General features: G+C 36.8%; 6 protein-coding genes and 1 long non-coding RNA gene across 26 annotated transcripts; 3 read left to right on the forward strand and 4 right to left on the reverse strand.

Moving 5' to 3' along the window:
- Positions 1-1,357: 1,357 nt before the first annotated feature.
- Positions 1,358-10,686, reverse strand: LOC117604129 (uncharacterized). 3 transcript variants are annotated; one of them, XM_034323893.2, is made up of 12 exons: positions 9,375-10,686; positions 8,543-8,691; positions 8,209-8,478; positions 7,987-8,143; positions 6,000-6,699; positions 5,686-5,921; positions 5,430-5,618; positions 4,795-5,365; positions 4,657-4,727; positions 4,395-4,465; positions 3,829-4,150; positions 1,358-3,755 (listed from the first exon to the last, which is right to left on the reverse strand). In XM_034323893.2, the coding sequence occupies exons 1-12, from the start codon at positions 10,288-10,290 to the stop codon at positions 1,942-1,944; spliced, it is 5,466 nt and encodes a 1,821-aa protein (XP_034179784.2). In that variant the 5' UTR covers positions 10,291-10,686; the 3' UTR covers positions 1,358-1,941. The 3 variants fall into 3 exon arrangements, with proteins under 3 accessions (XP_034179784.2, XP_034179786.2, XP_034179785.2); XM_034323895.2 differs by having other exon boundaries at positions 1,359-3,755; positions 3,829-4,066; positions 9,375-10,685; XM_034323894.2 differs by having other exon boundaries at positions 1,360-3,755; positions 3,829-4,066; positions 4,395-4,468; positions 9,375-10,684.
- On the forward strand, positions 6,948-7,992 carry LOC117604134 (uncharacterized). The gene is made up of 2 exons (XM_034323916.2): positions 6,948-7,231; positions 7,320-7,992. Exons 1-2 carry the CDS (start codon positions 7,007-7,009, stop codon positions 7,971-7,973), a joined length of 879 nt encoding a protein of 292 aa, XP_034179807.2. The 5' UTR covers positions 6,948-7,006; the 3' UTR covers positions 7,974-7,992.
- Positions 10,687-11,311: 625 nt separating the features above from the next.
- LOC117604132 (uncharacterized) lies at positions 11,312-13,518 on the reverse strand. Its single transcript, XM_076691055.1, has 8 exons — positions 13,153-13,518; positions 12,942-13,063; positions 12,549-12,787; positions 12,295-12,476; positions 11,995-12,233; positions 11,701-11,860; positions 11,521-11,636; positions 11,312-11,446 (listed from the first exon to the last, which is right to left on the reverse strand). The coding sequence occupies exons 1-8, from the start codon at positions 13,326-13,328 to the stop codon at positions 11,388-11,390; spliced, it is 1,293 nt and encodes a 430-aa protein (XP_076547170.1). The 5' UTR covers positions 13,329-13,518; the 3' UTR covers positions 11,312-11,387.
- A 369-nt stretch (positions 13,519-13,887) lies between these two features.
- Positions 13,888-16,540, reverse strand: Prx2 (Peroxiredoxin 2). The gene is made up of 4 exons (XM_034323917.2): positions 16,380-16,540; positions 14,703-14,851; positions 14,309-14,617; positions 13,888-14,229 (listed from the first exon to the last, which is right to left on the reverse strand). The coding sequence occupies exons 2-4, from the start codon at positions 14,834-14,836 to the stop codon at positions 14,085-14,087; spliced, it is 588 nt and encodes a 195-aa protein (XP_034179808.1). The 5' UTR covers positions 14,837-14,851; positions 16,380-16,540; the 3' UTR covers positions 13,888-14,084.
- Positions 16,541-16,773: 233 nt separating this feature from the next.
- LOC117604136 (putative peptidyl-tRNA hydrolase PTRHD1) lies at positions 16,774-19,608 on the forward strand. Of its 3 annotated transcripts, none has more exons than XM_034323919.2 (3): positions 16,774-17,080; positions 18,620-18,806; positions 18,994-19,604. In XM_034323919.2, exons 2-3 carry the CDS (start codon positions 18,621-18,623, stop codon positions 19,174-19,176), a joined length of 369 nt encoding a protein of 122 aa, XP_034179810.1. In that variant the 5' UTR covers positions 16,774-17,080; position 18,620; the 3' UTR covers positions 19,177-19,604. The 3 variants fall into 3 exon arrangements, with proteins under 3 accessions (XP_034179810.1, XP_034179811.1, XP_034179812.1); XM_034323920.2 differs by lacking the exon at positions 16,774-17,080 and adding an exon at positions 17,129-17,269 and having other exon boundaries at positions 18,994-19,608; XM_034323921.2 differs by lacking the exon at positions 16,774-17,080 and adding an exon at positions 17,326-17,459 and having other exon boundaries at positions 18,994-19,608.
- A 981-nt stretch (positions 19,609-20,589) lies between these two features.
- On the reverse strand, positions 20,590-116,448 carry LOC117604130 (uncharacterized). 16 transcript variants are annotated; one of them, XM_076691041.1, is made up of 25 exons: positions 115,020-116,448; positions 47,594-47,673; positions 47,172-47,207; positions 46,448-46,483; positions 44,486-44,557; positions 42,689-42,763; positions 38,780-38,959; positions 38,492-38,597; positions 35,472-35,560; positions 31,302-31,428; positions 30,697-30,785; positions 30,528-30,617; positions 30,395-30,439; positions 30,030-30,056; positions 29,884-29,919; positions 29,667-29,771; positions 29,458-29,502; positions 28,989-29,051; positions 25,058-25,084; positions 24,816-24,869; positions 24,149-24,175; positions 22,962-22,997; positions 21,983-22,117; positions 21,429-21,696; positions 20,590-20,767 (listed from the first exon to the last, which is right to left on the reverse strand). In XM_076691041.1, the coding sequence occupies exons 1-24, from the start codon at positions 115,375-115,377 to the stop codon at positions 21,571-21,573; spliced, it is 2,064 nt and encodes a 687-aa protein (XP_076547156.1). In that variant the 5' UTR covers positions 115,378-116,448; the 3' UTR covers positions 20,590-20,767; positions 21,429-21,570. The 16 variants fall into 16 exon arrangements, with proteins under 16 accessions (XP_076547156.1, XP_076547155.1, XP_076547154.1 ...); XM_076691040.1 differs by having other exon boundaries at positions 21,429-21,693; positions 42,689-42,773; positions 44,484-44,557; XM_076691039.1 differs by having other exon boundaries at positions 42,689-42,773; positions 44,484-44,557.
- Positions 53,382-68,819, forward strand: LOC117604138 (uncharacterized). The gene is made up of 3 exons (XR_004581382.2): positions 53,382-55,365; positions 68,158-68,259; positions 68,349-68,819. It is a non-coding gene; the product is annotated as an uncharacterized LOC117604138 (long non-coding RNA).
- Positions 116,449-129,800: the final 13,352 nt, after the last annotated feature.

The raw sequence follows: 129,800 nt of genomic DNA on the forward strand, positions 1-129,800 counted from the left end.
GATTGAGTTTAGTTTATAAGTAGGCAGGGCCAGAGCAAGCTTTCATGTTTCTCTTCGTATTCTCCTCTAATACGTGAGAAGCTTGTATCTGGGGTTGGAAATTAAAAAATCGAGAGGAAAAATGAAAATGCAAATTAATTAGTTGATTAATTAATTAATTTAGCATTCTCTCTTGATTTTTTCAAGGCCAAGCCTTATTAGTTTGTAAGTCGTAGTCGTGGTACTAGACCCGATTACAAAAATGAAGTATTAAAGTGAAAGTGCAGTGAAGTGAAGTGAAGTGAAGTGAAATTAAAAAGTGTTTTGTGCTTGGACATTTGCAAAAATTGTGCAGGTATGCGAGTAGCGATTCAAGGGATCGTTGCTCGTTTACGTGTTACGTTCTTACAAATGTCTGAGCAAACGTAAAATTTTCGCGAGTGATTTTTGTGAGGCTATTGCCGAAGAAAGAAGAGGCTATATGCTGAAGAGCCCCGGCAAAATTTGCCCAGAAGAGGGGAACTACTAATGGCTCTCCATCTTCGGATGGACAGTCATTCTGTCACTATGCTCGCTTATTTGTTTTTCTTTTTCTTGTATGTCTTTTACAGGGTTTTTGCTTGAACGGTATGAACAATACCGTCAAGTACATATTAAGCTCGAAATTTTACGAGTTTAATACCGAGCTCGTTGAATTATTAAATCGCGATTTTGTTTTTTCTACTTCTTTTTAATTCATTACTTTATTTCAGTGTATTATTTTTTTCTTATTTGCTTTTTACATAAATCATATTTCATATTCTCATTTTAAATATGTTCAATGTATTTAAAACATTATCTGCTTTAGGTATGTTTGCAATTAGGTATGTTTTCTGTTCTTGGCTTTTACTGTTTAAATTCTAATCGAAATTTTGATGGTAATCATATTTTCCGTTTCAGAATTCTATTATTGAAATTGTTATTTTCTCAATCGTTACTGAAATTATAATCTTAATAATTATATTTTCCTTTTCAGCATTTTGTCGTTTAAATTGTTGTTCGATCAATTCTTTTTGATATTACGATATTAATAATTATGCCTTCCGTTTCAGCATTTCATTGTTTAAATTGTTATTTTGTGTCGTTTGTTTTGGGGTGTTTTATAGTTTTAGGGAGTTCACTATTTTGTTTTCTATTACAGCATTTTATTTTTGTAATTTTTATTTTCCCAATTGGTACTGAGGTTGTAATATTAATAATTATGTTTTCTATTACAGCATTTTATTTTTGTAATTTTTATTTTCTTGACTATTATTGAAATTATGATGTTAATGATATTTTCTGTTTTAACATTTTATCATTTAACTTGTTATTTTATAAATTTTTTCTTTGATTATGTTGTTAATTGTCTGTTTTCTATGTGTTATGATTTTAGGGTGGGTCACTCTCGTAGCCACCTCCACGTGGTGTGACCTGGTAATCGATATCGTCGTCTAAAAATTTATCAAAAGATAGTTTTTAGAAAACGATATCGAGCTAAACGCTACGACTCGCGAGTATAAAGTAGTAACATAAATTTTTTCTTTGACTCATGAAAATGAAGTAGTTTTCATTTCTTTTGGCAACTAATTTGATTTATTGTTTAAAAAAATATCACTTGCATCTCTTCGACTCTAAGCACCTTGGACATAAAATATATAGATCATTTTATTTCAAACGAAAGAGTACAGAAATGATGATAGAAAGTGCTGAGATAAATATTAGAATATTTAATTCAGTGAATACAATTTACCAAGATCAATTACAATGTAAATAACATGTAGTTATATTTCTATACGAACAAATCTTTTTAAACATTAGACACTTAATCCTTTAAATTGTTTAATATTACATGTGAGTTCTATTAGTGTGTGTATAACATTATTTAATGTCTATCATCATAATACTTCTTACAAATGTTTAGTATCAATTTAAAAATCATAATTATTCATTTTTTCTCATTTGATTAATATTCTCTGCCGAGACTCCTTTTTGATCATCCCAAGGTTTCTCAACGTCATTTCGAACATCGATCAGCAAACTTTGCCTGCACAATTTCGAAATCGTATTCATATTCCCCTCCTCTATATCTTTACTACGTATGAATTTCGTGAATTTCAGTTTATTAACAATCTTCGCAAATGGCCCTAAAGGTTCTTGCTGTTTCACAATCGATCTTGGAAGAGACTCGCAACCACGATTGGTCTCTGTGAGTCGTACAAAGGTATCAGGATCCACATTGATCATTCCAACACTGGCAGATTTTATCCTGTCAGGTCTAGAAACGACCGAATTATCTGATAAATTATTCTTAAACAAATCCATTTTATCTTCTTCTTTTGACTTACTTGATACTTCTTCTACCTTTGAAATACCATTCGTATCCAACAATTTTTCATTTTCCTCCGGTTGTTTCTCCAAAATATCCTCGTAACGATGAACAGAATTTTTTAGAAAATCATGATCCTTGAGTGATCGAGGTTCCATCACGGAATGACACAATGGACCCCCTCGACGAGACAGGAAATCCTCCTTCGCCCGACGTATTCTCAAAAAGTGTGATTCGATGGACGATTCCTCGGATATTGTATTCGTTCGACCGTCTCTTCTTGCCACCGCATTAGATAAAATGTTTAATTTGTGAATAAGATCCGAAGACTGTGGATCGAATTTCGGAGAAGATCCTTCGCTTTTTAAACTGGAAGAACTAATAGCAGAAATGGTTTCTTGATCAGGCGTTGCTTGCACTAATGCACTTACTCTTTGATTCTTTTTCTCAACAGATTCCTTCAATTCATAATTTTTCTCTGTTATTTCAATACATGAATTCTTCTCTTTTAAAATTTTAGTTTGAGACGCGGTTGATGATTTTCTTTTACTCTCCATTGATTTGCATTCAATATTTTCTTCTTTATCACTTTCTTTTATTTTCAATTCTCTATCTTTCGAAGATGGACGAAGAGGCCAAGGTAAAGAAAGAGACATTCTTAATAACACATCTTGCCTGTTCACTTTTGGAGAGGCTGATCTGGATTTACTTTTACTTTTCATTGAAAATAAATGATCTTCTTCGAGACTCTCTTTTCTGCTAGCTGAATGCTCCTCCAATTTTCGGAATGGAGAAAATATTATACGTTTTGTTTTGATGAAAACGTTTCTACTTGGAGAAATTCTTTTTTTAGAGCTTCCTTCCTGGCTGATTGGAACTCCACGATCGGTGCTCGATCGATTACGACCTTCTATAGAATTTTCAATTTCAGAATTTTCTGCAGATGGTTTTGAACTTTTCAGTTTATCCACGCATCCTGTACTGGCTGTTGGTACGACTATTTTATTTAAGGTTTCTTCGTTTATGATTATCCTTTCGAAACAACGCTCTTCGCGACAGGGTGCAACTGTGCAAGGCGTTGTTCTGATGGTTGGTTCTAGATATTCACCACTGCAAGGGTTCGAAGAACGTAACACTACAGAAGTGAAGACATTTTCGAAATTATGATACTGCTGTTCCCTCGTTTCATTCGACGTTACAGCTGGTGGAGTTCTTTTCGTGCAATTTGTTCTACTTTGGTCTTCGTGATCTGGATTTTTGCAGTTTTGCAAGTTCGATTTCATTTTGAAGAGATCTTGATAGGTGTGACGATTGTGTATTTCCTCTCTGATCACACCGTAATTTTTTTCGTGATCGTTGAAACGTTCATCGTCTCGGTTTATACGGCGGAGACCCATTTCAGATAAAGGAAACTTGGCTTCATCTAAAACTGATTATATTTTTTCACAAGAAAGAATCTTTCTTTTCTAATAAAAATATAAAATCTAATTTACAAAAATTACCTAATTTACATTTGTTCGATGATTCCAATAAAGCATTCGCATAATCTTCGTTGTAATTCGGCTGGACATTCGTTGAGGAACAGCAACGACGGTTGATGGGACTCAGATCAATTTCCTCATACTCGTTGTCGCATTTCATCTTAGCCTCGGCTGTGTCCTTTCCGTTATCGCTGCTTGGGTCATTTTCAGCCTCATGGACGTCATCGTCATGCTGGTGCTTCTTGTCGCCCGATAAGTCCTGGTTGTACCGACAGGTCGCTAATTGTGATTGCGCTATGGTAAAACTTACTTTTGAAGAAAATGCATTTTCCGTTGTTGCTTTCTTCTTGTCCGTGTTTCGGTGGGAAATCGAGTCGAATATTCTCAAAGGTCGAAAGCAAAAGAAATAACATTCAAAGTGGTAATTAATCTTTTATGTCTAATTAATGGTAATTAATCGTAAGTGGAATGTCTACATTATTCGTTTCGATTGTGGTAAGAAAAAAAAAAATAGCAAAATAAAATGATATCTAGGATCATCAAGTAGTAAATTACAACAATGCGATACGAAATTTTACAAAATCTACCATCATCTCTTTTATGCTCGCAGCAAAATGATTTCCGAGATTCCTTCCGTGCCCGGTCTCGTTTTCGTCTGCTTCTGAAATCAAATATAACGAATGTTTTTTTTTTATTTAACTCTTAGCTACTAAAGGTTTATATAATATTTTAAAATAGCAAATATATGCAATGGGAAATTAAAAATGATAATTCAAAAGAAAAATGGGTACCTTTTAGCAAATAATATTATATATTAATATTCATAGACTTCTGTAATTTTAAATTTACCTTCAAGCCCATATTTCTTTACAGTTGAAGTTCCATTATCTCCATCGGATTGTACACTTGAAATTTCTTCCCTGAAAACATACAAATCTGCAAAAGTATAGTTAGTTCTTTAAAACACATTGCATTCTTTTCCTGTACCTCTCACATTTGCTGTAATTCCTTTCAACCATTCCTTTTGATTCCTTCGCAACTTTATATTTTTGATCCAGTTCCATGGAATAAATCGAACTGTCTGATTTCATGGAATCTTTATCTAAATCTCGATCAAACTTTTCATCATTATCCCCTATACAATTCTTCTTTCCATTCAATGATTCTGTGATGGACGATCTCTCTGAGTCTACATTATCCTTGCTATTCCAAATTTTTGTTGACTCAGAATGATCTGTACTCAAACTATCTTCACTCGAGAAACTCTTCCTTCGACTCCACTTTTTCGACTCCCAATGCTTTCGATCTTCATTCTCCTCGATTTCAATTAAAAACATCGGAGATGGTTCGTGACTAGAAGTAACTGTCCCAAGTGGTACAGCGATGCTAGTCGTTTCACTCGCTGCAACGGAATATACAGGAGTCTGATGGGGTTGAACCCTTTCCAAAGGACTCGCAGTTTCCTCTATGACATCCTCTATGTCGACGATCATTGCTTCCGGCTCAGAATCGTCCATAACGATGTCCTCGGTTATGTCTTCCGTTCTTCGCGAATCGACTGAAAATCAAAGCGAAAAGTCGATTATTGATTGATAAATTGATTATTGAAACGATATACTTACTAGATGCTGGTAAATTATCAATACATTTATTATCCTTCGATCTACTTCCAGCATGATCAAATGTCTGTAAACTGGTCGAACGACGTATGAAAAATTCATCCTGCACAGTTTCTTCTATCACGCTACCAACGGATTTCGATCTTTTTAGAGCATTGACTTTGAATAGCGATGGTTCATCGTTTCCAGCTTCTAAAAATAATTTTAATTTTAATAAATATATTGAAATTTTTTTTCAAAATGTATTTATGACAGGTACTTGTCGTAGGCTGTGTAACAGTCGACGTTTCATTAGTCATGTTCCTAGCAAATGGATCGTAAGCAGGTCCAAGAAGACGAAAAGTTGAGGACGTGGGTGATATTCCACGATACCTTTCCCAATCATACAATTTCCTCGTGAATTCTCGCGAAATACCTTCGAATCTATATGATCCTACAGATGTTCGAATTAAAACTTCATTGGTATCGTTTATGTTTTGCGCACCTTCGTACGGCCTTAAAAGAAAAATAAGAAAATTGTTGAATTTTTTAAATTTCCTTTAAAATTTACATTTACCTTACAATATACCATACCTTACATCTCCGTCGAAGCATTCGTCCAATCGTCGAGCATCGCTTTCTCTTCGTCCTTTTCCAATACCACTATCAAAGAGGGAGACAACCCTTTCCAGAGCTAGAAACTCGGTTTCGTCAATTCCAGAAGAAATTCCAAGTCTATTAGATTTCGATTGCGTGGCTTGTTTCGCGTCACGATTACTCGCGTCGTTCATCCTTTTCCAAATTTCCATTTTTCGAACAAAATCTTCACCGAGGTGCGATTTACCATCCCCATTTTCTTCGCAGCTACCACGGGACCCTGCCATTTCTTTATTTCTGTATTCAGATTTCGATGGAGATCTCCAAAGCTGCCAATCGGTCAAACGACGACGATTGATCCTTTGTTGCTCGAACGGAGCACTTCCTCGTCGTTCCTTTTTCGTACGTTTCCAGTCCTGAAGTTTCTTTCGGAACTCTGGCGCCAATCTCTCTTCAGACGGTAAGACTTCCCGAGGATTCAAGTAATTAGAGGATACTTCGCGAGAGTCTTTCGTGGCAATGCGAGGAGATGAGTTTTTTAAACGCTCCCATTCGATTAATTTTCGGTGGAACTCTGCTCCCAGTTTCTCTCGAAGGGCTCGGTAATCTCGACGAGTCTCGGCTTGAGCATTTAACGGGCTTTTCCGGAGCTCTTCCGTACTGTTGCTGTAGCCATAAGCCAATGGTGCTTCTAATCCTAATAGATACAAAAGAATTAATTAAATCGATGTTGATCAATAAGAATATTATAATATGTTTTGTATTTAGTTGCATTATACATTGTATTAGGCCAAATATTTGTTTTTATTAAGTTAAACTTTCATGAAAATTTATTTCAATAATTAAATAAATGACTTTGCCATTTTTCCTGGAAATGCCTACTATGCTCGGTACTGTACACACATTTAACGATAAATACTACGGTTGTCAAACTTCTTTTGTTTCAATTATGCCGATGTAAATCAATAACCCGATTATTTTGTATTTAAAGTCATGAATTTGGCATGTTGAGAGCAAAATTTGTCGTTCCTGTCATTCGTGAAATTCACACCGATATTTCGAAATTTTCCTCGCGTAACAGTGGATGTGATAGCAAAGTATCACGCAAAAAGGCACAATCGGCAGTATTATCGAAGTGTAAAGAATATGCCGAGAAACTTGCTCAGTGTCCAAAACCAGCTGGTTCATGTGCGCGTTGTAAATGGCAGTTTTCGGATTCTACACCAGAAGTAATAAATCCATTTGCAATACTTTCTCCTCTGAGTTATCCAAAAAAATTAATTTTCGAACCGACAACTTTTCCTTTCAATTTTTCAGTGTGAGGTGACAAGCGTTGTCGATAATTACGGAAAGGTCCAGCAAAATTTGACGAATCAGGCAAAATCAATTCTAGCTGACTTTCAAAAAGAATCATCATCCATACTGAGAAATCTTAAGAAAAACATAGAAATATCCAAAAATAATGAAGAAAAACGATTAGATGAATTCTCTCGTGACATCAAAAAGAGAATTCAGAAATTATTGGTTCTCGATCCACCGTTCGGTTCTTGCAAACGAAAGTCAGCAATGCTTCTCCATCATCAAACTCGACAAGCTTTTAACAATTTACAATGCGACGTTTTACCACGAATTAATCGAATACAATATATTATCGATAATTTAGAACGTGATATGCTAATTTCCATCGAACGTGCTAAGTCTTTGGCACTTTCCTGTCGAAAGTGCAAAAGTTCCGAGGCATTGGAGAAATGCATCGAGGAGAATGGAAAGTATGCAGAAAAAATTCTGGAGAAAACGTCGGAGGGTGTGCGGTTTGGTTTAAACAAAATCGATAAGGTTCAACGCGAAATTCTGGATTATCATAAAGCGACGATGTTAGATCTCATGAAAGCTTATCATAAAAAGAACAAGGCGTTATTGGAACATTTGGATAATTGTATTTTTGAAGCCACAAATAAAAGAAAACGATAAGAATTTGATTTACCGTCTTGAAGGATCATTTGTCTGGAAACAACTCTGATGAGATTAGGTGGAACACTCAGGGTTGAATTCGTCAAGAATGCTCGTCTGACTTTATTCCATTTCGAGTTTTGTCTCTGAGTTTTTGATGTTAGCATTGTGGATTCTTCGTTGGCTGATTGCTGCATAGAAAAATTAATAGAATAAAGGTTTGACTTCATTTGGAGTTAGTAATATTAATATTAACCTGTCGTTTAAAATCTTTGTTGATAGAAAATTCCCGATGCATTTTCCTATGCTGCGGAGAATTTCCACCGGAAGTATGTGCACTGGATGGAAGTGGCGAGCTTGAATCTGGTGAGGACAAACACCTCATTTCTTCCTCGTGCGAAGGTATTGTAATCGTTAAGGTTGGAGTGAATCTTTTCGAAGATAAATCCGTATCCCTTTCATCCATTCTGTTCATGGAATGCATCGTATGATTCTTCTCGGATGTTACACGAATCAATGGTTTTCCCTGATAAACAAATTTTATATGTTTTAAATGTTTATAATTGAGTGATCTCAATTTTTGTATTTACCATATTTATGAGACTATGATCTTCAGCATTAGTGGTGACGATCTCTTCATCAAGGGATTGACTTCTCTGATTCGTACACTCTACCTTTTTCTCATTTTTCATTTTCAAGGATTGACATCCCAAATTATTTGAAATATTCTTCTGTAAATCTGAAAATCAATTACCATTATAGAAGTTCCTATACAGTTTCGTTTTCTATAATGAAAAGATATCTTCGTTGTTGAATTTGAAATAGAAAATTATAAAAGACGTATCTTGAAATTCTCCAGACAAACTACACGTTCTATTAGTAGAAGAAAGAAAAAATGCTGTATAAACATAGGTCAATAAATGCTTCAATAAAAAAGTTATAAAAAGAATAGGAAAAAAATAACTGATCTCCCCCTCGGTATAGTGAAACTCAAGAATGAATCATGATATTTATCTAATCTATTTATGCGAGTTAGGTTTATTGCCCAAAATTGCGGAAGATGATCTATGTTGCTTTTATTAGTACCGGTAACTATCGTTTTTGTTGTACAATTTCGCACCGACATGCCTCGATTATTTTTGGACAAAGATATACATAAACATTTCTGTTCTGTGTTACTTCTGTGCTTGAAATTTTCAAACTATTGTTAAACAATAGCAATATCACTTAGAAACCTTGCAAATTTCATAGTGGAAATTTTTGAAAATTTGATTTCAAACTTTCTAAATACCTATTTTAGAACCTTACAATATGTAAATGAATTTGCAACCTTCCGTCTTCTATAATTTTCTATAAGAACGCAATGTAACGAAGGGTTAAATCATTATTCCCAAACAAGGATAAAACATAAAAATCTCGTACAATCGTAAGATCCTTCGTTCGACGAGGAGGCAGACGAAGTTCTCCCAAAAGACGTTCCTCCATCGCAAGCTTCGTTTCCATAGGAAAAAACATGGGTACTATTCGAATCCCCAGTTTCAGTATCCAAACTCCTATGATACTTATTCGTCGGCGTCATAGTCGCCACGGTATCCATCGCTTCCAAATCGTTAGTACAAGCCCTTTCCCACTTGAAAGCAGCTTTCACTCTAGTCCATTTCGAGACTTTAGGCGCGCTCCCAGAAACTTCATCCACCGAAGTTTGTTTCTCGACGTCAATTTTACTTCTCGTTGGTCTCGAGGAAGACCTAATATACCGTCTCTGAAACGACGGATCCCTGCAATTTGACAGCATAGCGTCTAAAAGCGATTCAGCGAAACCAGTGTCCTCGTCGCAGACATCGTTCATGTTATCTTTATCCCTCGCAAAGGCGTTTTCCAATCTGCGGTCGACGTTTCGAAGCACTTTTAATTTCTCCAAGTTTCTTACTCTTTTGAAGAACTTCGAACTCCGGCTTCTTAGTTCAAGAATTTGCTCGGTGATAGCGTAAAGTCGATCCAAATGTTCGAACGTGTCGTCCAAGTAGAGATTCGAAATAGCCATGGTGGAGGTGGCGGAATTCCTCGAGGGGCATTCCGACGTTTGACTTTCGAGAGGCGGTGTGCCAAAGTCCGTCAAGTACGCGATTATGTCCTCGTCTTCGTCGAGGCTACGAGGCTGCGCCGTTTCCGCTTGGTTCCGTGAACTTTGCGCGCACCAAGGGCTCGCCCATGGGTCCGGTGGAGGTACAGGTAACTGTTTCTCCTCCACTTTGTCTCTCGCTCTTGGTACCGCCCTTTGTTCGCGGTTGCGACCGATTTTCTTCTCGATCTTTGGATCATCGACATTATCAGCCATTTGGCGTTGCAATGAAACGCTTTCACATGTATCGGATGTACCTTTTGTTTAATTAATCTAAATTTAGAATGCTTCAATCCATAGACTCTCGATCACTTTCTCATTAGATACAAAGTTCTTCTATTATTAATTTGATGATTAAAAATTTATATCTTCATCGTTTTAACAAACTACGAACAGCACTGATTATTGTAACACTTATTACACTTTTTACCACTGATTCACCTGAACACATACGATTAATTAAGATAGGTTTTTTTTTATTTAATTTATTAACGATATCCGGACATTGGCGGATCTTACGTGGAGTAGTTGGAAGGTTCTCGGTGGGAATGCATTTTTTACGTTTGGCGGCGTCAAGAGAGTCGCGGAAGAAGCGGTCCGAAATCGCAGCAGCGTCGTCGCGTGATTATTTTCGGTAGCGAGCATTCGGCATTCGTATTTACAACGAATACAAGGGCGTTATTCGTGATCCACCGCGAGAGCATGCGCGAGCGTACTCACCAGTGGAAGAGGATGGTCTTCCTGTTCTCGTCGAAAATAGACGTCGAGAAGACTTCGTGCTACCCTCTCAAATGGCCGCTCTTCTTATGAGTCTGCACCGCTAAATATTGATACGATTATCTTTCAACCGCACGATTTTTATTATTTCGACCGAATTCTAAGGAACCGTCTGTGTTCGCTTGAAATACAACGATAACTGTTTCCAGGAATGATAGGAACTTTGTCTTTTTCTAATTTTACATCACTGTTGGTTTAAATAGGCTCGACTAAAATAACTACTGTACGCGAGTCTGGTATGACTTTTCATTGATGATGTTTACTTACTGACGCGCCGATGTTAACACTTACATGTTTGAGCTACTGTGTAGATTCCGAATGATCTTTTTTCTTTTTAGTTGTAACAACACATTTCGAATGGTTTTCTTAAGCATGATACTGTTTTATTATTTTTGGATTCGTGGAAAGGAGGAATGAAATTTCTTCGAGAAATCGGTATTCGATTCGATGGATTCAGACTAGGATTATCCGCCCAGAGATATTTATAATTTATTCGGGTTATTTAAGATTATGTTAGAAATGAAAACGTAAACAGGCTATTCCTGCATCGGTAACCGGGTTAGGTCAGGCATTTGCAATCCAACAACCGCTACACCTGTAATCGTTAGATTAATCTCAGTACATCGAGTAAACATCTTGAAGCTTAAATCAGAGATTTCATTTACTTACTCAGTAGCATTCCTGATACGAAGAAAATACTGTGGAAACAGTGTACGTTTAAAAAGAGTTTTGTAAAAAAGTCGAGCAAATGTGGGAGTATTCTTGTAAATCCGATAGCGGTACCTCTAAAAGTAAGTGAAATTAAAGAAAATTTTTATTTTGTTGTGAGAAAAAATATTGATGACCGACCTTATACCAGTAAAATAATTCTCCAATATTAATATTGTGGTTGATGTATTGCAAATGGCATACGTTGCTAGAGTAGTCATTGAAAGAACGAGTTGCATTACATGGTGAACTGTAAATACTAAAGCAAGACATGTTGCAGCTCCTATTAATCCCGAAAATACTGAAAATACAGTAAAAATGATGTAATATAATGTAAAATGAAAAAAGCATTAATATGATTACTGAAGAGGTCACCGGTGACCAGCATTGCAAATTAGATGGATTCAAATAATTTAAAGAAAATAGAATATTTACCAAGAAATATTTTTCTGCCGACAGTGTCGATTCCAATTACCAGTAAAATCTCCGCTAGTATGTAGCTCAAGGATAGATACAAAAGAAGTTCGAAACGATCGATATTTATTTCCTGACAATTGTGTAAAAATCCCATTACCATATTCTGTATATCGATAGTACAATTATTTTCTTTGGATTTATCCAAATTTTCCATTCCTTCGAGTAATTGGGTTTTCCATAGTGCGAACCAAGCGATTCTAATTATTGAAGTTATACATAATTTAATGTACATCATCTATAATCTACATTAGTTATTACCCAGGAAATTGCAGACAACTAATAATAATTGCCAATATGGTAATACGTGCGAATGGTGTTTCAAATATATTTCCAACACGTTTACATGTCTTCAGACAAAATATCTCTATTGTTTTAAAAATACCATTCTTCTCGATCTCGTTCCATTCATCTGATCGCACACAATTATCGAAATTGCTCGACTAAAATAATAAAATCTTGTAAAATAAAACGGGACATTATTAATATAAATTATTAATATAAAATTGTCATACTGGATAAGTATTAGCATGTTTCGATGTATTAATTGCATACATCTGTTGAAGTATTGCGAGTGTTTCTTCCTGCCGTTGACGATAAAGCATGTATCTGGGACTTGCTGGTAATAAACTAACTGCACATGCCATGATTAAATTCGGCACACCACCTATTCCAGCAAGTATCCGCCAAGAATTTGGTCGAAACTTGTTATCTTGAAATCGTAGGATGGAAGGCATAAGCAACCATGAAAATCCTATTTACAATTATGATAAAATATTTAAAAAATATTTAGAACTTTATGATTTTCAATGTGAATATTCTATAATACAAATTCACGTAATTATTTACTACTAATTACTTCGAATAGTTTCAAACTTATATGCGAGATATAAGTTTATAATGTTTACCCAAAGCTGCTATGTAACCAATGATTCCAAATATGTCCAAGACAGCTAAGGAGGAGCCTCGTTGTTTCATGGGCAAAAGTTCAATTAAATAGACTTTTAAAACCACATCGTTACCGGCTAATCTAAATACATTGATGTTACATGTTTGTTTCAATAATTTTCTTTTCAATGTTAATTAGCATTTTGTAAATAGAAAGCCGGTAAAACTTACCCTGTTCCAAGTACGAATAGCGATAAGTTTATTAAGAAAGTAGCTTGTGCAAAGGATAAGGTAATCATAGAGCAAAATATAACGATTAAAGTTAGAGAAATTGATCTTTTTCGCCCATATGCATCAATTATTGCTCCAAATAGAAAGGCTCCTATAACCATACCTAGATCATACATTTTATTTCAACAATTTCAACACACATGTACATTGGTATTGAAACAGAGAACATATACACTACCAAAGGTTAATACAGCATGTACAGCAATTGCTTGACCTGTAGGTAAACTTAAATCACATGCCAAAAGTGGAACCACAACTAGGATAATTGAAAGCACACAAGCTTCTGCGAATTTACACATTCCACATATTCCAATGATGGAATAATGACAGATTCCCCATCCTGGAATAATAATGAAATTTTCGTTTTTCTTTTTCAACTGAAGAAACACTTATGACATTAGATTTGATTAAAAGCTGTTAACCTGTTTTAGCTATGATAGTTTCACAATCATTAGTCATCTTGTACTGTAAAATGTAACAAGTATTGTCTTATATCATTAGTGAACTAACAAATTCGTTGAGAAACATACACCATATCATTTGCACATTATACAAATTTGTTCGTTTTACATACAAATTAAACTTCCCAAATTTTCCAAATTAAATCGATATTAAAAAGCGTTCGATGATCGATAATAATTTTCATAGATACGTAACCCCATTGAATACAAGACATAGGTATCAAAATACGATATATTTAAACGAATAGAAATACACAAGAGATACAAAAGACATTTATTTTAAGAAATAAAAACAACTGATATTCGGTACATTATTCATTGTGGAATAACCACGGATTCTTTTTTGAAACAAAAAAAAAATGTAACAGAAGACGTAAGTCGTCTTTCTAAAATATGAATATCCTTATTAATTTATTGATCCTTAAAATACTCTTTTGAGCCGTTAACATCAGGCTTCATGGTTTTCTTTCCTGGTTTCCAGCCAGCTGGACATACTTCTCCATGTTTATCTGTGTATTGGAATGCTTGAACCAAGCGCAATGTCTCGTCAACAGATCTGTAATTAACCAAGTTTATTATAGCAATAGAATATCATTACGGATTATACGAAAAACAGATTTCATACTGTATCTTACCTGCCGACCGGCAAATCATTAATTGTAACCTGACGCAAGTGTTGTTTATCATCTATGATAAAAAGACCGCGGAATGGAACTCCGGTTTCTTCATCAAGCACACCATAATCACGTGCTATCTTAGCGCTTTTATCAGCAAGAAGAGGAATGTTCATTTCACCAAGGCCACCCTGTTTACGTGGGGTATTTACCCATGCCAAGTGGCTGAAGTGAGAGTCAGTGGATGCTGCAATCAGTTTGCATCCAATTTGCTCGAATTCATGAGCGCGATCGGAGAAGGCAATGATTTCAGTTGGGCAAACAAATGTGCTGAAACACAGATTATTCTTTATTATTACACAATATACTGACAAATAAAAAATTAACTAACATGATAATAAATTTAAGTACTCACAAGTCCAATGGGTAGAAGAAAAGAACAACATATTTTCCTTTATAGTCAGAAAGAGAGATGTCTTTAAATTGTCCATTGACAACTGCAGTACTACGGAAAGCCGGAGCTGGTTTCTGAATAGCTGGAACTGGCATAGTTACCTCTTATATCTGAAATACAAAAAGAAAATTAACAGGATGCTGCTATTTTATTGACAGAACAAATAAATATGAAGTTTCTAGTTTTCAGGTATTATACATACTAAGCCATAATCAAAATTTTGTAATCACATTTATATAAAATACTGTACAAACAAGATCATTTCCTCATAGTATATACTGCACTTTATTAAACAATAAAAAAAAATTATAAGATAAAATAAAAGGTTAAAGTATCAAAGTGGAGTGACAAAAAGAAGCTAATACTGTGGTAACCTTAAATGACCTTACAATAACTTGATTTAAGATCTTGATTGTAACTGTACTTATTTATTGCATATTAGAGTAGTAATGATAATATAGAATCATTTATACATTAAAAAGACTCAAGGTCAATTATGCCCTACCATACTCTTATGTATTATACATGGCTACAGTCAATTAACAATCTTACAATGAAAATCAGTGATAGGCTACACATATTTTTTCTATCACTGGATTGTTCATATTACTTAAGTTACTGTTAACAAAAACAATTTTAAGTACTATATTCCAGCTTATCCTACTTGCTTTCTTACTTATCAATGTTACATAAAGTGTAACATTATTATCACAGTACTAAAATGTACAGTATTTCGTAAAATATTTCAAAACTACTTTTTTACTGTTATATATATGTAAAAATAACGTAGGCAAATTATTTTAGAAATTATTTATTTTACGAATTATTTATAATAATTGAACTTCGGTATATATATACATAGTTTCGTTCATAATAAATAACGCTATTTAATCTGTAAATAATTAAATATGCCGGAATGTATATGATGCATAAAGGAATGCGGCAATAATTGTGGAAAAATCAAAGCTTGGTAGTTACATTCAAGGCCAGTTCAAAAACGCAAGAAGTACGAAAAGTACGTTATTTAATACAACAACTTCAACTATACCATGTATAAATGAAATAACATGATTCGAATAATAATTTATTTACAGCATGACAAAAATTTTATATCAATCATGCTGACTATACAAAAGTATAATAAATGTAAATAAGTTAGCAACATGTTTCGCCGGAATAAAATTTGTCATTAATTAGTGGATATATGTAAGACAAATCAATTAGTATAGTTTTAAATGCTTTACAATGTGTGCAATTTCATATTCCGTGATGCAATCTTATATACCTGACATCAATAGATTGGTCTCTAATACAGTGGCGTCGCAATTTAAGTTTGCGTGTATAACTTATCTATGATCAAGCATTCTAAGCATTCGAGAACCTTCCATAAAGAGTCTATTCCAAGCAATAGAACATAGCTCATATGGGAAATATTTTCAATTATGTAACGTTAATTCACATTGAATGAAATAACGAATAAAACTGTTCCATTTTTTGGGCTTAGGCTTACATTTTTGCAATTTAACAGTTATATTTGAAAACTTAGAAACAAGTGAGAAATTACTTTGCAAGTTTTTTAAAAATTAATGTAAAGTAATAATGATATTTTCAGATGCAATAATTATATGAAAATAATACCTTTTCTTTGTAGCAAAAAGTCTACTTTACAGTTCACTGAGACGTCCTACGTGCTCGTCGACTCACAAAGAAATATGCGACCGGTAACCGGTTTCAATGGAACATACCTGGTATTTAATAATTGCAAATGAAGAGCTTTATTTGCGCCATCTATAGATCTATGCTGCCCTCTATTTTCAAGTAACTTTGTCAATGACTGTTCATTTCATTTTTGTTCATATTCATTAGTTTAAATCACTGATATATTTATTTTATGATTTCAAGGAAAAAATAATATATGTCTATATTGTTTTTTTCAATTATTACCTTCAAGAAGCCTTTGTTTTCTCGTTAATTTGAGAATTACCACTAGTTACCAATCTTACCAACATACCATGGGCATAAGAATAAATCTCTAGGTCCACATAACACCAGTTCGATTTTGCGAAATGTAACTGCAGAGAAGTAGTATTTTGTTATGTTCTAAAACTGACGTCAGAAATGAAGTAGTTTTTACAGAAAATTGTAGAAATAAAGAGAACAACGTGTTACTAATATCTTCATTTATATAGTTTTATTCAAATAAAGATAACATCGACCGAGAACTGATAAAGAGGTTTCATGATTTTAGTATAGGTTGTGCTAGAAGCATGACTTACAACTTTACACCGATATGAAAGTATTTCAAAACTTCCAATTACAAAGTTTAATGAATGTAACACGTGAGTTAAATTAGTATGCTTAGAATATTGCAATCGTAATTAGTCATACATGTTTAGTCAGCACAATTATTTACTAAAATTAAAATGAAATTTATTCATACAGTAATTATGAATGTATAGTACCATATAGTATACCATATAGTATACCATATGAAAGGTTACAAAATTATTTGGAAAATGAAATAAATTGTAATTATTTTTATCATTAATTTCACCAATCTATTCTCACTTTTGAAATTACATTGAACACGTGATTCACATATAATATAGTTCTAATTTTATTTATATATGTGTATGTGTCATGTTTAATTTAAATGAGTCATACAAAACTGTTCCAGAAACAATTGAACTACAAAAAGTCATTTATATAAAAACTTTGGTATAAAGAGGGCATGTTATATAAGTTTTTTATGGTTAATCATACAAAAATGATTTCAAGGTTATCTTACTGTTAGAGATTATTCAAGATCACAGAAAATTATCATTGAGTGGTTTGGATCTATAGCTAACATATTTTGTAACTCCAGAGTTAAAAAGATTAAGTGATCTTAATCTTAATCTAAATTTATCATCACACTATATAGTTTCAATGAATAAATAGCTTTTAGTTTTTGTAATATTTTATACAATTGGCCCTTTGTATCTGCGGTATTACAACCGCGGTTAAATGAAACAGTATAAAGATTATCCTATGCAACCGGGCTAAAATATAATTCAAAAACTATAAACGATAGAAAAAAATGTCATTAGTAAAATGAAACGGTTTCAAATAAAGCATCACATGATGCATGTACCGATACCGGAAGTAGAAGCGTTCCGAAGGTTTCAAGGTCAATTTAATTTTTAAAATGGAATTTCATATTTTTGTAAACGCCAATCAATGCATCTTGTTAATCTCTACAAAAAAATATTAGGGTACTTGCATCGAAAATTGATTAGTTCAAAAGTTATCTTAGGGAGAGACCACTAGGCTCTCCCTATCTCTCCCTAAGATATCTTTTGAACTAATCAATTTTCGACCCAAGCGCCTTAATACTTTTTTGTAGAGAATTAAAATACGCTTCCATTGATATATAACAAAGTATATAATGAGTTATTATTATATTTTGTATATAATCAAATTTTGTTTCGCGAGTAACAAATACATCGTACACACCTTTTATACATGAGTAATTTGTCTTTAATAACAACAATTTATATAAATAATACATCTGTGATTTAAACTACAACGCCAAAATGAATAATACAATGATATCTGTATTTCACCTTTAAATATTAAAATGCTAAATAAGACATAATTTCAGTAGATAAATACTTTGAAAGTACTTTCTATCGTGTTTCTTTTTTATTTATATGTATATTTGGCACTTATCATGTAAGAATTGTAAATTGCATTAGATTTAATACATATAAAATTAAAAGAGTTCCGTCGACGAATACTTAAAATTTAATAATTCATCGAGATCCGGTTTGCTCTTATACGTTTCTATTAATTTTATATTGTTCTAAGAAAATGAAAAAAACTTTCTGCATCATTAGAATGGCTGAGATAATTCAGTATGTCGTGGTACGAGGAGACCTATTAAAGACAATGGGATGGCCCATAGGCGCAGTTATAGCTCAAGCATGTCATGCGTGCACAGCTGTTACTCATCTTTTTTATAATGACAATTACACTCAAGCCTATCTTGCTGATTTAGATCGTATGCACAAAGTTGTTCTCGAAGTAAGTGTACCCAGGAATGGTATAATATTATAACTATTGGACGTGAATTCAAAATGTATTATCGTGCACAATTTTCTCTGCGTGTATGTGTGTGTATGTGATACAATTTTTAAGATAGCGAAGGAGTATGGTGACATTTATAATATGGTCATACATGAATATATTTTTATACACATATCGATATTAGATTCCAGATGAGACTGCTTTAAATGAATTACGTTCGAAATTAACAAATGAGGAGATTGATCATAAGCTCTGGATCGAACAACCTGAAAACATTCCAACGTGTTTGGCAACGAAACCTTATCCCAAGGAAAAAATACAACCATATTTTAAGAAATATAAGTTGCTCAAACTCGTAGCAAAATGAAGCTTTCAATATACATTCTCGTTTTGTATTGTATACGAATTACAATAAAAAAATGAATCATTTATTTAAAACGTTTCGGTATAATGTTTCTGCTTGTAATCTAACTAGTATTATTTTTCACCTTGTAGAAAAAGAAGTCACCATCCTAGCAACAATATCCTACAACTTAATAGAAAGTAGTACCTACGTTCGTTCAATCGTTAAGAAATAAATTAATCTTTTGCTTTTTCAAACTTTCTCTTTATTTTCAGAATATCTTCTTTCGTTTCTTATATAAGTAATTCTAACTCGGGATTTACTATACGCCAATATGAAAACCATAGATATACATGTACTTATAATTTATTTTACAATACCTAATAGTATTGACAATGTGTACACATTACTCCTTTGCTTTACAGTTGATTTTATCGCTAATCTAGATGAAAATTATATAAAGATATGCATTGTTAACTGATATTTGTATAAAAATTGCTTTTCCTTTTTGCCACTATGCAAAAATGTGCACTTTATTGGGTGTGCCGTAGGCAACAAAATTACACAGGTACGCTTAATGGCATCGTGCACATAAGTAACAAATTTCAACTGTTCTTTGTAATAATCATCTAACTTTCCGATGGAAAATGATTTTGCAAAAATTGAACTTTCTCAATGCGATGCGATTTAAATTAAATTTAAAAAAAATATCTTAAAAACATAGTGATGTGCAGTAAAATTCGTAATTAATAGAAGAATATATAATACATAATATTATAATTGTGCTTAAATGTATTTGGGTTGCGCCTTAGCAAACGAAAAAGGAATAAAATAAATAAAACTCAGAAGGGTAACGTTACTTGAAATTTCTATGGATATACGTTGAAGGTAACGATACTTCTGAAATTAAAATTAACAACTTTTCGTCATCGATTTCATTTACATACTAACTGTACTACGATGATCGATATCTCAATCCTTACTGCGTTATTTATTACATAACATACATAAATATCATAAAGAATTCATTCGTCATTTTGAAAATTAACACGTGTTCGTAGCTAATGAGTAATAATAAATGAATAATTTATTTTTTTTTCTCCACAACTATCATCGTATTACGTTGTGCAAATGATACTTTGATACTGATGTATTTTTATATTGACATTTTATATTGACATTTATGTTTGCATTACAGACGAGCCGTCAGTAAAATTATATTGATGTTCTATCCGCGTTCGCAGTAATAAGCTCTAAATATTTATGTACACGCACTATTTGCGGACGCTAAACACTGTAAGTACACTTATTTACAACACTCGATGGCAAGATGATCGTTTTTGGCATACACGCTTCGTATATGCCAAGGGAAAGAAAAAAAAATATATATATACGTAAAAAAAATATATATATTTCTTTTTCTTAAATAACTCGGTATTTTCTTTTTTTTTTTCTTTTTATTTTTCACGTCAAAATTTAGATGAGCCGTGTTTTCACGATGGAGTATACACAGAGGTCCTTGAAAATATGCGCTATCTTCCTTAATATATTTGTATCACTGCCCTTCTTTTTCTCGTTCTTCTTCCAGCCAATCGTGAAGAATATTTCTTCTTCTCTGAAAACATTAAGAAACAATCCTGTTGTACATAATGTAAAGGAATAGTTTTCGAAGTTCGAAGCAAGTGTGAAAGATTCGTTCACGTTCAAAAGACGAAAGATCGGTCGATTTTTTGAAACATAGAAGTACAAGTGCTTATTCGTTTAACACAAATTCATATTCGTTTATGCATTTCAATGATTACTGGCTAATTACAATCGTAAGATACCTTGTCGTGCTTGAAAATAAAGCGAATGGATTTGTAAGCAATTGGTCATTATCCTTTCGTAGATAGACAGCCAAGAGTATTATCATTAATAACTTATTAGTATTGATTATAATAATCAAAAGAATTGTATACAGGTTTGGTAATTAACAATATGAAAGTAGTATCATTAATTTCTTCAAATTCTTCATAGGTAAATTTTGCATTGTTCTACGTTTTAAAATAAAATAGATTACTTGTATAAAAGCGGAAATAAGAATAAACGTAGTCATAAACATTCAAGCTTTGATTAACATAAGGCATATAGGTAAAAATGGAGTTAGAAAGGAAGGAAAGTTGCAGAACTAAAAAGCTTCTCACAAAAATAAATATACTTTGTTACTTAGAAGCGTGTAGTTTCGCTGATATTATCCATGCAAACAACGTTAGTATAACTACGGGATTTGCAATTACCAGGACCACGTTAGTTTGGGAGAGCAAGGTGAGACGAGTGATGAGGGCGATGGCAGTGGTGGTTTTGGTGGTTGTAGTGGTGATGGTAGTGGTAGTAGTGGTAGTAGTTGTTGGTAGTGATTAGGGCAGCGCACAATGAGCATTATTGCTCGGCTAGATTTCCGTTCGGGTCCGTATACTCCTCGTATTCCTCTTCCGGTTCCTCATAATCCGTTTCTGCTGGTTCGGGACCGTCGACTGCTGGTATTGAGGTGCTAGTGATGTCCTGCTAAGCATAATTGATAATCCAAGCGTTCGTTGCACCTAACTCAATTTTTTTCTTTTATCTATTTAAATAATCACATTTATCCCCATTTATTTTCCTCTGATAAAAATAAATATCGTATAATGATTAGTAATAATCGACGATTAGTTATCATTATTTCTTATTACTAACCCAGAAGATTTTTATGTTTCAGGAATGTTAAAACACCAAAAGATGGGAGGAGGGAGAAGATAATACGTTACACCCTCTTCTGTTATGTTAATTAAAAATTGATCGAGAAACGAAATACCTGAGGTGGTCTCCATCCGCATCCTGCTAGCGGAAGTCCATCGGACCCTAATGGACAGGGAGCATCCAGGCCTGGTACACCCTGATCTCCTTTGTCACCCTTGTCGCCTTTCCTACCGCGTTTCCCTTGCGGTCCCTGTATTCATACACGAAAATGCTTCAGCATGTAGAAATATCATACAGCCATATAATATTCGCGAACGTGCAAAAAAGGCCAGGCACAAGAAAGACTCTCTTTATGCATTATATAATACCCAATTAATTGTGCAGAATACGCAATTGAGCATTAACGTCCAACAAAAGGCGTCAAGGGATTTTCTGTACTTTGAATAACTCGAATTGTCCTTTTCTTTTTCTTCAAGTATCGCGTGGGAAATAATTGGATTGCTGCTACAATTACAGAAAATTTATGGAATATTTTTAGTACACGCTGGTGGCAGCATACGTGGTATTCGTTTTATACAATTACTATTTCTCTTTCAGCACGAAGATATAAGAAGGGAGAAATGCAAATTTGGGTTTTAGTTTGCATGCGTGATGCAGAAACACATGTATCAAGTTATCCTTCGAATCGGTTGATAATTTCGCATCGATTAATTGAAAATTAATATTACTGATCGGGAACGTATGGTAAACTGTTTCTCGAGTGTTCTTCATACTTGTTAAACAGGGAGACTTCCGCTGATTTAGTGGTATTAAATTTAATGTTAATTTTTAGCAATAACATAGCAATAATAATATAAGTTGTATTTATGGTAATGATAGTGATGAAAACGCCAATGATAATGGTAACACGTCAAAATGTGAATTAATATATAATAATGACGAATATTTTTGTGTTAGGGATAGTATTAGCTCTGGAATACGGAAATTTTCACCAATTAGACAATTACATCGTACAATAAATTAATTCGCTCTTCGAACTACAATTTCCTTGCCCAATTAGTTAAAACTGATAGTCGAATTACGTCAATACTCACAGATTCGCCTTTAGCACCTTTCTCCCCTTGCGGTCCCTGGAATTGGTACGTCAAAGAATTTATTTGTTAAGTGACGGTCGTGCCTCTCAATTTCTATTTTTTTCTACGTTTACGTAGGTATTGTTGAAAGAACTTTGATTATAGAACATTTTTTAGACGAAAGTTACTTTCAATGGCATGACATGTGACTACGATCACGAATTTGTGGACCAGTAGAAGAAGCAATTTTCTGCTGGATTAGCCCCTTTTACTTGACCACATTTCGCGTTTCTATTAAATGATTAGTTTACATTCTCCAATCTGAAGATCAAAACGGAGAGGATTCTGCGCTTCTCCCTCTGTTTAACATTAACGTCCACTGCTTTGATCGAATTTTAGTAGCACGGAATGGATAAATAAAAGAATCTATTTTCATTGTCAATCCATTGAAGAAAATAGTTAAGGAGATTAAATTATTTCTATGTTCATAAGAGAGAGTTATTGAAAATATTTATTAAGAGTTTGATATTGACTTTGGTACTTTGAGAGAAGTGTATCAAAAGAAAAGATTTTATTTTAAAGAGGTATAATAGATATTTTTAATTTTTGTAATTTTAAAAAGGATTCAATTTAAACTTCCTTTCGCTATTTATAAAATAAGGAATTTACCTCTTTAAAACAAACATTATCTTGAAATTATTTCTGATCATTTCTCCTATTATCAGAAACAACGAGACAAAGTGTTCATAATAAATGAAATATCTCATGCTTGTTTTGCAACAATCTGAACCATAAGAGACCGCAATTATTTTTATCTAATCTGAATCAAATATTTCAATTAAGTTATAGTTAAATATAAACTAAATGTTCATACAAACATGCTGAATCAAAGTGTACTCTCATTAGAATGTATTGAACGTGTACGAATGTCGAAATGTGTTAAATGAAAAACACTATCAAAGTAGTTTTCAACGATATTTAAAAGAACAATAAAAAAGAGCTCATGCTAAATATCTTTGATGTAAAGAGGGAGAAAGGCGCAAAACGTAATTCCAGCCCCTTCTTTTCGTGCAAAGGAAGTAAAGAGACGAATTTTTTTGGGGGTAGTCCCCGGGGTAGATCAGGCAGATGTATCATCGTTACCCCGGGCTGGTTAGACTGTGTCGCAGTCACACCGAGGGGCGAGCGATAATCGAATGCCACTGTACCTCCGCGCCAGGAATTCCATCGGTACCCTGGGGACAAACAGAATGTGTCGTTGGTGTCTCGACGACAGTGTAATCGAGTTTCAGCCGGATGAAATATCGTTTTGAACGTTTAACCGTTGCTGTGATACCAGCTGAACATCGAATTGCGAAAGCACTTTGTGAATATGCCAGAAACTGCTTCGATGCTATGTAGAATTCATTGATCTAATCATTAGCCTGCAATCAGTATTCACTAGGTGTACAAATAAATTCCCGCCACGATCGCATTTAGATATTTCATCCAGCTATTTTTATAGTATTTTGATACTAAATTAGCTACTCTATTAGTCTCGAATCTTAAGGATTTGATTCCTCAGCAAAATATCGAGATTAAGCCAAGTTTGGTGGAAGTTAGAATTTTGCACCGTTAGGTGGTTCGGAATGTTAATGACACGAAATGAGTTCTGTGTACTCTGCACACAGAGTGGTCTGGTAATTTCCCTCATTAAGATCCGATTGAAAATGTTTAATTTGCTGAGGAATTAGTTCACCTAAAGTATATCTAAAAACAATTTTTGAAATGAGCTAAATCAAATAATCTTAAATAGAAAAATAAATAATTCTATTTTAAAAAAAATAGTTTGACTTTGTAGAATATAATAGAATAATTAATTAGAAAAATACTTACAGGTAGTCCCGGGTCCCCTCTTTCACCCTTTGTGCCAGGTTCACCTTGCGCACCCTGTAAGTATTAAGAAACTTAACGAACACTATGCTCTATACCTCATCTAATTAAACAATACCGTTAACATTGCAACCAGCTTAATCTACGCCAGAATGACGAAATCGTAGCGTGGAGCGTAGAAATCGAGGATCCGAAAATCATAAATATAATGTATGGTTAAACGGGTCACCCCGAGGATTGCTCACCTTCATGCCGTCTAATCCTGGTGGCCCCTGAAAGGCAGAGGAAACCTTGTCAGATTCATTGAAGTCACCTGATGATTAATCTAGTATGTCGATTTAGGTGTAATTTATTAAATAAGGAACTATAGTATGTATTAGACGCCCTTTGCGTCCTTGTTCAAACCAACCTTGTACCTTGCCAAGCTCTTTTAAACCCTTTCTTGAATTTTATACGAATTAATAATGCATCTTGGTAAATGGAAAATTTTGTTATAATAATTTTAAGTTTCTAATTCTATAATAAATATTAATTTGGCAACGAGTGTCAAAATTGAATAGTAGAGTCGAACATATTTACAAGTAATGAATAATTTTTCATTCAAACAGACTGAAGTTAATTTTTTTATTAATTATTCTTTGAGAGCTAGACAAGGGTACAATTGATGGTCATTAGGCAAAGGAGAAGACAGAGAAGGAGCTCAATTAAGAATTAGAAGAGAAAGAAAATCCGCGGTACTCATATTAACGTATGAATCAAAACTTATAAACAATTGAACAATAATAACGTGGCGTAACGATCCAACAATAACCGTCTTGGTTGCAGCAAATTAACACGTGTTAATTTTTGTGTGTCTCTGATGATCGTGTCACGATCAATCTTTATGCAGACTCACGAACAGAAGAAAGAATAGAACGAAAGATAGATAAGAATAAAGTGGTGATGATGGTTAAGAAATGATCGTCGGATCGCAGCCGTAACAAAATGCAAAGCGGTAGTATCACTACGAGGTGTGTGATAAGAAGCGTTAAAAATTTTGTAAGGGCATCGTATAGAAGCAAAGGACACAGGCACATGCACATTCTGTTTATTAATTGGGACAAATGTAAAACAAAATTGTTAGAGTTCAAGTATTTCATATACGCAAAAAACACGTCGTCGTATTCTTCTCTATAATTCTTTGTTCTCTTTTCTTTTTCTCTCTTGTTAATTACCAAGGCGCGCCGTTTTACAATCAATACACACATACGCACGCACGGAGTTCTATGCATTTTCCTTTTTTTTCTTTTTTTTTTTAATGCTCGTTTTATATCATGCATGTATATATATGTGTATACACACCCACCCACCCACGTATGTATACATATATACCATACATACGCGTACAGAAATTATACAACACGCATACACGTGACGATCGGTTATCATTTTCCTCCCCCCCCCCCCCCTAACCCGGTTAATTTACGTTACGTGCACCAATGATAAACGCGTATCCACACGTATACCGTATGCGTTTCACTCGCATTGCCATCGTTCAAGATTTCACGATACGAGTGTGTTTCACGCTCTTGTTTTTTGCTTTTTTTACTCAATTAAAAACTACTCGCACTCGTCTATATTTTTCGATTAGGGGCGTACACAGGATAATTTAGGGGTGTTATCGCGATCTCTGCACGAGACAGACCAGATATATTGTTAACACCGTTGTTAGGGCATCGTTATCGTATTCTACACTGTACAGCTTCGTGATTATTCTTCCCCTCGTACGTTCAATCGTACGCAAGTGAACACCTTGCACGTTGCGGGGTGACTAGGCTCGCAAATAAGGATATTCGTAAGTACTGTTACGGGTAGTTTAGGGTTCTTTTGGTTAAGGGGCTGTGCGAAGAAAAAAATGTTTCATTAGTTGTCTTATTTGTTTATGTTCTTTAAGTGTTGGAGAGGAGGTTCTGAGTTAGGCTCTTTCTAGACTTTCCTTTGGTTTTCAAGTTTAGGGTCATGGGGGTGTTTAAAATGATGGATGTTGATATGGACAAATAAGGCACCTGGTGTAACACTTCTTTCTTTATACTTCCCTTTAACCAAAAGAATGGCAATACCGTAATTTAGGCCTCGATTTCTTGTATCTAGTTATCTATTTCTGTTTCTTATCTAAAATTCAATTTTCCTCGTATTACCATCACTTATTCGTTCAATATTTTTCAAATCGTACTTGATCGATAATTATCTTTCACGAAATCTATCATTAAAAATCATGGTTAATAGCTACGAAGTGAAGAAACTATAATTAGCGTAAACTTGATGAGTCTAAAAAATAAATTACATTATTTAAGAAATAAATATCGTAACAAAAATAAGATTTCGATGTGATTCGCGATTTATATAAATTTAGGTGTTTCATTTTTTTTTTTTTTTAACTACCAATCGCGATATTTTAATTATAGAGTTATGGGAGATTTTTAGTGTAAATAATGCTCGTTACGGTATTCGGTAAAGCGTAATAACGAATACCAAGCGGGGAGCGTACAGAAATGAATCAATCGCAAAGAGTGCTACTTTGCATTTTCACCAGGTACGAAAATTTGTCGATTACAGCGGCTGTTAAGTGTTCACGTTATATCACAAAAGCATCTGATTTGTCCTTTCACTTCGTATACATTTCCTTTGTTAATTGAAATACACTGCATAATTATCTCATCATAAACGCGTAACGGCAATTCCGCCAAATGGTCGCGGTCAATTGCCTTTAACTTTGTCGGTACATACTCTTTGTCGTCACTTTTATACGTCTTGCTTCCGAGAGAACCGTTTGATCTGCCTATGTCGAAACATTATACGGAAATACACGGGGGAGTAAAACGGAAGAGAGAAAGGAATTATGATAAATGCTTCGATTATTATTACGTGCAACGAATGCTGCAAGCCAGCTCCCGGTTTAAGTACGAAGCAGCCGTTAACTGAGGCAGAAAATAATTCAAAGGAATAAAAGATACGTGAAACGAATTAATTAAACAACGAACAAGTAGAAACACGATACTATAATGAAAAAGATACTCGAACAAATTTGTTCAATTAACATTTCGTCATTTGTGTATAGTCTTTTTAATCTATCGACTCGTAAGAATGTTTTAAGGCAAAATTTCCTTTTGTACCGCGTCATCTCTATACGCTATTTCGTTATTTCAATTAACAGTTTCTCTTTAGTGTATTATAGGTATACGAATAGCATAGGTAGACACATAGAGCACGTCAAAAGGACGGATGTTAGTGCGATCATCCGCTAAATGTTACGATTGGGTAAAATAAAAATGTACAGCACCGACGTAATGCTCGTTTGCATCGAGGAAAAATAAAATATAGAAGAAGCATCAGAATGAATTCGAGATATCTGTGATATCTATGGAAGACGCTTTGTTTCTCCCCGAAACGTCACTCTCGTCACACATGAAACGAAATCAAAGGATCGTCGTATTCCATTTTTCAACACTTTTTCTCTATTATTTCCACACGAATGCACCCACGTATATATAGTACAAGTCACCTTTAATACCACCACACAGGTTTAAGACACAATTTCCTTGTTTTGCTCGAATTAATTACGGTCTCCTTTAGCGTCGTCTAATTAACGCCCGCAATCTTCGTAACGGACGGTCCTTCTGGCTCTCCCTAATCGTCGTTCATCGATGAAATATTGTTAGTAGCATCCCTGATCGATAGCGATTGATGGAGCTATTAAATCCGTCAATTCGATACACGGAGAGCGGACGCGGGCCGAAATAACCGGCTTTCATAATTATTCGCCAACATTCATTCTTACAATTACGCCTTATACGCTAACGATATGATCTCGTACGCTGAAAACTTCCGGCAACTTTGTTAATCCATTTCAAGAGATCCTTTCGAGGTGTGTTCGAAATAGCGTTGTCTATCGAGTCGCTTCTTCTAGGATCATTTCAGAGGTATAGCGTGTCTTGGAGCGACGACCGTGTTCGTCTATGTACAGGAAACGACACGGTAGACAACATTAATCGAGTGGTAAATAAGGATCTCGTTGAGGATATTACGAAGAAGTACGACGTCAATTGATTACACTGGTCGTTAGTGAATGGCTTATCAATGATTCAGCAGCGAGGCCAAATAACGATGACGTTAGGAGCGAGAGGTCCGCGTTCTTACCATGCCACCAGGTTTCCCGGCATCCCCGGGTTTTCCGGATTCTCCCCTCAGTCCCATGGGGCCCTGTAAAGAAATATACACGGTTTGGTTAATGATTCGATTATCGGCTATTGGTTCTAATGGCTCGCAGCGAGTATTGATGAATTTTGATCGATCGTGTCAATTTTGCTTCCTTTCGTTCTCTTTGGGTTATTCATGGCATTGATGAGTATCGTACACATTTATTTAGGGAGCTCCTTTCTCTTCTTACGTATTCAATAACGAGGTGAATTTTAATTATCTATACATCGACGTAATTAGGATTCTCTTAGGCAAATCAGCTTCCCTAGCTTTAATGATAATATCTCGAATTTTCTTCTAAACGACGTCAAGTATCTATATTTTCCTGATTGATTCGACATCTTGGTATTTTCCCGCGCTTTACAACCTACCTAACCGATAGACCTAATCTTGAGAGGAAAATACGTACGGGTAGTCCCATTGGACCAGGATCTCCTTTGGCACCCTTCTCTCCCTGTAACGTGAAAAAATGGGTACGCGTGAAAATATGTTCTTAGACATTTTGTTTTATTTCTAGCGAGAATGAAATTAATATTTATATTGATCACAAGAATGTGTGTTAAATTATAAAAGTTCTATATCGTAAAATGATTGTAATAATGCACAATGATTACTGACAGGATCGCCTTTGGCGCCGTCGTGTCCTCGGTCGCCCTTTATGCCAGGTGGACCTTGGAGTCCAGGAGTACCAGCTGGACCGGGTGGTCCCGGAGGGCCCATTATCTGTAAACAATTAATCATACAACGTTGAATAGATCCAAATGCAACACGCGCAACAGAAGTCTACAAGTCACAGTTTATAACGAATAAATTCATTAATTGTGATTTTACTCACCACTTCACCGGCGTTCACCTCAAACGTACCGTCTCCCTATAACGAAACGAATAACGTAATATGAGATATTTCTATACAGTCTGCGACTCGATATTCAAGATATCGATGGTATCCGATACGAAATATTATAAATGAAATACACGTACCTGCCTTCGCCTGAGTTTTTTGTATTTCTGTCGACGGAAGGCCCGTGTCGCGCCATGAAAAGAAATAGATTTTATCGTCAAATGGTTGAATGCGTGTCGTTAAAATGGTATGTCCTCGATTTCAAAGCAATTGACACGGCGAGTACTCGTCACGCATTGAAACCAAGGACCTCGAATCACTCATAGCGAAAATTGATGGATATTCAACAACCCTTACATTCAAGTACCGCCACTCTATGCAACAATCGATTATATCTTCTCTTTGTCATTGAATGATGAATAGAAAAATAAAAAAAAAAATCAATGGAAGAGGGTTCGATATTCCATCTGTTGAACGTAAAGTACTGGCGAAGAGATCTACTCACCGATTCGCCCTTCTCTCCTTTTTCACCTTTCAATCCGGGATAACCCTGTTTACCGAGAACACTCGTCACGTTAAACATTCATTGCATCGAACGTAGCGATGGGATAAACGACATTGGGAAATAATTTACATACCGGTGGACCAGGTAAACCCGGTGGCCCCATGAGTCCTGGAGGTCCAATGTCACCGTATTCTCCTTTCTCACCTTTAGGTCCAGAGATGCCCTATGGTCAACGAGTATCATGTAATAATAGTTCATCGATCTCAAACAGAACAGATATTACATCGTAACAATTTGCTTACAGGTAATCCTGGTGGACCCTGAATACCAGTTTCTCCATCTGTTCCATTGAGTCCAGCCAAGCCAGGTGATCCTTGATCTCCCTTTGGTCCTGAAAATAGGAATTCATCCTAAATGCAGGTAAATAACACATTTCCATTCACGAAGGCCTGTTATGTTCATGTAATTAATAATTTTTCATTTCATTTCGTTAAACGTATCCCGATCTTTCGTTCCATCATACATTCATTCGCATATAGATACACCTTTTTATTCGTTCATTCCGAAAACATTCTTCGTAATTAAATATACGTGTAATTTCTCTTAACGACTTTTGGAAATCTTTAGAGAGTCGATAGAAATGTTCATTCGTCTTCGATCGTGTACTGGGAAGGTAGCTGAAATTAGAAGGAAATTGAAATAGTTTCTAAAAGCTTTTAGGTGAGAATGCCTTCAACCAGATGTAGATGGACTACGTTATGCGAGAGCAGAAGATCTGTCAGATGAAGATTGTGGTGCCAAAGAAAAGCGAACTGTTGCCGACGACAGTGGAGGGTTAAAAAGATCGTTCATCGTCATCCATCTTTTTCTCCTGAATTTCGCGGAAGAATGGCTCTTGAAAATCTACCTGATGAGCCCGTGTCTCCCTTGGCGCCTTTTTCGCCCCGGTAACCCCGTTCACCGGGTTCACCCTTTGGACCCGGTAAGCCGGGTGGGCCTCTCATCAATGCCATACCGCTCTCACCCTTGAAACCCTATAATGTAACACTGTAAGGTCAGGTCCAACCAGGTCCTCCATTTTTTCTTTCTTTTTTTTTTTTGAAAAATTCTTTTCGTTTCGTTTTGTTTACGCGAAGCGTTAATCAGGTTTTATTCTTAGGAAGGAAGGTACACGGGGAAAGGATTGGTTTTATCGGACATTGTATTTCATTTCTCATCAATTCTGGCATCGTATCGTATAAAGTGGCCGATTAATATAACGTGCCAGAATTGATTCAGTCGACTACGTTACACAATTAACACACGAAATCTAGACACAAATAGTTAACGTTTACTCGAAAACACAAAAAAGTACTACGGGTATCGCATGCAACAATAGGATTGTTTATTAGGGGGATCAAGTTTAGTAGAAACTGGAAGCTTGAATTTTCCTTTCTTCTTTTCTCTCGACTTTTAATTTTAGACTGTTATTTTTGACGAAATCTATCGGGGGATACAAATTTATTTAATTAATATTTTTCATTGCAAGTTGAAACGTTAATGTCAATTAACTCTTAGAGTACAGAGCACCCCATATGGCTAAGTATAATTTTTTATTATTTTCAAAAACAAATTTTAATTTAATATTTTGTTGGAATTAGAATTAATTGAAATTATATTTATTAGAATTAGAACTAATTTTTATAATTTATAGTTAAAATTTTTTTAAATTACCAAGTGTACCACCAATTATGGAACCCCTTGTATGGTATATCCATCATAGGAAATGTATCATTCACAGTACTCTAAGGGTTAAATTTTAATGTATTTAATAAACTAAAAAATATTCTTTACGACGGTCGAAAGAAAGGAAACAAAGAAACGACCGAATAATAAAGAGGAATCAAAACATTGTCGATGATAATAGACATAATTAATACTCATGAATTAGCGGCGTATGGACACGATGTATTATAAAAGACGAATCAATAGTAAAAGCTACATAGTTCTTTAGGGGGCTTTTTGATACTTACGCGACAATCGCAGGCTTGCATCGATCACCGGTCGATATAGTTGCGAGAGCCTCAAAGCCGGAGGTAGTAGTATTAGTTATTAGTGATTTTGAACCGACACACAGGGAAGAAGTAGTGTGGTGTTACTTTGCTACATTAAACACAAATTAGTTACACAAGCTACGTACACTACGCCAAAGACTACTGACTAAGATAAGCAATCAGTTTCTTTCTCTCATTCTCACTCATACGAATATACCCATGTATACTCTCTTCCTTTCATTTATCTCCTCTATTATTTTACTTTGTCCCTTTTACCAAACACTCGCTATGATTAGGATCTCGCAAATGTTATTTGGACATTGTTAGCTGAATTAAGTTGACGTTGTAACATATTAATTAACAAGGAGAGACTTAGATGTATTCCTTGCTGATTTTAATGGGATGATAGATTTATATTCGTGATAAGGGTAGTAGCAGATGGCTAGAAAATTTTGAGAAAAATAAATTCAAACTCTGGAAAAACTCATGGGTATATTTGGATAGAATAATGTTCCATTTAATAATGGCCATGGTATAGAGGCAATCATAAGAAAATTTAAATTCCTTTTTTTACAATTATAAAAATATTAATAGAGAAAGAAAACAGAAATCTCCTAAGTTATCCCATGACCACTATTAAATGTAATATTTCATTACTCGAATGTACTCGAGTATGGTTTTTACCAGACTTGGAATATATTTTTCCCCAAATTTAGTTGGAGGGCTATTATCCTCCCAAATTTCATTAAAATGAGCGAGGACCACGTCTAAAGCATCCTTTGTAGGCAGAGGCATTAGAACCTTGCAAACTATGCAAGGATCCTTCAGTGTCACGTTAAGGAGCCCAGGAAATTTGAAGGAACGCGTGTCCGGCATACGATTTCAGCGAAAGCTCGGGCTGAAAATGGTTCAATTTTCTTAGCTGGCCACAACTGCTGCCTTTATACCGTCGATAAATTTCACAATTTGCCAGAAAAGGACACTCTTTCCATAGAATCCTTTTCGTATGCGTCCTAGAATTCTTCAGCCCGTTTTTATTTACAGTACATACGCGACAGCTATTAAACAGTCTCACTTAGTTAACGATCTAAAATTCCGGGCATTGAACGTTTTCTCCGACACTTCTCGAGGATAAATCTGTCGAGGATACTTACGGTTACACCTTAAAATAGAAACAAGTTAAAAACAGCGATGAATCGGACAACTTTTCTTTTAAAGCCGTGTGGGTTACAGATTTTTTAGTACGCAGGTGTGTAATTTGGCCGCATCCACCAGAAGAGATTTTTTATTTACCTCTTCCGCGAGGTACACCCTCTTATTAACCGCGTGCCTCTTCGGCGACATATGTGTAGCGCCTCTACAAGTAACGTACAAGTATAATATACAACACCGAGCTAAGTTTCGTGTATATCGCTTCGCGTACGTGTTATTTGCTGCCACCAACGTTTTATCTTTATTTTTTTTTTATTCAAAATATCGTTCACGCGATATTTTATTCAAGTTACGTATTATCAGCCTCGAAACGACGATGTGAGGATTTTGGAAAATGTTCTACTTATTTGCATTTATTTTTATTTTGGAATGGAATTCAATTTAGTTTTATTTGTTTAATAAAATTAATATGGTTCTTTTATTTCTGAAATTTCTTAGTAGGTATTCTGATGCTTAACATTAGAATTGGCATTGGATGTATAAATGAGGAAATTTTTTAAATTATAAATAGCAGAATATAATTTGATACAATTTTGGGTGATCTGTATGATTTATTAAGAGACACGAGATGGGTAATCAATTCTTAAAATGTCATAATATTTTTGATATTAATATTGTAGGATATGTTTATTTTCAACACAAGAACATTTTCCATCCATCATCGTCGCGGCGCCGAATGCATTATAACGGCTAATTGTTTTAGTACACTAAGTAAAAAGAGACAGGTGGTCCTATTGTATCATACGTGTTACATGCCGGCATGCGTGCGTGATAAGATCGTGCAAGTGCTTACCGTGATTTTCATGCAGGTGTATTCAAAGCGTGAATAATCAGGCATTTTGAATTTTGGTAATAAGGAAGTTTCCGGTTAAAAGGATCATTTCCCTATTAATATACAAGGTAAAATATTCAAGAAGATGTATCATTTGAATAACTCATTTATTTTTGACGATTAACAAATTAATATTGAATTGAACCCATAACCCATTTACATTTTAACAAAATTTCATATTTTGTAGTATTTATTTGTATTTCATAAAATATAAAATTTTATCCAAGCAATATCCAACTCTGATGCCTAGTTCATATCAGACGAATATTTAGTTTAATATTTATTTCGAAGTGAGTCGGTCATATTACATAAAATACAACATTTTTAATTCAAAATATCCAGCACTGAATTGAAATTATTGCCCCATATACAGTGTACATACAACCTTCATTAAATACACCCTAGCAAAGGAGTTAAAATACTCTTTAACTATTAAAAATCTATATACTTCTATGAAGCAATTTATTTTATTACTAAGAGCAAATAAATTATTTAAATGATCTATCTTAAATACCTTACCGTGTATAAAAATACATTAAGAAAAGTAGGGGGATTTATTCACAGGAAGATAATTTTGAGGTAAATGGACAAGATAAAACTTTATTTACACAAAAAACCCAAGGAAGGGAGAAAATAAAGATGTAGGACAAAGGTTAAGCCTCGAAGTGCTCGATAGTGGTCAGCGTATTGTTCAAGCAACCAACATTAAACGTTCAAGCGGATTACCATGCATCTTTTCTGTCGGAAAAAAGCCGTAATACGCTTTTCATCGTGCGCTGCATGTCGCAGAGGAATTTCAATACAAAAAGATTGTTTGGAGGAGGTTGTTGAACAGGGATCTCGAAGGGAATGGGGGGAGGGTGAAAAACGAGGAGATACAAGGACAGAGTTTTCTTTTGCAAGGTTTTCCGTGGAAAGTTTGGTCAATTGTTAGGATGGAATAGGTTGTACGGTCGATTTGGTTGGTGGTCGTTCGCCGGAGGACCTCGCTGAAGCTTACCCTCTTCCCTTGCTTTCCCCGGGCACCCTTCTCTGCCGTCGGACCGGGTGGTCCCGTCGGACCCAGCTCCCCCTTCTCGCCCTTGGGCCCTGTGTGCGTGTATATCACGTGCATAAAATAAAACATAACATTCGTTCGTTTCGCACACGCTCTCCCGTTCTCATACGAAATTATTTCCATGTATAGATATATGGGTTAACACTGTCCAACAGCCATTTTGTGTTCCTATATTTAATTTAAGTAGAGATGATATTTAAGTATGTATTAATAAAAAAAAAGACATCTGAAATGTGTTGGACAGTGTAATTTGCTCGAGAAACTCGTTCGTTTAGGTTTGCACATTTTCGATTTCGAATTAAGGATTGTTCTTGCATTGAAGTCGAGATGGTAGTACGTAAGTGTACACGTTAAAACCTTGACAATTGGCGCATGTGTAATAAATATTCCAATAAAGATATATTATTATCTTGATAGCACAAAGTAAAAGACAATTTAAAACTGAACGATGAATTCCAAATGTCTGATATTAATAAGCTCAGCCCACGGTTATTGGTTATGAGAAAGTCAAACAGTGTTCAAATTGCCCTTTGAAATAGAGAACCATTAGAGTGATAAATAACTTGCGGAAAATAACTGCTAGAGGGGAGTTGTCAGTCGAGCAAACTTAGTGATTCATGACGAAGAGATGGGTGGTCACTCAACACAGATATTACTTATTCCTTTATGTAATATGTATCGAGTTCGAATTTAAAATGCATAGTAAGAGATTCAAAAGTTCTTGGCCTATTTTTGAATTATTGCTATTATTTAAAATAATGAAATTCCTGAAGGAGATTTTAATTTTTAACTTCCATTAATTAATTTCTACTTTCACGATGTTACATCGAAATTTCTTAATAGGAACAGATCAATTTTATCAGAATTATTTCCGTAATTTTCAAAAAAATTAACGACCGTTTTCCTATCGAAGGAAGAGAAATGGAATCGGGACAATGAATCGACCTAAGTCTCGAGCTTTCCGTACATATGGTTGATCGTAAATCGTTTCGTGTGGTGTGTGGTTCTCCACACACGCGTGTACGCGGACAAATGACCGTAAGAAAGTGCAGAAAACGAGTGATTTACCGTCTGAACGGTCGTTTCCTTTTCGAATTAGCTCGAAACTCTTTCCGTTTTGCGTGCGTACCGCGAGCGGATTTATATCGTTGCAATTATACCAGCGATTTCACGCGCGATTTCTCACCGAGGGTTACAAGCATACGTATATCCTCGATTTATTCAACTTGATTTCGAGACGACAATTATTAATCGTTTCGTTTCATTGAATATATATGTAGAAAAAAGATTTTTGATAATACTATATAATTTAATTAATGAATATCCTTCTGAAAATTATACAAATTTCTATTTTACTAATTGCTCGTCGCAAATAATGCTCGACGCGATAATTTAAAGCGCCACATCCTGTGTTCATTAGAACGTCTCCTCGCGGACGGGTAAGCAGAAATTTTCTGTCGCTTTGAACTAATGCGAACAGATAGAAGATGAACATCCAGACCGACGCGACGGTATGCATTTGCAAATGTTAAGACGCACAAATGAATTCGACTAACAGTCACGTTTCTAAAAGCATTAACTGTACTACGTTCCAGTGGATCGGAATTAAGACTGTACGGTGGTGGCCGATAGAGGCACACCTTTATGCAAATCAATTCTAATGCAAGAAGGAAGCAGACTCGCGTCGACTACATAAGTGAAATCTGCTCACGTACACTTTGTGTGCGTGCATCCAGTTCGATTCTCTGTTTGCTATTGATCCTACTACTTATCCATACACGTTCACTCGTGTACCGTTAGATGCAACACGATAAGGGTATGTTACAATTGCACATAATTATATCTTTGAAGATTTATGTTTTCTATAATATATTCTATCGTTTGAACTCTGTAACGAGGAGGCTCGTGACCCAGATACACAAAATTAAAATTAGACACTGAAATTTCTAAATGAAAGCCTTTCATGTATTGGGAAAATAATATAAGAAATGAAATTATGAAATGAAAATAAAATCTTAGTTTCATCATCTAAGGGTTAATTTTGTTAGTATTTAGAGTAATTTGTGAATAAGGACTCAAATGACCAACCTACTTCCAATTTTGATGAAATTTTCCAACAATATTGAACTCGAAAAAATATTTGACAGGTGCCTCTTTTTATCGACAGTCATCGATACTGAAGAGGTGAAAATAGCTCTCGAAATTGGGGTTGGAAAATATGTTCAGTCGAATATATTGGAAATTGAAGAGAAAAGATTTAAATATATGGCTTATATGTTTTTGGTCATTGGGTCCGTCATTTGGTTAAAGCAAATGTTTTATAATCATATCACCCTTGTTTGAACCGACTGACAACGTGTCATATAACAATGATTTATAATTTCGCCAGAGGATTTTTTTCATAAAACTATATATCATGGATATATTTAGGTGTTTTCATTTAAATACTCCACTTTTGTAGAGGTGGGTTAATATCCAAAGCTCAACGGAGTTTCAATAAACACTAGAAACAGATAGGAATATTGGTTTCCAACTGTTTATCTGAATTGTTTATGAACGGTATAATACAAGCAAAGTACCATCCCGAGATAGCTTACAGATTATTCATGGAGAGATTTGCCTGATTACGAGATGCTGGACCTTGCAATTTTAGATTTCATTTTATATTTAAAGAAGATAGCTTTGCAACTTCTGTAACGTGGATACGCTACGAAATTACTAGTAGTATAAAATAATGCAAACGAATATATATATGAATGTCACGGATCGCAACAGGTTTTGAACATCGAACCGACCATGTTCGAATGCGCTCTTCGTATAATTATAAGCAACGGTGGCGATTTGAGAAGCTCGAAAAACCGTAATTCATATCTTCTTATGTGGTCGTGTTATGTTTCTTTGATATATTATGCGCGCGGCTATCAGTCTTGGAAGAATTTAAATTATACCGGGTATATGCTTACCAGGTGGTCCTGGTGGACCGGGCGGTCCCTCGAATACTCCAGTTGGAAATGGTTCCCCGTTCAAGGACGTTGTTATACCGCGATCACCTTTATCACCCTTGTCACCCTGCGGAGAAATTAAGGTAATTTCAATTAACGAATGATTTACCTCCATACTAACAAGTTTATCTATTCGTTTAGGTAATTCGTTGAACGTCGGACTGGAACAAAGGAATATGGCGGCAAGTACGTTACGTCAAAAATCGAAATGGAAAATTTCTTTTTTCTTTTCAAGAAAATAAAAATTACCTTAGGACCTGGTAGTCCCGGCGTACCAGCCGGACCAATCGGTCCAATAGGTCCTGCTGTTCCTTTTTCACCCGCTGGTCCAACATCACCCGGAGTTCCTTGTCTGCCTTCGTGTCCGGGAAGACCTTCGGCTCCCGGAGGACCGGGTGGCCCAGGTGGGCCAGGTTCTCCTGGCTCTCCCTGTTACGTTCCAAGAGTGTTACGTCGTTACCGCTTTCTTCCGGCGAGAGCCCTCGACAAGAGTGTCTCTCGGTGCTCGTCGGTTTGTGCCACAAGACGGAAGGGACAGGAAAGGAGCAGTGGAAGAAAGCTGACGGTGGTGAATATACAAAGTGGCAGACAGAAGAAAAAGATAGACAGGAGGAAGACGGTAGATTCGAGAGAAAAAAGTGAAACAGGTGGAAGAGGATCGCGGATAGACGTAGAGAAAGCGCGCGGGCAAACTGTGCGTGGAAAGGCATTTCTTCTGATGTCACGTGAGTATACAAGGTGTTCAAGTAATTAATGACTCGTGTAACTTAGCAGAAATATTGAAATTCAGGTGTGTTAAAATTAAGAGAATTTCCATGTTCCACAAAACGATACATGCCATTTGCGAAATTGCATATCTGTCGTGTGATATTGCTGAATTTGCTGACGTGCGTTAATGTAATATGGTTATTCGATTGCTGAAAATTTGAAATTTAATGTCACCTAAAAATGACATAAATGCATACCAATTTGACTATTGCAAAAATTCTTGTTTTAAAAACATTATCGTCTGAAATTTCATCTCTGACTTCATATAAGTGATGAAAAATTCATCGAGAAAAAGGCGTTGAAAGAAGCCTCCTCCAAGCATTTGTTCTCAAGAACATACTCGCTTATGAAACCAATCTATTGTAAACATAACTAAAGAGGAAGCTTGAAAGAAGAACTTCAGAAGAATATGAAAACACTTTTAGAAGTGAGAAATGCTAGTTGTACAAACACGTGTGATGAGTTATCTATCCACATACCGACTTCTATTTATAAGCTTCCTCGAGGGTACTCTAAACATGGGTGGTACTTTTAAAAAAGAATTCCATTATCAAAGATAATAATTTTATGAAATTTTTCTTATTCTGTTTAAAAGCTCTTTTCAATTTTGTGGATTTAATTTCTCTTCTAATGGAATATTACATTCTCCTTTTAATATTTTACTCTTCCCCTTTAATGGATTGCTGTATTTTTAATTTGGTAATATTTTTAATGTGTGAAGGCAGGAAAGATGAATTTAACTTGAAATTTTTTAGAATTTTACACCACAGCATTTACTATTTTCTAAAGTTGTTGAAGTAGTGATTTCATAAATTTATAGAAATTTATGGTAGAAGGTGATAGATTTATGATACATTTTTATCGTACTTTGCGAGTGTTTTCAAGAATTTCAGTATTTTCCTCGCACAGTTTTCTGTTTTTAGAGCATCATGCAAACACCTCAGGTAACTTTGAAAAAAAATGCAAGTACCGCAATTTGGTAAAAGCTTTTCAACGAGATCTGTCTACTTGGTAGTATTACAATATAAAATGTAGTAAAAGAAACGGATGATTTGAAAATTTTGCCTACAAATAATTCTTTGTGAAACTGCCTAATATCTTTTGTATTTTGAACTATAAATATAGATTGTTATACAATACAATCTTCTTAGGGATATAAAATTTTCGTCTCATCGATCACATATTTAAAAATGATGAAGGTTACTTGTTCTACTTAATTGGAATACAAATTTCAATGTTACTAATTGTGGAACTTCGATAGCAATTACAAACATTTTACTATATCGTACGTAAAGTCATGCAATCTGGAAATATACACAGGTGAGCAAGGCATACGTATTCACATACATACACACGGACGTACACAAGTTTGTACATATATTTACACATACGACTTGGATGCACATTCGTAGTGTACAGTGTAGAACAAAACTGTTCAGCTATTTGAGCTTACTGTATAAATTTAATCATATAAATTACAATATTCCGGAAAAATGGTTTCATTAGTTAAGTTTTGTTTCTCACTGTCTACTACATTTTTCGAGAGATAGTAGTAATAGAAAAATTGATGAAACATAGAAAAATAGCATGCAATACACGCACGTGCACGCACCCTCGTTCCAATGGATGCGTTTGAATTTGCGTGAAGTATTTGAAGGTGGAATGACATGCAGAAAGACCAGGACCGTGCTATTTTTTCTCACTTCTCGTCCTTTTCCTTATCATTTTTTGTCTTTCTTTTCTGAACGTGTTCTAGAGGATACAAAATAAAATTTTACGAACAAATTAAATAAAACGAGCTACTTAACTGTTAAGTTCTGCTTAGAAGATGATAGTATACTTTAAAATAATTTTCACTAAAAACAAAATCTTTCTTAACAATGAATTTTTCAATTTCGAGGAAAGTTTAAAAATGACTATCTTTAATTTAATTATCTTAGTACAGATTTTGAAAATCCAAATGAACTTATCTAACAGCAAAGATTGATTCGTTATACTTCCTACACGGCCCTGAGGAGAAAGGTTCAAAAGAAAAAGATAAAATAAGAAGGTGCCAGGTAAATGTACATGTTTCTTATTGTGATAGACGGGCATAAAGATGAACTTCAATACGTTTCATTCTTCTTCACAAGAAACCTATTCAAAAATTCCTTTATGCACGTCATTGTTCAATTCACCAGGTAGACGATGCATACATAAAAAAGCAAATATTCAACAAAAAATTCTATATAACAAACATTAATTTTTTCTTTCCTCTTAATAATACATTAAAAATCAATATTTATTATTTTCAAAATTTCTTTCGTATTAAATTTGTATTTAATTATTATTTAATAGATATAGTTTGTAGTTGAATCTTTGTCTTATTCAAAATTGGTACCAGGTAGCAATTAAATGATTTGGGCAACTATGGTTTTGCATGAAAAATAGAGCTAATTTTTCAGAAATAACTTTTCTGCAAATAGAGTATGAAATCGAATGCCTGGAGAATCGATGATAAGAAAAGGGGAAAAGGGGATCGGGTAGAGGGAGGAGGGGCTCCGAAAGAGCAGGCGCACTTACTTTCAGTTGTATGATGGTCTGCGCTGAGATATTATGCCCTTGCTCCTGAAGTCCCTAGAAGTAGGTCAACACTACGGGTAAAAACCAAATCGCTACCAGACGAAAACATAGAGAGGGGTTTCGGGGTTTCAACGGGGGGTAGGCGGGATAACCTAAAATGGATCATTTGGGGTATCTCGTTTCTCATTGCTCTTCCGAATCCAAGACATGCCCAGAGATATACCTAAATACTGTAACTTAAAGTAAATACCATTACCAACCAAAAAACCAAATACATTAAAGTGCGACGATCATTTTCAACCCTAAGACCAACCACTTCGATATAGGTAAATATTTAGCTACAAAAATTCTAAAATAAGTCAATTAACAAAACTCATCAATCCAATTAAATTACAGCCATTCTAAAAACAACTTTTCCTCTCCTTTGCGTGTTCTCGCAATCTAGGAAGAGAGTAGTCGCGAAACGAAGCGGTTTTCTCCTCGGTTCGAAGCGTCGTCGCACTTTAAACCAACCATTTAAACCAACGAAGAGAACGCTACACCGAAAGCACCGCACGAGGCAACGACTAGAAATAGGATTGCGTCTAGGAGCGCGGACAGGGAACACGAGGTGGATGGGTCACCAAACGTGGAAACAAAGTAGGAGTCGGCGAAGAACGTGGATACATGGTGATGAAACGGTGTGGGAGGGAACAAGATGAGGAGTAGGTAACAGCAAAGAGGAGAAGAAGCGGACGAAGAAAAAGAGAAGAAGCGGGAGCAGCGACGACCAGAAGAGATTTCTGAACCGCAACACGAGCCCTGTTGCCTTTCGAACAGGCCGGTTACCTTCAGAGCGACGATTTCCGCATAGCCGAGTGTCCCGCCGCGGAGCGTCGTCACCGACCTCTTTAACCCTAATCCCTGTGCATTGACCCGTAGGCGGAAAGATGGTTTATATTGTTAATCTGTATCATCGAAGATCGATGCGTCAACGAGAAAAAAAAAGAGAAAAAAATAGTGCCTCGCGCCAATGGCCCATCAAGAATCCGTGTAAAAACGTTGATCCGTTTTAGCTGGGATTAACGTTGTTAACAAGTGGTTCGCGATGTTCAGAGATTCGATCGACAATTTTCAGCAATTTTCGGATATCTGTTTTCGGCTGTTATTCGAATGATCATCGGCCACGAATTTGGTATCAAATGAAAAATTATTAGATATTATTTTCGAGTATTTTCATTAAAATTGGAATAATTTCTAAGTCTGTTTTTAGCTGTTTCAGATCGTTCGTTAACCCTTCGAGGAGAAATGGTGTCTCATCGAGATCAAAAAGTCTTCATGCTACTCGAGCTTTACAATCCGTGCTTTGTTAACCCTTTGAGCATTATAGACACGTACGCGGTCTGTTACAAAAGTAATGAGACTGAGTTTTTGAAATGTAGGTTGACGATGGTAGGTACAGAAATAATTGTACCATCGTAATCGCGAAATCTGGTGAACAAACAATAACAGAATACTAGAGACGTACTAAAATTCAACCATTCTGATTTCTAAAAATTATAAATTATTTAGAAGTTTCTTATTATTGAGAGCATTCTAAAAATTTTGCAATGATTCATAAAATAATATTTACAATAGAATTTTTATCAATGAAGTAAGTGAAAAATTTGATTTTTCATAAAATAATAGAAATACATGGATTCTTGATTACCACGTGGCAAATAGTTAGCGAGAATCAAGGAAACGCACAATCTGTACTTTGGTTCGAGAATGCTGTTTCTGTTCCCAAAGTACATCTGCGTATATGTACATGTATAATATTTGCATCGTATTTGATGCAACAGCTATCAGCTATTTGAGCTACTAAATATTAGTTAACATTAATTGCAATCAAGAATGAAGCCGTTGTCCTCGATCATCGAGCTAACGAGAAACATCGAGATTCACGGTTCTGCAGTTTGTAGAAAATGCCTGGTAAATGTTGCTTCTATTACGTACAAGAGAAACGCTGTTTCAGTCGGATAATTTGATCAAAGGGAATGTAATTTTGTCTTTTATATCGATGATTTATATTTCGAAATTGATATTCTATTTAACAGATGTCGTTACTGTAAATGCGATTAATAATTTATATTACAATTTCACTTTTCTTTTATAATTCAATTTTTATTTTTAATATTTTTTCATTTACATTAATATTTATTCCATTTACCTCAATACAATTCACCAGATATAAAACAGGATTTCGCAAAGGATTTCTTTAACCACTGATATAATTAATATCTCCATTGAACCTTTATTAAAAGTACATCGATATTATCCGATTGAAACTGGTTCTTTTCTCTCATAATACCAGCTGCTTTGATAAACGTATCCTTAAAGAAATTGCATCGTTTCATCTTTTATCGTTTCTTTATCTTCAAATCTGTTTTTTCATAATTTAAAATCTTCCAGTTTCTTCCGTCTTATCTATTTGCAAATGCTGGAGCAGCAAGGTAAAATTGAACAAAAATTCTCTCTTCTAAAACGTAGGGAGCATAGCCGGGGAGAGAAACGATGCATTTTCGCATTACGTACGTTGTTCTCTGGCAGCGTAATGCGCTCTCGAGCGCTATTTCAGTTTCTCTAGACAACGTAGCTAGATACCTTTACTGCGGAGAAGACGTCGAACCCTGGACTTCCCAGCTCTCCTTTCTGCCCTTTCTCGCCGGATCGACCCTGCAAACGAAACACACCTTTGTATTTGATCGAAAAATAACGGCAACCCGCGGTAAAACTGGAAACAAAAGCAGTCTGTGTTTTGACAAGCTCCGAGGAGGTTTTGCCACGAATTTAGCCCGCTAACTTTTACACGGTATTACCGAGTACGGTTTAAGCGCCGCTTCGCCAACTAGATCCAAGCACGTTTTTGTACATTTCAAATTCTATTTCCGGCTTTGTACAAATTGTTCTTCACCGAAATATGCGTGTAGCCTCCCAACACTTTAATTGTTTATTTCGTTAAATTTTTAATTCAGGAATTTCTTATGGATGGGTAATTCGTGAAAATACTGTGCACAATCGTGCACATCCAATTTTGTTAGCTGACGGATGAATTAATCAGGAAAGAGACACCGTCGTTAGATTTTAATGCTAGAAACATTGAACGGTTCAAACTGAGCAGAATAATAGTCGGAACAGAAAGTTCTAATAATATTAACCCAATATTTTATGGTTTCTTTAAACGATTGCCTCGTACCCGCCACTTGAAACAATCGATCGACTTCCAAGAAGGTAGACCACACAACTGGTGATATTTCTTCGTTGAATGTAAAAGTATTGACTGGGGATGTTAGATGCAAATATTAAGAATGCCTTGTCTGCTATCTATGCACACACTCGAATTGAATGCGAACGGGCAGCGTGTACATCCATACACTATTAGTCAAAAGTTTGGTATCGTTACATGAAGTTTTATTTATTACAAAATTAATAAGCAATATTTCTTACATTTGCACCATTTATTGCAAGGAGACAACTAGTGTCTTTTTCTTTTCTTTTTTAATTGGAGTTTGTCAAAGAAGCCACTCTTAATATTAATATTTTTTTAATTATTTTCAATTTGATATTTCCTGTAATAATTTTCAGAGCTGAAAGAAAATATTTTTTCCAAGCTGTAGAAATATTCAGGTCAAGGGTAGTTTTAAATTAGGATTAAGATTTATAAGAGTACTTCAGGTATTTAAAAAATGTTAAAATCTGTAATGGATTTATATAAAATTCAGCAAAAATCTAATTTTGACAGAAACCAGTAACTTTTGACCAATAGTGTAGATATTGAGTAAGGGACGAGTGGAGTTCTCGCGTGAGTCGATCGAAATTCTTTCAACCCGACCGTCGCCAGAACAAATATCTTCTGATATTTGCAATGCACTCGTACTTCCTCATCCCCCCTCTATTTCCATGCCTTTTTTCTTGTCTCTACGTATTTGTACATCCGCTCGTACGATCCGTCCCATAGATTCCTCTGTTATTGTTCAAACGGCAAAATGCACCTCGTGCAATACAAACTGACTATAATATTTCTGAGATGAAACGTTTATAACTCCCATGAAGCAAATTTTCCCAGATGGTCATTTTCGACAAATGTCAGCAAATTTCACTTTCGAAAGAATAAATATTTAATAGAAATTATATTTAAAATAACACACAAAGATAAATGATTTTTTGTTAGATACTGTTTTACAAAAATATAATCAAATGTAATATTATTGCAATTACATCACACATAATTTGTAGGTGGGATTATACCAAATCATAGAACAGCAAACAATTCAATTTAATTCATGGAACAATTTGTTGATCTCATTTACATGTGTATCTGTAATTAACACCTACAGCGTTACACCTATATATTACGATTAATGTAATGATCATTTATTTATGTCTTTCAATTTAAATAATGGTACTTCAAGTTTCGTCTCTTCTCATTAATAATTTCTTGATTTTATTGTCCAACGTTAATACTTATTATTAATTATTCCATAAGGGTTGAAGCTACTGTATATACCAAAAAACATCTAAATTTTCTAAATATCATTAAAATACACAAATTGTACGTGAACTTACCGGTTCACCCTTTGGTCCATCTAACCCGATAGGTCCCTGAAAGAACACACTGATAAGTTTGTATGATCAGTCGCAGGGAAAACGAGAGAAAGTGAAAAATCGAAAAGGCTGTGGGTAGCCTTTGAAAATAATCATTCCCTGTGTATGTAACATGGACGTATGCGAGCATACGATAAATGGAGGCATCATTGAGCGTCGTTGTACATCAAACTGCTTCCAAATATGACTATTTTATTAATTATTTAGCAACTATGAAATATTGAACATTATTTAATATTTTATCAAAAAATTTGCATATTTTGGACAAAGATTTCTCAATTATTTTCTATTTGCAATTTCTACCTCTGCTGGCATGAAACTAAAGCTTCATATTTGGAAGCAAACGAATTCCAATTTCACGATGGATACATGTATAGGCATAAATCTGATACAATAGAATGAAGTATTAAAAAAAAAAAGAACGATGACAAAAAAAATGGATGTTGCGTCAAAGTTCAGGAGACAAAGCAGAGATCGACCGAATGGAAGAATTAAAACAAAAAACATAGACAAAGAGAGAAAACAATCTACATAAAAATGCGCTAATAGAAAATACAATTTAGTTGGTGTTATGTGCAATTGTGTGATAGATAGGGCGAATGGAGTATAGAAGAACATAGATGTGAACAGATACAGACAAGATAAAGAGACAGAGGAATGGAAAGAAAATAACAAAATAATATACCGGAAAACCGTTCTTGCCCGGCGTCCCGGCCACACCCTGTAAGAAGGGGTATACAAAATTAAAAACTCGTTTATACAGGACAAGGGTTAAGTACTTTCGCGGTTCATGCAGAAGCAATTATCCGCGGACCAATCGTGTTCACGATACACACCCCGGTTAATAATTCTATCACCCTGATAAAATGAAACAAATTATCAGGTTATCCATCTCGTCATGAATGCACATTCGATGAACTGTCACGCGTATACCGTGTGCATCGATAGTTATAAATTCGTGGAGCCCTACGTATGTACCGTTAGCAACTACACCATGCATCGAACTACACTCTGCAACACGCACACTGCACGTGCGAGCACGACGGGTGCAACTACGGGATGGAGAAAGGATAGGGTTTGCATCGGCGGAGGAACCGATGTACTCACCTGCGGGCCTGGTTCCCCGGGGTCACCCTTTTTCCCCTTTTTCCCCCTTTTTCCGGGTGGACCTGGCTCACCGGGAGGACCTGAAACGAGAAGAAAAAAATATATTCACACGCGAACTTGAGATAAAATTTCAGATTATTTTTCTTTTAATAATTTCTTTTGTAAAATTTGAAACGTAATGTTATTTCAAATAGCTATTTCTTATTCTAATATCAAATAAAATGTTCGCAGGTCCGGCTGGCGACAGAAGGGTGAAAATGAGGTTTCAACGACGCGAGAGGGAAACAGGGCTCGTAAAAGAGGAGACGGTAACAACGGACCCAAGCAAAGAATGGAACAGCTATGTAGATCGAAGCCTGGAATAAAGTTACTTTTCTTGCTCGTTGTTCAACGTCAAAGATATTTTGGAAAATTGATGCGAACCTGCGCCGTTATGCAACGGGAAATCGATCGATTTCAGGGGGTTGCGTGTAATTTCGAGGGACGCTCCAGGATTGTCCCTGTGTCTGTCGGATAACGAAGTTTCTTGTAAACGCATTTTCGCGTAAAGTGGAATATAGCGAAGCGAAAAAAATTATTTGAAACGCTTTTAACGCTCCCCAACAACTTTTCCATTTTATCGCCGAGACGGGATTACTCTTGTTAACGTGACCGAAACACGTTGCCCAACGAGTGTCATTTGTAAGTACCTTGTTTATTACTTGCATTATTTCACAAAACATTTTATTTACATCTTCTTTCTTTTTATTTAATATAATTATTTTTTTTCTACGTAAATGTTAGTCAAATATTAGAATTGAATAAGCGTGAAAAATCTTAGAAAATAATTTTCTGCTTCCTTGAACAAGGTTCGATTGTTTAGCTTCTCCTTCATTTTTCATTTATCGTCGCCAGTGACGGTCCTAGTACGGAGTAATGTGTTCGAAAGAGAATAAAAGCTACAAAACGTTGATTGAGAAACAGCTAGGGAAAGGAAAAGGACAAAAAAGCGAGGGGGATTGTCGAAATGAGCAATATTAGTCGGGCGTGAAGTAACTTCCGTGAACTTTTTTACAATCCAAGCCACGGATATAAATCTCCTCGCCAGCTGACGAGAGGGAAAAGATGAAATAAGAAACGTGCTAACAAGGAAAGTTCGAGGGTCGATATTGGCAGATATTGAGGGAAGTTGAAAAACAATTCTTCCTTCGGGTCATGATGTACGAAAAACTTGACAAACAATTTTCTACAAGTTATAAAGTCACTTTTTTCATCGTATCTTCAATCTAATGGTACTTATGATTAAATTTGTACTTTCAATTTGAAATTTATCAAACATAGAAATATTATTCATAAAGTTCATTTATTTTTAAGGTTTTTAACAATTACAAATGCAAGCATTTGAATACTTTTGTAAACGACTGTATCATTTCGTTCTTTTACCACCATCACTGTCATCGGGTACAATTTTAAAGCGTTCTCTACCTCGCTTCTTGCCAAAAAAAAAAAAACGAAAATGAAGGTAAAGGAGAAGCAAATGGTATGTTTGTGTGCACCGATGCATCCGCCCATCAGAGGATTATCATCAACAACGAACACGGTGAAACCAATGAAGACATCTGTTTGATACCCTCTGCTATTACGAACACGGTGCACAGCAAGAAAAATAAGAACGAAAAGTCAGGATGGTAGTGGATTTAAGTGGGACGGAAGAAGAAGAGGCAAGGATAAAGGGTAGAGTAAGAACAAACCTCTAACATGGAGGATACAAGGCACGAGAGGCAAGGCAATCGATCGTCGTACTTACAGAAAACTAAATAAACTCAACTAACTAAAGAAGAAAGTCTCTTGGTAAAGCAGCTATTTTCCTCCTGTTTCCTTCTTTCCTTCTATTTTCTACTTCGCTTCATTCTTCCCACTTTGCTACCCACTCATCCTCCTTTTTCTCTAATGTTTTCTCTACCTCCATTCCTTTCGACCTACCACGCTCTTTTTTTATACAAAAAGTTTAAATTAAAAGAAACTTCTGAAATTGATTGTTTCATTACAGAACCGTTCAAATTATTTCACTGAACAACCGAGGAGAACAATTTTATCACCTCAACCCTTTGGACAACCAATGCTTCTTATGGTCAATGGAGAAAATTTTATTATTATCAAATGCGAGGTTTCAAAAATCTATTTCTTCAGAAATAAAAATTAGGAAAATTATGTGCACTGAAGAATCAATTTGAAAACAGCTGTTACAGTGAAGTATATATTACAAATTCTACCAGAATCCAACATCAAACATCGTATTAACCATCTGAAAATTATATGTCTGTAGGAAAATCTCAGCCAACGTGATCCATCAACATAGGAAAGCTCATTAAAATCAGAATCGGTCAGAAGGGAGGCTGTCCTTGTTAGAGTAGTGGTCAAACCGCAGAAGCTTGGGTGAATCCCCGAGAGTAACGGGTAAAGTTACAGGAAAAAGCGGGAGAACTGTGTGATCGGTGTGCTGAAACTTGCCAGGCCGCAAGTGTCCGCTATTTCCGGTTTAAAAGATGGTGCACGGGGCAAGGAGACGAATCGCTCTCCTGTTTCTGGTATACGGTAGTATCGCGGTGCCTATGGGTGCAGTAGAAGGAAGAAGGAACCTTGCGGTCTAGACACGACGAAAATACTCGACTCGTTCGGTGGTGTACAATAAAACGGTGCTTTTGCATCCCCGTTTCGCTCGCCTGGAACAGTTGTTCCCGTAGGAACGGTCTCTGGCGTTAGGGGGAAACACGCTCGACCCTCCGTGAAAGTCTTTCGCGCGAATAAGAACGAGATTAACGCGACGCTTTGGCAGCGTTCCGAGGGCAAGGGACCTAAGGCGTGTACGCATTCGCACCGAACTAACGACACTTCGTTTTCGTTTACAGAATAGCTTCAGGCGGCCGGAAAATGAGCGACCGATACAAAAGGTTCTCCTCTGTGACACCAGGTAGCAAGCTTGAATCCTTTGGGAACCCGACTCGTATCGACGATTGCTCGTTACGAGCTTTCCATCCACCCACTGTCACGTTGAATTTCTTAATCGTGTATACTTCAAACTTCCATCCTCCCCTTTGTATTCTATTCACGAGTTTCCAGCCTCGTACATTTTAGCCCCGGGCTAAATAACTTAACGGTAACCCGAAGGAATTGAACCGGTGCGAGAATTGGGTAACTTTGGAGAATTCGTGAAATTAGGATAACTGGGAGAGATATTAAAAATACAGGTAAATTTTACGATACGATTGAATCTTTACGAGGTGATAAAAGAATGGTTCAGAAATTTTAGACCAGATTCTGCTCTTTAGCACAAAAATAATTTCAATTTAAATCTTGAGTCTTTAGAAACAGAATAAAGGGAGTAAGAGAATAATAGAGAAAAATAATTTAACGTAGTATAGGAACAAAAATTGTTTCAATTTATTACGGTGCGAACGTATAGTATAGTAGAAAATCGGTTTCCCCTCGCTAATGGGAAACAGCGTTTCTTTCAATACACGTGTGTGTACGCGTTTTCCTCTATTTTTCAGAGTCCATTTTTATTCATTTTGTTTCTAATATTGTATAAAATGCACCATTTAATTTTTTAAACAAAACCAAAGTTATTTAAATTCCATCACCTAACAAACAGTAAGATGGTTTTCTAATTAATTAAACGTTTATATGATCATTTTCATAAAACTTAAAGCTTTAAATTAATGTATCGTGAATGCAATTTTGAAATACTTTTATGTCATGAAATTTGATTGTAGATTTTCAATATTTTGTTATAATTCAGGTAAATGATAAAATTGAGAATCACTGAGGCCGAGAGCCGAACTGACAGAGTAGGAAAGCAAATCCGGGGTGGCGGAAGGTAGGGCAGAGTAAAGGAAACAGGGAAGGTAAAGGTAGAAGAGAGCGAGCGAGCGAAACTAGGGACCTCACATGTCGTGGCCGCGGGGCAGTACGGTTATACAGGGCCCAGCTCCGATTCCCGCCCCGGTAGTTTCCCATGATTGAGATACGTAATCGTTACTCCCCGATGTATATCCTGCGTACTCACCGTTCTCGAGAGCATTTCGTGCTCCCGCACAGAGATGCTCCTTTCTTTCATTCCCCTTTACCCATCCATTCCCACTTTCCTATACACACATCCACCCGTACCGGGTAGTCCTTTCTCTAAAATGTAGACTTTAAATCATGTCCTGTCCACCGACGAACGTCTCGATAGAATCGAGCGCCGACCATGAAGAGAACGGAGGCGTAGTAAATTCGCAGGCTTCGTGGATTGTCGGTGGTCTTCGTTATTCAGATAAGCGCATTTCGTATGCTCGAATGATGGTTTATGGCTAATATATTCGACCATCATCTCGATCATTGTGTTTAGTAGACATCCTTTTATATAGATATCCCGATTCGAATTCCAAAATTGCTAGGGAAACGTTAGGAATGTTTTCCTATATAGTAAAAACATTTTTAAAATTGTTAACTGCGCCCATTATTCCGTTCACTTCCTGTAGAATCACGAATTCTACAGTGATTCAAGAGAACCTTCCGCAATCTTCATCTCTCCACTTCAATCGTGCAACAACGTTCTTCCATCAAGGAATCGGGTTTAAATCACAAGCAATTCAATTGCCGCAAATTTTCAAGAAACCTCTTACGATTTTATCAGTGGGGTAGGGTATCGCAAATACGTATTCATACTGGTGGCATCACCTGCCACTGCTTCTCTTATGGACGTCCACCGTATAATATATCCATTAAGAGGATTATCGAGGAAGATATAAGAACATGGACTCCCTTTCTGATGTACCATGGACGATTTTAAAGAGTCCTTCTTATGTGACAGTATAAAAAATTCAAATTTTTATAATTCTACATTTTGCAAATATAATGCAGGATGTTTTAATTAATCCTTAAGTATTATGGATAAATATCAAAACTTTTCCTCTATTTCTTCTTTTCTTTTTATAAATAAAATGTCAAGATATTTTACAGGATTAATTTAATCGTGAAAGCGTTAATATAACTCATGTGTGGTATAGAATTTGATTTCCAAGCAGAATCGTGTATGTTCGCCTGATTTTATCGACGCAGGACGAATCGTAGTAGCGTATGCAATTCACTCGAGTAACGGGTTGCGTTGTGGTAAAAGAGAATTAACGAATTCCCGGAGGACCCCGCGGACTGATAATATCGCGGGCCATACGTGTCCAAATGTATCTTCCCGATAACGACAAAGCCGCAATTACCGTGGATCAATGCCCGTTTCTGTACGGTTACTGCATAATGGCCAATAACCGTGTTACGAAGCGGTGTTAATTTGTTTCGAAGAGCCTCGGTTAAACAGAGCTACCTGCAAAACGTTTTTCGATGATCTCCCTATGTAACGGTACATTTTATACCCTTCAACAATCAATTCGTGGTACGAATTTTACAAAAATATTCGCAGGAAAATTGGAATGAAAAATAAATTTTATTCTTGGATTAGACGTGATCGAATTAAATATTCAATTTTAGTTCTTAATTAGAGGAAGTTTTAATTAATCCAAAGTTATTCATGAATTGAAGCACATTTTCAATTAAAATAGAATTTTTATTTTTAATTTCACAAATTTTAATTAAAAATAACAGTAATTTTTAATCTGACAAATTTTAATTAAGAATTAAATTTACTCTTCAATTGCTACAGTTTATTTCTTGTATTTTTGAAACATTTATAATATTCTTTCTTAAAATTAAAAATAAATCATGCAACAAAGGATTCGGGATGAATTTCTTCAGAAAAATACGCAATCTCAATCTCTGCAAATGGCAGAAAAAGTAGACCAATGTTCCAACGTCAAACTAAATCATAATATCCATTCAACCTACCTATCTGTTAAAGACTATTTAAAAAGTTCTAAAGGAAAGTGGGGGCCGGGTTCTCGCACACCGTACTTTCGATTAATTCACGTATAACGAACGTTATAAGCCATAAGTTATAATCCGAGAGACAGATTCCGGGGCCTTCTGGTCTGATTCTAAGCCGAAGCTTGCTTCTCCCAGCGGGTGGTTTAGGAGTACGGCCAGACCGCACGCGGCGAAGTGAACCGAGTTTACAATAAGGAGTCTACGTCTACCACCTCTTTCCTTTTCCACTTTGTCCCTCGCTTCTTCCTTGAACCGTCACACACCGTTTCGCTTTTCTTCTCGATAACTCGTCCATCCGTAACACGAAACTCTGCTATCTGAAGATAGTTAACCGGGAGCGTACACAACTATACCCCTATAATTTAATAGGGGTTTCATCTTGGATCGATAACGCACTTCGTCGAGCATTATTCGGAAAACTTCTAAAGAAGAAAACTTTTTGTTGAAGTTTTTAAAAGGCTTCTGAACATTAATTAAGTATGTCTTGATTAACTCTCAAGAGTTTGAAAGGTTGTATCATCTATCCGTGATTTTTATCTGTTTTATTAAACGATAACTGTCATTTGGAAATCGATCATTCCGTAGTTTATGTTGTATAGAACGATGAAACGTTTATTAAGTAAAAAAAGGAAATGGAAAATCGCAATAAATTTTCGGTTTCATAAAACGAGCATAGAAGGGGAAACGCAATATATTGGAAATTACTCTTTTTCGTCCGCTTGAAGGTGATCCACCTCGTCGATTCAATTAATTAAATTTTATATTTTAGTTATTTCCTGCTTTATACAGAAATTCCTTCCTCGAGCATATTATTTTTCACAGGGCAATAACTTGCGGTTTCTTTATTAAAACTTATAAATAAAATATTCTTGACGCTCCGAGAAGAGGTAGAAATAATTTGACGTCGCATCGATCAGGTAATTTTCGAGCGTAAGAAGGTTCTTGGACTGTTGCCCAGTCCTAACAAACCCCGTATGCTTCCTTGTACTCCTCTTCAAGGATTCTTGTCTCATTCTTTTCCGAGGAACGACAAAACCCTAACAGAATCACGTAGGCGAGTCGAGGATCGCCCACGTGGTTCACGAAATTCTGCAAGTCCATCGTATTCTTTTTTTCTTTTTCCTGAGATTTACACTCCTGACAAACAACGATGAACTCGTTATCCCACGAATTTCGTGTTACTCGCACGTTGGATTACAATCGTGTTTATGTCTGGTCGCAATTAACTTACGTGCGATGAAAATGTTGGAATTTAGCTGAACAAAATCCTTGGATAACTATCAAATTCCCCCGGTAATTTCTTCTTTTTCTAAAGAAATAGTTTCTAAAGAATAGTATCATCGAAAATCTCCTTCCTTTATCACCGCGAAATCCCAGTAGTAACGTCTTTTCCCAGAACACCAACATTGTTCCTCGTTCCTTGAATATCCGTGCAACGCGCTCTTTTAATCCGGGATTTCTTTCGAACGCTTCCATGAGCCCAATTAGACTCATTCGGTCCGAGTTGAAAACGCGGTCTGCCGGTTATTCTTCGTTTAACTCGAACACGATGCTTTCGCTTCCCCGAACAGGGGTTGCTTGTGACGAGCCCGCGATAAAAGTGCTCGCCGTTACGGCGATAGTCACGAGCTGAAGAAACGAGCCGTCCACGGATGGGAGGCTTGAATGATACAAGGTGTGAAGTTACACGTCGACGAGGAGGGACGAGTTCACGAAGAGGGAAGGTGGAGAGACTATTTATGTGTCTGAGTCGGCTTTGGTCTCGGGTTCTCGAGCAGGATGGACGAGTGGATAGGTAGATACGTTTATTAAGTGGAAAGAGAAAGACGGATAACAGTGGATTGTGGAAGATGGAGAGAAAGGGTAGAATCAAGGTAAGAAAGGGGTGGGTGAAAAGAAAAAAAAGACAAAGAGCTGTTCGAGGTGAGAGTTATTCCAGTAAATTATTATTCGTTTCGTTAGAGGGATACTGTTTCCATCGTTATTCTCGAATCCTTCTTTATTTGCGTTTATTCAGGATTTTTTATTAGGTTTTTGAGGATTCGGTCCTATTTACGATTTGTGGTGGTATCTTATTGTTATTATTATTTAAGAGTGTAGTGATTTTATTGCAGTATAATTAATTTTGGGAGAGCCTAGGAAGAATTTAAGGACAATCTAGGGAAAGTTAGAACCTAGGGAAAACTCCTACAAAGCTCAACAGCTTATAACAACTTAATAACAACTTAACATAAAATTTCTTGTCTTCACAAACAAAGAAACCTAAGCTGCCCAAAACTGTACATGTACACGTTAGTACAAAGTAGACTCTCTTTTAACTAAAGATCAAAGTACAAAGAGGCACTTCCTACCATTTGCTTTTAAATCTAAAAGAGAATCTAGGAAAAACCCAACGTTAGTAAAAATCTCTTAACACGGATTCTTGGCTTAAGTCAGATTAATTGACAGTTACTCGTCGTTCTCGTTCGCTGACGGTTCCCTTCTTCCTTTTAACACGTGCGTGAAAGGTGAATTGACGAGGAACCGGTTAATGGACAGGATACTACAGCGTCTACACTTGGTACGTTAACTCTTGAGAAATCACTCGGAGCTGCGACAACGAACATTCGCACCTCGGCTATCCTTACTGTATCTACTTGTTCGCATCTAACTGTTACATTAAACCGGAAGTCTTACATCTCGGAGATATATAGGTACATTAGACTTGGAGAGAAAGAATCTTTTATCGAACAAGCAAAGTGTAAATGTTTCATCGATCTTTCTGAAAATTTGTTAAAATTTATGAACGAATCTTCAAAATCTAACGAAACCACTTGTAGCTGGTAACATAGGGTAAAAAATTAGTTGATAAATGCAACTTTATTAGAAATATCAATCTCGAATTACAGAAATAAATAAATCACGAAAAAAATGATTACAGAACAAAGAGGGTGAACAGTGTACTCTCACATGTATCTTTTATGCACGCGTGCCATTTCGATGTCAGTGACCACCGTGCTCGTCCGTCAGTTTGACTACCACGGTTAATGTGCCCGGCAAAAAGGGATAAAACGAGGTCTTCAAGAAGGGGTGGATAACGAAGGGGAACGGTGAAGAGGGATCGAGATAGAGATATCCCTGCAGCTGCAACGGTAGATGATCATCGCTGCGTTTGTGCCACGCGAACGGATTGATATGTAAACGTTTGCAAATGCTATTACGAGCGATTAAACGGTAGAAAACGGGAGGCGGGTTCTTTCTTTTGTGTTCAACTCCAACTGAAATGCGCGAACCAGTGTATGCTCCGTTTTGAATGCCAGGAAACGAGGTGCATCAGCGAACAATGCATTCATTTGCTGAAACGCAAGTTCCTATGAAAATTAAAAAAAGGCTACTCGTTTCACGCGCGGAATAATATCGTATATTATAACAAAATATACTCGGTGTTCCAACATATTTTTGGTCAAAGCTCGTTGGTATATTCTATTAATAATAAAAATGAAAAGAAAATTTTAATGTAGATAGGTGTTTGTAGATATTTCATTAAGTTTCTGATATTAATCTTATAGTGGTGCTCTCCGAGGAAAATCCACAACATTCTCTCAAATTCTTACTCAACTATTTATTCCGGTTATATTATCCCCCGACCGCGTTCTAACTACCCCACGTCTAGGTTAATCTCGATTGGCTTCCTCTTCTCTAATAGTGCAATGTAAACTTATAGTCCCAAAACTTTCTAGACTGATTCGGTAAAAACATACGATTCTCTGTATAAACTCTTACAATTTCACGCGCGAAAAATTAACACAAACACTAATTAGTTTAATTCATATAAAAATTAAAAAAATTAAAATGGACTGCTTTAATAATAAAAGGTAGGGGAAAACGCATTCCACACTGTGATTAATACACAATGACTTATACTCGTGTATGAATGGATCATAAATATACTGCGTTAACTGCCTCACATGTATCATCGCGACAATTTACCGGCTTTGTATTTCCGCGATATTAGTAGTGTCGTCCATTTCCGAAATTCCGCGAACGCTTCCATAGAAGTTCGAATTTGCAATTAGACGAGCGACGGTCACGGTTCTCCCTCTCTTCAACCCCTGCGCTCGACCCAAGCAGTTATGCTGATTGCTTGCCACCGGGAACAAGTTACAGGTTTCGGAATAATTTTGCGGAAGCGATAAAATGTCCGCAGAAGCAACCGGGTATCAGCGTCACTTTGTGAATTTCAGGGAAATCCGTGACACTGGTGGCTGTATACATTGCGGCTACGCGCGATACCAGAGAGTTGTCGAATATGTAATCGTCACCTAAAGACCGATTTATATGATCCTTTCAACAAATTACATTTCCATAACACAGTGTACTTTACCGGTCTAAAGTTTGGCTATACGCGTTACACAGAAAAATATTCTTACATTCTCTTGTTACAAAGATTCGTGGAAAATAAAAATTCAATTTATGAAATCGTAGCCATTTTTCTGAAACTTTCAGCTTTAAATCGACACATCGTAAGTGGTATTTCGTGACACTTTTATGTCATGAAATCATGACTGAATTTCTATGTTTCGAAATTCACCATTTGATATGCATAGTATCAGGCGGTAATTGTAGGTAGTCATTTATGTAAGTACATGCCTACGTGTGTTTCCATATAATTCAATGCGATATGATAATTCAGCGAATTATGGAATCTCTAAAATACAAACGGCTGACAGAATATCAGCTACGTGATTTTCGACGGACACTCGCGGAACCTAATTAACCCGTCGCGAATGACCGCCATCGATCTCGCTGGAAAATTCAATTATATCTGCATCTCTCCTCCAGTTGGATAGTAGTCTCGACGTGTACGGAAAATCTGTGAATTGGCTCGTCGACCTGCATTCATCGGTAAATCAATTACCCATCGATTATGAATAGCTTTCTACTCACTTAGAATGAAGCGCTATCGAATTACAAGTTACACTTTTAATCGGTTTCTTTGATTTTCCGCAAAATCCAAGTGCCACTTCCCAACATTTATTTAAATAGATACAGGTTTATATATTTTACGTGATTTTCTCTCGTATCAATGCAGGTTTTAACTTCTCGTCGCCGAGGAACGTATAAACGTTCTCAAAAATTTCTACTTTCATTTGCATAATAAGTATTACATAATTTCTTGTATGTCCCCTATGTTACAGATCAGTGATTTAATACAAATGATTTATGTTAATGCGTTTATATAATCATTGCTTTGCATAGAGGGTTAATTTCGAATTTTATAATGGACCATGTACTTCAGGTTGAAGGAAAGAATTTTTACAAAAATTTCTCTATAAAGGAAACGTTACACGATGTCTGATAAACGTCGAATCGTTTATCAGTCGTGAAATCGCGGTCAGTACTCCGTTCAAACGTGTTCACGGCTCGACGGGTTGGGCATACGTAGCGAAAATTTGATTTCAACCAGGCAAATAGCAATAAACGGAAATCGAAGCGTATCATAGGTCGTGTCGCAATTGTGATCACGAATATGAAGCCAAATCATGGCCTTATGAATCTTTCGTTAATATTATCAGTTCATTCCGCTGCTAAATTTATGCTACTGTATTAGGAATTTTAACAAGATAATTATGTACCATTTATTTGAAGAGATGGAAATATCGGAAGGTACAAGTTTGGTGATGGTTTAGAAGTTTAGGAGTGGAGGTTGAAGTCTCGAAGACGAGAGACTCTTCAACATCTCTCACCAGTCGAGATATTAGGTTTCTAACTAAACTTGCGATCTCGAAACTAAAATTTCTGTGCAAATTCGAGCACTGAAAAACGAGAAAAATTTTCACTAATGATGTTTATTTCTTGAAGAAAAAATTTACTCCCATGACAAAAACTAGAAGTAATTGAAAATGTGTTCTTTTGAGATTCATTTTATAATAAAGTTTCACTGCAGACAGGAATGCAGCTGTTGAATCAATGACTGAAATGTCTACTGTTGATTAGCTTTTTGTATCGCAACCCCCGTTTTCCTGCCCACGACCTTGAAATATAATGAAGAGCCAGGGGTTACTCACCCTTGGTCATCAATTTTGGAAGCTGTGGGTTCGTGAAGCGTCAATCGCTATTGAAAACGACCATCGAGGCACTGGAAACGTATCTGATCAATAGAAACGTGGTTGTTTCGTGACAAAGTCGATTGGGAACGATGTAGTGTGATCGTAAATTTGGTAATCAAATGGTGGCACCAATTCGTTCAACAGGATCCAAGCCTGTACAAGGCATTTCAAAGTCGTAAAATACTATACGAAGGGTGTACTAAAATTTTTTATACAGATATAAAAATAAGTAAACAAATTCTCCCTTTAATTCAAATTTTTCCTTTGCTTTGATTTCTAATTGATAATCCTAATCAGCTTTGATTATAATCAATCTTCAGCAATGAAAGAGTGAACAATTTTCGAATTAAATTTAAAAAAAAGTATATCAATTACCATAGAAGCGAACAGGTTCGAAAACGAAGCCGCATAAATTCGCGAGCACCATTTGTGCGAATGATTTACGCTGGAAGATTAACGATTCATCCTTTCATTCAACACCGACGAAAATCTAACGATTCATAGTCCCCCTGTGCCCACGGGATTCGCAATTCCCAATACACCCCAGTTACGTTATTTTTCTCGTCGGACTGGTTCGCGATTGAGAGAGAAAAAATAGGGGGATAAAAAGAATTGAACGCGTTATGTTAGGTGTAACAGAAGGGTAGTTCAGTACGGTCGGATCTGTTTGCAAAGAAAATAAGTGATGCAGGTATGCGGTATACACTGGTTCGCGCCTACGTCAAACAGCATAATTATTCGTCCAAGTTTATGAACCCACGGGTATAATAGAGCAATTATCTCCGATAGGATATGCAAGTAGTAATGGACAAATTGTCCAGTAGTTGTTCCGTAAGATTGAAACGTTTATTTTATGATTTAGTTTAATTCTAATGGAAAATTCTATGTTTCTTATCCTGAACTGGATAAAATAGTATTTTAAATAAATACAGATTATTTTCCAAACTGTTTTATTTTAGTAGGTATTTATTGGCAGGGGAGAGTGGGGATAAAAGTAACAATTTGACTTTGAACTATGATTACCAAAGCAGTATGTAATTGTCTATCTTGTTGTTAGGACATATTTGAGTGTATTTTAATTTTTGCGATAATATCTATAATATGTAGATTTTGAGTTATCTACAATGTTATTTTTGTCTCTGCTCTCCCCTATTTATATAATTGAAATAGAATTTGAAAAGAGTACTATTAAGAAAAGTAAAAACTTTCAGGAAGATCTGCAATTTTCTGGTTCTTCTATTTCTAACTTCTTTTGATGTTAAGAATTCCTGAATCTTGACTTCGAGGCAAGTTTTCCGCGTTCTCTTTCACTCTCGCGATGCTTTATCCTTCGTCGTGTTAAATCTCGCGGTTACCATTAACTAGACTCTGTACCGGATACACCGGGCGTTGAGCATTTCCCGGAAATCCTTTCACACGGCCGACGAAAAGACCGGCTGAAATTTTCAGCACCGTGTTTGAGCGTTTCGCATTCATCGCCGACAGAGCTGTGTTCATCTTTTTTTGGTTTCGAAGAAGCGACGATCGTTATGTCGATCCAGGTGAAAATTAATGTTCTCGTTTAACTCGCGAAACATTCCGTTTATTCGCGTTTCATTTAAATAAATAAGGAATTTTCTATACCCACCATAACAAGTACAAAACAGAGGAATAATTAGTCAATATTTGATCATTGAATACATCTGAAGAGGGTAAATAGGGAACAAAAATGGGTAAATAACGAAGGAAATTGAACGTTATGACGTTCTTCGAATAACGTAAATTTGCGTTCGAGTTATGTCTGCACGAGAACACCCCTCGCACCGTGAAACACGATATTTCGTTCTTTCGATGGCAAGGTTAATGTTTGTTTAACCCGCACGAACGAGAGGCCGAGCCATCAGCATGTCGTTGTATTTCGCGCATACTTTGGCCGAGGGACTAATATTCCAAACAGAAGGTATGTACAATATTTACGCGGCAGCTTCATTTGCCTGGATATTCATTTCTCTGAGTATCGTTTCCCATAGCTTCATTTTATAAAAATCAACTACGACTGGAGTACATTTATTAATTTAAATTTGGAAGAATTATTATTTAAATTTCAGCTTTAAAATGTTAAGTATATATTTCTTCCTTGAATTAAAATTAATGCAATATTAAAATTTCTTAAAATATTTATTAATTTAAATTTGGAAGAATTATTATTTAGATTTCAGCTTTCAAATCTTAAGTATATATTTCTTCCTTCAATTAAAATTTCTATCATGAATACTTCCCAAAATATTGTGTATAATAACTACCCCTATAATGATGCACGTTCTCCTAATAACATCCACCGATCTTAATCTCTCCTTTTATGTATAAGTGAAAAGGGTAGTGTTTGAAGAGCCAAAAAGGTATGAAATTTCACAGTCAAAAGATGCTTTAATAATAGCACCCAACCTTCTTCATGGCTCGCATATTCATTTCCATTGTTGTTACTCCGACACCATGACGCGATGCATCATAAATTGTCCGTTTGGTGCAGTTACTCGAGACACCATTTACACAGGCCAGTAGGATGTACGAGCTTATTGTTTAAGTTTGATATTATACCCTTCACCGGTGAAGCTCTTTCACGCAGCTCCTTTTTGTACTTTCCTCTCACCGTTTGCGACACTTCTTTCTTTTATCCAACTTCATCGTGTCTTTTCTTACAGCATCGCTGCAGTTGTTTCCAGAAAATACTCTCTATTGCTCGGCATTCGAGCGATTACTCTTATTCGTTCGCAGAACTTCATCCCAAATGATCTACGACCGTGGGAAAACGAGCTTTGCCGGAGCTGCGGTTCAGCTTCTTTCTCAAACGTTCTTCGCCTCAAAGAAATTAGTTCGCCATTAGTTAGCTAAGATTGCACCTTGCTATATCGCATCGGTCCAAGTAATTTATCCAGGGTGATTAGAGAAAACATTTGAACGGCTGATGGTTGGAAAAAATGAGAAACTTTAACCCTTTCGTTATTAAAGGTGATTACAATTATTCAAAACGATCATAATAATTATAAATAATTAAAAAGAAAATCAAAATTATCAAAGGGTGATAATAAGATCCTCCTTTCTAGAAATAAATATTTCTTCCTATTCAAACGTTATTCCCTGCATTTTGCACAGAATGTTTTAGCTACGTTTTAATTATTCGCAACAGCTGATAAGAAGCTGCATCCACGTGACGCAACGAGAACTTCTATTCATTGGTACGAAACTTATTCGCAACGTGGTAGAAAGATAGCGAAAGACGTGGCGTCAAAAATACTTAACGATCAACATTGTCGCCGAGTTTCCTTAGCCGAAGGCGCGTCGCACGCTTTTCAGAGAGAACAATATTTCACCGAGTAGTCTGCTATGAAACAGATTCTGTCGCGCAACGAGTTAAATAATGTCTTCCGAGAGATTCCGCCATTTATTCGAGAAAACCGGGAGACCAACACCAACTAGTATAAACTCCGACTTTGCGAAGAAGAAGAAGAAGAAATGGAAGAAGCAATTCATTCCTATCTTTCTCGCTCCCCTTCAACCCTCATTCACATCTTTTTATTAGGCCGCCCTCTTTGATGTACTTACGCTCGCTTACGCTATTTCCTCGACCGTGTATATACGCGATTCGACTTTCCCCAGATGCGCCAAAAAGTTTGCCCAACCGAGCTAACTTTTTTACGACTTTAACGCGAATCGATAGCACGTTTCGCGCTTACTTCAGCGAATTTACTGCAGCCCGTTGTCTTGGAAATTGCAGCCTCCTTGCAGCTGTGAATGCGCTCTTTTATAATCGTAATTAGAACGAATAAAATGAAAACGAATCGTTTATGTCATCGTGTTTAATAAACTTTCAGCTTTGAATTGATGTAACGCGAGCGGGATTTTCATATACTTTTATGTCGTCAAACTCCATCGAACTTTTAATGCAACCATTTAATGCAGGCATAAAATGTTAACGAACTTAAGGTAACTTCGAAGAAGTTGAAGCTACGCTTTCTACCGGAGGTTGTTTATGAATCTCTGTTATATTGCAACTGTAGACTCATAAAATTACATCATAGGGTTGTTCATATTTATCTGGAGTTTAAACTTCCCCTTTATAGCTCCATTTCGTAAAGGCACTTAGTTAACCAGTAAATTTTGAAAGTTTTCAAGTCATTCATATCCATGCCGTCCTTTATGACTTCATAACTATGAAACTATTTGTAAGGTGAATGAAGGTAGATGGTAGAAGGTATTTAGTCATTTTGAATGTACTTTGTTATAATTTGGAACCTGATTGAATAAAATTAGGGCTTCTATTTCATTGTGTCATAGATCTTTTGATAAAAATTGAAGTCTTAATACACCTTTGTCAACACAGATGGTAGAAATTATTTAGTCACTTTGAATCTACTTTGTTATAATTTGGGACCTAATTAATTAAAATTAGGGCTTCTATTTCATCTTGATTTTCTGGTAAAAATTGAAGTTCTAATACACCTCTGTCAACATAGATGGTAGAAATTATTTAGTCACTTTGAATCTACTTTGTTATAATTTGGAACCTGATTAATTAAAATTAGGGCTTCTATTTCATCCTGATTTTCTGGTAAAAATTGAACTTCTAATACACCTTTGTCAACATAGATGGTAGAAATTATTTAGTCACTTTGAATCTACTTTGTTATAATTTGGGATCTAATTAATTAAAATTAGGGCTTTTATTTCATCCTGATTTTCTGGTAAAAATTGAAATTCTAATACACTCTTCTCAACACCCTTGTCATTAAAATAATTTTTGGAATTTCTATGGGATCATTATTCACCCAGAAGATGGTTCAGTAATTTAGGGTTAAACGGAGTCGCGAACAAATGCTGGAGATGTTGAACATGAAAACGACGACACTGGCGTCCTTACGTTTCTCGAGCATGCTCGTTGGCAAACCGTGGAATTGTTGTTACACGCTCTTTCGTAAATGAAAGCGTATTACAGGAACAGCGTCGAGACGGTTCACTACATTTCCCGGTGCACGACAGCTGTTACATATTCTCGAATGTGTTTCTCGTCTAATGCTCGACTGCAAATGCTAACGACGAGTTTCGTCTGGGTTCTAGGGAAACACACAGAATTTGGCCCAGTTATAACGTCGACGTTGATAGATCGTGTGTATACGCTATTTTGACGTACAAACAGCACCGGCCAAACTGTTCGTTTTCAATCCGAGGGGAAACAATGAAAAAGCAAGTGGAACGCGTTTCGAATCCGGCCCGGAAGGAATCGTATTCGATATCGATTTTTCCAAGCAACGCTGACAGCTCGTTATCGAACCGGTTAACGAGAAAAGTTTGTTATCGGTAACTTCGTGCAATTATAAATTGCATGCCTGCATCGGTGGCAAGATTACAAGAGCGGTGCATCGCGGAACCAGGCGTAAACTTTCGCGACGTTCGTAGAATTTTTAGTATCGGCATTCATCATGTATGACGAGGGGAGTTTAAATATGAAAATGGAAATTTTTTATCTGATACTTTTATTATTTATCAATAATTTTAATTATTGAAATCTAAAGGGAGTTTCCAGTTTTCAAATAAATTGTATAGACTGTCATTAATCCTTTGCACTTGAGAGGATTTCATTAGGGTTTTTGATAAGAAATTGATGAACCGTGAATTTTTAAGAATTATGCAAATTTTGAGGGGCTACAAGTGGCGACTGAGAATCGCCTCTCGAGTGCAATGGATTAATCTATAATGAACTATTTTTAAAAAGATTTATTTTTATTTTATTTACAATTCTGATATATAAATTTCCTTCGGTGACTAACAGTGTAATTCCAACAATTTTATTTGCAAAACAAACATCTTTGCTAGGAAAATTCCAGACGCTTTTACATATTCTCTTCGCACGTGTTTCCTTCCATTGCGTCACATAATTCTCATCATATTTTTCTCTCCCCAAGCTGGCAGAAATCATCAAAAACGAGTGGTATAAATATGTATACGTCGTAGCCGTCAGCAGCCGTTTACCATAACATCGTTGGTCCCTGTTTTCGTCTCCCTAACTGTTCCTTTTTCTTGAACGCTAGTGTGGTTAAAGTCACCCTCACCGCAAGGAAAATGGATTCCACGTCGACGAACGTTCAACGGGATAACCCGCTCGGAAGGAACTTACGCCTTAGATCAGATTTATTCGATAGTACATCGCGGCACAAAATCCCCTTCGGGACTTTCCTCGCTTTTCCCCTTCCATGATTCACGTATTTCCATTAAGTTTTTATTTGACAACGTTCTACGCGAGGACGATATGTCAATCACTTTCGCTTGCCTTCTTCTTCTACTCAATCTTCCCTAGGAATACGTTACGGCTCGTTAACAGAGACGTTCTTATGTCTTTGAAAGATATCTGGGTGGACACGGTGATCTGCTTCGAATCATTCTGCATCATTCATAGTTGTAAGTGCCAATTCAAGTTAGGAGATGATATTTTTCTCTGTCGATCGCATACAGCCGAAAATTTATGAATCCGGAGCAGGATCGAAGCAGATGGTGAAAAGCTGTCAAGCGTGCAAAGTGTAAAAGCATAGCTGAGTAATTTGTAAACAGCTCTCCTTTATCTGTGATACTGTATTCTCTATATCTATGTTACTGGCCATCTAAATCCTGATATAAATAATATTAATTTCCTCCTAAATTAAAATTTTTGATTAAAGACCTTTGAAGATTCTTCTTATTTTACTAATTTTTAGAATAATTATTTTACAAAATTTTTAAAATGCCCAGGGAAAGTTTATATAAATATTAAAATAATTCGGATCTAGACATTCTATATATTGCCTGCTTTTCATAGATTGCCGGTAACATATACAAGTCAATTGTATTGTGCCTTTTTATTTTTTTATTTTTATTATAAATTCAATAAATTATACACTCTTACACAGTGAAACAATATAAAGTAATGATTGAGACAATAGGATTTCTTAAGTTAAAATTAGAAATTGCAACGTTGTTTTTCTTCGAGGGGTGATTATCAGCGTGCAACAGACACAGAAGGTGTTTCGCCATCGTCAGCGCACCATCAATAAAACATTCTCCATCGACAGCATCCTTAGAAAGATGCTCGACATCAAGTTCTGTTAAAAGCGGAACTTTTATATGAGAAAATATTGCGTCAGCAAACTTTTTGCTATTAACTCGTGAGAAACAGTCGGTTGTTTTATGATCCACTTTATCCATACTTACGAGCTGAGGGGAAGAAAAAATGATACCAAGACGAAGCTTGTTTGACGAATTGACGCCTTCTTGTACCTTCAGGAAAAAAACTCGATATTCTGTGCGTGATGATATTCTTACTGGGTCATCTCATAGTCAATGAGGTCTTTTATGGTGTACGAGATAGCAAAGAAAACTGAACCCACGTTCTGACCTAACTCGCAAACGTATAAGTACAGCACGTCTTCCATAAAGATATGCAAAATTCCAAGTACTATATTTTTCAAACAAATTCGTAATCAACGGAACGATGACTTAAACCCCCCTCAATTTTCCATGGAATATATAATATCTCATTCGAAATAAAATTCCTAGCATCGAAATCTGTGGAATAACCCTTGTTCGAGAACACGATACCCTCCGGTTCTGAATATTTATTTCAAGCAATCCTTATATAACCTATTTACAGCTTCGGTTACACAACCTACACGCAGTATATCTTACCCTTATTTTCCATCCGAATGAAAGGTATCATTGTACGAAATCAGTTGCAAAGAAAAAGCTATGAAGCGTTTTACAAGTGGCGGAGTTCAGGCATCGGCGAACGTTACGACCTCTCCGACAATATCTTCATCCGCGCGTTGTACCCCAGAAGGAGCGTTCCAGCATAAACGTTGCATTCGGAAAAATTACCCTCGCGGTGCAAACAATCGTATAAATCAAGGTAGGGAAAGAAATGCCCTGGTTCGCGTGCTGTTCCAACGCGAATTCCCTATCCTTTTCCCAGGGCAGAGTTGTCGCAGCCGACAGATCGCAGCGGTCGCGAAATCGCGAACAGTAAATCGCAAAGGTAGTCGGGAACGTGTATTCTGGAGTTTACGATCGCCGGACAGCCGAATGGTGCTTCCCTACGGCGCCGAGAGTGTCAGAGCCAGGCCAATAAAACGGACCGAACGGTCTACGTAGGTGTGCATAACGGATGGCCGTTGGGCGAGAGCAGATTTGTTTGACACCGTGCTGCGGCAGCACCTAATAAAAGATGCTAATATATCCTGCGGTGTCGCAAACCTGAGAAGGGCTGAGTTTCGCGGGACGGAAGCTGGTTTCCTCGCTACACTGGTACCATGTAACTTAAAGAACCCGTCACGATTCGTTTATGCCGACGCTGCTTTCGATGCGATAGAATGTTATGGTACGGCTTGATTCATAAGTTATTGAAAATTATTAACCCTAGGTGATAGTACTTGTTAGTTAACCCTTTGAGAGTTGTGGACACGCGTATCGCATCCCTTAGCAACGACACTAAACGAAATATAGGAAAATCTATTTATATTAGTTGTATAATCAACCGATAGAATTCGTACTAATGAAAAATTATTCTGTTTCCAGCGATCCCGATCATTAGTCGCTCGTCGTTCACACAGAGCGCTTCGGCAGGTAGTATTCAGCACTCAAAGGGTTAATTTAAGATCGTGTATGATCGAGGATAATGTAAGTGTAAAGGAAAGGATAGTTTACTATAATAATTTGACAATAAAATATTTTCAAATGTATCTTTATTTTATTGAATGGATCTTCAGGTTTACAAGAGAGATACAATGTGAAACGCATGCGTGGTGAGCTTGTGGTTGCTGGACAAATCGCTTTGAAGCTAATTAACTGGGATGATATAGCTGTGCAACGTGTTTAATGACAATAGAGCACCTATGTGTACCATGAATTACCGAGATTGAAAGCGTCGGGAAATTGACGCTAATGACGAATTATTAAGGAAATGTGATTGTTACGGTTTAATTAATATTTGGAAAGCGAATCTTCCGCTCGTTAAAAGGCGCCCTTTTAACGTCGATGTTTTATTCATATTACAATTCATGATTATTTAATCAATTTTAAATACCCATCTCATGATAATATCAAACGATGTAACCATGTATTATATTGTAATTATTAATGACTATGCTGAATAAATAATTTAAGAAAAAAAAAAAGAAAAAAGGAGAAACTGTCTCGTTTATTTGTACGATCCCTGTCTAATTTCAGTCATCGAAGGGGTTGAGCGATAAAAATAAAGAAGCAACGAAGATGAGAGCGATGGGTAACATTGTCGACAGGCTATTAACGAGAAACAAACATCGATCGTGGTATCGAAAATACGATCGGCATTAACTTTCAGTCCGATCTCGGAGCAAGCAGGGCGGTTGGTAAGCGTCAGCGAGGAGGATTGAGGAGGAACGAAACCGGTACAAAGCGCGTAGATAGAATCACGTTAACGAAGTCGGAAGGATTGAAAGAGAAACATAGGTATCGGTAAACATAAATAAAAGGGTGAACGAGAAAGGGTATTGCACGCCTTTATCGAATCCTTCCATAAGCTTCTGTCACGTTTCGTATTATATTTATTTTCAATATCCATATCCCATTTCTAAGTCCTTCAAAGTAAACAAGGAACGGTCTAATTGTTCTGTTATTTGGCGTATGATTATTACTCCGACAGACAGGAAAGGCACCGCCAACTAAGTCATGAACGGTAAGGATTATCTTGATTCCAGGTTACGAGCACGAGGATACCCCTTCTCGCATCTGAACCCCGCTAGGTGTACATATATTGAAATCCCGCGAAGTCATTTAACGTCGAACCTCGTCGGCTTGAACTGGAGAACGTAGCCGGAAACCGGGCAATAAATTGTGACGATAAGCGCCGCCGGGAACGTCCCTATCGCCAAGTATATGCAAAGGAAACCTCTGTCGCGTATCATTGAGTCTCTAACTCGCGAGCCTCCGTCCCTGGTGGGACGATACAGTTCTCTTCTCTTCTCTTCTCAGGGTACGTGCTCAACATGTTCGGATACATTGCCTCCAGGTGAACATATCGTGGAATTTCTGCTTCCTCTTGCGACACGCGTGGGATTCGAAAGCGAGTTCCGACTTATTACGTAGAATTAGTTTGCCTTCTTTTATTTTTGGAATATTGCTTCTATAGTTTCATAGAATTTTCAAGCAGTATAATGGTAATTAAATTATGTAAGATTTTCTGTGTTTCAAAATCTGTCATTTGATATGCAACGATGTAATTAAAGTTACTTGCATTTTTCATTTGATAACTTTAACTTTGATAATAAAATCTAAGAAATAAATTGCGAAAGCGTTAAGCAAAAGCGATTAACTTGCCGGGGAAATGAAAGGTGAAGTCATTAAACCCGATATTATTATCTTGCATGTTTATAGCTTCAGTTACTTGTATTTTTTTTATCTGCTGTACGAAGAAATTTTGTACATATTTTTCTCTTTTTAATAAGGATGATGGACAGATAATTTTCCCCCCTTTCCTTTAAGAATAAATGTATTTCAAATTAATTTATCATAATTTATTAGATTTTTAATAGAATAAAAATTTACATTTCTCTACGAATATTATTGTTAATGGTACAACGGAAGGAACTTTTAATTAGCTCTCTGCAAAGTATTCTTCATTAATATTTCATTTCCTTGTCCATGCAAAAAATATACAAACAACGAGTTTGCTTTGTAGTACACTGTCTTGAACATTAACAATAATTAACGCAAGAAGGTGGAAATTTTTACTGTCACTTATAAAGTACAGGCTATATAGCTGTGAAAACATTTAATTAAGCTCCGTTCTCATTTATTCCGAGTAATGGGAATACTAATAGTAAGATAAGAGAATTAAATAAGAGTATATTTCAATTCATTACATTACGTTTAGCTTGTTCTCTTAACAAATTGCTTTGTTTTAAACCAATTCAAAATGTAATTGTTAAAACATTTTTAAAAAATATATATGTTTGTTACATTACAAAATAATTTTTCACTCTATAATAATATGTATTTAGGAATAATCAAATAAAAGCTTCGCGGGGCCCATCCTTCTTAACTATCAATTATTTTATTCTTCTTTCCGGGTCACATTGGAAGCTTCTCTGTATCCTTTAAATTTCTGCATTAATTATACCCCTATATCCCATACATCTCTGCATTACATCATTACAATCCTTAGATACCTGGTTCCCTTACATCCCTGCTTTCCTTACATCTCTGCATCCCTTACATCCCAGTAACTTTTACATCCCTACACCACTTACGTCCCTGTATTACTTACATCTCTGTATACCTTATATCCCTGATTCTTAATATCCCTGCCTCCCTTAGATGTCTGCATCCCTTGCATGTCTATATCTCCTATATCTCTGCAATCCTTATACCCCTGCATTCCTTGCTTTCTTTATATCACCCTGCATCCCTTACATCATTGCACCCATACATCTCCGCAACACTTATATCCCTGGTTTGCAAAATTTAGTTCATTTTTTTGCCACCAGAGGGCGCTGATCGGACGTTGAAATTTTAGTTCACATTTTTGCCGCCAGAGGGCCAAAAATGGTGCATGATTTAGTTCCTTTTTCCGAAACCAGATGGCGCTGACTCGAGGTCGAGATTTTAGTTCACATTTTTCCCGCTAGAGGGCCAAAATTTCGACATGATTTAGTTCTTTTTTCCGAAACCAGATGGCGCTGATTCAACATCGAGATTTTAGTTCACACTTTTCCCGCTAGAGGGCCAAAATTTCGACATGATTTAGTTCTTTTTTCCGAAACCAGATGGCGCTGATTCAACATCGAGATTTTAGTTCACACTTTTCCCGCTAGAGGGCCAAAATTTCGACATGATTTAATTCCTTTTTCCGAAACCAGATGGCGCTGATTCAACATCGAGATTTTAGTTCACATTTTTCCCGCTAGAGGGCCAAAATTTCGACATGATTTAGTTCTTTTTTCCGAAACCAGATGGCGCTGATTCAACATCGAGATTTTAGTTCACACTTTTCCCGCTAGAGGGCCAAAATTTCGACATGATTTAGTTCCTTTTTCCGAAACCAGATGGCGCTGATTCAACATCGAGATTTTAGTTCACATTTTTCCCGCTAGGGGGCGCTTTTTCGGGGAAAATATTTCAAATTTTGTGCTCCTGGAGGCAATACAAGAGCGTCTGTATTGCTCAGATGTAAGGGATGCAAAGATATAAGGAATACAGGGATGTAAGGGATGCAGTGATATAAGAGACGTAGAGATGTAAGGGATGCAGGAATATAAAGAAAGCAGGATTATGAGATGCAGGAATATAAGGGATGCAAAAATATAAGGAATACAGGGATGTAAGGGATGCAGTGATATAAGAGACGTAGAGATGTAAGGGATGTAGGAATATAAAGAAAGCAGGATTAAGAGATGCAGGAATATAAGAGACGTGGAGATGTAAGGGATGCAGGAATATAAAGAAAGCATGCAGGAATATAAAGAAAGCATGCAGGAATATAAGGGATGCCGGGGTGTAAGGGATGCAGAGATGTGAGAGATGTAGGGACACAAGGAATACTGGGATTTAAGAAATGTGGAATGTGAGGGAAGTATACCTCACCAGGGATATGAGAATACCGTGATTTAGGGGTAGTCTCCACAAGGACCATGAAAGGAATGAAAAAAATAAATACCTGTGAAGGGAGGCCTTGATCGATACAGAGGAATAAAATAATTAATAACTGAGAAGGGTGGAGTTTGGCCCATAAGGAAGGATAAAATAATAAACAAAAGGAGTGGTCAGCCGAGGCCCAGAAAAGGGATAAAATCATAAATTTTATTCCCCTTTGATGAGCTTATTTAATAAGCGAGAAAAATAAATAAAGTAAATTGGATAAACTTTGAAAATAAATTAGAAGTATATGTACGTTTGATAGGTTCATCCGCATCCCTCGGCGGTCGCTATAAGACTGAGGAGGGCGCACCTTGTTGTAAGTATATAAATAACTCAGAAAGGAAATTAGGTAAATTAAATAATAGCTTAGTTACTTTTTTAAAATGATCTATTTATTAAGACGTATGGATCGTATACAAGTTTGTCTCACAATTATTTTAACAATTTTTCAATCTTATACTAATTTTGACTAATTTCTAAGATAATAGAATAAAAGGAAGTTAAAGTTGTGTCTTCTGAGTTGACAATGCGAGGGTGCGGTAGAAGAGGCACTGATGAAACAAGCACGAATGTCATCTCAGCTGTGCTCTCTCACCTGGGGGATGTCTGGCAGCTCCAAAATCATGTTCCCTCTCGAACAAAGGCAGGTCCAGTCTTTATGTATCTGTAGTCACTGCTGATTGCAAGCCAGTCGTAATAGACGTACGTGCATAACATTACCAACACCGAAGAATTTCGTCGTGACTGGCGTATAAAAGAGTTCTATAGGCTAAACGCAAAGAACTGTAAATTACGAACACGTGTTTGCACGGAGAACACCTATGGAATGCATACGTGAAAGATTGTTGACTGTTGATTTATGTGCTGCTGTTATGGAATACGAAATTCCTTTTTCTTCGCACTGTTCGATTTCTTACGACTTCAAATTTATATACAATAATAATTGTCGCGTATCATTTCTTTTATAAAATAATTTTTGAATAATTTATCCAACATCAATGTATTCAAATGTGAGCTTACTCCACGATATTGTATTTACTGGAATTAACGCAAACTATCGCGTGAAAGTTTGTTCTGATAGCACGTACCACTGCTAACGGTGTTTCATGAAGTGGAGTCGGCACGTCCCTTGGATAATTAAAACTTTCGGGAACGTAATTCCGCCGCAAATTTGCCAATTCGAGCGTACGGCTCAGGAACGATTTGTAATTAACGCTATCGATAAAAAGGAGAATCTGAAAAGCGAGTCCTTCGCACGGTACAATCCTTTCACTTTATGTTGGAAATTATTCAAAGAGGTGGAATATAATCTATCACAGCTATTAATATTTTCATTCTGAATAATCACTTTAATTTTCCTTGTTATAAAGGAAAATGTTTCAGAAGAAAATATATGTAGCAAAACATCCCAATATTAAATAAATTACTTTGTTATAAATCACGTTTTATTTATATTGCACTGATTCATTATATGCTGATTTAGTTTGTCTTTTCCACTTTAAAATTTATTTTCCTTCTTTATACATAACAGACGATCAAGCAGCGAGACGGAGCGTAAAAGATATTTTCACCTGGGAGTAAAAATGAAAAGTCAATTTTCTCTCGTATCATCCAGTTTTTATGTCGGGACAAATCCTTTAATCTCCTTCATCCTTTCTGCGATATTTTACCGTTCAATGAGAAACTCTGTACAAATATTATTTTGTTTTCAATCTAACGCTTTCGAAATGAATTTATGAAATTATATAATAAATACAATACATTAAAAGTGATGCATTACTTTTCATTTAAAAGGAAATTTATTAAGACACCGATAATTAATAGCATGTATCTTGCCGGTAATAATTAATGAAACTGATCTTTCAATCGATATTAAATGCCTCAATTAAAAAATTTAATCACCTCCTCGACGTAATCCTCCCTTCGCTCAATTTAATCAATAAGTTGTAACACGTAACTATAATCTGCTTAGTGTAACGGCAAGCCGATACCAGGAGATTGCGCTTCCTTTCCGTAAACTTTATAATTTACTTACCAGGATTTTCACACGTTGATTAAACGTTGTTTAAACAGCTTCGAACAACTGTCATGAAAGTTCCAAAATAAACAGGGTAGAATAGGTATTTCGAAAGCTTCATCGTGAATTAAAGTTCGTCAAAAATCACACGGCACGTGAAAGTATATACTTAAATTATCGGAAAACGAGCTTCACGTATGTACTTTGGCAAGATTTAATGAAGCTACTGCTATAAACTAAGTTTCCCTTGAGAAGCAAAGTAAACGTGCTAATGCTTCGTTAATAATTGAGAATTTATTATAAAAATTCTTTATTACAGAGATATTGTTAGAAACCTATGGAAAATAAATTTAAAGTTTGGGGCTATGGGAATCACTGGCGGTTTGCAAATTAGATATACTCGATTAATTAATAGAGAAAAATAGAAAAATATGATTTTTAATAATCTTACTATTATAGATACTAATAATGTAAAATAGCAAATTGAAAGCTTGAAATAAAAAATTTGGAAATTAACTATTCTGATTTTTCATTTAACATTCCATCATTTAAATCCTTGAAAAATGAATTAAAAGTAGAACACTCACCATTTAGCGACTTATCTCACGGTAATGATCAACACCAAGTGATTACCCATTTGTTTCAAGGGTAGCAGCGATTAAATCTGGAGTCGTACATTACTGTATACGTTTTCTACGTTTATTCGTGGCGGGTGGTCGTGAATAATCGCAGACGAATCGTCATACGGATATACATACTTACGTACATCCGTCTGGTGTCGTTGAGAGAGGTCGAGAGATCAGGTTCGTCGTTGAGGATCTTTGGCGTGTAGCCAACGGCATTCTTGGGAACTCCCGCGTGCTTCTGAATAATATATTATTGATAGGAAGCCAGGTAACGAGATAGATGGATAGGTAGGTGTACAGGATGATTCACGACGCCGCATTCAAGGATCAACTAACACCCAGTGTTAACACATTATTCGACGCTTCGAAACGAAATGGATAGTCATTGTTATTTTATAACTTAATAGGAATTGAAGATTAGTCGATGAATCCGCTATGTACACCTGCGATCAAATCACGCTTCTACAGAGAAAATGGTGATTCTCCCCCCTTGTATAAGATTTCCGGGTTCCGGGTCCTCCTCAGAGGTTACCCCTTTCCGGGCTCCCACCTTCCCCTTCGGCGGTCCCGAGGGGAATGACGCTGCAGCGAGTGGAGGCCCCATATATCACTGTGACTCCCCACCACTTGGGCATAAGCGCTTACGCGGGAAAATTTGAGTTACTTAATAATCAACAAAATGTACGAAAATTTCTTGTATTTTAATGTTTGAATATTTTAAATGGGTACTTATTACTCTGTGTTATAAGTATTAAAAAGATTACTTGAATTTAACAAGCTTGGACAAGAAAAGAATTCGACGACAAGCTGGATAACTTAATTGGTTAAAGTAGGCGAGAGATCCAGCTTAGAACTCCGATCCAGTTAATCCGATTTACTGATTTTTTCCTTTCTACATGCCATAAACGTTTGTTCTATTTAGTTCTATCATGTTCTCATGATTTTGTAAGTTTAGTTTATGCTAAAAGTGTAACAATTTTGCAAAAACTTGTTTTCAAAAAGTCTAATAAAATTGATCATTCATTGTAAATTCAATCATTGATTAATTATTTTTAAGGGATGTTTCGCTTTCTCGAATCAAAACAATAAATTATTTATCACAATTATTATCGAAAAGGTTTAATTTAAAATATTAAAATATAATATGTTGAGTACATAATTCTTAAAAGTCTTACTTGATATCACATAAGATTGTTCTTTTAGCGTAACTCTGCTGCTCTCTTACCTGAAACAAAAAAAATAAAATACTTGTAAGTATAATTATAAATTTTTCCATAATAAAAATTGTAAAGAATAAAGAATAAAGAATCTTATGCATAAAAGTTACAACGTTTCGCTACTTGATCCTCGCATAATATAAATACAAGTTCCTAGAAAATGTGTCATGTCTCGCCTTACAGGCGCACGTATGATCGTTGATCGTCCAGAAAGGGTTAAATGCATCAACGACGAGGCGTGACCGCAACGTCGTCGAAACGATCCGAAACCGTTCATTTGTATGCACAGCTTGCGGACGGGGACATGCACCCGAGCATCTAAACGCGAATATCGAACTTCGAAAACGCTCTATCTCGATTTTCCTTTCTGTCCCTATTGCCATTTCACTCGTTACTTTTTTTTTCCTTTTTCGAGCTATCATTTTCGATCATGTTTCTACGTACCAAGAAATCTTACTGCGAAAATATCGTGCAGATTGCAACTGTTCGCGCATGCATATTGCGAATTCACAATGCTTTGTTTCGTTGTTCTGATGGCGCATTGAAAGGAAACAGGAGTCTCTTAAAAGAAAATCGAACACTTTTGTTTGATTTTATTGACCCTCTCTTTTTCCTCACGGTAAGATTCCTATTCATGGCAAATATATTTTCTAAAAAAAGAAACTGGCAGTGTCTCTGAACGCAATTGTTTTATTTTGGATGTTCCTTACCGTGGCTCTGTTGCAAGCCCAGTGTCTGCAACGAAGAAATTCGCGCTCGTGTCGACGACATGGGCTAAAATCGACCATTCGCATGCATCTCCTGTGCCCGGCAGTTTATAACTTCCCGACGAAGTTAACGACGAAGATGACGACAGCATCAATCCTTGGAATGGCGACTAACGATTCTTGGTTAGCACTGGGCTACGAATTCTAAATCATTAATACGATTGTCATACGTTCAACTGTCGATTAGAAGTTTCCATCCCCCAAGGATATTCTGTCTTTACATTAATCCCATTTGCTAAAGACGATGTACGGTGAAATTCAAATTCCACGATACAGTAATTATTCATATGAAATATGTATGTATTCGAAGTTCATGTTCTATATTATACAAAAGTTTAATTGGATTCGAAAACGTATTAATATTTAGAAAAATTTTATTTAAACTAATTATTTTCTGATTACTATTTTAGATTTGAATATTCTCTAAGACCAGTTATGAATTTTAATTATGAATTATAATTATTTTTACACGATAAATAAACATTTGTGGGATGGAAAGGATTAACCAGCGTTTCGAAAGGCACTAAACTTAAAGAAGCTCGGTCGCGGGATGCAATTAAAAAGAATCTTCATACCCGTTTTACACTGCTACCATAATATAACGACGAGCAGCCGGCTTAAGTTAATTTTCCGTGAATCGTTGCGCGGGGCTTAACTTTAAATACCGGCCAACACGAGCTGAAAAACCCCCTTGAAATTCTGATTTATGCTCGTCCCTGCGAAAAAGTAGTTACAAAGGAAACGTAGGTTCTTGTGGTATTTAAGGAACACCTTTGATATATTCTATACCATTTCCACGCTTCTGCAAACTACAAACGTTGCTTTACACGAACTACCTCGACCCCGTTTACTTTGCTATTCGAAACGTTTTCCTGTTGAATCATATAACCAATCTATCAAGAAAATTTTTATTCAAACCTTGCGGATCGTTGAAATTTTTCTTTGAGGAATACAAAACGACTTATCCTGAATCGCTATAGTTGCCTGCAGTAGCGAAGGGGTTAAGCAATTTTTAATTAATGTAGCGAACCTGTTTCACCTCGCACAAAAATTCAAAGAGAAAGAGAGAAAGAGCCGAGTGTCGAGCAAGATGCAAAGTCAAGAACACTCGCTGTTCGCACCATTCCTGGATTCGCACCGTTCTCCATGGAAGCTACACTGATCGAGCGAAAGTAATTCCAACGTGGTTGCACGTTGCACCAGCTTCACAGCGGTGCACGGCAAATGGAGTAGGCAATTCATTAGGACGGGTCGCGTTCCTGGAATTCTGACTTGGTTGGTCGTTATCCTGCGCGTTTCCCTGCTAAAGACGTCACGGCCACCTTCGACCACAATACCAATTTCTCAACCCTTTCATCCAACCACTTCGATTCGAGCCAATGGAAATCGTTGCTTTTAATTGATTTTTCTTTTTAACCATCGAGACGATAATTGCCAGTCGAAGAAAGAGTAAGGTCCGCGCTAATGAAAGTGCAGATCCTGAGGGGTATTAAATGGTACGTTTGAATCGTTTTCGAATCACAAGGAAGGGACATAATCTGAATGCAAATTGCGGTTTTATTACCGGTTCAAACGTCTTCGGACGATTATTCCGTGAAATAATATCGCCACACGTTAGATTTTACCAAAAATTCTTCTTCCACGACGGGAAATCGCGTCTCCTCTGTCCGAGAAATATAATTTCCTCGTAAATGAAAAAATTCCATCAGCGTTTTTGCGAAACTTTTATAACAAATCAAAATTTCTCGCCTAGGTCCTCCTGAAATTGTAATCGTTTCACACAATGAAAACGATTTGAGGGTAAACGAGAAAATCCTGGTGAAATTTAATCGAATTAAAAGGCAGGAGGCATTTAAAACGCTTCCCAGTACGGAATGCTTCATACTTAACGGGTGAGAGGTGGAAGCCACTGTAACTCGCGTACACCAGCTTGTTTTCCTTTATTTCCCTCAGAGTTGCTTTGCATTTTAATGAGGAAACGACTTCACCGGGGAACGTCTCGCTACAGGTGAGACGCGAGGCAACACGACGAAACGTAATGCCGTGAGAAACTGGCAGAAATTTCAACTTACCTTCGGTCGCATCTTTCTTTTTTGCACCCAGTTAACCCGGAATTGGTTAATCCAGGAAAGCTTACAGGGCAGAGCCCGAGACATTATCGTTATTTCTGGAGAAGCACGATTCGATAAGTAGAAAAATGTATGCATAGGTAAATGCGTAGGTACGTATCCTCTGCAAATGAATTTACCTAAAAGTGAACGAATAAAAGTGGTTAGATTGAAGAGTATTCGTTGCCTTGTTCGCTTTACACCCATAGGAACTGGCTTTTAGTGATTTTTCTCGATGCCTTGTTTTCCTTCGAAGCTTGTTGGAACGCTGTCAAACGTTGTTTACAACAGTAAACCGAAACAATCGAATACGACAAACACTACTGGAGAATAAATCGCTCGATGAATTTCACGGCTGACTGTTCCAATCGTCGGCCCGCTATACCGTTTTATCCTATCATTCTTTATAACGTTCGATTTTCCTGCTACAACTAACGTAATTTATTTTTCTGGGAAACTGTTACGAATTGAAACAATGGTTCGATAAGTAGGGAGAGCATCAATCCAATGTGTCTTTCAAAAGGAATCGAAGTCTATTGAAAAATAATATATCCGATGTGAATTTTCTGCATGTAAATGTAAGATTGATGCTCCATGTGATGGGTACTGATATTGTATTGGTCTTCCAACTGTGGTACACAGTCAATATTTCAATCTATCATAAATATAAATTTTAGAATATTGAATTAAGATATTATTTCTGCAATAAAAACAAATACAAAATGTACATACCTAAAGATAATTGAGAAAATATCATTTATTAATGCTATTTAGTTGTATTTTTGATATAATAGTATTATCAGCTATCATTGCTACCGATAAGTCTCGTAATTTCAACGTTGTAAGGCTATTGACAGCAACATAGAAATCGCATTTCCTATGAAATACGTATCAATGATCGTTGCCTGGTACTTCGTTCACAATTAACGTGAAAATTACGTGGCTTAATTAATCCGATAATCGATATTCGTGTTCGACGCTCATCAAAAGATACTTTATACATACATGTACAAAGCTAAAGGCGTACTTAGGTATTTACGCACAATTAACATTCATTATTATACATCACTTCTTATAGCAATCATTAAAAATGATAAGGATATCAATCATTTAATTATGAAGATAGAAATGAAAATATTAAAAATAATTCCCATTTAATTATGTCACAAAACGAACAAAGTTATAAAAATATTCATATACATACAAGACAGGAAAATCAATATTTTAATTACAAGAACCGACCACTGAAAAATTGAAGCTTAATAAAAATATACCATTAGTATCATTTTGATCAAACGAATGAAATTACAATCATACAAGAGTAAAAAAGGTATTCCTTCAATTTTTAATAATGAAAACCGATAATTTCCAATTTCAGAGCTCAATGAATAAATGAAACATTTAAAAAAAATTTTAATTATTATAATTTCATAATTTCTAGCTGTATGAAATTAAAAGATCCTAACTAACTAGACAGTGTTATATGAAAATTAACATAATAGCAACGGACAGGGTATCCGCCCTGCGTCGAAAGCCGTGCATTATCCTAACAATTTATCTCGTAATTCATTGCAAGTAAAATCATTCTCGGGCTTGTTTCTCGTCGATCGTTCGACGACGAAACACGATAATCGGTCGTTGCGCGCCTACGTGGGATCATCGATAATACTCGGACACGCGAGGGAAGGAAGGAAGGAAGGAAGGAAGGAAGGAAGGAAGAAAGGGAAGAGTTCGCTTTCTCGGTTCGTTGACTTCCGCCCTGTGCTTTCTTCCTTCTCGTTTATTTTTATTTCACTGGCAACGGTGCCGTTTAAAGGGTTCCTGAAAACGTTGTCCGTGGTATCGGCAGATGTTCCACGAGTACACTTTTGTTCGCAACAAAATATCGCATCAGGGACACGGTGCCACGTACCGGTAACTAAGAGCGGTAACTAAAAGCGCGTGGGAGAGCTGATGTCTGACCAGCTACGATCCAGTATCACGTTCCGATAGAAAGAACATACGTTATCGACAGCTATGCTGGCATAACTAACGAACCTTCTACGGGCGAAAGTTCGTAAAATCCAAACCCGGATCTGACATTCGACCATCTATCTATTGACGCGGTCTCTTTTTATCAGGATCGCGTTGGTGGACGTTTATGCATTATTTATTTCGCGTGGTACACAAGTGTATAGGTGGTCTGCTACAAAAGTAATAATATTATGATTAGAAAAATAGTCTCTTATTTTTGGAATAAAGATAGGTATACGTCTTCTTAAAAATTTTTTTAAATTTGAATATTTTCCTGCGCTTCTATGTATTTTAAAATTGGCGGCAGAATATAATTACAGTAAATAATTAGTTACCACGATACTTTTTTTATAATGGATTAGGTAATTGATTTTTGTCAATGAGATAAAGCAATCAACAATTCGACAATTCAACAATTCGATTGGCTGATCCTTTATTCCTTAAATCCTTCCTTCCTTTCTTCCTTCCCTACGCAAATATTTTTCATCTCCTCCAGTCTCTATCAAACAAGCTACTGTACCTCAAGTATTAAACCACAGTCTATGGTAGTCTCACAGTTGATTCTGAACTCGAGTCTCGCACTTCCTGAAATTACCTCCTCGTGGTTGGACAATATTCGGAGACAGTCTCCTTGCACGATAGTGGATAGTTCGTGGATAGTGTTTGCGAATGTGCAGAAAATCGATCGGTGAAACGTTCAAAATACATTCATAAATTGTATAGAAAATAATTAACAAATGCGATATTTAATTTTGAATTTCAATGTCAATGTCAGTTTTACAAAATCATTTGTGAAACTTATAACACAAAATCTTCTTACCCCCTGCATATTCCGAAATCTAAACTCTGGGAACATCTGTGACATGGTTCCTTATAGCAGCATTCGCAAGGTGTCAACAAGGAGCAAGGAAGATGTCGAGGAGTGGCGGAGCAACGACAATCCGCGCAACGACTCAGAGTTTCGAGGCACTTTCTGCATCAGGAATTTCACAAACGAAACCAATTTCCTGTGACCGCCGCATTTCCTTCTCCCCTACCTGCATCGAGACTTCCCGATATTCCGTAATCCCCGACAACCGTCGCTACTTCCTAACAATAGCTTTCACGACGGATGTATTGCCAAAGATTCCACCATGGGCCAACGAAGATCGACGTCGATGAAATCTGTATTTTCTCAGACCGAAAATAATGAATGATATTTTTGAAATTCAATGAACCTAAAATTTCCACCAACTTAATCGAATTCACGTTCTTCTAAAAAAACACAGTCTTACAAATTCGAATTCAAATCCGCGCCACCATTCAAGCAAATCATAACGCCAGGACATATCCATTAAAAAAACCAATATCACAGTTCTTTCATTCTTTCATTCCATCTAGAAAAAGGAGTTCTAACGACGCTTCTGTTCTCAGCCTCGAACGTTTCACAGGAAGAGAGAAAAATTTCCTGCGCAGCTCGGAACGGGTATTCACCTTCCTCCGACGATCGTATTTAAGTCACTCTAAAATCACCGCGAAACTGATTTCCGTGGTTGAAAGTGACGGAGAACAGGGATAAAATGGGCCGGATATCGCGTGACAGAGATGAAAGGTAAATTCGTCGCTGGAGGACAGAGTTTTATTGAAATTCAGAAATGTAAACGGTAGACGATGCGGTTTCCGAGGGGATATGTACGCGTGTGCCATATATAAAACTGGTTATATAAAAATTGCAAAGAGGAAGGTGCAAAGATAATTTGAAAATTTTTCAATTCTAAAATTTAAAAAATTTTTGAATTATAGAATAACGAGAGGGAAAATGCACATATTTTTAGAGGAACCAGGTACAATTTGCCCCTTCCTACTTATGCTAATTATCGTAGCGTGTAATTTTTTCTATTTCCAATAAGTTAGGAAATAAAGGGTTTTTCAGAGGCAGCATGGACACCCTGTACACAGGGGAGAGCCGAAGACAGAGGTCGGCGCGAATCAATATATCGACACGGGCCATTTTTGCCTCCTCTATAAATAGCCGAACGACGGACACTAGGTTCCTAGATTACGTATATAGTCAGAGCTCGTACATGCCGGCTGGAATAGATTAGAATGTTTCAACTGGCGCTTGATTTACGATCGCAAATACGGCTTCCCACGCGTCCACTTCGATACCGGGGGTATTTAAGCTTTATTCACGTACACGCGTGTGTCAGATCGCGCCTCGTCTACCCTCGCGTAATCCGTGAACAATCGAAGGGCGAACTTGCCTCCGTTTGATTCATGAGCGTTTCGCTACGTGAATACCATCCCGCTCGATTTCCTTTTGTGGAATTTTCTTTGCTGAAAGATCTTTGCAAACTGTTTCATACTTTACCATTATCGCGGTTTTCTTTCAAAATATTTTTCGACGGGACACCTTACAAAGAATAGATAAAATAATGGATAAAATAGAAGATCTTTAAATTTAAATTAAATTTCAAATTTTTCCTTCATTTTTATGCAATGATTAATAAATACTGTGAACTCATTCAACTTTTGTTATATTAGAAATTTAGTTAAATTGCCAAAATACCACACTTTACAGTGGTAGAACTTCGTAGAAGCGAAAGGGTTGAACGGTTGAAACTCGAGAGCAGTTGAAAAGCATTGAAAACTTTGTCAAAGGTTTAAACGTTCAGCAATTAGCAGGAAGTGTTACACGCATCTGGTCTACATTCCAGTTTCCAAAGATCGTGAAGGTTAATTTAAAGCGTAATTGACACTTTGTAACGGCGGAGCACGCGAGAAATCTGCGCACGGGATGCCTCGGTGGAATCCGCAAATACATATGCAAGCGCAAAACACACGGAAATGCATTCGTAATAGCGCCTCCTCGTCGGGGGGATTTAAAGTTAGGTACTCCTTTTCACACGCAACCATTTAACCAGCACGCCGCGAGGCATCTTCTGACTGTTCCACGATATTTCCCTGTATTTCTCTTTGACGTGTACAATGTATTTGCTGTGGGAAAACTTCCAATTTCACGTTTATTCTACTTTATGCATGCAAATGAAAAAAAAATTCTGAATAAATTTCAGATGAAGCTTAAAAAACAGGATATTCAAATGAGAAGACTTGTGGGCTGCGTAGCTCTCTAATAAATGTAGGCAATCATTTTTTTAATTTTCATAAAATTTTCTACAAGATAAACTACGCGTTTTTCAAAGCAAAATAGCTTTTTGAAATTATTTTTGAAGGCTTTTATAAATTATTATCTTTCACCCATATTATGGAAACAGTAGGTACAATTCATTTTGTACTCCCTTGATGAGTTCAATCAACATTCCAGTTTGACAGACAGAATAATCAGTGCGTATTGAAAGCGAGCATTTATAAAATCATATTTTAGGTATTGTCGAAGGTTTAACAACGTTTGCTCGACGCTAGACCAAACAATGAACAGTTATGAAGCACTTCAGCTCTACACGTGCGCTATACGTGCCACGTAATGTAATGTAAACGGCGTTACTGGATCATTAACGAACGTTACCCGAGAAATGGGCTTAATTAGACCGCTCATAATTCCTGTTCACAAACGGTTTCGCTTGATTCAGATTCACGAATCACGTTGATGCAATTTCATTTTTATAAATCCACACTTCAGCTTGCTCTTGTGATTGCTGTAACCCAGTTTGCGATTTTAATTATTTACTTAATTTGCTTATCAGGATATTTCGAATATAATGTAATATAGAGAATGCTCATTAATTTTTAGAAAATTAAACTTGATAACATAAACTCTCGTTATATTGCCGGTTGGACGAGTTTCATTTCATCTGAATTTTCACATATTAAATATTTTAAAATTTAATTCCTGATTTTTTCTTTTTGTATTTTATTTTTTATTTGCCCTGTTCTTTGAATGGCTGATTGAATTATGGAATGGTTTCTAAGGAATCAATCAGCGGATATTCGCAGATACACGTCGACGAAAGGAGGACAAGCCATTTAGAGACCGAAATTCATTTCAGGAATAGCGTTCGCATTATTCAGCTCTGATAGGAACGATAGGCTGAATTCGTCCGTAATAGGTATCCCGAGTAATCCTGTGTCTCCTGAGAGGGGTGTACCTACTGTGACCTAGGGAAATTGAGGTTACCCAGTGGACCGTATCGAGGTGAATCAAGCCAGTACGTTGCATTGTAGGCATAATACACTTGGCTGTAAGGACGAACGGATATCTAAGACGAAACGTATTCAGGCAATTTATGGAAGCGTAACCAGAGAAAAGAATCAATTCGTACATTTTTAGAGAGAATTCGTTCGAAGATTTTCAACAGATACATTTTTCTATCTATCGTATGCATTTAAATGATAAATCTGTAATAATATTGAATACGATCGCTTCGAAAATTGACGATATTAAATTAAACTTAAGGTATTCATTAATATGTACGACATATTAATTAATATCAAATTAGACGCTACATCATTTCGAGCATATGAATAATGTCATTGATCAAACAGGCTGTTTAACTGAAACTGGTGAAAATAATATTGTATCAAATATCGAAGATAATATATTTTTGATAAATTCAAATTTAATTAATCCGGTTCCGATAATGTACAGTATTATTGAGATTAAATACTTTCATTTTTTCTTAATTTTAAAATTATATAACGATGATTAACTACCGACGGTTGATGCACAATTATTTTTAAGTTGAAAATAAAACAACATAATTTAACATGTACATCAATTCTTTATCTCGACAATAGCCAACATAGATTTCAATAAAAATACCTCAATAAAATTTATAATTTAAAATAAGAAACTCGAAACCAGTCATTTTGACTGGTTTGGTAATTCTAGTGTGTATGATAAAAGTTATGTAATTTGCTTTTTGCTTAGTTTATATCTAGAAACAGAATAAACAGAATATTTCTTAATATATTCATAATTTCTCCATACCACTTCCACTTTAGATATCAACTTTACATCGATATGTCTATTTAGAGTACGACAGAATATGACCAAACTGGTTCGATATCAATTTCTCCAGCACGTCGCTTGTCAATCCGTTTAAGCGTTTAATGTCACATACGCTGTAACGTTTTGAATAAATTAAGTACAGTCACCTGAAATACATAATTCTTCGACGGATATCGCGGTGTTCGAGTGTAACTCTTGTCGAGGAAGTCGCGACAGACAAGATCGAGAGAGGATTCTTCGGTATACATGGATTCTCGACCTGTCTCTCCCACCTAGCCGAACGGAGACCAGAATCTGTCGGTCGAGACGCGCGTCTGGGAAGCGAAGGAAGAAGAATGGAGGACACGAGCAAGAGGAGGATCGTAAAAACGAAAAGACGGTTCAAAGATGCAAGTCAGACGAGTGAAAATTGTGGACGAATCGCTAGCGACCAAGAGGTCCTCTCTCGCCTTGCCAGACGTTCATTCTCTCTTGGATTCCCTTGCTCCTCGAGGATCCTCGAAATCGCTGGCAAGGCGACGCGACACGAAACGAAACGAGCGACGAGAAATATTCTGCCAACTGGAAACACTGTTAAACGTTCTCGTCCTTTCCTTCAACGTTCCCTCGTCTCTTTTACCGTTCGCATTTCGCGCTCTCCATAGCTTCGAGTGCGACGATGAATCTGCCGAACTGCTCGACTCGATTAAACGTAAATTGAATTTCGACGCTTCTTCTCTTTTAGAGACAACCCCAGCTAACTCGAATATTTGCACGAAAAAATTGGCCAAAATTATATGATAATTTAAATAGTATCTATAATTTAGTTCCGCATTGCGATAATAAAGAATTTTAACAAAATATCAACCCTCTGCAAATTTTCACTTTTCAGTTAAATTTTGTATCAAATATTTTTTTTTTAAATAGTAATTATATAATTTTACAATAGACACACTCGGTATGCATTCTTTCTCGACAGGAAAGGTGCAGTGCTAAAGGTGTATCTCCTTAAACCGATAGGCGATCACCTTTTTCATCGATGAAGGAACGTGCGAAACGAAGATTTAGGTTTAGCCCCTTCGCCGTCGTGATGGGAGCAAACCGTGACGAAATTACACGGTGCAGCCCGATCCTTCGCGTAATACCACGTTATTATGTCGGGATTATTATTATAGACTGCCTATTAGCCGCTTAATCCGATCGAACGCTTTGTAACGCATTCTAGGCCGCGTCCGCGGTTAATGCCACGGTCCTCCTCCTGTGTATGCAATACCGTCACAGCCTCTGGCACAGGTATCGCTATTTATTCGATCAATGCCCGACCTATGTTCAATGCCCAAAACGTAAAATAATCGTACGCACGTGTTTCCAATTTCAAATTTATTTTTTTTTAATCAAACTATATCAGATGATGTAGAGGAAGATTGGTACCCATTTTACAAATTTTGGAATTTTTTTTATCAATTTGTGTTAAATGATAAGAAATAAGAAAAATTACCATTTCATATAGAAACTGATAAATCATTTTTGATTTAATATTATAAGTGTTTCATAAGTTGAAACCGATAAATGTCCCATGACTTATGAAGAGGAATGTAAGGTAAAAAGAAGTGTAATTTGTCAGGTAATACAGGAGAGTTTTTATCTTGAAATGGAATCCTACGGAAATACCATTTCACATAACACAGTATTTTATATCTCCTGGACAAATGGAGTTCTGCAATTGCCGATTGTACGTATCTTAATGTGGTACACCTTTCATGTTCCTGTTTGTGTGTTCATACATTCCTCCCAGTTTTTGTAACTCGCGTTGATACGATTCCTCGAAGAAGGAAGCGAGGATTTGTTCAATTACCATTATAAAAATGTAATTGACAAATATGTTTTTCCTCGCGGTAACTGGAAACGGGAATTACGTTTCCTCGAGTGGAGTTACAATATCTTGTGCGGTTGCGAAATACCGCAGAAAAAAGCGTGTGGATAGGAAAATATGTAAAGAAGCTGTGGTGCTGCGTTCATCTAAATATATTAAAAGGAACACACTACGGGAACGGATACGCTAGAGGGTATATCTCTCGAAGAAAGAAACACATTGTTCCTGCGGAATATTTAACGACACCTACGCTCAACCGCGTATCTCGAAGAAGATGATACTTCAGGTACGTTCCTCGAGACGACGTTTATCGCCGTTTATTTATCGCTCGATACTGCTTACCAGTCGCGCTCACCCACCATCTTATTATTTAAGCGAGCACACTTACGCCTACGTGTTCGCCATCTGCCTTTTTCCCTAACACTTCTTCCACGTTTATGCGAAAAGAATAGTCGTAACCGTGTGAATGCTTTCTTCTATCTCAAGAAACAATATTTCAATGACTACTATAGCCCATCAATAAAATCAATAAAATAAAATAAAATGAAATAAAATAATTTATGATGATGTGCTATACTGAATATATTCTTTCAATTTAATTTTTAAGGGTTTTCGGTACGATGCGACACTTGAAACGTTCAGAAAATGAGGAAGTAGAAATTGGATTTTTGGGAACCATCAGGGTGATGTATTCCCTTAAACGAAATTCTATGTACCAGTGACATGATTTAAAAGTTAACTCCTACTCGGTGAATGCAACGCCATTTTCATTCAATCGATGTTGCCCTACTTGTTTCCTGATACATGGAAAGCACTGCTTTTAAAGAACTTTTAGGAACATTTTTTTCGTCCAAATGTAATATACTTCCACACATTCCGTGAAGAGAAGAGTCTAAAACTTCACTGTGTGTAATAAAACTTCAATACTGGCTGAATTAAATGAATCGTTAATTAATAATTTGAAAAATAAAAATGGAAACACCAACAAGTGCTTTTTAATTATCCAACAAAAATTAAGATGAAAAGTTCTTAGCCTCCTTTGATCTACCAACGAATATTGAAAGGCTGAAAAATACTTAGTTCAACATTGTTAATAACAAAGGATTCGCTTATCAAAGCGAAGACCTAGTTCCCAAATCTTTACCACCATTCCTCGTTGACCGACTTCCATCGGAACTTTTTTAAATCACTAATTCTTTTCCTCGATGCTCTTGTTCATGCTAACGACCAAGGACCATCGCGAAATGTGTATTAATTCAAAAGATCGTCATAAAGGCAAAGAGGAGACGCTGCGTCTTTGTCAATTAATCCCGATGCAACATCCGTAGCTTTTATTTCGCCGCCATTCATTATTGAAACCTGCCTTTGATGATCCTACGCTCCTTGACCCAGTAATTTGTAACAGCTTTTAGGAGGATTCGTTCCCGGAATAATACCTACCTACTCTTCTATAATCTCTCTATCTTGGAGCAGGGTTAGGCTCAAAGGCCGTTTCGAAAATCGTCTCGACAGGTATACGACTATAATCGTCCAGCTTGAAAATTCAAGCTGGCTCATCGAATATTTCGGACGAGTTTTCTCGACTGATTAAGGACAACGTTAACGACGAGGATGCTTCTTTTTTCCTTCGATGAAGTTGCCACGAATCTTCGCCAGATTAAAAGAAACACGATACCTCGTTGAACGAATGATCAATTTTCTTTGCTGGGCTAACTGGAATTTCGAGACGACGTTAGACGATCCGCTGGAGAAATCTAACACGACCAATGAAATATCTTATGGGTGATTTCAGCTTCAACCAGATACGAATGTACAAGCTTAATACACGGTAATTCGATATTTTTCAATCTTTCGGATGGGAGTAAAGAATATTTCCATTAAAAATGCAGATTTTATACAGATCTACACGATAGAAATGGAGATAAGTAATAAGAGATTGAAACAAATGTATGCTTTCAATTTGGTATGTTAATATAGATACAAAATAATCGAGAAACGCGTCGATTCTCTCTGGAAGAATTCAGATTTAAGAATCCTTGGCCGACTAGTGAAGTGTAATCAAACGGGGGAAAATTCCAAGAATGTTTCCTAGAGACGAGACCCGAATCAGCTACGACGGACCAAGAAGGAAGCTTGCGACATTTTATCGAGGATTCGATAAGGGTTTTCTGCCGTGGAAAGGAAGGAAGGCATCGTGTCCCTTTTAGCTGCGTTTCATGGAAATCGGATTCTTATCGTTCGGAAAAGAAGCGAATTGGTGCCAGACCGAAACTCCAGCCCAGCGTTTTCGTCGATAAGTGGCGAGCCGATAGGATCTTCGGCTAAATGATTTTTCGCCTCGCCGAGATTATTGGCGTGCCGTGTCTACTCGTGGACAGAATTCATTTTCCATCCAGACATACTACCATATCTATCTCCTCTACTGAATGGACAACAATCGATTTGATTGCCCCGCGATGATTTGATCTACACCCTCTTTAATAAGTAGCTCGACGTGGGTGTCTTTCATAATTTCAATATATTTTTTTTAATAACAGGCACCGTACATAATTAACTGAGATATAGAATTTATATTGAATTGTGTTCGTATATTAAATAATAAAATGTTCAAATGAGGCAGGTACATCTTTGACGATCATTTACATTTCATTCGAAACTCTACTTTGCTTGCCCAATACACAATAAAATATTTTACTTCTGATAATAATATATGTATGCGTATGTAAAGTAGACATGTGAGTTGAATTTCAACATGAAGGTAATAGAAAGCGATTTATGTTTGAATTTCTAAGGAAACAGCCGGCTTGTTTAGACGAAGAAATCGCAGCTGCTTTAGAGAAACGCAATGAGCCGAAACGGATAGAATAAAAAGAAGTGGATAAATTAAAGGGAACATTAAACGGTCTATTAAACAGTAGTGTTAGCGTTGTTCCATGTTTCTGGACTCTTTTCTTTACATAATAGTTAAGAACATACATGTATTTTTATTAAATATTGGGAGACGTTTAAAGAAAAATGTATATTAAAATTAATAACGATTGCATGTTTTTTCTAATTTTCAATTAATCTTAAATTTTAAAAATTTAATAAATAAAAAAATCTAGGGTTACTTATTTGTAATTTGTTTGACAAGGACTCGATCTTCTGCCAAACAATTTGAAAGCTACATCAGCATATCTGCTTTATTTGCATAATGAATTGCATTCGCATGCGTCTAATTTGTTTTTATCTATTAGAAGAAATCCTATTTTCCAGTATGATGAACTCGTATTATTAGCATAGCTAATTACCGGTTCTGTAAACCGGTTAAACCTCTACCTATAATTTCGAATATAATTCACAAGTTTGCACCCTGGTGTAACATCAATCTGCCGTCAATTACATTAGAAATCTCGAACCTAATTGACCTCGTCAAATCTGATAAATAATTAAATGCCTCGAACATAACTTCATTGATCTCAAAATTGAACTATTAATTGAACCGATTAAAACTGCATCGCGATAATTTCTGAATAATTAAAAAAATAAAAATTCTTATTGATAACACTCGTCCAAGTTAAATTTGAAATTTTACAAAAAGTTATTATTTGAATCTACGTACTTACACGTATTAAATTTGAAATTATGTTAATATTGGTATTGCTATTTAGTGAAATTTTATCGTTCTTTGAAACATGATTAATGTTGAACAATTTCAATTTCGCCCACACAGTGAACAGAAATCCTTAAGACTTTCTAGCGAGTTTCGTTACGCTTTAAAAGGCTCGTTGTGCGAGTTTCTGCCTATTGTTCCGTTAACTTTCGAACGATAAAGTAGTAAATATGCATTAATACGAGGTACATGCTTTCGTTCGTTAATCACACCATGTAATCATAAATTAAATAAGGTAATAAAGTACGATAAGCGACGCTTTGTCGCTGCTAGTGTTGGGCGAAAATTATTCGAAATAACGAATAAACAATAAATAATTACTGACCCACCCTGTATATGATATACCGGGACACGAGAGCCAGTAAAGATTTTTATCCTCGGCACGATATTACAGGGCCGTCCTGTTCGTTTGCGTATAAAATGTTAGGGAGAGAAAGGGGGAGAAAAATAGGTGAAAAATAAGCAGTCTCGCTAAATTACAGTAAAAAGCTGAGAGAGAAATTTATCGTGGAAAACTTATAAACTCTCGTATATGCGCCTCGAGTGTATCGTATTTTTTAACATCCTGTTTTTTAATGAAAAATAAGCGCTACAATAAGTTTGTACTACTTATGTTGGCATACCTATTCGTTCCATTTCATTGTAACAATAATTTCAATTTGAATAATTTGAGTTACTTCAATAAGAAATAAGAAAATTTTTACCATACACCCTTTTTCTAGGCACCCATTCAATTGAGTTGCTGATAATTACAGGTCCACCCTGTATACGATAGGTAGGACACGAAGGTGTCTCTGTCCTCTCGGCTCCTTTCCATTCACGAGGCTGTGTTGGTCGAGTAGTTTGCCTGGTAAACTGACGGAGAGGCAAGAAAGGAGGCGGAGGCTGCCATCTTGGCTCGTTAGATATGGACGCATACCTAGCCGTTTCAAGATGACACGGGTGGGGTCCTGACCAAACCGAGACTGAAAATTAGGCGCCAATGTTGTACACGGACGCACCCCTGCCTGGTATTAACCGCGTTGCGGTCAACCGTATAGAAACACGATACTCGTGTATAACGAATGGGCAAGCTATTTCGAAAGGGTGTATATAATTCGGTGACGCGTCCTTAAAATACTTAAACGACTGTTCGAAGCAATTTAAACGTTCCTTTCTAGCCGACCAACTCGAACGTTAACCCTTTCGAAGGGAAATATTAACCCCACAGACAGGATGGATACAGCTGATAGAGAAATCTATTTAAATTTAATTTAACTCCTCGAGAAATAATACCTATAATAATGGATGTTCAATAAATAGATTTCTTGTAGAGCTATTTAAATTAAACGCAGTCACTGTTTAAATGTCAACAGAAATGTCTAAAGAAGAAGTTAGAAAGGTGCAGCACGTGCGGAAAAAATTACGCGCAACATTCGTTTAAATGTCGTCGTCCCTGCGGCAAACGGTTTCATTTCTTCCGAAGCTCAGCCTTAATTTTTCTTAAGGATGACTTGTACTTAGCTCTTATGGCCTCTCATGAATACAAAGCTGGAGAACGAGAACGAGTAAATGAATGCAACCGCACAAATGGAGTGAAATTGAATTTCCTTTTGTTCCATTTTTAGATACAAAATAGAAGCAAATTTTTTAAACACCCGTACTTTCGATATCTGAGATTTCAACATCTTTTCATGATCTTGGTATTTGATCGATCGATTATCATCGATATCACTCCGGTGTGGTTTAATTTCGAAACTAACTATCAATACCTTCATTCAATACAATCAATGAATAAAAGCATCGATTGATCCCTGCTCATCAATGATCCCGAGCCGTTCCGCTGGTATTTTCCCTCAGTCTCCTAGATCAGAACGTCCAGTTTTTCTGTCGTTCCATCACGAACTCGGACAAACATCATCGGACGATCTGGGCGCGAAGAAACCGGTCTCGGTGTTGGGCGAGCATGTCGCGCTCGTTTGGAGCTCGTCGGGTTGCTCGTAACATCGAGGAATGCGAAATGTAATTATAGAAGTCTTGCGCCGGAGGGGTCAATCCCCAATTGAACTCCAATTCACAACGAACTCCTCTTACCGGCTGCACGGAGTCGAAACGACGTCTCGCGTTCACAGCTTCGACAAAGTGAATTTGGACGAGTTCTCGGCTTCTTCTAGGAAACTACCCCGTCGGCTAGTAAATTATGTACAAGGATGTTAGGAAGCTGTAAAACCAGGTAATAGAGGAAAATCGACGCTTTCGAACATCTTTGACCCCCTCTGACTAACGCGAGTTTAGTGAAGTTTCACGTTTGAAATGGAGTTCTTCTTCGGTGGCTGACAGAGGAATCGCGATGTTAGATTGTGTACGGTGCATCGACGTGATCGCAAAAGGTCTAGGCTATATCGGAGTTGCCGATAGTAGCCGAACGGAAGCCAAGTTTCCGTGGAATGCGAAGTCAATTTATCCTTTGTATGTCCTGCCACCGATCGGACCTTTTAAGGTTACGTGTCGTTTGTCCTGGACAAATTCCACTTGGACGGACTCTAACAAGGAAATCTATCTTTCGACTCCTCTCTAACTGACGTACTATTGTTTTATCTTCGTCTATATATGGCTATGATCATTGAACGGGGAAGAGTAATTTCTTGTAATCGGTATCCTTTTTGTCTCGAAGTAAGCCTTTGTGATATTGCGATGCAATTGAGCTGAGGGTAATTTGGATCTTATTCGGGGGTGAATCAGATCTCTTAGAAATTTTGTGATTTCGGAATTTTGATATTTAGAAATCTTAGAATTTTAGAATTTTGGAATTCTGACATTTAGAAATTTTGGAATTTTTAAATTTTAAAATTGATGAAAGAAAGTGAGCAAACAAAAAATATTCTAGCACCAAATACCGCATAACACTTCTCGCATGCCAGCAACGCCTACAGGTATCTTCTAAATAATGTTCCACCATATCGAATTTCAAAATTATATCTACAAATACAAGTTCACCGGTGCGTGGGTGTATCTTAGTAGAAGAATATAAACCCTGTCCATTCTAGTTGGTAATAGCGGCCGATCGAAGTCTCGGATCTCTTCAATACGGACTAAACTGAATTTGATCAAATTTAACGTCAAATTGGGTTCCTTATCGTTCGTAGCTACCTGGTGAACTAACTCGACTATGTGTATAGTTGATCGAACATATACGTATAGCTATGTACTCAATAGAGATGGCAAGTTCGAAACGGAAGTAGAATTCTACTGAAGCGACAAGTTTCGCCGCACCTTTCGGAACGACATAACTTAAATTGCGATTAAGATTTAAACTGGCGAATAACAGCTCTCGAAACACGCGTCAACGCTTCTTAACGAACATCGTCATAAGTTTAATCGACTGAAGACACTTCGGACCAACTTCTCTTCGCCGGAAATGAATCGAACCTCGATCACTTGTACTTTCGTCAATTTCGTAACTTTAAGATTCTATTATAAATACAAAGTTGTTTCATATAATTTTTTAAACCATATTATGTATAATTTAATTTACAGTTAGAGGATGAAAAATTTCACTCAAGATAATTAAAAAAAAAAAATTGAATAAATCCTTGGAAAAAGAATTTATACCAATTCACCTATCCACTTAAGAGTATATTTCATTACTCCATATGCATCACCCTGTTTACAATAAAACTGAACGAACGAAGAATTCATAAAATTTAATAAAACTACAACGACCAGCTACCCCTTAACGAGCCACTATAGGGGTTGAATATTCCCCGCGGCTGTTGCATTATTCACGAGAAAAGCACGAAGACAAAGAAGGACAAACATCGAGCTTAGAAGTTGTAACTCCCACTCTCGTGTTTTTCTTCAATTCGATTCGTCCTATTTTGGCAACAGACAGCCTGTAATTTCACCGAAACCGTCAGCTCGTTGATTAAGGTCTCGCGAGCGGTATCTAGACGCGAGCGAGAGATAGCTGAAACCGTCTTTGGAGCCGATTTAATCACCATATTAAATTCAATTCACCGAACCTTGCCACGGTTAATCCGTTTGCCTGGTCTCGCGCGTTCAAAGCATCTGTGCCCGGCATCGGTGATGATGCGTGTTACGACGGTGTGCACACACGCCACGGGAGAAACCGAGCTGTACCTTGCCGATCCGAAGATGGCAAAGCGGGTGGATGCGAAGAAACGCGAGTACGGGTCTCGCGACCGATCGATAGGGAACCTGGATCTCATCGCGATAGCGTCGGGAAGGAAGCTTCCAAAATAAAGTGTCGGCGATATAACCCATCGGAGGCGGGCTTAAGCCTTAAGAGCTTAGCCTGCGAATGATCCTCCGCGTACAGTTCCGAGCATGGAGCTTCTCTGGGAAAAATGGTATTCGAAGGCGGGCCAAACCGATTTTTAGTACTATAGCGAATGATAAGTCTTCCTTGTTTACTATGCTCGGCACTGTACCTTATCTAGCCTCGATATATGCACCCACATGAATTTTATCAGTGCCAAATGCCTATGAGAATCTAATATCGAGATCTTTCTATAAGACGTTCGTTAAATTCAACGACGAGCCGGTAATCCTCTGAACAGACACTTTGAAATTCCAGCAAGGAAACCTCTAATTGAAGGTGAATCTTGATTGCCTTCTACAGGACCAAGATAATCAGAGGAATTCAAGGGTAGAACGGGTCGTAAGGGAAGACTGAGAAAATTACTTTTCAAACAGTTCAACAGGGAATCCTCGTGAGGGATGAACGAGTTTCTTTGATACTTTGTACATATTAGAGACGTTAACACTCTTCGAGATCTCTAATGGATGTATGCATCGAAGAATAAAATAAAAGAAACGATGATAAGATTATAGATTGTCCTCTTTGTTGCGTTCTTGAAATTATAGGAATAAGAAATCTGAAGAAATCATGTTGGGAGTATTATATCGAACTACTCAAGGATCTTTTGAAAAAGCTTACTGCCACAGAACGGTGATTGGCTTCCAGATATCTGCAGTTTTAGTACAAAGACCAAGAAACGTAGTTCTCCGACGTCTTCAGCCGTGGAAATCTCATAAGATTGGTATTTGGGATAAAAAGGTGAATCAATGGAAGACGAAGTAAATGTCGTCGTTCTTTGTGCCTTTATCCTGCTTTCATTTATTTTTTTATTGCGATATTTCTTAACTTTCATAACAATTGATAAGTTATATTTAACTCCAACTATTTTTTCTTTCTGAAAAATCACCAATATCCTTCCCTTATGGAACGATAATTTAATTTTGAACTTCTCGAATACTATTGAAAATATTTTTCAAGAATCAGATAAGAGTTAAATAAATTTAATATCTAAAAATAATTCAAAGAAAAGCATCACTTTACTACCGGTCTGATAGAGAAAAATGGTCAGAAAAATTTCAATAATCAAACCTAATAATCCGATCGGGTCTGAAGGAAGCACACAAAGCCGAAAAGATTTCTCTATTGTACGGGTATGTGAAGGATAGGGAATATCTATGGTGAACGAACGGATGCCGGGACTCGTATACACTAGAGAGCCAATACATTCCGTATCTCCTTGAGAAGTGGAAATCTAGGTGGTTTCGTATCTACGAGCAAGGGTTGAGACGATGAGAATCCGTTGGTGGCACATAAGTATTGGTACAGTTCCTTACCAACCCTCCCAACAACTGCCGCTTTTCATTTCTTCCTTCCTTCCTTCCTTCCTTCCTTCCTATCTCGCGACGCATTTATTTCCGTCGTAACACGCTCTGACGCCACACGACGAACAGAGTACTGTTGTTAAAACTGTAGAAGAAGGGAAAAGAAGAAGAAAAAAAAAAAATAAAAAAGGAAAATACGTCCCATTCGTTTGATCGCGTTCGCTTGGCAGACGTCTGATGTGTCGCTCTGGAATGGCAATATACCGCGTTGTTACGTCGACCTTTCGTGATTCTCACGGAATTCAGTGAAATTAAATCCGTCTACCGCTTGGAAACACGCCGCCCACGGGGGGTGAAAAGTGCGAGATTAAAAACACGGTACCGACGCGGTGAAAAAGTGTAGCCAGTCTTACGCCGACTTACCGGGACAAAGCACCCGTTGTAAACAACGGTCAATATCAGACGGTGGATTTAATAAATTGAATTCCACCCCGAGAATTTTCCCTCGGTGGGAACGTGGACGTTCTGGATGTTTAGAAACTTAGAAAGTTATTTCATGATTGAAAAATAAAACCTGGGATACAATTAAAATATCTGTAATTAAATTTTCCGAAGGTGTTGGTTAATTACTCTGTTTTCAATTTAAATTCTGGAAGTAGAGGTGCGATCAGGGCTTCCCTAGGAAAATTCCCCATCGCACTTCTTATTTACACGATCCATAAATCCTGCGGAACGCGACAGGTAGCCGCATCGCGCTACCCTAACGCAAGAACGTCGCCGACTCTATTTTTTTTTTTTTTTTTTTCACTTAACCCTGCTAATGACCTCTCGCGACGTAACGACGAAGCCTGACGTTCCATACATTACCCGTGAAGGGAGAAGCTGGTGTTTCCCGGGTGAAAACAGCGGCGAAAGGGTGAATCGAGCGGAGTCAAGTTGCGACACTCGTTATTCAGCCGCAGCTGAAACAAACCTCTCGAGAATCTGCCCGGGTCGGTGTAATTCGCCAACGTAAATGGTAATGAATTTTTCTCCTCGTTTACCGCCGATAGGATGTTCGGTTCGCGACAAACGGCCACAAACGCGAACACGCAATTCCGCAATTAATGCGAGATGCGATTGCGACGCTTTGTCGAATGTAAAACGCTCCTCTCCTGTCGCTCGTTTACAAATCGACGAACGGTCATCGAATATGCAAAACGCCCACTCGTTCGACCAGCTCTCTGTACCCGTATGCTTGTCAGCTGTTATTTTTTTTCCACCCCCAACCCCCCTATACATATGAAATATATGAAATACTCGACGCGACGTTTTAAACTGACGGACGTGCGTTGTAATTAACACGATACTCGATCGACGATCAGACGTATAACAGAGGAGATTATCGATGACAATCGAGCCAATCGGGCGGCTTCTGCGAGGGTACGAATTAATAGGATGTAATAAAAAATTATAGCTGTATTTGTATTTATGAAAACAAATTTATGCGTTTCGTGTTATAACCGAGTGTATTATTCAAGCAGACAATTATCACTTCTATCGTTTAATTAATTCATTTAAATAATTAAGGGTCAGAGTTAAAAATATAGACCTTAATCATTCTAGAATTTGAGAAAGGAAATTTTGAAAGTAGTGCCGATTCGTTAAAAATGATTCTCAATAACCAATTACCGGTGACCAAAGGATTATTAACTCTTCAACGCGTCCACCATCTTCCCAGCCGAGCGCATAGCCATCTTTGCAAGCCGTACACCTTTAAAACCGCTTGGCAAGTGTATTTAAGCGTATTTAATCGGATTTTTCCATGTTCCTAACGCGTTCAATCGTGATACGTCGATGGCGCGTGCAAGAGGATCCGATAGCAGCTATCTTGCATGCACGATGCACGCACCAATTCACGCGCGTGCACTTGCACTCGGGTGCAAGCGGGAGAGCAAATGACGGAACGATAGAAAGAGCGAACGCGACGACAGAGCACGAATCACGACACAAGAGTGGCGTGAGAGTACGTCGCCGGTGATTTGATCGAGCTTTGACGGAATAAACGCGGATAAGTAAAGGCTCGTGTAAATTGATCTGATCGACGACTTATAGCCAAAGTACACGAAAAAAATTTAGAAAAAATTGCATCCAAGGGAATGTAAAAATTGTTTGGTCACAGTGAAAATAATATTGGAAAATTATAAGTTAGAAAAGACAGAAAGAATATGAAAATGTAGCAGAGAAAAAGGAAGGCAAGTCTCGAGAGAGGGATGGTGTAAAAGTACAAAAGGGAAAAAACGAGGGGATATCAAGAGAATAAAAACCGAAAAAAAGGGGCGAAACGTGTGTTAACGAAATAGCAATGGGGAAACGTATGTAACTTAGACAAAAGAGAGCAGCGTGAAAGGAAGCGGAGGACTGGTAAGAAAAGAAAAGGAGAAAACAAGTGGATGCGAAATAAAGGACGGAAATGACAAAACCGGAGGGTAAAAAATGGGGACAAATATGGTTCCAACAGGAGCTGTTAATTTGAGAGCTTTCGAATATTTTCGGCAAATATCTGGCAAACAATTGATTGTAGCATAAATTGTGCGCTTATATTTTCTCTCATACGGGTACTATTTTAAAATGACTAGCATTCGATGAAAACTTTCACGTAACAATTAGTTAAAAATTTTTAATTGCAAATTCAATTTTTATATAGAGTTAAATGGAAAAAGAGAGAAATTTATTAGTACAATTTTCAAAAGAGACGACAATAGCTAGAAGGTTAATGAAAGCGTATGAACAGAAAAACGTAATAAAAATGGACCAGATCGTTTTATAACCGTTCAGTATTTCCGTTCAAAATCGTCAAATACGCTCTGTATGCATACAATACTTGAACACCTATTAACGACCCTCGAACGCTTCCGTTATCCGTGGAAAACGTGTATAACGAACCTCCGGTAGGAATCCGTCGACTTGCAAGATCGATTCGTGTCGATAATTGCAGTCGAGTTCAGCGATGACAATGAAAACGTAAAGATTGTCTGTCTCGACGACATCCTCTGCTGACTCCCGTAAACTCGAGACGCGAATACAAGAATGAATTAAAGAATGCTATAAAAGGAGAAGAAAGAACGACGGAAAAGTAATCGTACAAATGCTCTAAACGAACGGTAGAAAGGGTATGAGAGATGGAAGAGGAAAGAAAAGGAAAATTGGAGAGGGGAAGAAAAATAGAAAAGGCAGAGTGCCACGTGTACAAGGCATCGATCCTCCGCGACATCGGTACACGCCCTGTTATTCCGTTCGTCTTTAACGAGCTCTCATTATCGCTAGATTATCGTACAAGAGGATTTGACGTCGTAATGGGCAGCAATGAATCCATTGACAACGTCGATGAACTAATGATGCTCGTCATTCACCGGCAATCGTCCTCGACACCGAGGTGCCGCCTTCTTGCTCATCTCTCTTCGTCATCGCTTTTTTATTCCACCTTCTCTTTAACCCTTTCCCTACGGTATAATTCGACGAAAAATCGTTCACCATGTATAGGATAGTGAACCTAAATCAATAATGAAAATTGTAGGTATCGAAAATTTGAATTGAAAAAAATTTTGACAAATCGTGGTTTCCTCTAGGCAAATTCACGAAGAAGATAAAAATGTAGAATAATCATTCGATTTGATCACAGCATTTCGATTTCTTTTCATACACTCACTCACGAAGTCCTCTCTTAGATATTCGCGATAATTGGATGCCGCTTGAAGCGTAAATGGAAGTACTGGAAGGGTGGTTAGCTGGCAGGGAATGCGTGTACGCGTAAAATGAGCTTTACCGGTGTATTCATGCAGATACAAATCGACAGCCTGTTGGAAAGATTCGCGATGCCTTTCGACCTCTCTTTATCCGTAATTTTTTCCCGCTTGAAATCGAAGCATTGGCGTATAACTTGAATTTCTATCTGGATTGAACCAACGTCAACTAACTTTACTCTTAAATTGGCAATTTAGCATTTTTCCCTACAGAATTATTAATTAAAATTCTAAGCATAATTTTTTACTATATTCATGATAATTTTTCAATTTTTCTACCATAAAATTTGAGTAACGTTGAAGCAAAGATCGCGAATATAATTGTAATAATATAGTTTTTAGTCACAATGTTCAATTCGATGAATATCGATTTCGTTATTCCAATAATTAATGACGAAAAAGTCAATTTGCATTTTGGAAAATTAAAGTCCACCCCTCTCTGCTTACGCCAATGCATCGGAGCCGCGCTTTAATCGTTTCCTCTTCTTCAATTATTCGATTTCGTTGTTGATGGAACGTATTACATCAAAGAACAACAGATAACAGAGATAAGGGAATATCCTGATGAGCAATAAAACCCTTTGTTCCTTATTCGCATAGAAAGGAAATGAGCGAGGAGGTTCGAACTTTTTAAACACGGTACAGGCAAGATAACGGTGGATGGAACCCTTTAATGGTCCTCTAGCGGCTTACCCTGTCACTTTATGGTTTACACAACTTCCTTGTCGAGTTTTTTCTTCTCCTTTCACATTTTTTCGAACCCGTTACCGCTACCATATTTCCCCTCGCTTTTCATTCATTTATTTTCCTACGGCCTTATGATTCCACAAAAAATACCACCGACTGATCTAGCCGAAATGGCCTCGGCCTGGGGCGCGACGAGGTTGATGAACGTAATTGGTCACACATGCCTAATTAGTAATACTAACTATATATAGGTTTGTACCCATAAGTTGGTTATTTCTTATTCTTACATTTCTTCACGCTAGATTAGGGAATACTGTAACGAATTTTAGTTATGGGTTTCAATTTATTTCAGACATTAATTTGAGGATGATGTATATTAGATGGAATTAGGCATTAGAAATTCATTCAGTTTTGTGATGATATTTTACAGTTTTATAAAACCATTAACTTCAATTGCAATTAATTTAATTTTGAAATCCCGTTTGATTAACATTTTAGGGATGACGTGCATTAGATGAATTTAGGCATTAGAAAATCAATCAATTTTGTGACGATATTTTACAGTTTTATAAAACCATGAACATCAATTGCAATTAATTTAATTTTAAAATCCCTTTTGATTAACATAAATATTTTATCTCGTCCGAGCGCACCGCACGCGAGTCAATAAAAGAACAATCGTTATCCAAATATCAGATATGAAAGCGATAGGTCTCTTTCTAACGTATCGGTGTCAAAGGGTCGATATTAGCCGGTTGTCGATATATGTGGCGTTGAAACGATGAAATATTGGAAAATATATGAGCACGGTGAACATTATCGACCTGTGAAATGCATATTTACGAGATTTGTATATCGCCCCTGTCGTCCGCGATGATTTATAACTGAAGAATTTAATTTATCGTAAACAATAGGAGTACGCGGGATCACGATGTATTTATTACTCGAGCAAGTTGTCTGACCACTCGTCAATCGATTGTGAAAAACAGCAACCAGCCGAGGTTGTGACAGAGCCCGTGTGGAAAACGCATTTTCACGCGACCGGCATATCAGGTAAACGTGATTGATTGCTCCGAAACGGCAGACTCGACCGTTCAATAGTCAAAGCGACGAAACTACCTTTGACCTGTTATTACAACAAAGGTAATTCACTTTGAACACCCATAAACACTTGAATATAGCCCTCACCTTATACAGGGTGCCTTAATAGATTACATTAACTTTTAATAAAAAAAATTATGATAGTTATTTCTTCTATTTATATTCAAATTTTGAATTAAAAAAGGTTTAAATCTCCAAAAGGAAATGCTTGTGTAATCTTTTTTCATGTTTAGTAGGAGTAAAATGTTGGGACCTTTGATCCGCAGTTTTCTTTGGACCCAAAATAAGAAGCAAAAGTCGAAGCAAAATCTTCAAAGCGTAAAGTCACAAGCACAAGAAATACACAGAGATGATTATAGTTTATATATGAGTCGCTATTTCTGAAAGTGCTATACGTAAATCCAATTTTGAAAGAAAAATATTTTCAAATAAATCTAATAATACATAAATAGTTTCTTTTTATATTTATAATAACTAATTCATACCTTGGTCAAATGGAAGGATCATATATTTTCTAACACCCTTTTTCATTTTCACGTCAACTTTTTTACGATAGACTGAAAACTAGTGACGTAATTCTTCGACCTATTTCCACCATCTCACGAAATCATGGATCCGCTTGTAAACGACGCGTGAAGAAGCGGGTCGAGAATGGTGCTGAGAAACTTATCGCTGCTTTTGCTTATCCAGATGTTAGAAAGCGCGAGTATGTTAATTTTAACGTTCGTTCTATCACCTCCGATGCGGAAATATATCTAGCCTCTCAATCTATACGTAACAATTGATCGGGTCTATAAGCTACTTTCAACAGAGAATTATTCAACTACACGAAGTAACCAACAAATTAAAAGTTTTCTATTTATTTTACCATTAACAATTGGTATAATAGAATTGAGGAACAAAAGAGAAAAGCATTAATGAATTGAATTTTTGAATGCAGTGATAAGCTTCTTAACGGATATGGTATTATATATCAAGCTTAAAATATGAAAGATTTATATCCTACTTAACGATAGAGAAGTAAAACAAATGAGTTTCTAAGAAGACTGAATGGTTTATGAGTATAACAGATGTTCGACGTACAAATAGTATGCTCCTTTGACAGTTTGATCAGCTGACTCGTTTTTCAGTTTGCTCAAAAAAAGGAAACGTCTGTTAGAATCATCCAACTAGCTTCCTACTTTGATATTATTGTTTAATGATAGAAACAGTTGAGTAATGTTCTTGGTTAATTTTAGATTATTAACACCTGAGATATCTAAAAGACACACCTGCTTCTTGTCAAGTTGATACATGTACAGTGGTCGGTCAATAATGAAATGAAGTTAATAGTTTGGATATGAGCCTGAACGAAAAAAGTTTATAAAACCTTTGGATCACGAAACGCACGTTTAAGCGATGTGATTTTAACGTCAAGAGGTTGAAAGTACTCTCAAACCCATTCAAGTTTTCTATATACACTTGAACTTCTATATTTTATGAACTAATAGGACGATCAAAGTGTTATGATAAACGATAAATTTTATATTTATATTAAATAAAACCAATTTTATTAAAATTTATATACTCTAAATACAACTCGGAAAGTTTCAATTTTTATATTATTAATCTCTTTTAGAAAATATGAAAATTAATCAAAATTATGAAATAAACTTATGCAAAAATCTAATATTCTATTTCAAACCGCGACTACTTTCCTCCACTCCCTTCTAACACCAAGTAAAACGATACTTTCAGTAGTTTCTTTGAACTGTCTGATTGGTGGTGTGCAACATGCAACCATCAGTGTTAACAGATGCATCCACCGTATCCCCGAAGCAATTTGCGTAGGCGCCGGAAGCCCTAACAATCTGCCCGTTATTTAACGCACCCGACACAATCGGTAAAGGTGAACGTTTATTTCGTAGACAAAACAACCAGACCGGCAATTACGCACGGGTATAAGTTGATGAGACGACTTTCTTTAATAGACCAACTCCGGTGTCTTGTAATTTTGTCCATCAAGGTAGACATGAGAAAAGTGCCCTTCACATTCGCCCACGCAATTCGTAATCTATTTTAGGGCTATTCTATGAAAACTGATGAATTTTCAAGGGTTTCTAAAATTTTGTATACGAATTAAAAAAATAATACTCTGTTTTTTGATATTATTTAAATGGCGGGCAGATCAAGTGCCTATAAATTACATGAATTGAACTTTCAAATTTTCAAAATTTAAAATTTTGCAATGAAATATCATCTTATTCGCAAGTACATAAGACAAATCTTGGATGCGATATCTTCGCAGGTATCAAGTTGGTGAAAATTAACGAGGGCTCGGTAATATCGCTTTGTCTCGCGATATTCGGTAATCGAGGTAGACCGCAAAGAGGACATTGACAAACGAGTCAACTTCTTGGTGCTACCTACGAACCGATGTTCTTATATAAATGCGTCTAGATACACGTGCACGTGCGCAACGCCGGCATACCAACGGCAACAACTTCTACCCGTTTCATCGCGTCAAGGCGTTTTACTCGACGACTCAAGAGGAATCGAGTTCCTCGAACAATGACCGCACCCGGGACGGGTTGGCGAACGATCGAAGCGGATTCATCGTGAAATAATTTCCTCCATCATTTGTATTATATATAGATACACTTTAACCATCCCTAAGATAAAATAAAAAAATATTTAATTTTATCAGGCAGTTATTATTATAAAAAATTGTAGATCCTAAAATGATCATGTTCCACTCTAATCGATTGTATACCCTTTAACTTTGACTGAAATCTTTTTGAACGCTCTGTACACAAGGATGGAAAATGCATAGGAGACAGGGTAACACTGAGTGCATAGGACGACACATTTCTTGACGTTCTGTCGAAGCAATAACAGGGCTTCGTGGCAAGCGGGTAACAGTCAAGTCGAATAGCAATTGATCGCGTGTAACCATAGAAACGATCTCTCGTTATTGAAGATCGACGACGTGGACGGATTTGAACGGTCCATTACACGTCAGAGGCTGTCAGTACGTAGCAGCGTGAGCTGCATCACCGTGTGTCGTCGCTATCTACCAGGGAGAAACTGTTATGCCTTCAGGGTTGCACGCGTCCAGACAGCGGCCAGATATCTTTCCTAGATGCTAAACGCTTCGGAAACGCGGTCAAGAGGAAATATTTGTCGTTTCTACGGCGAACACGTTACATATCTCGCACGCGTCTAATTACCAGATTCGCTATTCCTTAGTGATAAGATCGCCATTCCGGCGATAAGGATGTGAAATATTGTAATGGGTTTGTGTAGAAAAATTTAGGACACGAGAAATGTATACTAGAATTTTGTAAAATTAAAGGAACTGCACTTTTCACCGATGCAATTAAATGTAAAGTAAACCCTCTAATTTATAATTTCAGAATCTTTAATAGTTATGTAAAATTTGAACCAGATCCTGAATGAAAGGGGTATTAAAAATAGAATAAAGAAAATGAACGGCTAATAAAAATTCATGTCACGGACGAATAGAAACAGAGTTTGCAGTTCTTATTCATCGATCGCCCAACGTTCTGTTAACCTTTTCGATTACGTAGCGAGAATTACTCAGCTATGTAGGAACTAGTTCTGGCGTTGATCTTGGATTTGGATTAGTTTGCACTGGTCTCAAATTCGCTATTGGAGAATCGCGGGTACTTGTCCGCCGGAACGTGATTCATTCGACAATTTCGGTACACGGGGGTACACGTGCTCGGTACATTACCCATCGCGATGTATGTACACCACACCCATGGCACACGAATCCCGATGTATTCGAATCCAATCAGACGGGAAATAGCTCCACGGACCTCTCCTTCATCCTCTCGTTCGGCTTGGCCTCGAATTTTGCCAACGATTCATCTCTAATTATGCACCCTGCCGTGCTTACTCGATAACTTCGTTTGACGATGTCGTTCGACACGCGTTTCCATTTTCAACTGACAACCAATCCATTAGTAGGCGTCGAAATATGGAAATATTAATATTTAGAAACTTCTTTTATCAATTTTCGTTTGAATTAAACCGACTTAAATCTCGGACTACGCGGCGGACCATGGAGAGAGCCCGAATTTTAATTTCATTTTATTTTATTTTGTATATCATATTATGGAAATACAAATGGTTAAAGAAACTATAATTACTTTCCCGGTTACCTCAACTAAATGGATCGATTAAAAAAAAATATGTGTGCTCTTCGTTGATATGCTCGTACCTTTTAATCTGTTTCAGTATGCTGTCCTTCGAACGTAATTAATCGCGATCCCGACGTATGTAGGAGGAAATTGCCAACATTAAAGGTAATTTAAAATGTAGACACTTGAAGAGTGTACATATTTCCATTGCCATGATAAAATACATTTACTTTATTAACGTTCTACACGGATAAAGTGTATTTTATACGCTGTTAGGACATTTATTAACAGTCCTGAAAGGTGTATCGTAAATTCCGCGATACGAATTACGATTTAAACTGTATCCTTGCTTTCGTACTTTACTCCCGACCGCTTTAATGCATCATCCCGAGAACAGTAGCGCTCGTCTTCGCAAATATATTCGCGGCGATAAAACACGAGATGGTCTTGTCGTTTCGGATTAGGAATCATCGTGACCGTAATCCAAATGCATCGTCTTATATTCGTAACTCGGAGAAGGATTTAGGGTTATCAGGATGGTGCTTGAAATTCATAATATTCTACAGGTTAATACCCTCTATTAATATTCCGAGTTATCAATTTCGATATTCGCTCATTAATATTTTGAATTATAAACGTAGAACAGAAACGGTATTTGTTTCTATTAATGGAGCAATTCATGAAACAATTACTGGACAATAGGAGCATAGTAAGAGAAATAATATCTAGATTCCAATAATGACTTTCTACAAAACGATTTCAAGGTATTAAGGACGACCTATATCCACCGACCACAAAACAACCCCTGAATACTAAAATCACCGCAATTATATTCACTGAAAATCTATTTTACATCTCTTTGGTTCAATGAATCGCACAACCTTGCAATAAGATGCACAATTTTGTACATAATCTAACCGGCATAAATGCTTTTCCAGTGGAATTCGTCTGGAAAGGAACAAAGAGAAAAATCTTGCATGTTTCTTTATTTTCAAGTTACCCGTGAATTACCATTATCCTTACTATTCGATTATATTCTCCACGGTGGAACAGAAACGAATTGCTTTCATTCGCGATCGTGCATCTAACAAGCGAAGAAAACATCGCGGATTGGTCGTCGTAAGTGCACACGAATAAGCCGTTTCGACTAATTAAACGACATTTAAGCGAACGGAGGGCAGGCCGGGTAAGCATTGAAACGTAACGACCGGTTGCGATTCATGCAAATTCAACCACTTCCGAGCCAAGTGTTTCTACCAGAGGTACCATCGTTACTACAGCATCGACGGTCTCGTCTTTTTTCTTTTTATCTCTTTTTCTCGATAGTACGTACAGAAGTATTTTCATTTCTTATTTTATTTTCTATTTCTCGTAAGCCTTTCAGACATGTTTCTCGTCTTTCTATCAGGCGTACAAATTAATCCGTTGAATTTTCATTTTTTAACCGAAGATTTATTTTTAAAAAGTTATAATCATTTTTCAAATTCACAAAAGCGCAGGAAAATATTTAAATTCCAAATAGTAATTAAGAAAGTACAATATTAAATTTGTTCTTGATTTCTACGAAAGTTTATTTGAAATGTATTTTATTGGTTCTTCGAGTATTTCCGATTCGTAAACCCGGCATTCCTTTAAATCCCTTTAAAGCGTGCGAATGAAAGCACGGCAAATGCAGGCTGCCCTGCACGGCGGTCAACCTCAAACTAACCCAGTGTAACGGGACGAGTGGCTGCGAAAGCTTCTGGTCTACTTGGCTCTTAACCCTGGGAATAGCAACAGTCCAAGTCCTTTCGAATAATGTCCAAGTTAACTGTGCCACTGTCGATCAACCGAACTTGCCAATACCAATAACTAACAATACAATCTCTAAATCGGATTCTGTATTGGAAACAATAAGGAAATATGCGCCTGATTAAATCAGTTTCCGAAAATGCAAGATGTATTGATTTTAATCAAAACTGTACTACAATACCAAAACCTTTGATTATTAGGTATTGGAATTTCTCAATAATCAATCAATGAATTGCCAAATAATTCCTTTACGAACATTCTTTATATAAAAATGAAGTGTGCTCTTCAATTATTTTTTTTTTCTGCAACGTCTCGATAAACGTCAAGTACTCGTACATCAATAGGGAGAGAAATTTCAAGGAGGGAAAAAATTGTAGAAGTCAGAAGAAACAGGGGCAACCAGACCGTTATACAGAGCTGCCTATAAGTTTGGTCGACGATATAAGAGAGGTCCTTGAGCATAAACTTCAAGGCAGCTGCAACGGTTGACGCACGTGCACCAATCGTAAATCGCACCTTCTTCTCAAAAGTTTTCGAGGCAATGTCGTCGCTAGAAAATGCGACGCTCAACTCCCCCGCCCTGTTCCGCCCTTTTCTAAACTCTTCCCGTGACAAGTTCCGCATTGAAAAGTTCCGGAAGATGCGTTTTGCGGCTACACCTGTACACGTAGGTTTACCGGAACCCTGCGTACAGTGGTATTCAAAAGTATTCACCCATTTAATGTGCCATATCCTAATTGCAAAATGTTCAAGAAAAATAATCGAACTGCCTAAAAATTTTTATTATCTTTAGTAAAATTAAGATTTTAAAATAAAATATTTTATAGAAAATATTATGTAGAAATCAGAAATACCATCTATTATACATTATCAAAAAATAATAATCAGTCAGGTGAAAAGGAATTTTCAGAATTATTGTACCGTGTAATAATACCTTCGCGTTTAAAGCTTTATTCTCTGGCTATATATGCGACAGGTTACATTTAATTAATGACTCTATACTGTGCATTATTTTGCAAGCTGGATCGCATAAAGTGCCGCCGTATTGTTTCCCCGATAGCTGTTAAATACAACGACAAAATTTCTTTTTGACGCTTTAAAATACACTGCAGCCCTTCACGCGATATATGCGATATTCCCGGCGCTCAGACCCCAGCAGGCAATAATGGCAGACTCGTTGGTTTTTAAACGTGCTACGTTTATAAATTGTATTTTTAAGCTATCAAAAACTCGCGACATTTATTTGACGCGTGATCTATAATATGGATATTTTTCTCGAAGAATTTGCGACAAGCACCGAGAATTATTTAATTGAACGAAATTTATTATTTCATTTTATAGCTTTCTATACCTACAATTTATTTGCACTTTCAATGATATATGATCATTTTCTTCCATCAAAAATTAATAACGCAATACACGATGAAGTAAGACCAGAAAATTTATGCAAGTGAAATATCTACTGCAAATTTCTATTAATAATCCTTCAGGAAGTTGTTCATATTCATAGGTATGCAGATACATTGTAGGCATATGCCAGTCAATGCATCATTCTCGTCTCTTGCACCATAGATTGCGCTTCTGAGATAGCTAGCAATTTAACTGAAACTACATAGGCGAATTGCACCCATAGAGGAGATGAGTTGCTTCAACTAAAAGTTTAGAACCCATCAGCTTCTTTAAGCTTTTTCCTATACACAGTAAAGAGCAACATTGAACCAATATAGCTCTTCCTTTAGAAAATTATTAATACGCATCTTAAAACTTAATTTGCATATAATTTCATAATTATTTCAAGTTAATAAACATTTAATAATATTATCATTTTATTCCCTTCAATTTGTTAGATGCAATATTTTATTTTTAAATAAATTATGAAACAATCCCATAACTAAATTTAATTTCTTATTTTTCTAATTATCGTAATCCCATGATGGAGCTCATGGTCGTGGCTTTAAATTCCTATGGATCTTTGGAAAGTTTGTTAGAGGATAGATTGAAGAAAGGGTAAACAAATGGGCAGGAATTAGGCAAGACAAGCGGACGTTTTCATCGATTTGGAAGGGGAAAAAAGGCGTTTCCTCGATAAAAACTTTACAGCGGCCATCAATTTTCCAAGACACCGAGGAACGAAGTGCGCTTTTACCCCGACACAAGTAGTAATTCACCCCGCATTAAATCAACAGCATCTACCTATCGGTTAAGCGGCGATATTAAGGATTTCCTCTATAAACCCCGATGCTTCTCCTCGTTTTTTTCCACGACAGAAAAACGAATGACAACGCGACGCTGAGCGATCTCTTCTTCTATTCTAGACGAGCATCATTTATTTAACCATCGATCTACGCATCTCTCCGGGCTTTTTCTTTTCCAGCCATTCTTTTTCAAACTGAAGCCAGAACCAAGTGTCGCTCACAAATCATTTACCGAACGTGAAATCATATAGAAATAAATTCCTTAATCAATTTAAATTTTCTACGAAACAATAATATTTGTTTGATATTTTTAACGGATGAAATAATACGGATGAACAATATAACCGAATATACACCACTATTTGTAAATTTTTAATTATTTATTCGCCAAAGAAAGTTCGATATTCAATTTAAAACTATAAATACGAATCACTGTTGATTGAAAAAGAAGAAAATTTTCCAGCTGTTCATTAAAATGATAAAAGTTTGTCTGTTTTACTGATGCTTTGAATTCAAACAAATAACTTTGCATTGTGAACCAAGATAAATCAACTTTTATGTATCTATTTAAAAAAGAATCAGAAATCCTTTAATACATCCTGGAGGACAAAATGATAATTTTGTTTAATTATACATATTTTCTACGTTTTGAAGAACGGTATATCTCTTTGATTAACCGAGCTTGGAAGGATCAGAAATCACCTATTGGTTGTAGACTGGCGAAAAGTTCAAGTTCGCGAGATCGTAGGGACAGAGAGAATGAAAGATACTGGCTGGCAGGAGGTTATAGGAAAAGGGAGAGCACGAGGAAGGGAATAGATATGCCAGCCTACGAGGGAGGGTAAGATTTATGATGCTCCTGCGTCAGCTCGCACATCTCAATTTCGGAATGCCGCGAGTTAGGAGCTACGCCGTTCCCTTTGTTGCTGCCACAGACGACCCGTGCAGGAAGAAACGATAAGAGAGAAGTTGGCACAAAGAAAAAAAAAGAGACTAGATAGGGATCGGATTGGGCGAGGTAGAAAGGAAAAGCGACGTGTGCCTACAGGATATTTCCCTCGTTCGCCTTCTCGCAGTTCCCCATTCTTTGGGGTAGCCACCTCTTCCGGTATGGGGCAATCTTTTTAATTAGCGAGAATGGAAGTAATTCTTCTAATATTTGCTTCTAATGTTACTCATATTATTCTGATTACTTTCGTATAAATTGTAGAGATTTGACTTGAAATTAATTATCTTCGGTAAAGTTTAGGGCAATTTTTCAATTTCTCTTTTTGGATAAAATACGGTCAATATGAAATTAAAATTTTATTTAGCTTACACTTGTCTGAGCATTTTCAAAAGGATTAACATCAATTAATTATTGTATTATTTATCAAAGTGTGCATCAAAAACTACTAATTACCATTAATTTAATAATTCAAATTACTATCAATTTTGAAAAATAAATCTTCAATTAAAAATTTAATCTACGACGATAGATCATTAATACTAAGTATTCTTTCATTTTTCTCCTGGTACCATGAAAAGTCATCGAGATACTTTATATTCGATAATACTTAACCAACATAAAATAAATGACATTAATTACCCCATAAATCATGAATAATATCGATAATTTCCAGGTGTACCCGGCTAGTGTTTCAGCTTTCATTATTCCTCCAGATGCATCGCTAATTGAAGGCGCATCAAGTGGAGGCTTTATCGGGAAATAAGGTCGATTTCCGATGTAAAATAGTTCACAACCGACGTTCATAACTCTATAATTTATCCTGGACAGTGTAATTCTGTAGTCGCTGTGTCGCAGTTACATTTATCGGCCGTAAACTCTATTTCCGAGTCCGATAGTTTCAACCGCGACTTCGGTTTGAGTTGAATCTGTCCTAAGTAAATTCTACGTTTACACACCTGTCTATTCTCCGTTTTAAATTCATTGAGACAAAAATAACCTGTGTTTTCCTAATGAAAAAACCCAATGGTCATGGGTTTGGTAAAACCTGTCGTGCGATTGGTAAAAAACTTTCATGTATATTCAAGACGAGGATCAAGGTAGACAGAAGACAAGAAATTGTTTAAAAATAAAAAAATAAAAAAATATAGCACGCGATCGTAATATCGTTTCAAATGTTACAAAATGAAAGGGTAAGCGAGTTAATTCAAAGAACTCCAAGATCGTGTCTCCCCACTGATTAGTCGCCGGTTTAATGAATGATGCAAAACGCGTTGCCCGATCTCTGATAACGTTCATTAACCGATCGTCGAACGTGAGGTGCATCGGAACGCCGCGTTGTTCCGCGATCTTGCGTCCGCCAAAAGAATGCCGAAACACGAAAACCAGAGGATGCCGTTCTCGCACGAGTTTCAAAGTGCACACTGACATTTAGATGACGCTCCGCGAGTGACATGAATGCTTAACGCGATTCTAACGTAACATGTTTCTCGTTGCGACTACGGGCAATCCTTGTACAACACAGTTTCTCTCTAACACGATTAGAGAATTTAGGAACACCTCGTCCAACATAGTGTTCCTAAACTACGAGTGCAAAATAAAAATAGAAATTAGATATTTTTAGAATCGTTTGACAAAACAAATTTCTCTTAGGTAACTCTTGTGAATTCACCATTAACCCTTTCTCCTATGATTTTTTCTATGGACAGACAATCAGAGCTAACTTTCGTTGCTTGAATTTTAAAACAAATAAAGAAAATTGAAATGGCATTCAAAGATCCTTGATTGGGCAAATTAGAATTAGAATTAAACTCAAAATTCAACCGTACTAAAAGTAGCAACTAAATTCGACACGCTTGAAATAGAAGTTGCGTCACGAATGTGGCTCGATATTATAGGGCAAAGGGTTAATCTAAAGTTCAGATCAAAGATACCTTAAATAAAAATTTCAGGAGTAGTCTCCTTTCTAAGAGACTTAATGATCTATTATCAAATCTAAGGATTTAGAAAATTTAAAACTTGTGAAAGTTGAAATTTAAAAAAAATTCAACAAATTCTTATACGACCTGTTTCATTTATCTCCATTTCAATGGAAACGTTCGATACGATGGTACATGGAGAAAGAATGTCCGAGAAGAATTTTGCACAGTGGCGAGAGCAATGCAAGAGCACACAGAAGATGGAGCTTCCTCGCGAGATATCAGCGGAGTTTGAATTGTCAAGCCGCTAGTTCACTCTTGAGCGGCCTCTCTCCATATGCGGTGCAAAGGGCAGGGCGATCTTGAAAAACAAGACTCGCTCTCTCGAGCATTCTCAAGATCGAAATTCTCAAGATCGCGGGCCCTTTGTCCGCGGGGCCGAAGCTGCTCCGTTTCGAGACAAAGATCTCTCTTTCTTCTTTCCACGCATACTTTCTTTCCACCCCCTTACTTCCGCCCGTGTATGTACACGTACACATGCAAGCGATTACAATTCAACGAGTTGGTAAGGCATCCCAGCTTTTGTACCTACCACGCGCCCTTTTTCGTGTCAAAGACTACGAAAAGACGCGCAGGAAGAAGATAAATGGATACCAAAGAATAATCAGGAAGAGACATTTGGCAAAGTTGTTGATGAAACCGAAGGTACTTCGACCGTTTGCCTTATAGCGATGAAAGTTATAGTTTAAATGTAACCTTAGGTAACTTAGGGCCATTATTTACCAGATTCGGTAAATGCAAATAAATTCGCTTTGCGAAACTTAAGAACTTAACAGGCTGTAGCATTCGTAGCCCAAAGTAGGGGTAGCAGAGAAGGTACGAATATGATTGTAGATCAAGTATTACGATAAATAAAATACTCTCCTATAATAACTATCCGTTTTGTTTAACAAAACATAATTAACAATAATTTGCTATTATTCTTAGTTTTATAATTTTATTTTTCTCAAAAGTAACAGTTTCTCATATTACTACCGAAATTTCTATCAGCCCGAATTTGCCATCAATTATAAAAAGTAAAAAAATAAAAAAAAGGTGTTTTGGAAAGTCTATATTATATTTAAACAGCACATTCCCCATGAAATTCCCTAAATTTCTCTGTTTAATTTTCTTATTTGACTATTCTGAGACTCTCTACATTTAAAAATAAAACGGGTAACCCATATTTGTACCCCCTCCTCTGCAGTTAATTCTAATTACCAACTTTCTCTATTTTCTTTAAGATTTCAACACCGCATAGTTAGTTCTACCAGTGCCGATTACTAATAAAATCATAAGATAAGGGGTTGAAATGAAACTGGTGGTGGAAGACATACCTGGTGGACAATTGCAGTCGGACGTTTCCCGTTTGCTCCGAAAAACGTTCGAATCCTTGGAGGATCGGTGCACCTCCATCTGCTGTTGTACCTCCCTCCTGAGCCTCTGGATAAGAACGTCCGGTGTTTCTTGATGCTGGATACGCGCCTCCAGAGTGGCGATTCGCGATTCCAAGCCTAATTCCCTGTACATCATCAGACCGGACACGGCGAAACTGGCGATACAGAGGGCGCACATCGCCCAATTGAGTGTTGCACCCCCCGTTCGACAGGATTCCTTGCGGAATTTCCTCGGCATCGATGTCTCGAGGGAGTCCTTTCTCGTCGACGACCAGTCGGTCGCCGTGTCGGACTCCATGTTGTACACGATCGACACACGCTCGCTTCTATTCGTGCACGAAGCGCGTTAAGCGCGCGTCATAACCCGCCCGACGATCGTCGATACGTCCTGACACGAGAATGACGGATAAGCGCGATACAATGTGAAAACCACGCGAGTCTTACAGACTGTGCGGCGTCATCGTTCATCTGGAATGCATCTCGCGCGCCCACTTGCCGTTATTGCTTACCTCTCTTTTTCCCAACTTGCTCCTTTTTCCGTTTACCTAGCGAGCACGCGTTCTCTTTATATGTATGTAGGTACCTTCAGCGAACGCGATCGCGTTCTTTCGTCCCTCTTATCCTTTCGACTCTATATATACGAGCTTCCTTCTCCGTCTCCTTAAGTAATACACGCTAGGAACCTAACCGCACTGACGTTGGTAAACAACAAACGGTGTCACCAGTCAAACGAGTGTTCGCTAAACCGCGCGCTCCTTTCAAACGTTTCAGAGAACAACGTCTCGTTACTCTTCCTCGGGTAAATCCTGTCTAACTTCGTAGCCAGTCCGTTTCTCTGTACTACCTCCTTCTATTTTCGTCTATCTTGCTCTTCGGACGTCTTGTCCTTCCTGTTGCCGCTGCCACTGCAAATGGAGCGTCTCACGGTGTTGTCGCATCGTGATTCCTTCGCTTTCACACGTTGTACACACTATTCTTTTTTCTTCTTCTTCTACTTCTTTTTCTTTTTTTTTTTAATTTATTTATTTAAAAAATGAACGGAAAACACACGATCAAGGTGCCTATGCCTGTCGATGCTTTCCCCTCTCGTGGGCACACGCTACTCCGATAGACCGAACAGGGAAAACGAACGACAGCCGGAGCGAGAATCACCGTTGAAAATTACCGGCGAAACGACGTGGAAATTGCAATTTTCCGGAACGTTATAACTCAGTCTCCGACGTTCCGTTGCACGGATTTCGTTGGCGAAACAAATACACTATAGTGACAACGATGTTCGATTCACTGGTCGAGTGAAAAGTCCCGAAATACCACGAATACGAAGCTCACAACGTGGCATTCGCAGTACGACTGGATGTGGTGGGGCGACGCTCCGCCGAGGGCCGAGGGTTCGTCGCTTCGGTAATATTCGTGGACGTTCGGCTATCTTCGAGGCTCCGACTCATCCACCGACTGCCGGACGCGTGGAGGACGATCGGTCGACCTAACGTCCACTTCCATTCGCACTGATTCGCCCCTGCTTCCCTTGCCCTTCCATTTATCCCTCCATTGCGCCCCTTCGACACTCGACCGGATTTCGGCAGCGAATCTATCTTTTTGTTTTTCCTTCATTTCGTTATCTACTCGAATTACACGTACACGGGAATATGCAAAATTCCGCGGGCTTATTTAACCTTCACCCCTTTACCTTTTTTTTAATTAATTTCTATCTACAGATGAAACAACCCGAATGCGTTTGAATATATTTCAAATAATTGAATGAGTATCGTTACCGCAAAACTCGGCATGTAGCTTATTAATAAATAAAGTGAAGATAAATTTGATTATACCTTAATATTTTGCTTGCTGTGTTTGGTGTATCGAGTTAATGGAAAAATATAAAAACATGACATCATTTAACGAATTTTCCAACGTCGAATATAATCATAACGAGGGAGCATCATCTAATGAAGATGCTACCTCGTTTAGCGATAATGAACCTGATTAACAAGATTCCGAGGACGATGTATTTCCTGTACTAAAAAGTGATCATGATATTGGTAACAGCAAAGATCAAATTATTTCCAATCGTACATGAAAATAAATTGCCTCAAAAAACGACGAAGCATCGAAAATTATTTCTTGAATTGGACCTTCGACTGCAAAAAGTGGAAACATTAAGACGATAAGAAGATTGCGTCAATTTATCTGTGATATTATCATTATACATATAATGTAAAATATATGGATGTAGTAAATGAGAAATATATTGGATATCTGTGTGTAAATGAAATTTACATTTCTCAAATTAATTTCCTTCCTCTCCATACTAAACATGTAAGATGACGTTCATAATGGAAGTGTCATTATAGGTAAAATTGTCCTGTGTCGACCACCTACGACGCTATTCAGTGACCGAGGATTAATTGACAATTAATTTTCATCAAAATACAGTGATTAATAATTAGTTTCACCCTATTTCTTACTAAAATTATTTAGGTTTCTTCAGAGGAATTTTTCCAAAATATCTCTTTGGGTACATGATTTTTTATAGATCAATTAAAGAAAATACTAGTCACATATCATTTTTATAGAATTTATGGAGCAATCCATTTCGGATACCAAGAAAGAACTTTTCTCTTTCAATCGAATCACGTATTCTTAGAATGCTAGTTTCTAATAAAGTATCCAACAATCTTCCATTTCCTTTAAACAACGTTTGCCTGTGCAAGTCGAAGACAGAATGGGATACGGTTCGAGCAAAGCGACTGAAACGAAATATGATTGAGTCGAAGCAGTTATATTAGGAAATATCGATCCACGAATCGATTGTGTCCCTTGAAACACATCCCCCGTGTATATACGTGACGGATACGTACAATCGACCCCTTGCTACCGTCCAATCGCTAGCACAGGAAGCGATTATAGACTACATCCTGGAACATACGTTCGGCCTGTTCGCCCTCTGCGCGTATACTAAATCGAATGCTGCAGCAACCTCCTAATCGTGTAACTAATAAGCGGACAAATCACGGGTACACAACGAGAAAGTGGTAAAACAAGGGAGACAGCAAAATCAATATAGGATTATTGCCTGTTATACCGGTGGAACAATATTGCACGATGGAAACGTGTTCTGTAATAGATGTTGCTTTGTCTATTAATCAGATTTGCAAACAGAACGCATCAAAGGGATGATATTACATAGTTTTGAGTGTCTATTAATTTTGCTTAGACGAACTGACAATTTTGATAGCAAATTTCATATTGACGTCATGACACGTAACGAATTATTCATTTGCGATTCTGTATAAAGGTACTTGCATTTCCCGTGATGTTCGAGAATAGCACACCAATTGCCCTTTCTAGGAATCCTCTGTTCCTGTACTGTTCTTGATCTATTTACGTATCGTTTATGATTATCAGCTTGAATACCGTGGGGGCCATTGATAACTAGTATCACAAATTTGATGCAATTGAATAATTGAGGGGAGAAATTCTTTTAATCCCAACGATACTTGGAATATTTCAAAGTTCATAAATATAAGGTAATTGATTTTGGAAAGTAGGTAGAATCAGCGTATCTACGGTTCCTCTTATCGTGACATGTTAATCGTACATAAATAAGCAATTAAAACATCGGATATAACTATAAAATACACCATTCGAAGAAATGAACAGCAATTATAGTATCCGTTTTATGGCTATGCGCTAGTCTTACAAGAGTTAGCTATTAAAATATGGTAAAAGCACCTTCACCATAGATAACAGTTCGAGGATTCGTTTTATGGTTACAAGTAATTTTACAGAAATAATCAATTAGAATACTTTGGAATGGATAAAGTATTTAAATTCAAGGAATAAAAGCAATTATGTTGGAAATAATTCTAAAATATTTGATGTTTCAAAAATCATCAAATTCAGCTACTACCTACGGTACGCTAAAGTACCAGAACGACCCTTCCAACCTAACTGTTATCTCTGTCAACGAAACAATTTAGACACACTTGCTTCGCATTAACGTTGTCATTGTAGTATCGTTTGAACGTATGTTACAAGTTGACCGAAGAGAAAGTATCATTGTGAAAAAGTACCGTAGTTAATCGCGTCGAGGAAGCAAACTTACCTCGCATTCCATTCTGTTGTCGTCCTGAATTCACTCAAGACCCTTCAAACAGTCCGGCTATACGGTTTCTCGTTTTCTCGGTCAAAGGCAGCAGCACTAATCGGTGAAAAGCACTCGAAGCGAATAGCAATAGGAGGATGGCCATCGGTGTTTCAGTAATTTCTGAACTTTCCTGTCTTTAATACCCCGATCCTCCTCTTATCTGAAACAGATGGACGTAGCGTGAGTGGTTACAAAACTACTTGGAATGATCCTTTAATCTTCGCCGCACTAGTCTTTAAATTTCCATATCTTCCTGTACTTACGTCGCTCTTCTTATAAAATACTTGAAACTCGTTTCAATGAGCCCTCGTACCTCCGCCGTCGTTTCAAGCCCAATTACCTGCAATTTATGTACGTAAGCAACAAGTATTCATAATCGTTATGGCATTAGGTTGAGACACATCAAATGGCGGATGCTGGCTTTTTAAAGGGTTTTAAATTAAACTTAGCAATCTAGACTATGCAAATTAAAATTGTATACCGGAATTTGAGAATTCGAAGGACTCGATATTATATTAAAAATTACGTATCTACCAGCGTCCAGAGCTTTGAATATGTATTTCCCGAGGCAACCTTAAGACCGGTTTGAATGCAGCGACAATGGACCGCGTTGAGAGCCTCTGAGAAGTGGAAACCGCGCTTCGAGGGGTGAACTTGCAGCGTGCGTCGTGATTAAAAAGTCATCGCGGCCGATGCCCTCTTCACGGCACGTTGGTCATCGTTGGGGTGCGGTACGAGGCGCATTATGTCGCGTTTCCGCCAGGAAGCAGGCGCAGTCGGGACGACAGCCTGCACCTCGTTTCCGTGCGCTCCGAGAGAACGTGCCTTGCGGACACCACGGATAAGGATGAAGATACGGGACAGAAAACGGGCGCGAGTGTGATACAGCGACGGAACGATAGCGTAACGGTGGTGGAAAAAAGGGAACGAAGAGGAACCGGGAGAGAAAACGTTGGAGGAGATAGAGATGCCACCGACGTACACGTTCGCGACACTAAAACAGACTCTCATTTCGGGGGCGAATCCGAAGCCACCCCCGCGAATGTGTCTGCACGTGCACGAGGGTGAACGAGCCACGCGGTATAAAGGGGAGGGTAGCCAATGTGCAGTTTGTATTCTGCTCGGCAGAAAATACTCGTTCGTTACAATGTATACGTACGGACGCCACTCGCCGAAACTCACCGTCATCGTCGTCGATGTCCTCGACCTTATCTTCCTTCTTTCCACCTGCAACATCCCTTTATATTCATAACGATACTCCGACGGAAAAGGTATGAACACGAAGCTATACATTAATTTACATTTTAATGGGAATATTTTATGTATTTAGTACTAATTTAAGTGCTAATCCTTGGATTAACTAGATAAGGGTCGAAGTGGGCCTGGTCGTCATCTGAAGTACGGTCTGGCCCAGCTGTCCCATTAGAAATCATTGGAATAAATTACAAGATATTTGTTGACGAATAAAATTTAATATCTGGAAAAGAAATGCAGGAAAATGAAAATTGAAGGCAGACATATTGAATTCTTCTGGTCAGATTCATCCAGAGTACAGTGGATCTTTGTTGATCGATATCCCCGAAGTTATTAGCAATTTGACGAACGCAGAACACTCGAAACGACTGTTCTAGAAGCGATTAGTTTTTCAAGTAGCAGCTCTGGTGCTTACGCACAACCAATGAAAACCTCGATACGCACTATGTGATTATTATTGCCTCAGAGTGTGGCTCGGTTTGATACGGCGTTGTATAATATGGTGTCCAATCGCAGACGAAACGCGATATCTTAGGAAGGTTTACGAAAGAGGCTTCTTAATGCTTCTGGAACGGTGCTTGACCTAAATAAAATGCTACTTCGACGTGACCAGTTTGCCGTTCCGTGGCCTAAGATTTGCCGTTCGAGCGGGATATTATTTATTTACCTTCTTCCATTCCCTTGAGAGCTTTCGCGAGATAAGCTGTATAAATTCATTTAAAACGAAACTTCATAAATGATGTGTACGTAAAAATCATTACCAATAGTGAAAATAGTTTGCTACATAATTTGGAGGGTGGTCCATCATCCTGTTTATTTCAATATCGTTACCTTTTCGAATTCAGGATAATTTAACTACGTTTTACTTCAACTTAGCCGAAGTTATTCAGATTAGAATCGTCTCATTTTTATCTGACTACAATTCAACTAGGAACCAAGTCAGAGTACGCTCCTTGTCTAGTCAATAACGATCACGAGACCCCTCATTGCCTCTTCATCCGACCGATCGTACGGAGAGGGAAGTATCCACTTGTCTTGTCACCCCAACATTAACTGTATCGCTATTGCTAAATCGTTCGCACGAAAATAAACAATCCTTTTATTCGTTTCAACAGAAATAGAAGAAGCTGTAGTAAATAATTTTAGTACTTATTTAATGTAAAACATAGACTCACCGTATTCGGTTCAATTCTTTCGAATAAAGCGCCAATTTCACAGTTTACCGAAATTCGTTTTTCCACGAATTTTCATTCTTTTCCTGTCCTTCCATTCTTCGCAACTCGCGACCATAGTGACCGTAGTGTTAGGTCAGCAAGTCGTTGGATACGGGGGCTATCAAACGCGATATTGCGTTTACCTTGGACGAGTACCAGTAAAGTTGGGTGGTTTCGATAATGCGTGTTCGTCCATGACGGTGTAGCGACCAGCTTCGAGGCTGTCATAAAACTAAATGAAGCGTTCCGGGCTCCATTTCCTCCTTCATTCCTCGCCATCGCTTTTTTACCATCTGTGACCCGGCGACCTTACCTCTTCCACAATTTCTTCCGCGCCGGGGCACGAAGAATGGAAACGCTGCTCGAAATAAACTATCGTAACAGCGACAGTTTTCGTTGTGAATTGTAAATTGTATAAAAGCTCGAATCGATTGTACCTTTAAATTCTGCCGCCACGCGGTAACGCCGGAGAAATGAAAATCTTGTCGAAATGGGAATAAATTTTACAGTTGAATAACGTTTTTATTGTATGGATGAAACTCGATTGAAATGTATCGAACCATTGTCAGCTATCAAACTGTATAAAATTTGAAATGGTGAATAAATTCACTGTCGTTATTTTGTTTAATACAATATTCATTTCAGTATTCATTGCAAAAGCAAATTAGTTTATTCAGTAATTAGTAAAACAGGTGATAGACTCAATTTCTCTTCACTATCATTTTCTTCAGGGGGGCCTCCATTCTCGACGCTGTACCTGAAACAAAAGATCGCCTATTATAATTACTGTTCGATTTCCATGAATTGAAATTTCTATTCCGGACTTGACTTCTTGTACGGAAAGATTCTATGTACATATTAAATGGGTTTACTTAAAGATCCTTATAAATAATCAAAGATCACAAAGTCATCGTAGAAAATGCATAACGTTGCAGTACGTCCGAAGAGTGCAACCGCGAGTGTCCGGATATCGCTGGGACAAGGTCTTTGTACTATAATCGCAGGAAGACGATAATCGACGTAAATACCGCAAATCGTCGACAATCGTCGAGGGTAGTTTTCTAAGCCCACACGTGCACAGGATTCCACCTAAATCGTGGATCGGTATGCGCTCTGGCGAAGAAGAATTCGCAAAATCACTGTCGCGTATTTCGATCGCATTTTGCCCTACTGAAATCTGAGATTCAACGGGGAAAGCGTTAACCGGGGTGTGCGGTAAATTGAATGATAGTATAATGGTATTTCGTAGCATCGCAGAATCGTATTACACACAGACAGGCTGGAATATTATCTACGAAATGGTAGAACTTTCGTGTAACGTAGCTGTTGTACGCATGTAACAACGCGTCGAGCAAGTGGAGTTTTGTAACTAACGAGGATATCTTTTTAATTTTATACGTTTAAAATGCGATGGAAGATAGCGGCAGCTTTTTTTATTTTTACCCTGCGTTTCGTGCGCATTTCTTGTCACGTACATGCTTGAAATAGAATTACGTAGGACCATTTGTATTCGGCTCTGTAATATAATGCTGGTTTCGTTGTCGTTATCAAGAGCAGGGGATCAGTGTTTCCCGCTGACGAAAATCATGGGGTGAAGTTAACACCGTTAGTCATCGATTCGTGTCACTTAACCGATCGCATGCAAGCTCGGAAATGTCACTAAAAAAATTATCGACACACGAGTACTTTTGTAATCAAAATTATTACTCAATGATAATTAAAATGATTAACGTTATTCGATACGATTTTTCATTCAATTTACCAAATAATATGTATGAATACTTATGTGCATGATTACTTGGAAAGAGGGAAAACAAATTGTACGTTGTTAAAGTATGCTCGACAGGCAACCTTCTGCATTTCAAACGATAAATGCAACGAACTGCGGTGTCAATTACCCTACGACCCTGACCATGGTCACTAACAACTCGATGCGAATAACCGTTGACATTCGAGTGGTTAGCAAGTCACTCTCTTTGAGGAGTATGTACTTACTTTGCTGACCGATACGCAGACATCGATGCGCCGCCTTTCAACATCGCCGCGATGCCATTAACTGGGAGCTACTCTAGCAATCTCTGATGTAGCTGGTACTGATGTTGCTACCACACCGGGAAGCTTTAAGTGGGTGGTACAGACGGCTCCGACCGAGTACTTTGTACCACCGAGTCGGAATTGGTTTAAGTCCATTATACGTGTACGTGTACGTGCGGTAAGAGACGTTAAAGAGCTCGGTTCATACACATCCTACGTACCTGATCTACTTTCCTGCCTGGAAATACCTTTGGTAACAACGAGGAACAGGTGATAGAGAGTCAAGAGGCGCCGATGCATGAAACAATAACTTGGAATAAAATTCAACTCTCTAATTTGAATTTTTAAGTATCAGAAATATAGGTGACCGAATTTTAAGGTATTCTAATTCTTCTAACAATAAAAATAATTTTGAAATATTGTAGCAATTAGGAATGGTAGAAAATGGTAATAGAACAGGTAGCCAAAGAATTCAGATAAGAATAAAAATAACCTTCGAATATTATAACAAAAAATTCCTAATTTCCATAATAAAATCGAATTCAAAGTACTTATAATTCTAATTCTTCTAAGAATAAAAATAATTTAAAAATATTATAGCAATAAGAAATGATAGAGGATGGCAGCAGAACAGGTGGCCAAAGAATTCCGAAAAAAATAAAAACAGCTTTCGAATAATATAACAAAAAATTCCTATTTTCCATAGTAAAGCCTACCATAAAATATCATTTATCCAGTAAAAGAATCTTGACTGCCTTTAAATATATAGCTACAACAGTCGCCTCGTGTAGTTCCCTTATAATTTCCCAGCAAGGTTGTTCATCAACAGGGGATTACAAATTCAAAAGTACATGTACGGCGGAGGATACCGCGTGTATCCGAAGTGAAGAATCTCATGGAGCCGATGTCGCATGATCTCGTGAAAGACGGTATATAAAACGAAGCAGGAGCGTCCGTCAACGGTGCAACGTACATGGTCGAACAAACAGTGTACACGATCAATGAAACCTATGGTTACGCGTGGGATCACGTATGTTGTCCTGTCGAGCGCTACAACCAGAAGGCAAAGGGGGAAAATGGTGACGACGTTTACCGGTCGCATCGAATTACAAGTCCCTTAGGTAATGGTGCGTACGTTATTCAATACCCTGTGCTTGGCATTCAACGTGTACGTCGGTCGAAAGGATGCAGTTTCTCGACGCGGCAAAACGTTTACGTGATTGCGAGAAGACGATGCTTGGAAAGATCGTCGTCGCAGGTAACCCTATCGTGATTCGCAGAGGGATCCGTTAGCAATAGTTACACGGTAATTGGGATCGACGCTCAACGAGTTAAGTGGAAATGGTCGCGTGTAGTCAGACACGCTATGATTGCAACTATTCAGCATATGATCGTTTCATTTTTAAAACTGACTCTTTTTAAATTTTCTAATGCATTTTTGCTATATTGAAAAGTAAACGCATAGTCCCCCATAGGAATCAAAGGGTTAAGCTGTCTACTGTCTACTTTCTGAGCAAGAGTGGATAGTATAATATTAAAATTCGTTTTTCTTCAATTATTCAATAATGTCAGTCATCAGTGATCAACCCCTTATCAATTGCGAGCATTAAATTGCATCTGAGAATAGAAGTAGGGTTTTCAAAATTGGCCTAATTTTATACTTATAATATATTAGGTCATTACATGTTAAATGGATTTGATGACATAAAAGCATTCCGAAATAGCACTTGTGGTACATCAATTTTCGGGTTAGGGATCGATGAAAATTACCACATCAACGTTTTATCGTTATTCTATATTGAAACAAGTAATGAATCAATGAATTTATTTTATAATAAAGCTCAACTAATTTATCTCGTAAGAAAAGAAGAAAGAAGTGAGAATTCTTTTACAAAGAGAATATTTCAGACAGAATTTCGTCGTACTGAATCAATTTTAAAAAATATTTTTCATTTCAACAATATTGTACTATTTCCATTCACATGATAGCATACATAGTCTATTCATGTATCGATGCGACTGATTTTTTATTTTTTTGTTTTTTTATTTTCTATCATATGGTAACGAATGCGATGTTTACAAAGATAGATACGTTGACAATGCCTGATAAAAATTTAGATTGCTTATACGGATTCTGTCAACAGTATTTTGTTGATATCTGTTAAAAAACTCAGAGCATAAAAATGTAATATTTTCAAGAATACTTTGTAATTTAAGGCACAGATTATATATTACCTTGATGCCATAATTTTAAGTCGTAAAATGTAAAGAAGGCGTAAAATTTATGGCTTTACGCGGGGTAAGATTATTTTATTAGACTGCAGAAAATTTGGTTCTTTTATGGTAGTCCATAATCATGAATAAAGGAAAAAAGGAATGCTACGACATTTATCTTCCTGTAATACGAAATAGCTTCCTATTTTTGTTAAAAAATAATTTGATATACAGTGCTAATAACGATGATTAACTGAATGAAACATTTCTTCTGCCCTTTGGAATACTTCAAAGAAATTATGATTTATTAAACAAGGAACGAAATCTATATGACTGTACCATCTGTACGCGACAAGCGTTCGCCCACCCACGATACGTATCAATTTGTCAACACAATGTTCCAAGAAAACATCCCAATGGTTTCATTTCTTAGAATAAAAATACGCGGTATGCAATATACACAGTCCAATTTGTTGAATAAAAAAAAAAAATGGTGGAAGTTGATACAGGATGGTTAGAGCAACCGAAAGTAACTATTATCATCCGATACGAACTCCTCTTTCACCAAGTAATCACGAACGATAATAATAGTTATCAAGAAACTTTGATCGAATGTCGTTAAACTACGGCCCAGACCACCGTAAAGTATTGTTATCACTATAAATTGGTATTTCGCTGCAGGTGTTTGTTTGTCAAACAAATATCCGCATCGGGATCTACATACGGTTTCATTCACAAAAGTGGTAATCTCTTTTCACGATAATAAAATATTGACATACCTCTATGCACACATCAAATATTAAACTGGTACACGTAATAGTAATAGTAGTAGCAGCACAATATTTACCCGAGAACTTGTCATTTTATGCTATCCGAAATGTACCTGTCCTCGGATTCTGAAATCATGTTTGCATTTCGATAAAACGAATAAATGTACATTGCGTCGTTTCCAAGGAATTTGATATTTCAATTAAAATGCATTTGCATTCTCTGCATTTCTAAATTTCATTCAATTAACTACTTTATGTTCTATGCTTCGAAATTGGTTATTCTTTGATGTAAGTAATGATCAATCAATTTTGTGTTAAAAATATTAATGAAACGTTAATATGAATATTTTTATGAATCTTCAATCTTTAAATTGAAGTACCATAAGTGGCATTTTGAAACACTTTTATGTCATCAAATCTATTTCAAAATCCCCCCATAATCTCCTAGTACAATACATTTGGATGTTCGCATTTTATAAAAGAAAATTTCTCTGTTAACTCGATGTAACAGTAAAAGAGGAAGTAATTCCCGAGTTGAAACAGCCATCAACGTCTTAATAGGGGACAGTAAAATACGCTTAACCTTGTCGCGTATCCGAGAATTGAATTCCCACATGAATCTGCGATATATGCACGTTGATGGTATTCGAGCCACCCACGCGTCAACGAGATCGTCGACGGAGACGGAAATTCTTGCTCTCTGAACGGGTACACCAGTATTCTCGTGATGGAGGATTTTTATTCGTTTAAACGAAAGGACTGTTTTTGTAGCTTGGACGAGAAAATTTGTACGTCAAACGACGTGTACATACGTGTGCACACGTCCCTGTATCACGGAGACGAATCGTTACGGTGTCACGACGAAATTGTATCCCAACGTCGACCTGAATTAACTTCCCCTCAGGTCCCGGTACTTCGTTGGAATAATTGCTTGAGCTATTAAGAAGTCAGCGACAATTACGTCGATCCGCTGGTAGTGCAAAGCCAAGCAACCTCTGTCCGGACGCCTAACGTTGCATTAGCATAATTAAATCGTGAGCATCGTGATTGGCCATTGTAAAATTACCCTTCGACTTTCTTTTTTATCTCGTTACATCGGGTACAAACCTATGCACGATTAAACTGCAATCTCTCCACTGAGCTCGACCGCGAACCTTTCATTCGGTATTCAAGGTTGAAATAATTTATTTTACAAGTTGAATAGAAATTTTTAAATTAAAAATAAGGGTTAATCAGTTCTTAAAATTTTATCTTAGAGAGTGGTATTATTTTCCAATTGAAAGATTCAGGTTCTTCGAATTTTTCATTCCAACAATAGTAACAATTTATTGATTTATACCAAAAGAGGATTTGGCTTTACTTTCCAACCACGCTACGTCGATTTCCCAATGAATAAGAGGTCACGAAACCTCTCCCCGCGAGATGTATAACGGTCGCTTTAGAATCGTGGAAGCTTTCTTTTCGAAGCTCCGTACGAGTCGCGATTCCCGGCACGTTTCGCGCATCCTAGCCGATCCCCTTCGGAGAGTTCGCGTCCAGCTTGTAAAGTCCTAATGACGACAGTCGGCGATCAGAAGGGAAAAAGAAGAAGACCGATTCAACGAGGGAGATTTTGCGAAAGCCGAACGAGCCTCGCATAATTTCTCAACAATGTGTCATTCATAGAAATCAGATTTCAACGACCTTCTCCTCCTTTTTCACCGAGTACAGATTTAAATCAGAATGAGCTTAATTCGTGGCTTGTCCTTAAACTCAATGCTGTTGGACAACGATTGCATGCTTGATTTGAATCGAGGGTGAGTCATAACTGAGCTAAGCTTTTATCTTTCTTTTTCTACGTAAAATGATGGAGGGTAAATTCAGTTTTATTATATCATTTTTATACCTTTCTTGCTGGGATAATAATACATTTGCAAAACGTGAATTAATTTGCTTTTCCTTCAAATAGAATGGGGAATTATAAAGGTTAACGAGATATTAAGAATTTTTTATTTTAATCTGGTTGATTGATGAAAATTAAAATTTGAACGTTTGTAAAATATTATTTGTCATTACTTTGCGATGTGTGGTAGATATTTTAAATTTAAACCCACTGTAGTTGCCGGAAAGGTTTAACAAAATTTAGTGTAAAGTTATCTGTAAAGGTTTTTGTTACTGGAGGTTCCTTGCATACGTGAAAAGTGGTCTTGTGGATTCTATCGTGCAGGAAGGTAGCCTTCCGGAATGTCCAGTAATTCAAGTACAGGAATGAGAGGCAACGTATTTTGCTTGGAAGCACCGTTGCACGATTTACGCTGCAAGGTCTGGTTCTCATGCTAATCCAACGACCATGGATGGTTCATACAATCTGCATCCTCAAAGATCGAATCATTGAATCATGAATCCAGTACACAAATATCCTTCCAGACATCTCTATCCGTTTCCTACAAGCACTCAATTCTTCTTCATTCATTTACTTATCATCGTTAAGGTATTACAATTTTGCTATACTAAAATACGACAGTCCTTTTATCATAATGAAAGCTTTTCGAATTTGCCTTTGAGAAGCTCGTAAATCTTTCACTTCTTTCTTCCTTCCTGTACATTTGCAGTTTTCATTACAGTTGGAAGATTAAAAGGAGAAACCAGAAGATTATCTTTTGTGTCAATTTCTTGAAAGTTTCTTCCTTCCACGTTCACTTTTTGTTGTTTCATCCGCGAGAATTGTTGGGATGAAAATATTTCTATCAAGGTGAATATTTACTTTCCTTGAAGTTATGTTTAAAGGAAAACTTGTATTGTGTTTGGGAGAATTCCCTTAGGTTCGAGATAAATCCATTGTTGGAGTTGATAGCCCTTATTTTCTTTAGTTTTCTATATTAATATTTGTAATAGAAATATTACCATCTATTAATTCTAGTTTTTCAATTCTTGAAAATAATACAGAGGTGTTCCTTTATCAGAGACACTTCGAATCTCCAGGGAATCACTAATATTAGTTTAGTACATTAGAGCTAACTAGTTTACGGGTAACTGTTCTAAGTCTATTATGAGCCAATTAGTTAACATTTTGGTCTTGTTCAATTCTGTCAATTCTATTCCCACTAAA

Source organism: Osmia lignaria, chromosome 11 (assembly GCF_051020975.1).
Source record: "Osmia lignaria lignaria isolate PbOS001 chromosome 11, iyOsmLign1, whole genome shotgun sequence".
Lineage (NCBI taxonomy): Eukaryota > Metazoa > Arthropoda > Insecta > Hymenoptera > Megachilidae > Osmia > Osmia lignaria.

Coding starts and splice junctions, on each gene's coding strand:
- LOC117604134 (XM_034323916.2), top strand. CDS start 7,007: ATGTTGAGAGCAAAATTTGTCGTTCCTGTCATTCGTGAAATTCACACC. Junction 7,232..7,319: donor TTTCGGATTCTACACCAGAA/GTAATAAATCCA, acceptor TCAATTTTTCAG/TGTGAGGTGACAAGCGTTGT.
- LOC117604129 (XM_034323893.2), bottom strand. CDS start 10,290: ATGGCTGATAATGTCGATGATCCAAAGATCGAGAAGAAAATCGGTCGC. Junction 8,479..8,542: donor ATCATAGTCTCATAAATATG/GTAAATACAAAA, acceptor TTTGTTTATCAG/GGAAAACCATTGATTCGTGT. Junction 4,728..4,794: donor AATTACAGCAAATGTGAGAG/GTACAGGAAAAG, acceptor GTATGTTTTCAG/GGAAGAAATTTCAAGTGTAC.
- LOC117604132 (XM_076691055.1), bottom strand. CDS start 13,328: ATGTATGATCTAGGTATGGTTATAGGAGCCTTTCTATTTGGAGCAATA. Junction 13,064..13,152: donor CTATTCGTACTTGGAACAGG/GTAAGTTTTACC, acceptor CAATGTATTTAG/ATTAGCCGGTAACGATGTGG. Junction 11,447..11,520: donor CGTATCAGGAATGCTACTGA/GTAAGTAAATGA, acceptor TAACGATTACAG/GTGTAGCGGTTGTTGGATTG.
- Prx2 (XM_034323917.2), bottom strand. CDS start 14,836: ATGCCAGTTCCAGCTATTCAGAAACCAGCTCCGGCTTTCCGTAGTACT. Junction 14,618..14,702: donor TTCTTCTACCCATTGGACTT/GTGAGTACTTAA, acceptor TCTGTGTTTCAG/CACATTTGTTTGCCCAACTG. Junction 14,230..14,308: donor AATGATTTGCCGGTCGGCAG/GTAAGATACAGT, acceptor GGTTAATTACAG/ATCTGTTGACGAGACATTGC.
- LOC117604136 (XM_034323919.2), top strand. CDS start 18,621: ATGGCTGAGATAATTCAGTATGTCGTGGTACGAGGAGACCTATTAAAG. Junction 18,807..18,993: donor TGCACAAAGTTGTTCTCGAA/GTAAGTGTACCC, acceptor TATCGATATTAG/ATTCCAGATGAGACTGCTTT.
- LOC117604130 (XM_076691039.1), bottom strand. CDS start 115,377: ATGGAGTCCGACACGGCGACCGACTGGTCGTCGACGAGAAAGGACTCC. Junction 35,561..38,491: donor CGGTCCACCAGGACCACCTG/GTAAGCATATAC, acceptor ACACGCACACAG/GGCCCAAGGGCGAGAAGGGG. Junction 29,503..29,666: donor ACGGCGCCAAAGGCGATCCT/GTCAGTAATCAT, acceptor TTCACGTTACAG/GGAGAGAAGGGTGCCAAAGG.